This window comes from Ranitomeya imitator, chromosome 2 (genome assembly GCF_032444005.1).
Source record: "Ranitomeya imitator isolate aRanImi1 chromosome 2, aRanImi1.pri, whole genome shotgun sequence".
In the NCBI taxonomy this organism is placed as follows: Eukaryota; Metazoa; Chordata; class Amphibia; order Anura; family Dendrobatidae; genus Ranitomeya; species Ranitomeya imitator.
Genome location: NC_091283.1, coordinates 642,263,498 through 642,397,505, shown reverse-complemented (window position 1 = coordinate 642,397,505; position 134,008 = coordinate 642,263,498). Strand labels below are relative to the sequence as shown.

At 44.7% G+C, this 134,008-nt stretch overlaps 1 protein-coding gene across 5 annotated transcripts; it reads left to right on the top strand.

The window, feature by feature from the left end:
- Nucleotides 1-72,266: 72,266 nt before the first annotated feature.
- LOC138665358 (zinc finger protein 3-like) lies at nucleotides 72,267-127,250 on the top strand. Of its 5 annotated transcripts, none has more exons than XM_069752764.1 (6): nucleotides 72,267-72,533; nucleotides 86,332-86,391; nucleotides 106,003-107,084; nucleotides 111,818-111,944; nucleotides 123,418-123,531; nucleotides 126,191-127,250. In XM_069752764.1, exons 3-6 carry the CDS (start codon nucleotides 106,023-106,025, stop codon nucleotides 127,021-127,023), a joined length of 2,136 nt encoding a protein of 711 aa, XP_069608865.1. In that variant the 5' UTR covers nucleotides 72,267-72,533; nucleotides 86,332-86,391; nucleotides 106,003-106,022; the 3' UTR covers nucleotides 127,024-127,250. The 5 variants fall into 5 exon arrangements, with proteins under 5 accessions (XP_069608865.1, XP_069608867.1, XP_069608864.1 ...); XM_069752766.1 differs by having other exon boundaries at nucleotides 72,318-72,420; XM_069752763.1 differs by lacking the exon at nucleotides 86,332-86,391 and having other exon boundaries at nucleotides 72,324-72,420.
- The last annotated feature ends 6,758 nt before the right edge of the window (nucleotides 127,251-134,008 follow it).

The window sequence follows — 134,008 nt, the reverse complement described above, 5'->3', positions numbered from 1 at the left end:
ACTGATACGACACTTAAAATATACAGAAAGTGATGCCCTGCATCAAACCCAGGTCCCTTCAGCCTGGCTCAAATGGGTTCTGGGCACCAGAACTGGCATCAAAGTGGGCAAACAGCCCATTTTCACAGATTTGAATAAGTAACTGATGTTTTTAAGAGGTTAAATGCCTTTGGGCCACTGATACGACACTTAAAATTCACAGACACTGATGCCCTGCATCAAACCAAGGTCCCTCCAGCCTGGCCCAAATGAGTTCTGGGCACCAGATCTGGCATCAAAGTGGGCAAACGGCCCTTTTTCAGAGATTTGAATAACTAACTGATGTTTTTTAGGGGTTAAATGCCTTTGAGCCACTGATACCACAGTGCATATCTCCGGAAGCAGGAAGAAGTCCTGTTTACTTCAATTACACATGATAAGCAAGAAACCACAAAAAACTATGGGACATCATGTTAGTATACCATATAATAATCGACATAACCCATAGTATATTGCAGGACGTACAAGGACACACTGAAGTCCATAAAGAGAATACCACAAGAATAGATCAGTGTACAAATGTCCAGAAGCTGACAATAGTAATAAATGCAAAAGTTTATTAAACATATAAACAAGGATCCATAGATAGCACACATGGGGAAAGAGTGACGGACACTCCCACAAATACAGCACTGGCAGGGAAGAAGCATGTAAACCGATACAGAGAGACAATAAAGATTTATACCAAAGAGTAAAAAGTATCCCCTGAGGAAGGAAGTTTTCTATACTTCCGAAACGCGCGTCGGGGAGGGCGGGAACGCGTATGTGAACCTGTTATACTATAAGGTATGGTACCGGAGACTTGGCCACTGTGCAATATGGATACTTTTTACTCTTTGGTATAAATATTTATTGTCTCTCTGTATCGGTTTACATGCTTCTTCCCTGCCAGTGCTCTATTTGTGGGAGTGTCCGTCACTCTTTCCCCATGTGTGCTATCTATGGATCCTTGTGTATATGTTTAATAAACTTTTGCATTTATTACTATTGTCAGCTTCTGGACATTTGTACACTGATCTATTGTGGTGTTTTCAATTACACATACAGAGCTCTGAGCTGCAATTTCCCCTGCCTGCCAGCACAAGGCTGGAATTCTAAGCCACTCCTTCTCCCTCCCCCCGCTATACAGTCGTAATTTAAGACGAGCCTGCCAGCTTCATTGAAGAATTTATATGGCCCTGTGCTGCTGTCACGATAATGCCCAAAAATGTCATATTGTGAGTGTAGTTTCAGAAGGACATGGCTAACTACACACACACACACACACACACACCCTCAAAACCCCTTGCTCATCCCCCCCCCCCCCCCCTCAGCTTCACTCCTACCTGAAACAAAGCCTATGATAGAGACTGGGCAACCTGATACTAATGGTGGGCAGGGTGTGGCTTTAAACTGCAGGTGACCTATCCGGCAAAGCCACCCGTTGTCCCTCCCCTCTCACTCAGGAATGCCTTTGTCTGAGACCTTGGAATAAGGTAAAGAAGTATCCGAACAGTGTATATCAATAAGCATCCCTTTAGTGATGTCACAAGCTCAGAAGTATAAGTCACTATACTCTTAGACCAGCCATCAGTCTTGGCCGGGAAGCGATCTAACAGATCTTGGCAAAGCTGTTCCATGCATCTGGATGTATTTATCCTCCTAAGCCACAGGCCAGCCAAGATAATACCATCACATAACCTGTACGTTTTCTTTTCAATGTTTATCCTATTTTATTTTGTAATCTGTAGTGTACCATATTTCCCGGCGTAAAAGACGACTTTTTAACCCCTGCAAATCATCTCAAAAGTCGAGGGTCGTCTTATACGCCGGGTATGGCATGTGCAGGGAGCGGACCTGTATGGTTCCCAGGATCTAAAGGAAAGGAGACTCTCCTTCAGGCCCTGGGATCCATATTCATGTAAAAAAATGAATAAAAATAAAAAATATGGGATATACTTACCCTTCGACGGCCCACGGCTCTCATCAGTGCAAGGGCCGGCCTCCGATCCTAAGGATGCATTGAGCGAAGGACCTTTGGTGACATCACGGTCACGCGACCGCAACGTCATCAAAGGTCCTTCGTTCAATGCATCCTTAGGAACGGAGGCCGCTGCTTGCACCGCTGAGAGCCGCCGGCCGTCGGAGGGTAAGTATATCCCATATTTTTTTTTTATTCTTTTTTTTACATGAATATGGATCCCAGGGCCTGAAGGAGAGTCTCCTCTCCTCTAGACCCTGGGAACCATCCGCACCGCACACGCCGTATAAGATGACTGGGCGTATAAGATGACCCCCGTCTTATACTGTGAATATATCCCAAACTCCATATATTATATGGAAAAGTTGGGGGTCATCTTATGCGCCCAGTCGTCTTATACACCAGAAAATACGCTATATATGGATTGTCTCCTTTCTAATATCTTTTTATACTTTGTAAACACTGCCTAATTTTTCATGGAGTAAAATATTTAATTGCTAGCGTGTCTCTTCTGCTCTATAACGAACTGTGTCCTCTGGAGTGAATTGCGTTACTGATTTGGGTTGGCTCCGGACCCGTTAATCGGAGTTGGTGGCAGCATACTTTGTTCTGTGCGATTGGGAATCTTGCAGCGATGGCAGCGTTGATAATTATTGTTCCCTCCTGTGTGGGAGTAGTTATATCGCCCTCACTGCAGTGTGTCCGATAGCCAGTACATAGCAGGCAGCCTTTCTGGCGACTAATTACCCTAGGTGCAGTACCTAGTCTGACCTGAGGGTAAGGGGGGCGTCAGAGAGCTGCAAGTTCCAAACCGGAACTGGGAAGTTGAAAATAGATAAATCCTCTTCAGAAGGAACCAGGGGCAACCAAACAACCCCGGTTCATGACCAATTGGTGTGAGTAGTGGGGACGATAAAGATATCCTCCCCGGGATCCCTGACATACTGCTGGGACCCGTGACATAGTGGTGGCAGTCACAGTGTGAACCGTGACAGCTGCGACAGCCAGTCTCTCCCTAAATCCCTCATTGCTCCCTCCCACCTGATACTGGCTTAAACTGGTACAGAAAGCATGGGATTCTATTGTTCTTTTACGGTTATGTATATTGGCACCGATCAGGTTGTACCGTCGGGGCGATCCTGCCAAGGTGCGCTTGGAGTACCGTGAGGTTCTGCCTCCATAGCTCAGTCCAAAAGGGAGAGTTGTCTGGAAATAGGAAGTAGTTCTGATTATGTCAATTACACATATAGAGCCCTCAGCTGCAGTTTCCTGTGCCTGCCAGCAGAAGGCTGGAATTCTAAGCCTGCAGGCAACTCCCTCCCCCCTGCTATATAGTTGTAATGGGAGACCAGGAATGTTTATGGCTCTGCTGAGAGACAAGTCTCCCTATACTCCTCATTCCCCCCTCCCGCCTGAAACTGGCTAAAATTGGTAAAGCAAGCATGGGATTCCAGTGTTCTTTTAAGGTTATGTATATTGGCACCGATCAGGGCTAGAGATATAAGGATTATACATTCCGGATGTCCATCGAGAGATCTATAACTCCCTGAAATCGCTAGAAGCTAAACCCAGCGAGTGCAAGGAGCAGGTTTCTCTGTAAGCGGGTCCTGTAACTACGCTGTGTTTACACTTAAAATAATCCCCCGACGTGGTGCACGTCCTGATCATTGTGTCATTCAAATGCGAGGTTCATACAGCGCGCTAGGTATAAAAATGATTTGTCATAACTCTAAGAAAGGGGAGGATTCAGCCCCTGAGTGTGATCACCACAGGGGGAGTGCCTTGGTTTTAGGCTGGGAAATAAGTGAGTGAAGCAGCAGTCTTCCAGTGTCTTTTGTCCGGATACTTGCTGCTACACAGATGTGTGATATGCATCTTGATGTGTCACCTGAGCACATGGTCGGCTAGGAGATGAAATGATCTGAACGAAATGTAAGTGTTTTTTCAACTTTAATCCCATTTTATTTGTAATTGTACTGTACTCGTCTTCTTTATAATATCTTTTTATACTTCTGTAAACACTGCCTATTTTTTTTTGGAGTAAAATATAAAATTACCAGCTTTGACTCTCCTTGCTCTATAACGTACAGTCACGTCATCTGAAGTGAATTACGCTACTAATTTCGGTGAGCTCCGGACCCGTTATTAATTAAGAAATAGGAGCTGGTGGCAGCAGAATTTATCCTGTGCGTTTGGTAGGCTTTGTAGCGACCGGCGACATACCTAGTCCCGGCGATCCTGACACTGTCCCTGCAGTCCCACGGTCTCCGGGTGCAGCAGCTCTTCCCCTCTTCAGCGGTCACGTGTGACCGCTCATTATAAAAATGAATATGGACTCCACTCCCATAGGGGTGGAGCCACATATTTATTTTTCTAATCAGCGGTAACGGTGACCGCTGATAGAGGAAGAGGCTGCGGCACCGAAGACCAGCTGTCCGGGGGAAGGAGCCAGGGACGCCGGGAGCAGGTAAGTATCGCATATTCACCTATCCCCGTTCCACATGCCGGGCGTCGCTCCATCTTCCCGGCGTCTCTCCGCTCTGACTGTGCAGGTCAGAGGGCGCGATGACGCATATAGTGTGCGCGCCGCCCTCTGCCTGATCAGTCAGTGCGGAGAGACGCCAGGACCTGCAAGCAAGAGAGGTGAGTATGTGGTTTTTTTTTTTTACTGCAGCAGCAGCAATGGCACATCTTTTTATGGTACATCAATGGGGCAATAATGAACGGTGCAGAGCACTATATGGCACAGCTATGGGGCCATAATGAACGGTGCAGAGAACTATATGGCACAGCTATGGGGCAATAATGAACGGTGCAGAGCACTATATGGCACAGCTATGGGACAAAAATGAACGGTGCAGAGCACTATATGGCACAGCTATGGGGCAAGAATGAACGGTGCAGAGCACTATATGGCACAGCTATGGGGCAATAATGAACGGTGCAGAGCACTATATGGCACAGCTATGGGGCAATAATGAACGGTGCAGAGCACTATATGGCACAGCTATGGGGCAAGAATGAACGGTGCAGAGCTTTCTATGGTACATCAATGGGGCAATAATGAACGGTGCAGAGCACTATATGGCACAGCTATGGGGCCATAATGAACGGTGCAGAGCACTATATGGCACAGCTATGGGGCAATAATGAACGGTGCAGAGCACTATATGGCACAGCTATGGGACAAAAATGAACGGTGCAGGGCACTATATGGCACAGCTATGGGGCAATAATGAACGGTGCAGAGCACTATATGGCACAGCTATGGGGCAATAATGAATGGTGCAGAGCACTATATGGCACAGCTATGGGGCAATAATGAACGGTGCAAAGCACTTTATGGCACCGCTATGGGGCAATAATGAACGGTGCAGAGCATTGTATATGGGGCACAGCTTTATATGAAGCATCTATGGGGCAATAATGAACTGTATGGAGCATTATATGTGGCACATTTTTATATAGAGCATCTTATGAGCCCATCATGAACTGTATGGAGCATTATATGGGGCTCCTGATTCAATATGGATATTCAAAAACACTTAACCTACTGATGTCTCAATTAATTTTACTTTTATTGGTATCTATTTTTATTTTTGACAGTAACCGGTAGCTGCTGCATTTTCCACCCTAGGCTTATACTCGAGTCAATAAGTTTTCCCAGTTTTTTGTGGCAAAATTAGGGGGGGTCGGCTTATACTCGGGTCAGCTTATACTCGAGTATATACGGTAAATGTTATAAAGAAGACAAATATCATATGTACAGTACAATTGCAAATAAAATGGGATTAAAGTTGAAAAACACTTACATTTTGCTATGTCATTTCATCTCATGGCTGACCGTGTGCTGTGGTGGAAGGGCGAGCATAATTCCAGATGCATCACACCCCTGTCTCTCAGCTAGACCCTGGACAAAAGAAACGTGAAGACTGCTGCTTCACTCAATTATTTACCAGCCTAAAACCAAGTCACTCCCCCTGTGCTGACCTCGCTTAGAGGCTGAATCGTCCCCTTTTCTTAGAGTTCTGGCAACCATTTTTATACATAGCTCGCTGTAAGAACCTCCTATATGAAATACACAATGATCAGGATGTGCACCCCATCGGGGGGATTCCTTTAAATGTAAACATGGCATAGTTACATAACCCGCTTACAGAGGAACCCGCTCCTTGCACTCATTGGGTTTAGCTCCTAGCGATTTCCGTGAGCTATAGATCTCTCGATGGACATCCGGAATATATAATCCTTATATCTCTAGCTGTGATCGGTGCCAATATACATAACCTTAAAAGAACACTGGAATCCCATGCTTGCTTTACCAATTTTAGCCAGTTTCAGGCGGGAGGGGGGAATGAGGAGTATAGGGAGACTTGTCTCTCAGCAGAGCCATAAACATTCCTGGTCTCCCATTACAACTATATAGCAGGGGGGGAGGGAGTTGCCTGCAGGCTTAGAATTCCAGCCTTCTGCTGGCAGGCACAGGAAACTGCAGCTGAGAGCTCTATATGTGTAATTGACATAATCAGAACTACTTCCTATTTCCTGACACCTCTCCCTTTTGGACTGAGCTACGGAGGCAGAACCTCGCGGTACTCCATGCGCACCTCGGCAGGATCGCGCCGACGGTACAACCTGATCGGTGCCAATATACATAACCTTAAAAGAACAATAGAATCCCATGCTTTCTGTACCAGTTTAAGCCAGTATCAGGTGGGAGGGCGGAATGAGGGATTTAGGGAGACAGGCTTTCGCAGCTGTCACGGTTCACACCGTGACTGCCACCACTATGTCACGGGTCCCAGCAGTATGTCAGGGATCCTGGGGAGGATATCTTTATTGTCCCCACTACTCACACCAATTGGTCATGAACCGGAGTTGTTTGGTTGCCCCTGGATCCTTCTGAAGAGGATTTATCTATATTCCACTTCCCAGTTCCGGTTTGGAACTTGCAGCTTTCTGGCTCCCCCCTTACCCTCAGGTCAGACTAGGTACTGAACCTAGGGTAATTAGTCACCAGAAAGGTTGCCTGCTATGTACTGGCTATTGGACACACTGCAGTGAGGGCGATATAACTACTCCCACACAGGCGAGAACAATAATTATCAACGCTGCCATCGCTGCAAAGATTCCCAATCGCACAGAACAAAGTATGCTGCCACCAACTCCGATTAACGGGTCTGGATCCAATCCAAATCAGTAGCGCAATTCACTCCAGAGGACACAGTTCATTATAGAGCAGAAGAGACAAGCTAGCAACTAAATATTTTACTCCATGAAAAATTAGGCAGTGTTTACAAAGTATAAAAAGATATTAGAAAGGAGACATGTCATATATACCGTATTTTCTGGTGTATAAGACGACTGGGCGTATAAGATGACCCCCAACTTTTCCATATAAAATATGGAGTTTGAGATACATTCGCCATATAAGACGGGGGTCATCTTATACGCCCAGTCATCTTATACAGCGTGTGCGGTGCGGATGGTTCCCAGGGTCTAGAGGAGAGGAGACTCTCCTTCAGGCCCTGGGATCCATATTCATGTAAAAAAAAAGAATAAAAAAAAAATATGGGATATACTTATCCTCCTATGGCTGGCGGCTCTCAGCGGTGCAAGCGGCGGCCTCCGTTCCTAATGATGCATTGAACGAAGGACCTTTGGTGACGTCGCGGTCGCGTGACCGTGATGTCACCAAAGGTCCTTTGCTTAATGCATCCTTAGGATCGGAGGCCGGCCCTTGCACCGATGAGAGCCGCGGGCCGTCGAAGGGTAAGTATATCCCATATTTTTTTTTTTTATTCTATTTTTTTACATGAATGTGGATCCCAGGGCCTGAAGGAGAGTCTCCTCTCCTTTAGATCCTGGGAACCATACAGGACCGCTCCCTGCACATGCCGTACCTGGCGTATAAGACGACCCCCAACTTTTGAGATGATTTGCAGGGGTTAAAAAAGTCATTTTATACGCCGGAAAATACAGTACACTACAGATTACAAAATAAAATAGGATAAACATTGAAAAGAAAACTTACAGGTTATGTCATGGTATTACCTGGCGTGTCGCTTAGGAGGATAAATACATCCAGATCCATGGAACAGCTTTGCCAAGCTGTGTTGGATCGCTTCCTGGCCAAGACTGAAGGCTTGTGACATCACTAAAGGGCTGTGTTGTGAATTCTGTTATCAAACTCCCTCCTGTGGTCATGAATGGTACTTCGGCGAGTTCTGTCCATGGACTCCCTCTGGTGGCTGTGAGTGGAGCTGCTGGTTCTGAGGTTCCTTCCACAGGTGACCTAGTTTATTCTTTGGCTGGCTGCTCTATTTAACTCCACTCAGATCGTTACTCCATGCCAGCTGTCAATGTTCTAGTACTGGTTCAGTTCGCTCTTGGATCTTTCTGGTGACCTGTCTACTCCAGCAGAAGCTAAGTCCCTGCTAGTTAATTTGTTGTTCTTTGTTTTCTTGTCCAGCTTGCTATCATGATTTTGCCTTGCTAGCTGGAAGCTCTGGGATGCAGAGTGGCACCTCCGCACAGTGAGTCGGTGCGGGGGTCGTTTTGCACACTCTGCGTGGTCTTTTTGTAGTTTTTTGTGCTGACCGCAAAGATACCTTTTCTATCCTCAGTCTGTTTAGTAAGTCTGGCCTCCCTTTGCTGAAACTTGTTTCATTCCTGTGTTTGTGACTTTCATCTTAACTCACAGTCAATATTTGTGGGGGGCTGCCTTTTCCTTTGGGGAATTTCTCTGAGGCAAGGTAGGCTTTATTTCCATTCTCTAGGGGTAGTTAGCTCTTAGGCTGTGAAGAGGCGTCTAGGCAGAGTTATGTACGCTCCACGGCTATTTCTAGTGTGTGTGATAGGATTAGGGGTTGCGGTCAGCAGAGCTCCCACTTCCCAGAGCTTGTCCTGTGTTAGTTTAACCATCAGGTCATTCCGGGTGCTCCTAAACACCAGGTCCATAACAGGGCTGGTTAATGATATGCACTGATCGGATAGTTCTTTATGTTATTCCAAGGTCTCAGACAAAGGCATTCCTGAGTGAGAGGGGAGGGACAACGGGTGGCTTTGCCGGATTGGTCACCTGCAGTTTAAAGCCACACCCTGCCCACCATTAGTATCAGGTTGCCCAGTCTCTATCATAGGCTTTGTTTCGGGTAGGAATGAAGCTGAGAGGGGGAGGAGAGAGAAAGGGGTCGCAGCTGCATTGTGATTGTGTGTGTGTAGTTAGCCATGTCCTTCTGAAACTACACGCACAATATGACATTTTTTGGCATTATCGTGACAGCAGCACAGGGCCATATAAACTCTTCAGTAAAGCTGGCAGGCTCGTCATCTGTGAAAATGGGCTGTTTGCCCACTTTGATGCCAGTTCTGGTGCCCAGAACCCATTTGGGCCAGGCTGAGGCAACCTGGGTTTGATGCAGGGCATCACTGTCTGTGAATTTTAAGTGTCGTATCAGTGGCCCAAAGGCATTTAACCCCTTAAAATCATCAGTTACTTATTCAAAAATGTGAAAATGGGCTGTTTGCCCACTTGGATGCCAGTTCTGGTGCCCAGAACCCATTTACGCCAGGCTGAAGGGACCTGGGTTTGATGCAGGGCATCACTGTCTGTGATTTTTAAGTGTCGTATCAGTGGCCCAAAGGCATTTAACCCCTTACAAACATCAGTCACTTATTCAAATCTGTGAAAATGGGCTGTTTGCCCACTTTGATGCCAGTTCTGGTGCCCAGAACCCATTTGGGCCAGGCTGAGGCGACCTGGGTTTTATGCAGGGCATCACTGTCTGTGAATTTTAAGTGTCGTATCAGTGGCCCAAAGGCATTTAACCCCTTAAAAACATCAGTTACTTATTCAAAAAATGTGAAAATGGGCTGTTTGCCCACTTTGATGCCAGTTCTGGTGCCCGGAACGCATTTGGGCCAGGCTGGAGGGACCTGGGTTTGATGCAGGGCATCACTGTCTGTGTATTTTAAGTGTCGAATCAGTGGCCCAAAGGCATTTAACCCCTTAAAAACATCAGTTACTTATTGAAATCTGTGAAAATGGGCTGTTTGCCCACTTTGATGCCAGTTCTGGTGCCCAGAACCCATTTGGGCCAGGCTGAATGGACCTGGGTTTGATGCAGGGCATCACTTTCTGTGTATTGTGTCATATCAGTGGCCCGAAGGCATTTAATCCTTTAATCCCTTAGCGACCGCCGATTCGCCTTTTAACGGCGGCCGCTAAGGGTACTTAAACCACAGCGCCGTTAATTAACGGCACTGTGGAAAAAGTAAATAGCGCCCCCCAGAGTCGGATTTTCTCCGGGGTCTCGGCTGCCGGGGGTAGCCGAGAGCCCAAAGAACATGATTCGGGGTTTTTTTTTACCGATCCCGCTTTTGCGATCGCCGGTAATTAACCGTTTACCGGCGATCGCAAAAAAAAAACGCGATTTCTTTTTAATTTCTCTGTCCTCCGATGTGATCGCACATCAGAGGACAGAGAAAAGGGGTCCCCGATCGCCCCCCGATACTCACCTGTCTCCCCCGGTGCTCCTCGTGGCTCCCGGTGGGCGCCGCCATCTTCAAAATGCGCCCGCCGGCCGGCCCCGGTAGAATCTTTGGAGTCTCGGCTACCGGGGGTAGCCGAGACCCCAAAGAGCATGATCGGGGTCGGTTTTACCGACCCCTGTTTTGCGATCGCCGGTAATTAACTGTTTACCGGCGACCGCAAAAAAAAAAAAAAAGCAAAGTGTAGTTCTCTGTCCTCTGATGTGATCGCACATCAGAGGACAGAGAAATAGGGGGATTTGGGGACCCTATTATACTTACCGGTGTCCCTGGGTCCTCCTACTGCTCCTCCTGGCCGCCGGCATCTTCTGGGCAAAAGAAAATGGCGGGCGCATGCGCAGTGCGCCCGCCATCTGTCTCCATCTGCCGGCCAGCAGGAGAAGAGCAGTTGGAGCTAAAATTAGGGTTAGGGTTAAAGCTAGGGTTAGGGCTAGGGTTAGGGCTAGGGTTAGGGCTAGGGCTAGGGTTAGGGATAGGGTTAGGGTTGGGGCTAAATTTAGGGTTAGGGCTAAATTTAGGGTTAGGGTTGGGGCTAAATTTAGGGTTAGGCTTCTTTCACACTTACGTCGGTACGGGGCCGTCGCAATGCATCGGCCCGACATACCGACGCACGTTGTGAAAATTGTGCGCAACTTGGGCAGTGGATGTAGTTTTTAAACGCATTCGCTGCCCAATCTATGTCCTGGGAAGGAGGGGGCGGAGTTATGGCCACGCATGCGCGGTCAGAAATGGCGGATGCGATGTACAAAAAAATGTTACATTGAACGTTTTTTTGTGCTGACGGTCCGCCAAAACACTGTTCCAGTGCACGACGGACGCGACGTGTGGCCATCCGTCACGATCCGTCGGCAATACAAGTCTATGGGCAAAAAACGCATCCTGCGGGCACATTCGCAGGATCCGTTTCTTGTCCAAAACGACTGATTGCGACGGATGCCAAACGACGCAAGTGTGAAAGTAGCCTTAGGGTTAGGGTTGGGGCTAAAGTTAGGGCTAGGGTTGCGGCTAAAGTTAGGGTTAGAGTTGGGATTAGGGTTAGGGTTTGGATTAGGGTTGGTATTAGGGTTAGGGTTGGCATTAGGGTTACGCTTGGGATTAGGGTTAGGTTTGGGATTAGGGTTAAGGTTAGGGTTGTGATTGGGGGTGTATTGGGATTAGAGTTAGGTTTGAGGTTAGGGTTGACATTAGGGTTGTTTTGGGGTAAGGGTTGTGATTATCGTTAGCGTTAGTGATTAGGATTATGGATCAGGTTGGGATTAGGGTTAGGGGTGTGTTGGGGTTAGGGTTGGAGCTATAATTGGGGGGTTTCCACTGTTTAGGTACATCAGGGGGTCTCCAAACACGACAGCCAATTTTGCGCTCAAAAAGTCAAATGGTGCTCCCTCCCTTCTGAGCTCTGCCGTGCGCCCAAACAGTGGGTTGCCCCCACATATGGGGCATCAGCGTACTCGGGATAAATTGGACAACAACTTCTGGGGTCCAATTTCTCTTGTTACCCTTGTGAAAGTGAAAACTTGGGGGCTACAAAAAATTTTTTTGGGAAAAAAAAAATATTTTTTATTTTTAAGACTCTGCATTATAAACTTCTGTGAAGCACTTGGGCATTCAAAGTTCTCACCACACATCTATATAAGTTCCTTGGGGGGTCTAGTTTCCAAAACGGGGTCACTTGTGGGGGGTTACTACTGTTTAGGTACATCAGGGGCTCTGCAAACGCAACATAACGCCCACAGGCCATTCTATCTAAGTCTGCATTCCAAAACAGCGCTCCTTCCCTTCTGAGCTCTGCCGTGCGCCCAAACAGTGGTTTACCCCCACATATGGCACATCAGTGTACTCGGGATAAATTGAACAACAACTTTAGTGGTCCAATTTCTCCTGTTACCCTTGTGAAAATAAAAATTTGGGGGCAAAAAGATCATTTTTGTAGAAAAAATGCGATTTTTTATTTTCACGGCTCTACGTTATAAACTTCTGTGAAGCACATGGGGGTTCAAAGTGCTCACCACACATCTAGATAAGTTCCTTAAGGGGTCAAGTTTCCAAAATGGTGTCACTTGTGGGGGGTTTCCACTGTTTAGGCACACCAGGGGCTCTGCAAACGCAACATGGCGTCCGATCTCAATTCCAGACAATTCTACATTGAAAAAGTAAAACGGCACTTCTTCCCTTCCAAGCTCTGCGGTGCGCCCAAACAGTGGTTTACCCTCACGTATGGGGTATCGACGTATTCAGGAGAAATCGCACAACAACTTTTGTGGTCTAATTTCTCCTGTTACCCTTGTGAAAATAAGAATTTGTGGGCGAAAAGATCATTTTTGTGTAAACAAAAGCGATTTTTTATTTTCACGGCTCTACGTTATAAACTTCCGTGAAGCACTTGGGGGTTCAAAGTGCTCACCACACATCTAGATAAGTTCCTTAAGGGGTCTAGTTTCCAAAATGGTGTCACTTGTGGGGAGTTTCCACTGTTTAGGCACATCAGGGGCTCTCTAAACGTGACATGGCGTCCAATCTCAATTCCAGCCAATTCTGCATTGAAAAAGTCAAACGGCGCTCCTTCACTTCCAAGTTCTGTGGTGCGCCAAAAAAGTGGTTTACCCCCACATATGGGGTATTGGCGTATTCAGGAGAAATTGCATAACAAAATTTATGGTTACATTTCTGTTTTTACACATGTGAAAATAAAAAAAATGGTTCTGAATTAAGATGTTTGCAAAAAAAAGATAAATGTTCATTTTTTCTTCCACATTGTTTCAGTTCCTGTGAAGCACGTAAAGGGTTAATAAACTTCTTGAATGTGGTTTTGAGCACCTTGAGGGGTGCAGTTTTTAGAATGGTGTAACACTTCATTATTTTCTATCATATAGACCCCTCAAAATGACTTCAAATGTGATGTGGTCCCTAAAAAAAAGGTGTTGTAAAAATGAGAAATTGCTGGTCAACTTTTAACCCTTATAACTCCCTAACAAAAAAAAATTTTGGTTCCAAAATTGTGCTGATGTAAAGTAGACATGTGGGAAATGTTATTTATTAACTATTTTTCGTGACATATCTCTCTGATTTAAGGGCATAAAAATACAAATTTGAAAATTGCAAAATTTTAAAAATTTTCGCCATATTTCCATTTTTTTCATAAATAATCGCAAGTAATATCGAAGAAATGTTACCACTAACATGAAGGGTGGTTTGCACGTTAATGACCGGGCCAATTTTTACAATTCTGACCACTGTCCCTTTATGAGGTTATAACTCTGGAACGCTTCAACGGATCCCGGTGATTCTGACACTGGTTTCTTGTGACATATTGTACTTCATGATAGTGGTAAAATTTCTTTGATATTACCTGCGTTTATTTGTGAAAAAAACGGAAACATGGCGAAAATTTTGAAAATTTCGCAATTTTCCAACTTTGAATTTTTATGCAATTAAATCACAGAGATATGTCATGCAAAATACTTAATAAGTAACATTTCCCACATGTCTACTTTACATCAGCACAATTTTGGAACCAATTTTTTTTTTTGTTAGGGAGTTATAAGGGTTAAAAGTTGACCAGCAATTTCTCATTTTTACAACACCATTTTATTTTAGGGACCACATCTCATTTGAAGTCATTTTGAGGGGCCTATATGATAGAAAATACCCAAATGTGACACCATTCTAAAAGCTGCACCCCTCAAGGTTCTCAAAACCACATTCAAGAAGTTTATTAACCCTTCAGGTGTTTCACAGGAATTTTTGGAATGTTTAAATAAAAAATTAACATTTAACTTTTTTTCACAAAAAATTTACTTCAGCTCCAATTTGTTTTATTTTGCCAAGAGTTACAGGAGAAATTGGACCCCAAACCTTGTTGTACAATTTGTCCTGAGTACGCCGATACCCCATAAGTGGAGGTAAACCACTGTTTGGGCGCATGACAGAGCTTGGAAGCGAAGGAGCGCCATTTGACTTTTTAATGCAACATTGACTGGAATTGAGATGGGACGCCATGTTGCGTTTGGAGAGCCACTGATGTGCCTAAACATTGAAACCCCCCACAAGTGACACCATTTTGGAAAGTAGACCCCCTAAGGAACTGATCTAGAGGTGTGGTGAGCACTTTGACCCACCAAGTGCTTCACAGAAGTTTATAATGCAGAACCGTAAAAATTAAAAAAAAATTTTTTTTCACAAAAATTATCTTTTCGCCCCCAATTTTTTATTTTCCCAATGGTAAGAGAAGAAATTGGAACCAAAAAGTTGTTGCACAATTTGTCCTGAGTACTCTGATTCCCCATATGTGGGGGTAAAGCACTGTTTGGGCGCATGGGAGACCTCGGAAGGGAAGCAGCGCCGTTTGACCTTTCAATGCAAAATTGATAGGAATTGAGCTGGGACGCCATGTTGCGTTTGAAGAGCCACTGATGTGCCTAAACATTGAAACCCCCACAAGTGACACCATTTTGGAAAGTAGACCCCCTAAGGAACTTATCTAGAGGTGTGGTGAGCACTTTGACCCACCAAGTGCTTCACAGAAGTTTATAATGCAGAACCGTAAAAATAAAAAATAATTTTTGTGAAAAAAAATGATCTTTTCGCCCCCAATTTTTTATTTTCCCAATGGTAAGAGAAGAAATTGGAACCAAAAAGTTATTGTTCAATTTGTCCTGAGTACGCTGATACCCCATATTTGGGGGTAAACCACTGTTTGGGCGCATGGGAAAGCTCGGAAGGGAAGGAGCGTTGTTTGACTTTTCAATGCAAAATTCACAGGAATTGAGATGAGACGCCATGTTGCGTTTGGAGAGCCACTGATGTGCCTAAATATTGAAACCCCCCACAAGTGACACCATTTTGGAAAGTAGACCCCCTAAGGAACATATCTAGATGTGTGGTGAGCATTTTGACCCACCAAGAGCTTCACAGAAGTTTATAATGCAGAGCCGTAAAAATAAAACAAAAATTTTTTCCCACAAATATTATTTTTTAGCCCCCAGTTTTGTATTTTCCTGAGGGTAACAAGAGAAATTGGACCCCAAAATTTGCTGTGCAATTTGTCCTGAGTGCGCTGATACCCCATATGTGGGGGGGAACCACCGTTTGGGCGCATGGGAAGGCTCGGAAGGGAAGGAGCGCCATTTGAAATACAGACTTAGATGGAATGGTCTGCAGGCGTCACATTGCGTTTGCAGAGCCCCTAATGTACCTAAACAGTAGAAACCCCCCACAAGTGACCCCATATTGGAAACTAAACCCCCAAGGAACTTATCTAGATGTGTTGTGAGAACTTTGAGCCCCCAAGTGTTTCACTACAGTTTCTAACGCAGAGCCGTGAAAATAAAAAAAAAAATTCCCCCCAAAATTATTTTTTAGCCCCCAGTTTTGTATTTTCTCGAGGGTAACAGGAGAAATTGGACCCCAAAATTTGTTGTCCAATTTGTCCTGCGTACGCTGATACCCCATATGTTGGGGTAAACTCCTGTTTGGGCACACGGGAGAGCTCGGAAGGGAAGGAGCACTGCTTTACTTTTTCAACGCAGAATTGGCTGGAATTGAGATCGGACGCCATGTCGCGTTTGGAGAGCCCCTGATGTGTCTAAACAGTGGAAAGCCCCCAATTATAACTGAAACCCTAATCCAAACACATCCCTAACCCTAATCCCAACGGTAACCCTAACCACACCTCTAACTCAAACACCCCTAACCCTAATCCCAACCCTATTCCCAACCATAAATGTAATCCAAACCCTAACCCTAACTTTAGCCCCAACCCTAACCCTAATTCCAACGGTAACCCTAACCACACCTTCAACCCAGACACACCCCTAACCCTAATCCCAACCCTATTCCCAACCGCAAATGTAATCCAAACCCTAACCCTAACTTTAGCCCCAACCCTAACTGTAGCCTTAACCCTAACTGTAGCCTTAACCCGAACTGTAGCCTTAACCCTAACTGTAGCCTTAACCCTAACTGTAGCCTTTACCCTAACTGTAGCCCTAACCCTAGCCCTAACCCTAGCCCTAACCCTAACCCTAGCCCTAACCCTAGCCCTAACCTTAGCCCTAACCCTAGCCCTAGTCCTAACCCTAACCCTAACCCTAGCCCTAACCCTAGCCCTAACCCTAGCCCTAACCCTAACTCACTGAAAGATGCTTTTTATTGCAAAAAATATTTTTTGCGTTACCACATTTTGAGAGCTATAATTTTTCCATATTTTGGTCCACAGAGTCATGTGAGGTCTTGTTTTTTGCGGGACGAGTTGACGTTTTTATTGGTAACACATTCGAGCACGTGAAATTTTTTGATCGCTTTTTATTCCGATTTTTGTGAGGCAGAATTAGCAAAAACCAGCTATTCATGAATTTCTTTTGGGGGAGGCGTTTATACCGTTCCGCGTTTGGTAAAATTGATAAAGCAGTTTTATTCTTCAGTACGATTACAGCGACACCTCATTTATATCTTTTTTTAATATTTTGGCGCTTTTATACGATAAAAACTATTTTATAGAAAAAATAATTATTTTTGCATCGCTTTATTCTGAGGACTATAACTTTTTTATTTTTTTGCTGATGTTGCTGTGTGGTGGCTCGTTTTTTGCGGGATAAGATGACGCTTTCAGCGGTACCATGGTTATTTATATCCGTCTTTTTGATCGCGTGTTATTTCACTTTTTGTTCGGCGGTATGATAATAAAGCGTTGTTTTTTGTCTCGTTTTTTTTTTTTTTCTTACGGTGTTTACTGAAGGGGTTAACTAGTGGGCCAGTTTTATAGTTCGGGTCGTTACGGACGCGGCGATACTAAATATGTGTACTTTTATTGTTTTGTTTTTTTTATTTAGATAAAGAAATGTATTTATGGGAATAATATATATATTTTTTTTTCATTATTTAGGATTTTTTTTTTTTTACACACTTGTAAAAAATTTTTTTTACTTTTTTACTTTGTCCCAGGGGGGGGACAATACAGATCGGTGATCTGCCAGTTTGCACAGCACTCTGACAGATCACCTATCTGTCAAACAGCGCTGCAGCGTTACCAAGTGCCTGCTCTAAGCAGGCACTTGGTAAGCCACCTCCCTCCCTGCAGGACCCGGATCCGCGGCCATCTTGGATGCGGGATTTGCTGCAGGGAGGAAGGTAGGAGACCCCCAGAGCAATGCGATCACATCGCGTTGCTGCGGGGGTCTCAGGGAAGCACGTAGGGAGCCCCCTCCCTGCGCGATGCTTCCCTGCACCGCTGGCACATCGCGATCATGTTTGATTGCGGTGTGCCGGGGGTTAATGTGCCGGGGGCGGTCCGTGACAAGCAGCTGACACCCGGCCGCGATTGGCCGCGCTCCCCCCGTGAGCGCGGCCGATCGCCTATGACGTACTATTCCGTCCTTGGGAAGTAAAGCCCACCCCACATGGACGGAATAGTACGTCTAATGGCAGAAAGGGGTTAAGTACCAAATTGGCTCTGTCACTAAGGGGTTAAAAACATCAGTTACTCATTCAGATCTGTGAAAATGGGCTGTTTGCCCACTTTGATGCCAGTTCTGGTGCCCAGAACCCATTTGGGCCAGGCTGAAGGGACCTGGGTTTGATGCAGGGCATCACTTTTTGTGTATTTTAAGTGTCGTATCAGTGGCCCAAAGGCATTTAACCCCTTAAAAACATCAATTACTTATTCAAATCTGTGAAAATGGGCTGTTTGCCCACTTTGATGCCAGTTCTGGTGCCCAGAACCCATTTGGGCCAGGCTGAACGGACCTGGGTTTGATGCAGGACATCACTGTCTGTGAATTTTAAGTGTTGTATCAGTGGCCCAAAGGCATTTAACCCCTTAAAAACATCAGTTACTTATTCAAATGGCCAAAATTGACTGTCTGCCCACTTTGATGCCAGTTCTGATGCCCAGATCCCATTTGGGCCAGGCTGGAAATAACAGGTTTTGATTTGGGGCGCCCTGTTCTATATGTCTGCAGTGTGAGATCAGTGGCCCAAAGGCATTTAACCCTTTCTTCACTTCTCTTTGGTGCCCACTTTGATGCCCATTTTTGTGCCAGTTTTATTGTTTTTGTAGCCGTTTTAAAGCGTATTCACATCAGGGCTCCTCACTGCATTGTCTTTTATTATTGTGATGATTATTTTTTGTTGTTAAACCTATAAAAAACAGAAAAGAAAAAATTGCCGAATAAGAAACTGACAAATAAGAAACCAACTTCAGCTCCGAATAAGAAACTGAACGAATAAGAAACCAACTTCAGCCTCGTGAAATGTACGAGGAAATGTTGTAGCTATCCTAGTGATATAACGACCAGGTCCGTCTGTCCTCTGGGATCTATACTGTTATATATAAGTACTAGATCCTAGTGATATAACGACCAGGTCCGTCTGTCCTCTGGGATCTATACTGTTATATATGAGTACTAGATCCTAGCGGAATAATGACCAGGTCCGCCTGTCCTCTGGGATCTATACTGTTATATATGAGTACTAGATCCTAGCGGAATAACGACCAGGTCCGCCTGTCCTCTGGGATCTATACTGTTATATATGAGTACTAGATCCTAGTGATATAACGACCAGGTCCGTCTGTCCTCTGGGATCTATACTGTTATATATAAGTACTAGATCCTAGTGATATAACGACCAGGTCCGTCTGTCCGCTGGGATCTATACTGTTATATATATGTACTAGATCCTACCGGTATAACGACCAGGTCAGTCTGTCCTCTGGGATCTGTACTGTTATATATAAGTACTAGATCCTACCGGTATAACAACCAGGTCCGCCTGTCCTCTGGGATCTATACTGTTATATATGAGTACTAGATCCTAGCGGAATAACGACCAGGTCCCTCTGTCCTCTGGGATCTATACTGTTCTATATGAGTACTAGATCCTAGTGATATAACGACCAGGTCCGTCTGTCCTCTGGGATCTATACTGTTATATATGAGTACTAGATCCTAGCGGAATAATGACCAGTTCCGCCTGTCCTCTGGGATCTATACTGTTATATATGAGTACTAGATCCTACCGGAATAACGACCAGGTCCGCCTGTCCTCTGGGATCTATACTGTTATATATAAGTACTAGATCCTACCGGTATAACGACCAGGTCAGTCTGTCCTCTGGGATCTATACTGTTATATATAAGTACTAGATCCTACCGGTATAGCAACCAGGTCCGCCTGTCCTCTGGGATCTATACTGTTATATATGAGTACTAGATTCTAGCGGAATAACGACCAGGTCCCTCTGTCCTCTGGGATCTATACTGTTCTATATGAGTACTAGATCTTAGTGATATAACGACCAGGTCCATCTGTCCTCTGGGATCTATACTGTTCTATATGAGTACTAGATCCTACCGGTATAACGACCAGGTCAGTCTGTCCTCTGGGATCTATACTGTTATATATAAGTACTAGATCCTAGTGATATAACGACCAGGTCCGTCTGTCCTCTGGGATCTATACTGTTATATATAAGTACTAGATCCTAGTGATATAACGACCAGGTCCGTCTGTCCTCTGGGATCTATACTGTTATATATGAGTACTAGATCCTAGCGGAATAATGACCAGGTCCGCCTGTCCTCTGGGATCTATACTGTTATATATGAGTACTAGATCCTAGCGGAATAACGACCAGGTCCGCCTGTCCTCTGGGATCTATACTGTTATATATGAGTACTAGATCCTAGTGATATAACGACCAGGTCTGTCTGTCCTCTGGGATCTATACTGTTATATATAAGTACTAGATCCTAGTGATATAACGACCAGGTCCGTCTGTCCTCTGGGATCTATACTGTTATATATATGTACTAGATCCTACCGGTATAACGACCAGGTCAGTCTGTCCTCTGGGATCTATACTGTTATATATAAGTACTAGATCCTACCGGTATAACAACCAGGTCCGCCTGTCCTCTGGGATCTATACTGTTATATATGAGTACTAGATCCTAGCGGAATAACGACCAGGTCCCTCTGTCCTCTGGGATCTATACTGTTCTATATGAGTACTAGATCCTAGTGATATAACAACCAGGTCCGTCTGTCCTCTGGGATCTATACTGTTATATATGAGTACTAGATCCTAGCGGAATAATGACCAGGTCCGCCTGTCCTCTGGGATCTATACTGTTATATATGAGTACTAGATCCTACCGGAATAACGACCAGGTCCGCCTGTCCTCTGGGATCTATACTGTTATATTTAAGTACTAGATCCTACCAGTATAACGACCAGGTCAGTCTGTCCTCTGGGATTTATACTGTTATATATAAGTACTAGATCCTACCGGTATAGCAACCAGGTCCGCCTGTCCTCTGGGATCTATACTGTTATATATGAGTACTAGATCCTAGCGGAATAACGACCAGGTCCCTCTGTCCTCTGGGATCTATACTGTTCTATATGAGTACTAGATCTTAGTGATATAACGACCAGGTCCATCTGTCCTCTGGGATCTATACTGTTATATATAAGTACTAGATCCTACCGGTATAACGACCAGGTCAGTCTGTCCTCTGGGATCTATACTGTTATATATAAGTACTAGATCCTACCGGTATAACGACCAGGTCCGCCTGTCCTCTGGGATCTATACTGTTATATATGAGTACTAGATCCTAGCGGAATAACGACCAGGTCCCGCTGTCCTCTGGGATCTATACTGTTCTATATGAGTACTAGATCCTAGTGATATAACGACCAGGTCCGTCTGTCCTCTGGGATCTATACTGTTCTATATGAGTACTAGATCCTAGTGATATAACGACCAGGTCCGTCTGTCCTCTGGGATCTATACTGTTCTATATGAGTACTAGATCCTAGTGATATAACGACCAGGTCCGTCTGTCCTCTGGGATCTATACTGTTCTATATGAGTACTAGGTCCTAGTGATATAACGACCAGGTCCCTCTGTCCTCTGGGATCTATACTGTTCTATATGAGTACTAGATCCTAGCGGTATAACGACCAGGTCCCTCTGTCCTCTGGGATCTATACTGTTCTATATGAGTACTAGATCCTAGTGATATAACGACCAGGTCCGTCTGTCCTCTGTGATCTATACTTTTCTATATGAGTACTAGATCCTAGCGGTATAATGACCAGGTCCGTCTGTCCTCTGGGATCTATACTCTTCTATATGAGTACTAGATCCTAGCGGTATAACGACCAGGTCCCTCTGTCCTCTGGGATCTATACTATTCTATATGAGTACTAGATCCTAGCCGTATAACGACCAGGTCCGTCTGTCCTCTGGGATCTATACTCTTCTATATGAGTACTAGATCCTAGCGGTATAACGACCAGGTCCCTCTGTCCTCTGGGATCTATACTCTTCTATATGAGTACTAGATCCTAGCGGTATAACGACCAGGTCCGTCTGTCCTCTGGGATCTATACTCTTCTATATGAGTACTAGATCCTAGCGGTATAACGACCAGGTCCCTCTGTCCTCTGGGATCTATACTATTCTATATGAGTACTAGATCCTAGTGGTATAACGACCAGGTCCCTCTGTCCTCTGGGATCTATACTATTCTATATGAGTACTAGATCCTAGTGATATAACGACCAGGTCCCTCTGTCCTCTGGGATCTATACTATTCTATGAGTACTAGATCCTAGTGATATAACGACCAGGTCCCTCTGTCCTCTGGGATCTATACTGTTCTATATGAGTACTAGATCCTAGCGGAATAATGACCAGGTCCCTCTGTCCTCTGGGATCTATACTGTTCTATATGAGTACTAGATCCTAGTGATATAACGACCAGGTCCGTCTGTCCTCTGGGATCTATACTGTTATATATAAGTACTAGATCCTACCAGTATAACGACCAGGTCCGTCTGTCCTCTGGGATCTATACTGTTCTATATGAGTACTAGGTCCTAGTGATATAACGACCAGGTCCCTCTGTCCTCTGGGATCTATACTGTTCTATATGAGTACTAGATCCTAGTAATATAACGACCAGGTCCGTCTGTCCTCTGGGATCTACCCCAAAGGAAAAGGCAGCCCCCCACATATAATGACTGTGAGTTAAGATGAAAGGACAAACGTAGAGATGAAATAGATTCAGCAAAGTGAGGCCCGACTTTCTTAACAGAGCGAGGATAGAAAAGGTAACTTTGCGGTCTACACAAAACCCTAAAGAAAACCACGCAAAGGGGGCAAAAAGACCCCTAGATCCTAGATCCTAGTGGTATAACGACCAGGTCCCTCTGTCCTCTGGGATCTATACTGTTATATATAAGTACTAGATCCTAGTGATATAACGACCAGGTCCGTCTGTCCTCTGGGATCTATACTGTTCTATATGAGTACTAGGTCCTAGTGATATAACGACCAGGTCCCTCTGTCCTCTGGGATCTATACTGTTCTATATGAGTACTAGATCCTAGTAATATAACGACCAGGTCCGTCTGTCCTCTGGGATCTATACTGTTCTATATGAGTACTAGATCCTAGTGATATAACGACCAGGTCCGTCTGTCCTCTGGGATCTATACTGTACTATATGAGTACTAGATCCTAGTGATATAATGACCAGGTCCGCCTGTCCTCTGGGATCTATACTGTTATATATGAGTACAAGATCCTAGCGGAATAACGACCAGGTCCGCCTGTCCTCTGGGATCTATACTGTTATATATGAGTACTAGATCCTAGTGATATAACGACCAGGTCCGTCTGTCCTCTGGGATCTATACTGTTATATATAAGTACTAGATCCTAGTGATATAACGACCAGGTCCGTCTGTCCTCTGGGATCTATACTGTTATATATAAGTACTAGATCCTACCGGTATAACGACCAGGTCAGTCTGTCCTCTGGGATCCATACTGTTATATATAAGTACTAGATCCTACCGGTATAGCAACCAGGTCCGCCTGTCCTCTGGGATCTATACTGTTATATATGAGTACTAGATCCTAGTGATACAACGACCAGGTCCATCTGTCCTCTGGGATCTATACTGTTATATATAAGTACTAGATCCTACCGGTTGTTATGAAAGGCAATTCAGTACCACAATGGACATAGCGGTCAGAGCACATACAGTGATCTGACAAAAACCCAAAATCATAGAACGAGCTCTGAGACGTGGGAACTCTGCAGACCGCAATCCCTAATCCTCTCCAAACAACACTAGAGGCAGCCGTGGATTGCGCCTAACTCTGCCTATGCAACTCGGCACAGCCTGAGAAACTAACTAGCCTGAAGATAGAAAATAAGCCTACCTTGCCTCAGAGAAATACCCCAAAGGAAAAGGCAGCCCCCCACATATAATGACTGTGAGTTAAGATGAAAGGACAAACGTAGAGATGAAATAGATTCAGCAAAGTGAGGCCCGACTTTCTTAACAGAGCGAGGATAGAAAAGGTAACTTTGCGGTCTACACAAAACCCTAAAGAAAACCACGCAAAGGGGGCAAAAAGACCCTCCGTACCGAACTAACGGCACGGAGGTACACCCTTTGCGTCCCAGAGCTTCCAGCAACAAATTAGACAAGCTGGACAGAAAAAATAGTAAACAAATAGCAAAGAAGAACTTAGCTATGCAGAGCAGCAGGCCACAGGAATGATCCAGGGAAAAGCAAGTCCAACACTGGAACATTGACAGGAAGCCAGGATCAAAGCATTAGGTGGAGTTAAGTAGAGAAGCACCTAACGACCTCACCAGATCACCTGAGGGAGGAAACTCAGAAGCCGCAGTACCACTTCCCTCCACCAACAGAAGCTCACAGAGAGAATCAGCCGAAGTACCACTTGTGACCACAGGAGGGAGCTCTGCCACAGAATTCACAACAGTACCCCTTCCTTGAGGAGGGGTCACCGAACCCTCACCAGAGCCCCCGGGCCGACCAGGATGAGCCACATGAAAGGCACGAACAAGATCGGGAGCATGGACATCAGAGGCAAAAACCCAGGAATTATCTTCCTGAGCATAACCCTTCCATTTAACCAGATACTGGAGTTTCCGTCTAGAAACACGAGAATCCAAAATCTTCTCCACAATATACTCCAATTCCCCCTCCACCAAAACCGGGGCAGGAGGATCAACAGATGGAACCATAGGTGCCACGTATCTCCGCAACAATGACCTATGGAATACGTTATGTATGGAAAAAGAATCTGGAAGGGTCAGACGAAAAGACACAGGATTAAGAACCTCAGAAATCCTATACGGACCAATGAAATGAGGTTTAAACTTAGGAGAGGAAACCTTCATAGGAATATGACGAGAAGATAACCAAACCAGATCCCCAACACGAAGTCGGGGACCCACACGGCGTCTGCGATTAGCGAAACGTTGAGCCTTCTCCTGGGACAAGGTCAAATTGTCCACTACATGAGTCCAAATCTGCTGCAACCTGTCCACCACAGTATCCACACCAGGACAGTCCGAAGACTCAACCTGTCCTGAAGAGAAACGAGGATGGAACCCAGAATTGCAGAAAAATGGCGAAACCAAGGTAGCCGAGCTGGCCCGATTATTAAGGGCGAACTCAGCCAAAGGCAAAAAGGACACCCAGTCATCCTGATCGGCAGAAACAAAGCATCTCAGATATGTTTCCAAGGTCTGATTGGTTCGTTCGGTCTGGCCATTAGTCTGAGGATGGAAAGCCGAGGAAAAAGACAAGTCAATGCCCATCCTACCACAAAAGGTTCGCCAAAACCTTGAAACAAACTGGGAACCTCTGTCAGAAACGATATTCTCTGGAATGCCATGTAAACGAACCACATGCTGGAAGAACAATGGCACCAAATCAGAGGAGGAAGGCAATTTAGACAAGGGTACCAGATGGACCATCTTAGAAAAGCGATCACAGACCACCCAAATGACTGACATCTTTTGAGAAACGGGAAGATCAGAAATAAAATCCATAGAGATATGTGTCCAAGGCCTCTTCGGGACCGGCAAGGGCAAAAGCAACCCACTGGCACGAGAACAGCAGGGCTTAGCCCGAGCACAAATCCCACAGGACTGCACAAAAGCACGCACATCCCGCGACAGAGACGGCCACCAAAAGGATCTAGCCACTAACTCTCTGGTACCAAAGATTCTAGGATGACCAGCCAACACCGAACAATGAACCTCAGAGATAACTTTATTGGTCCACCTATCAGGGACAAACAGTCTCTCCGCTGGACAACGATCAGGTTTATTAGCCTGAAATTTTTGCAGCACCCGCCGCAAATCAGGGGAGATGGCAGACACAATTACTCCTTCCTTGAGGATACCCGCCGGCTCAGACAAACCCGGAGAGTCGGGCACAAAACTCCTAGACAGAGCATCCGCCTTAACATTTTTAGAGCCCGGAAGGTACGAAATCACAAATCAAAACGGGCAAAAAACAACGACCAACGAGCCTGTCTAGGATTCAACCGCTTAGCAGACTCAAGATAAGTCAAGTTCTTATGATCAGTCAATACCACCACGCGATGCTTAGCTCCTTCAAGCCAATAACGCCACTCCTCGAATGCCCACTTCATGGCCAGCAACACTCGGTTGCCCACATCATAATTTCGCTCAGCAGGCGAAAACTTCCTGGAAAAAAAAGCGCATGGTTTCATCACTGAGCAATCAGAACCTCTCTGCGACAAAACAGCCCCTGCTCCAATCTCAGAAGCATCAACCTCGACCTGGAACGGAAGAGAAACATCTGGTTGACACAACACAGGGGCAGAAGAAAAACGACGCTTCAACTCCTGAAAAGCTTCCACAGCAGCAGAAGACCAATTGACCAAATCAGCACCCTTCTTGGTCAAATCGGTCAATGGTTTGGCAATACTAGAAAAATTGCAGATGAAGCGACAATAAAAATTAGCAAAGCCCAGGAACTTTTGCAGACTTTTCAGAGATGTCGGCTGAGTCCAATCATGGATGGCTTGGACCTTAACAGGATCCATCTCGATAGTAGAAGGGGAAAAGATGAACCCCAAAAATGAAACCTTCTGCACACCAAAGAGACACTTTGATCCCTTCACAAACAAAGAATTAGCACGCAGGACCTGAAAAACTGTTCTGACCTGCTTCACATGAGACTCCCAATCATCCGAGAAGATCAAAATGTCATCCAAGTACACAATCAGGAATTTATCCAGGTACTCTCGGAAGATGTCATGCATAAAGGACTGAAACACTGATGGAGCATTGGCAAGTCCGAATTGCATCACTAGATACTCAAAATGACCCTCGGGCGTATTAAATGCAGTTTTCCATTCATCTCCTCGCCTGATTCGCACCAGATTATACGCACCACGAAGATCTATCTTGGTGAACCAACTAGCCCCCTTAATCCGAGCAAACAAATCAGACAACAATGGCAAGGGGTACTGAAATTTAACCGTGATCTTATTTAGAAGGCGGTAATCTATACAAGGTCTCAGCGAACCATCCTTCTTGGCTACAAAAAAGAACCCTGCTCCTAATGGTGACGATGACGGGCGAATATGCCCTTTCTCCAGGGATTCCTTCATATAACTGCGCATAGCGGCGTGCTCAGGCACGGATAAATTTAACAGTCGACCTTTTGGGAATTTACTACCAGGAATCAAATTGATAGCACAATCACAATCCCTATGCGGAGGTAGGGCATCGGACTTGGGCTCATCAAATACATCCCGGTAATCAGACAAGAACTCTGGAACCTCAGAAGGGGTGGATGACGAAATTGACAGAAATGGAACATCACCATGTACCCCCTGACAACCCCAGCTGGACACCGACATGGATTTCCAATCTAATACTGGATTATGGGCTTGTAGCCATGGCAACCCCAACACGACCACATCATGCAGATTATGCAACATCAGAAAGCGAATAACCTCCTGATGTGCAAGAGCCATGCACATGGTCAGCTGGGTCCAGTATTGAGGCTTATTCTTGGCCAAAGGCGTGGCATCAATTCCTCTCAATGGAATAGGACACTGCAAGGGCTCTAAGAGAAACCCACAACGCTTAGCATAGTCCAAGTCCATCAAATTCAGGGCAGCGCCTGAATCCACAAATGCCATGACAGAATACGATGACAAAGAACAGATCAAGGTAACGGACAGAAGAAATTTTGACTGTACCGTACCAATGGTGGCAGACCTAGCGAACCGCTTAGTGCGCTTAGGACAATCAGAGATAGCATGAGTGGAATCACCACAGTAGAAACACAGCCCATTCAGACGTCTGTGTTCTTGCCGTTCAACTCTGGTCATAGTCCTATCGCACTGCATAGGCTCAGGTTTAAGCTCAGGTAATACCGCCAAATGGTGCACAGATTTACGCTCACGCAAGCGTCGACCGATCTGAATGGCCAAAGACATAGACTCATTCAAACCAGCAGGCATAGGAAATCCCACCATGACATCCTTAAGGGCTTCAGAGAGACCCTTTCTGAACATTGCTGCCAGCGCAGATTCATTCCATTGAGTGAGCACGGACCACTTTCTAAATTTCTGACAATATACCTCTATCTCATCCTGACCCTGACAAAGAGCCAGCAAATTTTTCTCTGCCTGATCCACTGAATTAGGTTCATCGTACAGCAATCCGAGCGCCAGGAAAAATGCATCGATATTACTCAATGCAGGATCTCCTGGCGCATGAGAAAATGCCCAGTCCTGAGGGTCGCCGCGCAAAAAAGAAATAACAATCAAAACTTGTTGAACTGGATCACCAGAGGAGCGAGGTTTCAAGGCCAGAAATAATTTACAATTATTTTTGAAACTCAGAAACTTAGTTCTATCTCCAAAAAACAAATCAGGAATAGGAATTCTTGGTTCTAACATAGATTTCTGATCAATAGTGTCTTGAATCTTTTGTACTCTTGCCGAGAGCTGATCCACAAATGAAGACAGACTTCTAATGTCCATCGCTACACCTGTGTACTGAACCACCCAAATGTCTAGGGGAAAAAAAAGGCAAAACACAGTGCAAATAAAAAAAAATGGTCTCAGAACTTCTTTTTTCCCTCTATTGAGAATCATTAGTACTTTTGGCTTCCTGTACTGTTATGAAAGGCAATTCAGTACCACAATGGACATAGCGGTCAGAGCAAATACAGTGATCTGACAAAAACCCAAAATCATAGAACGAGCTCTGAGACGTGGGAACTCTGCAGACCGCAATCCCTAATCCTCTCCAAACAACACTAGAGGCAGCCGTGGATTGCGCCTAACTCTGCCTATGCAACTCGGCACAGCCTGAGAAACTAACTAGCCTGAAGATAGAAAATAAGCCTACCTTGCCTCAGAGAAATACCCCAAAGGAAAAGGCAGCCCCCCACATATAATGACTGTGAGTTAAGATGAAAGGACAAACGTAGAGATGAAATAGATTCAGCAAAGTGAGGCCCGACTTTCTTAACAGAGCGAGGATAGAAAAAGTAACTTTGCTGTCTACACAAAACCCTAAAGAAAACCACGCAAAGGGGGCAAAAAGACCCTCCGTACCGAACTAACGGCACCGAGGTACACCCTTTGCGTCCCAGAGCTTCCAGCAACAAATTAGACAAGCTGGACAGAAAAAATAGCAAACAAATAGCAAAGAAGAACTTAGCTATGCAGAGCAGCAGGCCACAGGAATGATCCAGGGAAAAGCAAGTCCAACACTGGAACATTGACAGGAAGCCAGGATCAAAGCATTAGGTGGAGTTAAGTAGAGAAGCACCTAACGACCTCACCAGATCACCTGAGGGAGGAAACTCAGAAGCCGCAGTACCACTTCCCTCCACCAACAGAAGCTCACAGAGAGAATCAGCCGACGTACCACTTGTGACCACAGGAGGGAGCTCTGCCACAGAATTCACAACAACCGGTATAACGACCAGGTCAGTCTGTCCTCTGGGATCCATACTGTTATATATAAGTACTAGTTCCTACCGGTATAACGACCAGGTCCGCCTGTCCTCTGGGATCTATACTGTTCTATATGAGTACTAGATCCTAGTGATATAACGACCAGGTCCGTCTGTCCTCTGGGATCTATACTGTTCTATATGAGTACTAGATCCTAGTGATATAACGACCAGGTCCGTCTGTCCAATGGGATCTATACTGTTCTATATGAGTACTAGATCCTAGTGATATAACGACCAGGTCCGTCTGTCCTCTGGGATCTATACTGTTCTATATGAGTACCAGATCCTAGTGATATAACGACCAGGTCCGTCTGTCCTCTGGGATCTATACTGTTCTATATGAGTACTAGGTCCTAGTGATATAACGACCAGGTCCCTCTGTCCTCTGGGATCTATACTGTTCTATATGAGTACTAGATCCTAATAATATAATGACCAGGTCCGTCTGTCCTCTGGGATCTATACTATTCTATATGAGTACTAGATCCTAGCCGTATAACGACCAGGTCCGTCTGTCCTCTGGGATCTATACTCTTCTATATGAGTACTAGATCCTAGCGGTATAACGACCAGGTCCCTCTGTCCTCTGGGGTCTATACTATTCTATATGAGTACTAGATCCTAGCGGTATAACGACCAGGTCCCTCTGTCCTCTGGGATCTATACTATTCTATATGAGTACTAGATCCTAGCCGTATAACGACCAGGTCCGTCTGTCCTCTGGGATCTATACTCTTCTATATGAGTACTAGATCCTAGTGGTATAATGACCAGGTCCGTCTGTCCTCTGGGATCTATACTCTTCTATATGAGTACTAGATCCTAGCGGTATAACGACCAGGTCCCTCTGTCCTCTGGGATCTATACTATTCTATGAATACTAGATCCTAGTGGTATAACGACCAGGTCCCTCTGTCCTCTGGGATCTATACTGTTCTATATGAGTACTAGATCCTAGTGATATAACGACCAGGTCCCTCTGTCCTCTGGGATCTATACTGTTCTATATGAGTACTAGATCCTAGCGGTATAACGACCAGGTCCGTCTGTCCTCTGGGATCTATACTGTTCTATATGAGTACTAGATCCTAGTGATATAACGACCAGGTCCCTCTGTCCTCTGGGATCTATACTCTTCTATATGAGTACTAGATCCTAGCGGTATAACGACCAGGTCCGTCTGTCCTCTGGGATCTATACTCTTCTATATAAGTACTAGATCCTAGCGGTATAACGACCAGGTCCCTCTGTCCTCTGGGATCTATACTATTCTATGAGTACTAGATCCTAGTGGTATAACGACCAGGTCCCTCTGTCCTCTGGGATCTATACTATTCTATATGAGTACTAGATCCTAGCGGTATAACAACTTGGTCCAACTGTCCTCTGGGATCTATACTGTTCTATATGAGTACTAGATCCTAGTGATATAACGACCAGGTCCGTCTGTCCTCTGGGATCTATACTGTTCTATATGAGTACTAGATCCTAGCGGAATAACGACCAGGTCCCTCTGTCCTCTGGGATCTATACTGTTCTATATGAGTACTAGATCCTAACGGTATAACGACCAGGTCCGTCTGTCCTCTGGGATCTATACTGTTCAATATGAGTACTAGATCCTAGTGATATAACGACCAGGTCCCTCTGTCCTCTGGGATCTATACTATTCTATGAGTACTAGATCCTAGTGGTATAACGACCAGGTCCCTCTGTCCTCTGGGATCTATACTCTTCTATATGAGTACTAGATCCTAACGGTATAACAACCAGGTCCGTCTGTCCTCTGGGATCTATACTGTTCTATATGAGTACTAGATCCTAGCGGTATAACGACCAGGTCCCTCTGTCCTCTGGGATCTATACTATTCTATATGAGTATTAGATCCTAGCGGTATAACGACCAGGTCCCTCTGTCCTCTGGGATCTATACTATTCTATATGAGTATTAGATCCTAGCGGTATAACGACCAGGTCCCTCTGTCCTCTGAGATCTATACTATTCGATATGAGTACTAGATCCTAGCGGTTTAACGACTTGGTCCGACTGTCCTCTGGGATCTATACTGTTCAATATAAGTACTAGATCCTAACGGTATAACGACCAGGTCCGTCTGTCCTCTGGGATCTATACTGTTCTATATGAGTACTAGATCCTAGTGATATAACGACCAGGTCCCTCTGTCCTCTGGGATCTATACTGTTCTATATGAGTACTAGATCCTAATAATATAACGACCAGGTCCGTCTGTCCTCTGGGATCTATACTATTCTATATGAGTACTAGATCCTAGCCGTATAACGACCAGGTCCGTCTGTCCTCTGGGATCTATACTATTCTATATGAGTACTAGATCCTAGCGGTATAACGACCAGGTCCCTCTGTCCTCTGGGATCTATATTATTCTATATGAGTACTAGATCCTAGCCGTATAACGACCAGGTCCGTCTGTCCTCTGGGATCTATACTCTTCTATATGAGTACTAGATCCTAGTGGTATAAAGACCAGGTCCGTCTGTCCTCTGGGATCTATACTCTTCTATATGAGTACTAGATCCTAGCGGTATAACTACCAGGTCCCTCTGTCCTCTGGGATCTATACTATTCTATGAGTACTAGATCCTAGTGGTATAACGACCAGGTCCCTCTGTCCTCTGGGATCTATACTATTCTATATGAGTACTAGATCCTAGCGGTATAACGACTTGGTCCGACTGTCCTCTGGGATCTGTACTGTTCTATATGAGTACTAGATCCTAGTGATATAACGACCAGGTCCGTCTGTCCTCTGGGATCTATACTGTTCTATATGAGTACTAGATCCTAGCGGAATAACGACCAGGTCCCTCTGTCCTCTGGGATCTGATCTATACTGTTCTATATGAGTACTAGATCCTAGTGATATAACGACCAGGTCCGTCTGTCCTCTGGGATCTATACTGTTATATATAAGTACTAGATCCTACCGGTATAACGACCAGGTCCGTCTGTCCTCTGGGATCTATACTGTTCTATATGAGTACTAGATCCTAGTGATATAACGACCAGGTCCGTCTGTCCTCTGGGATCTATACTGTTCTATATGAGTACTAGATCCTAGTGATATAACGACCAGGTCCGTCTGTCCTCTGGGATCTGTACTGTTCTATATGAGTACTAGATCCTAGTGATATAACGACCAGGTCAGTCTGTCCTCTGGGATCTATACTGTTCTATATGAGTACTAGATCCTAGTGATATAACCACCAGGTCCGTCTGTCCTCTGGGATCTATACTGTTATATATAAGTACTAGATCCTACCGGTATAACGACCAGGTCCGTCTGTCCTCTGGGATCTATAATGTTCTATATGAGTACTAGATTCTAGTGATATAACGACCAGGTCCGTCTGTCCTCTGGGATCTATACTGTACTATATGAGTACTAGATCCTAGCGGTATAACGACCAGGTCCCTCTGTCCTCTGGGATCTATACTGTTCTATATGAGTACTAGATCCTAGTGATATAACGACCAGGTCCGTCTGTCCTCTGGGATCTATACTGTTCTATATGAGTACTAGATCCTAGTGATATAACGACCAGGTCCGTCTGTCCTCTGGGATCTGTACTGTTCTATATGAGTACTAGATCCTAGTGATATAACGACCAGGTCAGTCTGTCCTCTGGGATCTATACTGTTCTATATGAGTACTAGATCCTAGCGGTATAACGACCAGGTCCCTCTGTCCTCTGGGATCTATACTCTTCTATATGAGTACTAGATCCTAGCGGTATAACGACCAGGTCCATCTGTCCTCTGGGATCTATACTGTTCTATATGAGTACTAGATCCTAGTGATATAACGACCAGGTCCGTCTGTCCTCTGGGATCTATACTGTTCTATATGAGTACTAGATCCTAGTGATATAACGGCCAGGTCCGTCTGTCCTCTGGGATCTATACTGTTCTATATGAGTTCTAGATCCTAGCGGTATAACGACCAGGTCCCTCTGTCCTCTGGGATCTATACTGTTCTATATGAGTACTAGATCCTAGCGGTATAACGACCAGGTCCGTCTGTCCTCTGGGATCTATACTGTTATATATAAGTACTAGATCCTACCGGTATAACGACCAGGTCCCTCTGTCCTCTGGGATCTATACTGTTCTATATGAGTACTAGGTCCTAGTGATATAACGGCCAGGTCCGTCTGTCCTCTGGGATCTATACTGTTCTATATGAGTACTAGATCCTAGCGGTATAACGACCAGGTCCCTCTGTCCTCTGGGATCTATACTGTTCTATATGAGTACTAGATCCTAGTGATATAACGACCAGGTCCGTCTGTCCTCTGGGATCTATACTGTTCTATATGAGTACTAGATCCTAGTGATATAACGACCAGGTCCGTCTGTCCTCTGGGATCTGTACTGTTCTATATGAGTACTAGATCCTAGTGATATAACGACCAGGTCAGTCTCTCCTCTGGGATCTATACTGTTCTATATGACTACTAGATCCTAGCGGTATAACGACCAGGTCCCTCTGTCCTCTGGGATCTATACTCTTCTATATGAGTACTAGATCCTAGCCGTATAACGACCTGGTCCGTCTGTCCTCTGGGATCTATACTCTTCTATATGAGTACTAGATCCTAGCGGTATAAAGACCAGGTCCCTCTGTCCTCTGGGATCTATACTCTTGTATATGAGTACTAGATCCTAGCGGTATAACGACCAGGTCCGTCTGTCCTCTGGGATCTATACTGTTCTATATGAGTACTAGATCCTAGTGATATAACGACCAGGTCCCTCTGTCCTCTGGGATCTATACTATTCTATGAGTACTAGATCCTAGTGATATAACGACCAGGTCCCTCTGTCCTCTGGGATCTATACTGTTCTATATGAGTACTAGATCCTAATAATATAACGACCAGGTCCGTCTGTCCTCTGGGATCTATACTATTCTATATGAGTACTAGATCCTAGCCGTATAACGACCAGGTCCGTCTGTCCTCTGGGATCTATACTCTTCTATATGAGTACTAGATCCTAGCGGTATATCGACCAGGTCCCTCTGTCCTCTGGGATCTATACTATTCTATATGAGTACTAGATCCTAGCGGTATAACGACCAGGTCCCTCTGTCCTCTGGGATCTATATTATTCTATATGAGTACTAGATCCTAGCCGTATAACGACCAGGTCCGTCTGTCCTCTGGGATCTATACTCTTCTATATGAGTACTAGATCCTAGTGGTATAAAGACCAGGTCCGTCTGTCCTCTGGGATCTATACTCTTCTATATGAGTACTAGATCCTAGCGGTATAACTACCAGGTCCCTCTGTCCTCTGGGATCTATACTATTCTATGAGTACTAGATCCTAGTGGTATAACGACCAGGTCCCTCTGTCCTCTGGGATCTATACTATTCTATATGAGTACTAGATCCTAGCGGTATAACGACTTGGTCCGACTGTCCTCTGGGATCTATACTGTTCTATATGAGTACTAGATCCTAGTGATATAACGACCAGGTCCGTCTGTCCTCTGGGATCTATACTGTTCTATATGAGTACTAGATCCTAGCGGAATAACGACCAGGTCCCTCTGTCCTCTGGGATCTATACTGTTCTATATGAGTACTAGATCCTAGTGATATAACGACCAGGTCCGTCTGTCCTCTGGGATCTATACTGTTATATATAAGTACTAGATCCTACCGGTATAACGACCAGGTCCGTCTGTCCTCTGGGATCTATAATGTTCTATATGAGTACTAGATCCTAGTGATATAACGACCAGGTCCGTCTGTCCTCTGGGATCTATACTGTACTATATGAGTACTAGATCCTAGCGGTATAACGACCAGGTCCCTCTGTCCTCTGGGATCTATACTGTTCTATATGAGTACTAGATCCTAGTGATATAACGACCAGGTCCGTCTGTCCTCTGGCATCTATACTGTTCTATATGAGTACTAGATCCTAGTGATATAACGACCAGGTCCGTCTGTCCTCTGGGATCTGTACTGTTCTATATGAGTACTAGATCCTAGTGATATAACGACCAGGTCAGTCTGTCCTCTGGGATCTATACTGTTCTATATGAGTACTAGATCCTAGTGATATAACGACCAGGTCCGTCTGTCCTCTGGGATCTATACTGTTATATATAAGTACTAGATCCTACCGGTATAACGACCAGGTCCGTCTGTCCTCTGGGATCTATAATGTTCTATATGAGTACTAGATTCTAGTGATATAACGACCAGGTCCGTCTGTCCTCTGGGATCTATACTGTACTATATGAGTACTAGATCCTAGCGGTATAACGACCAGGTCCCTCTGTCCTCTGGGATCTATACTGTTCTATATGAGTACTAGATCCTAGTGATATAACGACCAGGTCCGTCTGTCCTCTGGGATCTATACTGTTCTATATGAGTACTAGATCCTAGTGATATAACGACCAGGTCCGTCTGTCCTCTGGGATCTGTACTGTTCTATATGAGTACTAGATCCTAGTGATATAACGACCAGGTCAGTCTGTCCTCTGGGATCTATACTATTCTATATGAGTACTAGATCCTAGCGGTATAACGACCAGGTCCCTCTGTCCTCTGGGATCTATACTCTTCTATATGAGTACTAGATCCTAGCGGTATAACGACCAGGTCCGTCTGTCCTCTGGGATCTATACTGTTCTATATGAGTACTAGATCCTAGTGATATAACGACCAGGTCCGTCTGTCCTCTGGGATCTATACTGTTCTATATGAGTACTAGATCCTAGTGATATAACGGCCAGGTCCGTCTGTCCTCTGGGATCTATACTGTTCTATATGAGTACTAGATCCTAGCGGTATAACGACCAGGTCCCTCTGTCCTCTGGGATCTATACTGTTCTATATGAGTACTAGATCCTAGCGGTATAACGACCAGGTCTGTCTGTCCTCTGGGATCTATACTGTTATATATAAGTACTAGATCCTACCGGTATAACGACCAGGTCCCTCTGTCCTCTGGGATCTATACTGTTCTATATGAGTACTAGGTCCTAGTGATATAACGGCCAGGTCCGTCTGTCCTCTGGGATCTATACTGTTCTATATGAGTACTAGATCCTAGCGGTATAACGACCAGGTCCCTCTGTCCTCTGGGATCTATACTGTTCTATATGAGTACTAGATCCTAGTGATATAACGACCAGGTCCGTCTGTCCTCTGGGATCTATACTGTTCTATATGAGTACTAGATCCTAGTGATATAACGACCAGGTCCGTCTGTCCTCTGGGATCTGTACTGTTCTATATGAGTACTAGATCCTAGTGATATAACGACCAGGTCAGTCTCTCCTCTGGGATCTATACTGTTCTATATGAGTACTAGATCCTAGCGGTATAACGACCAGGTCCCTCTGTCCTCTGGGATCTATACTCTTCTATATGAGTACTAGATCCTAGCCGTATAACGACCAGGTCCGTCTGTCCTCTGGGATCTATACTCTTCTATATGAGTACTAGATCCTAGCGGTATAAAGACCAGGTCCCTCTGTCCTCTGGGATCTATACTCTTGTATATGAGTACTAGATCCTAGCGGTATAACGACCAGGTCCGTCTGTCCTCTGGGATCTATACTCTTCTATATGAGTACTAGATCCTAGCGGTATAACGACCAGGTCCCTCTGTCCTCTGGGATCTATACTATTCTATATGAGTACTAGATCCTAGCGGTATAACGACCAGGTCCCTCTGTCCTCTGGGATCTATACTGTTCTATATGAGTACTAGATCCTAGTGATATAACGACCAGGTCCGTCTGTCCTCTGGGATCTATACTGTTATATATAAGTACTAGATCCTACCGGTATAACGACCAGGTCCGTCTGTCCTCTGGGATCTATAATGTTCTATATGAGTACTAGGTCCTAGTGATATAACGACCAGGTCCCTCTGTCCTCTGGGATCTATACTGTTCTATATGAGTACTAGATCCTAGTAATATAACGACCAGGTCCGTCTGTCCTCTGGGATCTATACTGTTCTATATGAGTACTAGATCCTAGTAATATAACGACCAGGTCCGTCTGTCCTCTGGGATCTATACTGTTCTATATGAGTACTAGATCCTAGTGATATAACGACCAGGTCCGTCTGTCCTCTGGGATCTATACTGTACTATATGAGTACTAGATCCTAGTGATATAACGGCCAGGTCCGTCTGTCCTCTGGGATCTATACTGTTCTATATGAGTACTAGATCCTAGCGGTATAACGACCAGGTCCCTCTGTCCTCTGGGATCTATACTGTTCTATATGAGTACTAGATCCTAGTGATATAATGACCAGGTCCGTCTGTCCTCTGGGATCTATACTGTTCTATATGAGTACTAGATCCTAGTGATATAACGACCAGGTCCGTCTGTCCTCTGGGATCTATACTCTTCTATATGAGTACTAGATCCTAGTGATATAACGACCAGGTCAGTCTGTGCTCTGGGATCTATACTGTTCTATATGAGTACTAGATCCTAGCGGTATAACGACCAGGTCCCTCTGTCCTCTGGGATCTATACTCTTCTATATGAGTACTAGATCCTAGCGGTATAACGACCAGGTCCGTCTGTCCTCTGGGATCTATACTCTTGTATATGAGTACTAGATCCTAGTGATATAACGACCAGGTCCGTCTGTCCTCTGGGATCTATACTCTTCTATATGAGTACTAGATCGTAGTGATATAACGACCAGGTCCCTCTGTCCTCTGGGATCTATACTCTTCTATATGAGTACTAGATCCTAGTGATATAATGACCAGGTCCCTCTGTCCTCTGGGATCTATACTCTTCTATATGAGTACTAGATCCTAGCGGTACAACGACCAGGTCCGTCTGTCCTCTGGGATCTATACTCTTCTATATGAGTACTAGATCCTAGTGATATAACGACCAGGTCCCTCTGTCCTCTGGGATCTATACTCTTCTATATGAGTACTAGATCCTAGCGGTATAACGACCAGGTCCGTCTGTCCTCTGGGATCTATACTGTTCTATATGAGTACTAGATCCTAGTGATATAACGACCAGGTCCGTCTGTCCTCTGGGATCTATACTATTCTATATGAGTACTAGATCCTAGTGATATAACGACCAGGTCCGTCTGTCCTCTGGGATCCATACTATTCTATGAGTAGTAGATCCTAGTCATATAACGACCAGGTCCCTCTGTCCTCTGGGATCTATACTCTTCTATATGAGTACTAGATCCTAGCCGTATAACGACCAGGTCCGTCTGTCCTCTGGGATCTATACTCTTCTATATGAGTACTAGATCCTAGCGGTATAACGACCAGGTCCCTCTGTCCTCTGGGATCTATACTATTCTATATGAGTACTAGATCCTAGCGGTATAACGACCAGGTCCCTCTGTCCTCTGGGATCTATATTATTCTATATGAGTACTAGATCCTAGCCGTATAACGACCAGGTCCGTCTGTCCTCTGGGATCTATACTCTTCTATATGAGTACTAGATCCTAGCGGTATAACGACCAGGTCCGTCTGTCCTCTGGGATCTATACTCTTGTATATGAGTACTAGATCCTAGTGATATAACGACCAGGTCCGTCTGTCCTCTGGGATCTATACTCTTCTATATGAGTACTAGATCGTAGTGATATAACGACCAGGTCCCTCTGTCCTCTGGGATCTATACTCTTCTATATGAGTACTAGATCCTAGTGATATAATGACCAGGTCCCTCTGTCCTCTGGGATCTATACTCTTCTATATGAGTACTAGATCCTAGCGGTACAACGACCAGGTCCGTCTGTCCTCTGGGATCTATACTCTTCTATATGAGTACTAGATCCTAGTGATATAACGACCAGGTCCCTCTGTCCTCTGGGATCTATACTCTTCTATATGAGTACTAGATCCTAGCGGTATAACGACCAGGTCCGTCTGTCCTCTGGGATCTATACTGTTCTATATGAGTACTAGATCCTAGTGATATAACGACCAGGTCCGTCTGTCCTCTGGGATCCATACTATTCTATGAGTAGTAGATCCTAGTCATATAACGACCAGGTCCCTCTGTCCTCTGGGATCTATACTCTTCTATATGAGTACTAGATCCTAGCCGTATAACGACCAGGTCCGTCTGTCCTCTGGGATCTATACTCTTCTATATGAGTACTAGATCCTAGCGGTATAACGACCAGGTCCCTCTGTCCTCTGGGATCTATACTATTCTATATGAGTACTAGATCCTAGCGGTATAACGACCAGGTCCCTCTGTCCTCTGGGATCTATATTATTCTATATGAGTACTAGATCCTAGCCGTATAACGACCAGGTCCGTCTGTCCTCTGGGATCTATACTCTTCTATATGAGTACTAGATCCTAGTGGTATAAAGACCAGGTCCATCTGTCCTCTGGGATCTATACTCTTCTATATGAGTACTAGATCCTAGCGGTATAACTACCAGGTCCCTCTGTCCTCTGGGATCTATACTATTCTATGAGTACTAGATCCTAGTGGTATAACGACCAGGTCCCTCTGTCCTCTGGGATCTATACTATTCTATATGAGTACTAGATCCTAGCGGTATAACGACTTGGTCCGACTGTCCTCTGGGATCTATACTGTTCTATATGAGTACTAGATCCTAGTGATATAACGACCAGGTCCGTCTGTCCTCTGGGATCTATACTGTTCTATATGAGTACTAGATCCTAGCGGAATAACGACCAGGTCCCTCTGTCCTCTGGGATCTATACTGTTCTATATGAGTACTAGATCCTAGTGATATAACGACCAGGTCCGTCTGTCCTCTGGGATCTATACTGTTATATATAAGTACTAGATCCTACCGGTATAACGACCAGGTCCGTCTGTCCTCTGGGATCTATAATGTTCTATATGAGTACTAGATCCTAGTGATATAACGACCAGGTCCGTCTGTCCTCTGGGATCTATACTGTTATATATAAGTACTAGATCCTACCGGTATAACGACCAGGTCCGTCTGTCCTCTGGGATCTATAATGTTCTATATGAGTACTAGATCCTAGTGATATAACGACCAGGTCCGTCTGTCCTCTGGGATCTATACTGTACTATATGAGTACTAGATCCTAGCGGTATAACGACCAGGTCCCTCTGTCCTCTGGGATCTATACTGTTCTATATGAGTACTAGATCCTAGTGATATAACGACCAGGTCCGTCTGTCCTCTGGGATCTATACTGTTCTATATGAGTACTAGATCCTAGTGATATAACGACCAGGTCCGTCTGTCCTCTGGGATCTGTACTGTTCTATATGAGTACTAGATCCTAGTGATATAACGACCAGGTCAGTCTGTCCTCTGGGATCTATACTGTTCTATATGAGTACTAGATCCTAGTGATATAACGACCAGGTCCGTCTGTCCTCTGGGATCTATACTGTTATATATAAGTACTAGATCCTACCGGTATAACGACCAGGTCCGTCTGTCCTCTGGGATCTATAATGTTCTATATGAGTACTAGATTCTAGTGATATAACGACCAGGTCCGTCTGTCCTCTGGGATCTATACTGTACTATATGAGTACTAGATCCTAGCGGTATAACGACCAGGTCCCTCTGTCCTCTGGGATCTATACTGTTCTATATGAGTACTAGATCCTAGTGATATAACGACCAGGTCCGTCTGTCCTCTGGGATCTATACTGTTCTATATGAGTACTAGATCCTAGTGATATAACGACCAGGTCCGTCTGTCCTCTGGGATCTGTACTGTTCTATATGAGTACTAGATCCTAGTGATATAACGACCAGGTCAGTCTGTCCTCTGGGATCTATACTGTTCTATATGAGTACTAGATCCTAGCGGTATAACGACCAGGTCCCTCTGTCCTCTGGGATCTATACTCTTCTATATGAGTACTAGATCCTAGCGGTATAACGACCAGGTCCGTCTGTCCTCTGGGATCTATACTGTTCTATATGAGTACTAGATCCTAGTGATATAACGACCAGGTCCGTCTGTCCTCTGGGATCTATACTGTTCTATATGAGTACTAGATCCTAGTGATATAACGGCCAGGTCCGTCTGTCCTCTGGGATCTATACTGTTCTATATGAGTACTAGATCCTAGCGGTATAACGACCAGGTCCCTCTGTCCTCTGGGATCTATACTGTTCTATATGAGTACTAGATCCTAGCGGTATAACGACCAGGTCTGTCTGTCCTCTGGGATCTATACTGTTATATATAAGTACTAGATCCTACCGGTATAACGACCAGGTCCCTCTGTCCTCTGGGATCTATACTGTTCTATATGAGTACTAGGTCCTAGTGATATAACGGCCAGGTCCGTCTGTCCTCTGGGATCTATACTGTTCTATATGAGTACTAGATCCTAGCGGTATAACAACCAGGTCCCTCTGTCCTCTGGGATCTATACTGTTCTATATGAGTACTAGGTCCTAGTGATATAACGGCCAGGTCCGTCTGTCCTCTGGGATCTATACTGTTCTATATGAGTACTAGATCCTAGCGGTATAACGACCAGGTCCCTCTGTCCTCTGGGATCTATACTGTTCTATATGAGTACTAGATCCTAGCCGTATAACGACCAGGTCCGTCTGTCCTCTGGGATCTATACTCTTCTATATGAGTACTAGATCCTAGCGGTATAAAGACCAGGTCCCTCTGTCCTCTGGGATCTATACTCTTGTATATGAGTACTAGATCCTAGCGGTATAACGACCAGGTCCGTCTGTCCTCTGGGATCTATACTATTCTATATGAGTACTAGATCCTAGCGGTATAACGACCAGGTCCCTCTGTCCTCTGGGATCTATACTGTTCTATATGAGTACTAGATCCTAGTGATATAACGACCAGGTCCGTCTGTCCTCTGGGATCTATACTGTTATATATAAGTACTAGATCCTACCGGTATAACGACCAGGTCCGTCTGTCCTCTGGGATCTATAATGTTCTATATGAGTACTAGGTCCTAGTGATATAACGACCAGGTCCCTCTGTCCTCTGGGATCTATACTGTTCTATATGAGTACTAGATCCTAGTAATATAACGACCAGGTCCGTCTGTCCTCTGGGATCTATACTGTTCTATATGAGTACTAGATCCTAGTAATATAACGACCAGGTCCGTCTGTCCTCTGGGATCTATACTGTTCTATATGAGTACTAGATCCTAGTGATATAACGACCAGGTCCGTCTGTCCTCTGGGATCTATACTGTACTATATGAGTACTAGATCCTAGTGATATAACGGCCAGGTCCGTCTGTCCTCTGGGATCTATACTGTTCTATATGAGTACTAGATCCTAGCGGTATAACGACCAGGTCCCTCTGTCCTCTGGGATCTATACTGTTCTATATGAGTACTAGATCCTAGTGATATAATGACCAGGTCCGTCTGTCCTCTGGGATCTATACTGTTCTATATGAGTACTAGATCCTAGTGATATAACGACCAGGTCCGTCTGTCCTCTGGGATCTATACTCTTCTATATGAGTACTAGATCCTAGTGATATAACGACCAGGTCATTCTGTGCTCTGGGATCTATACTGTTCTATATGAGTACTAGATCCTAGCGGTATAACGACCAGGTCCCTCTGTCCTCTGGGATCTATACTCTTCTATATGAGTACTAGATCCTAGCGGTATAACGACCAGGTCCGTCTGTCCTCTGGGATCTATACTCTTGTATATGAGTACTAGATCCTAGTGATATAACGACCAGGTCCGTCTGTCCTCTGGGATCTATACTCTTCTATATGAGTACTAGATCGTAGTGATATAACGACCAGGTCCCTCTGTCCTCTGGGATCTATACTCTTCTATATGAGTACTAGATCCTAGCGGTATAACGACCAGGTCCGTCTGTCCTCTGGGATCTATACTGTTCTATATGAGTACTAGATCCTAGTGATATAATGACCAGGTCCCTCTGTCCTCTGGGATCTATACTCTTCTATATGAGTACTAGATCCTAGCGGTACAACGACCAGGTCCGTCTGTCCTCTGGGATCTATACTCTTCTATATGAGTACTAGATCCTAGTGATATAACGACCAGGTCCCTCTGTCCTCTGGGATCTATACTCTTCTATATGAGTACTAGATCCTAGCGGTATAACGACCAGGTCCGTCTGTCCTCTGGGATCTATACTGTTCTATATGAGTACTAGATCCTAGTGATATAACGACCAGGTCCGTCTGTCCTCTGGGATCTATACTATTCTATATGAGTACTAGATCCTAGTGATATAACGACCAGGTCCGTCTGTCCTCTGGGATCCATACTATTCTATGAGTAGTAGATCCTAGTCATATAACGACCAGGTCCCTCTGTCCTCTGGGATCTATACTCTTCTATATGAGTACTAGATCCTAGCCGTATAACGACCAGGTCCGTCTGTCCTCTGGGATCTATACTCTTCTATATGAGTACTAGATCCTAGCGGTATAACGACCAGGTCCCTCTGTCCTCTGGGATCTATACTATTCTATATGAGTACTAGATCCTAGCGGTATAACGACCAGGTCCCTCTGTCCTCTGGGATCTATATTATTCTATATGAGTACTAGATCCTAGCCGTATAACGACCAGGTCCGTCTGTCCTCTGGGATCTATACTCTTCTATATGAGTACTAGATCCTAGTGGTATAAAGACCAGGTCCATCTGTCCTCTGGGATCTATACTCTTCTATATGAGTACTAGATCCTAGCGGTATAACTACCAGGTCCCTCTGTCCTCTGGGATCTATACTATTCTATGAGTACTAGATCCTAGTGGTATAACGACCAGGTCCCTCTGTCCTCTGGGATCTATACTATTCTATATGAGTACTAGATCCTAGCGGTATAACGACTTGGTCCGACTGTCCTCTGGGATCTATACTGTTCTATATGAGTACTAGATCCTAGTGATATAACGACCAGGTCCGTCTGTCCTCTGGGATCTATACTGTTCTATATGAGTACTAGATCCTAGCGGAATAACGACCAGGTCCCTCTGTCCTCTGGGATCTATACTGTTCTATATGAGTACTAGATCCTAGTGATATAACGACCAGGTCCGTCTGTCCTCTGGGATCTATACTGTTATATATAAGTACTAGATCCTACCGGTATAACGACCAGGTCCGTCTGTCCTCTGGGATCTATAATGTTCTATATGAGTACTAGATCCTAGTGATATAACGACCAGGTCCGTCTGTCCTCTGGGATCTATACTGTACTATATGAGTACTAGATCCTAGCGGTATAACGACCAGGTCCCTCAGTCCTCTGGGATCTATACTGTTCTATATGAGTACTAGATCCTAGTGATATAACGACCAGGTCCGTCTGTCCTCTGGGATCTATACTGTTCTATATGAGTACTAGATCCTAGTGATATAACGACCAGGTCCGTCTGTCCTCTGGGATCTGTACTGTTCTATATGAGTACTAGATCCTAGTGATATAACGACCAGGTCAGTCTGTCCTCTGGGATCTATACTGTTCTATATGAGTACTAGATCCTAGTGATATAACGACCAGGTCCGTCTGTCCTCTGGGATCTATACTGTTATATATAAGTACTAGATCCTACCGGTATAACGACCAGGTCCGTCTGTCCTCTGGGATCTATAATGTTCTATATGAGTACTAGATTCTAGTGATATAACGACCAGGTCCGTCTGTCCTCTGGGATCTATACTGTACTATATGAGTACTAGATCCTAGCGGTATAACGACCAGGTCCCTCTGTCCTCTGGGATCTATACTGTTCTATATGAGTACTAGATCCTAGTGATATAACGACCAGGTCCGTCTGTCCTCTGGGATCTGTACTGTTCTATATGAGTACTAGATCCTAGTGATATAACGACCAGGTCAGTCTGTCCTCTGGGATCTATACTGTTCTATATGAGTACTAGATCCTAGCGGTATAACGACCAGGTCCCTCTGTCCTCTGGGATCTATACTCTTCTATATGAGTACTAGATCCTAGCAGTATAACGACCAGGTCCGTCTGTCCTCTGGGATCTATACTGTTCTATATGAGTACTAGATCCTAGTGATATAACGACCAGGTCCGTCTGTCCTCTGGGATCTATACTGTTCTATATGAGTACTAGATCCTAGTGATATAACGGCCAGGTCCGTCTGTCCTCTGGGATCTATACTGTTCTATATGAGTACTAGATCCTAGCGGTATAACGACCAGGTCCCTCTGTCCTCTGGGATCTATACTGTTCTATATGAGTACTAGATCCTAGCGGTATAACGACCAGGTCCGTCTGTCCTCTGGGATCTATACTGTTATATATAAGTACTAGATCCTACCGGTATAACGACCAGGTCCCTCTGTCCTCTGGGATCTATACTGTTCTATATGAGTACTAGGTCCTAGTGATATAACGGCCAGGTCCGTCTGTCCTCTGGGATCTATACTGTTCTATATGAGTACTAGATCCTAGCGGTATAACGACCAGGTCCCTCTGTCCTCTGGGATCTATACTGTTCTATATGAGTACTAGATCCTAGTGATATAACGACCAGGTCCGTCTGTCCTCTGGGATCTATACTGTTCTATATGAGTACTAGATCCTAGTGATATAACGACCAGGTCCGTCTGTCCTCTGGGATCTGTACTGTTCTATATGAGTACTAGATCCTAGTGATATAACGACCAGGTCAGTCTCTCCTCTGGGATCTATACTGTTCTATATGAGTACTAGATCCTAGCGGTATAACGACCAGGTCCCTCTGTCCTCTGGGATCTATACTCTTCTATATGAGTACTAGATCCTAGTGATATAACGACCAGGTCCGTCTGTCCTCTGGGATCTATACTCTTCTATATGAGTACTAGATCCTAGTGATATAACGACCAGGTCCGTCTGTCCTCTGGGATCTATACTGTACTATATGAGTACTAGATCCTAGTGATATAACGGCCAGGTCCGTCTGTCCTCTGGGATCTATACTGTTCTATATGAGTACTAGATCCTAGCGGTATAACGACCAGGTCCTTCTGTCCTCTGGGATCTATACTGTTCTATATGAGTACTAGATCCTAGTGATATAACGACCAGGTCCGTCTGTCCTCTGGGATCTATACTGTTCTATATGAGTACTAGATCCTAGTGATATAACGACCAGGTCAGTCTGTCCTCTGGGATCTATACTGTTCTATATGAGTACTAGATCCTAGCGGTATAACGACCAGGTCCCTCTGTCCTCTGGGATCTATACTCTTCTATATGAGTACTAGATCCTAGCGGTATAACGACCAGGTCCGTCTGTCATCTGGGATCTATACTCTTCTATATGAGTACTAGATCCTAGTGATATAACGACCAGGTCCCTCTGTCCTCTGGGATCTATACTCTTCTATATGAGTACTAGATCCTAGCGGTATAACGACCAGGTCCGTCTGTCCTCTGGGATCTATACTGTTCTATATGAGTACTAGATCCTAGTGATATAACGACCAGGTCCGTCTGTCCTCTGGGATCTATACTATTCTATGAGTACTAGATCCTAGTGATATAACGACCAGGTCCGTCTGTCCTCTGGGATCTATACTCTTCTATATGAGTACTAGATCCTAGTGATATAACGACCAGGTCCGTCTGTCCTCTGGGATCTATACTATTCTATATGAGTACTAGATCCTAGTGATATAACGACCAGGTCCGTCTGTCCTCTGGGATCTATACTCTTCTATATGAGTACTAGATCCTAGTGATATAACGACCAGGTCCGTCTGTCCTCTGGGATCTATACTATTCTATGAGTACTAGATCCTAGTCATATAACGACTTGGTCCAAAAGAGTAAATAGCGGCTGACAGCACTCTACATCGGAGCGCCCGTTCACCATCCAGGGAACCGTCCCGGATCCAATGTAGTCAGAGAAACGTAGAAAGAACAGCGCTCCATCCGGGTGTAGAATTTCTTAGAACAAATTTATTAAAGCCATAATCAAGCAACGTTTCGACCGGTATACGGTCTTTGTCAAGCATAAAACACAACAGGGGCAGCCATCTTAAATAGCAAGGGTGCCACACAGTGCACCAATCACCATCGATCACCTCCCCCACATATAATACATAACATCTAGAAAAAAACAGACATCAATATTCAATATCTACATGTATCACAAATGAACCATCTTATAATATAAAAAACACCACAAAACGCCGTACAGATGCAGAGTTACTCCCATATTCATCCTGGATTCATACGGTGTTCTTTCCTGTATATCCGTTTCCATAGGGACACTCAGCCAATCATAGGATCCGTTGTCGATGTGTCCATGTCTCCAGGGGCGATCAACCAATAATGTCCTCCGATCTATGCAGTCTCACAGAGGTCACCCAACCCAGCGCCAGTCATTGGGGCAATATCCTATCCAGGTCAATCAACTCACCAAACAGAGCGCATAGATCCGCGCAGCCGCACAGGCAATGAATAGGACACCGCTCACGGCCGTGACCGCGATCCGCCCACCACGCATACCGCGCGTGCGCAACACAGGCACCCAGAACCCAAGTGCCGCATGTATGCGCAGGCGCGCCACACCGATGTTCGGACACCGCCACAGATCCGAAGACGCCGCCCCCTCATATGTCCTGAGAGCGCAACGGCCACCAAGTGTGCGGACTGCCAGCAGGAACATAGAAGGCACTAGTAGTGATGCACTAACGCATCACTATCAGGGTGATCTACACACGAGTCCTCGATCTGTAAATCAAATACAAAAAGCACAACCCACATATAGGACACTAAAAAAGCCCCCCTCATATATAACGATCAAAACAGAGGTAACATATGAACAACACTACCACAGAACATATGGAGAACCCCATCCGTCCCATCACATAAAAGCATCATACCAATAGATTTGCACGGCTACACATGTGAAAAAAACCACCAAACCATATAGACACTGAGGCAATCAAATAGCACAACGGAGACAGGAATAGCTATAAATATCCATTCATTCATATTTCTCACAAAGGAAATCCTTCCGATACTAGAAGATCCATCTCCATCACCCTATGATCGTCCCAGTGTCTACAAAATATAAATAAAATCATAACATAAAAAATGTCAAATGAACAAATGTCTATTAAAAGCAAACATCTACTGACGAATACCCTGCACAAGGGAATAGAACCAGATTAAACACAAGATAACAGATTGAAATCCAAATTTAAACCCTTAGGCTGTAACGTACCCAATGTGTAAATCCATCTCATCTCTTTTTTCTTTAATATTTGCACCCTATCACCACCTCTCCTTAACACGGGGACACTATCAATGACCCGGAAGCGAAGTTGATTCACAGAGTGTCTCATTTCCATAAAATGCTTAGGGATTGGTAAGTCTGTTAGGCCTGTTCTGATCGTACTTTTATGCTTGCTAATACGAATTTTGACTGCTGTAGTTGTCTCGCCTATATACGCCAGGCCACATGGGCAAACAATCATGTATATTACATAACTGGACAAGCAAGTATACCTTTCTTTCAAACTGATTTTTCTACCAGTATGAGGGTGATGAAAAACATCACCTTTCAGCATGTTGTTGCAACAGGCACAACCTTAATATGGAGGCAAGTGCTAGTCTAGAAATGGGTGATCTAGAAAATGCCATGTTTTTTTCATATACTGACGATGATGCTGCACGTATTTTATCTGGGTCGAGCTTGGATACTGCCTTTTTAAGTACACCGACGGCAGACATGCTTAAGAAAAAATGGGAGAATGAGAGGAGAAGATTAATCTCTCTGGAACTCCACGTTGTAACCCTGACGGAATACTATAAAGTCCGGAGGATTCCGAGGGGACTTCGGCCACACCTGAGACCTACTCTGTTACCCGATAATGCGCAATTTTGCACTAAGTTTGAGTCTATCTCTAATAAGTATGCTTTTGACATCATGCTCCTCAATATTGAATTTCTCAAAAAGGAGATGGAACTACTGAAGAAAACTATAAGTGATCTTGAGTTAAAGATAACAACACAGCTGACAGCACAGGGGTGGGGCCCCCTTAAAACGAAGATTGAGGAGAATCTCGTGAAATACAGGAGTGAGATCGAGACTACAAAAAGGAATAAGTGGTTCCGTGATGCAGAGGATTACAGAGTGGGTCGGGTCTTCGCCTGGCAGACGAGGACCAACCAGAATCCCGGTAATGGGCGTGGGAGATCGATGACCCAAAGAAAATACAAGAAACAGCAAGGGAGGAAGCAGTCGAATTTTGGCTTTACAACGGCGGAATCGGATTCCACGGACGAATCTACAACTGGGCATAATACCAGACCCGCCCCTTTTTTAGGGAGAGGACCGGTCGACAGAACCGTTCCAGGAGACGGGGTCGCCGAGGTGGCAGGAGGCACAGGAAACAAAGGAGCATCGAAGGATCAGCGACAAATACGCAATACTGCGATGAGAACAAGGAATATGAGGGAGATCCAGTAACCGAAGACAAATTGGTGGTAAATATCTCATCTGTTGAATTATCACAAGTGGAACTTAAAGTACTGTCTAAGGGTTTGTCGTTTTGTCCTTCGAATTGTCCAGACTGGTTTAACATTGAGGTCGATTTACAAGCCTTTTTTAGGCGATTGAGGCTGACATTGTTTTTCTCCGGTAAGGTTGTGGGTGGTAATGTGGAGATCGAGGAGCCAACCAACGGCTTCTCATTACAACAGGTGGGACTTTATAATAAAAGCAGATTCCAACCACCGAATAGGAACCACTTTGTGGAGTCCTATATTGAACTTGTACAAAGAGATATTGAGAAGATCAGAACTAGTTTTAAACCGAGGTCCAGACACAATATGACTTTGCTGGAGAAGTCGACTCTTGAGAAATTAGCAAAGAACACCGCATTAACCATTAAACCGGCCGATAAGGGCGGAGCGGTGGTGGTTATGGATACTAGCAAATATAAGGCGGAAATTCGTAGGCAATTGAATGACCATTTGGTGTATGAGAGATTATCATCTAACCCTACTCCTTGTCTTCAGAGAGAATTACAACTTGTGGTCAGTGATTCCCTTGCTATGGGACTCATTGACCACAAGTTGTCAGAATACTTGATTGTTGATGCACCTATAGTGCCCGTGATATATATATTACCGAAGATCCATAAAGATCTAAATAACCCACCCGGCAGGCCTATAGTATCCGGTAGAGGTTCATTATTCAACAAAACGGCGATTTTTTTGGATAAGGTATTACGACCGTTTGCTGTAAGAACTAAGTCATTTATCCGAGATACGAGTGATTTTCTTGATAAAATCCGTGATGTAACGGTTTCTGATTCTACTATCCTGGCCTCGTTCGATGTGACGTCATTGTATACGTCCATTGAGCATGAGAAGGGGCTAGAAGCAGTGTCTAGTGCGCTATCGGGCTCTGACGTGGCCCCGGAGTGTGCACGGCTTGTCCTCACGCTGCTGGAGTTCATCCTGAGGAGGAATTTTTTCCTCTTCGGTGATGAATATTTCCAGCAGCTTAGGGGTACCGCCATGGGGTCCAATGTGGCCCCTACTTATGCTAACATCTATATGGCGGTATTCGAGGACAGGTTCGTGTACAATTCCATCTTCTGGCGCCACGTCAGAGCCTGGTGGCGGTACATTGATGATATTTTTGTTGTATGGGATGGGGAGTTGAAAGAACTGGAGGAATTTTGGGGGGAGATCAACAGTGTGTACCCCGAATTGCAGTTTACCCTTACCCATTCTGTCACTCAGATACAGTTTTTGGACACCTTGGTCTATAAAGAGGGAGGCATGTTGAGGACTGACATTTACATCAAGGGGACTGATAGGAATAGCCTTTTATTGTTTGATAGTAATCACCCTAGGAGAATGGTGGGTTCTCTGCCATGGAGTCAACTCATACGTGTTAGACGCATCGTGTCTGATGAGGAGAAAGTCGACCAAAGACTGGAGGAGATGTGTAAAAAATTTTTACAAAGGGGATACCCAAGGACGGTGGTGGATGGGTTTAGGATTAAGGCCCGCGGTATAGCACGAGACGGGATCGGTAAGAAACCACTTAGTAGACCACCTGATGTGCGCATCCCCTTTGTGTCTACTTATAACTCTGCCAGTAACCAGATTGGATGGGTCTTGAAAAAACACTGGTCGTTTCTCCAACGTGGCCTGCCGGCCATTGATGGCTTTAGGTCACCACCGATGATGTCGTTCAGAAGGGGGCGGAATCTAAAGGACAAATTAGTAAGGTCTGATGTCGGATCTGAGAGAACCCCGGTACAACAACTTTTGGGCACAACCAGGCTCGGTAATTTTCCGTGTCTGGGTTGTGCCTGTTGCAACAACATGCTGAAAGGTGATGTTTTTCATCACCCTCATACTGGTAGAAAAATCAGTTTGAAAGAAAGGTATACTTGCTTGTCCAGTTATGTAATATACATGATTGTTTGCCCATGTGGCCTGGCGTATATAGGCGAGACAACTACAGCAGTCAAAATTCGTATTAGCAAGCATAAAAGTACGATCAGAACAGGCCTAACAGACTTACCAATCCCTAAGCATTTTATGGAAATGAGACACTCTGTGAATCAACTTCGCTTCCGGGTCATTGATAGTGTCCCCGTGTTAAGGAGAGGTGGTGATAGGGTGCAAATATTAAAGAAAAAAGAGATGAGATGGATTTACACATTGGGTACGTTACAGCCTAAGGGTTTAAATTTGGATTTCAATCTGTTATCTTGTGTTTAATCTGGTTCTATTCCCTTGTGCAGGGTATTCGTCAGTAGATGTTTGCTTTTAATAGACATTTGTTCATTTGACATTTTTTATGTTATGATTTTATTTATATTTTGTAGACACTGGGACGATCATAGGGTGATGGAGATGGATCTTCTAGTATCGGAAGGATTTCCTTTGTGAGAAATATGAATGAATGGATATTTATAGCTATTCCTGTCTCCGTTGTGCTATTTGATTGCCTCAGTGTCTATATGGTTTGGTGGTTTTTTTCACATGTGTAGCCGTGCAAATCTATTGGTATGATGCTTTTATGTGATGGGACGGATGGGGTTCTCCATATGTTCTGTGGTAGTGTTGTTCATATGTTACCTCTGTTTTGATCGTTATATATGAGGGGGGCTTTTTTAGTGTCCTATATGTGGGTTGTGCTTTTTGTATTTGATTTACAGATCGAGGACTCGTGTGTAGATCACCCTGATAGTGATGCGTTAGTGCATCACTACTAGTGCCTTCTATGTTCCTGCTGGCAGTCCGCACACTTGGTGGCCGTTGCGCTCTCAGGACATATGAGGGGGCGGCGTCTTCGGATCTGTGGCGGTGTCCGAACATCGGTGTGGCGCGCCTGCGCATACATGCGGCACTTGGGTTCTGGGTGCCTGTGTTGCGCACGCGCGGTATGCGTGGTGGGCGGATCGCGGTCACGGCCGTGAGCGGTGTCCTATTCATTGCCTGTGCGGCTGCGCGGATCTATGCGCTCTGTTTGGTGAGTTGATTGACCTGGATAGGATATTGCCCCAATGACTGGCGCTGGGTTGGGTGACCTCTGTGAGACTGCATAGATCGGAGGACATTATTGGTTGATCGCCCCTGGAGACATGGACACATCGACAACGGATCCTATGATTGGCTGAGTGTCCCTATGGAAACGGATATACAGGAAAGAACACCGTATGAATCCAGGATGAATATGGGAGTAACTCTGCATCTGTACGGCGTTTTGTGGTGTTTTTTATATTATAAGATGGTTCATTTGTGATACATGTAGATATTGAATATTGATGTCTGTTTTTTTCTAGATGTTATGTATTATATGTGGGGGAGGTGATCGATGGTGATTGGTGCACTGTGTGGCACCCTTGCTATTTAAGATGGCTGCCCCTGTTGTGTTTTATGCTTGACAAAGACCGTATACCGGTCGAAACGTTGCTTGATTATGGCTTTAATAAATTTGTTCTAAGAAATTCTACACCCGGATGGAGCGCTGTTCTTTCTACGTTTCTCTGACTACATTGGATCCGGGACGGTTCCCTGGATGGTGAACGGGCGCTCCGATGTAGAGTGCTGTCAGCCGCTATTTACTCTTTTGGACTATTGGAACCAGGACTGACGTGCACCTTGGACATTAATATGGAGGCAAGTGCTAGTCTAGAAATGGGTGATCTAGAAAATGCCATGTTTTTTTCATATACTGACGATGATGCTGCACGTATTTTATCTGGGTCGAGCTTGGATACTGCCTTTTTAAGTACACCGACGGCAGACATGCTTAAGAAAAAATGGGAGAATGAGAGGAGAAGATTAATCTCTCTGGAACTCCACGTTGTAACCCTGACGGAATACTATAAAGTCCGGAGGATTCCGAGGGGACTTCGGCCACACCTGAGACCTACTCTGTTACCCGATAATGCGCAATTTTGCACTAAGTTTGAGTCTATCTCTAATAAGTATGCTTTTGACATCATGCTCCTCAATATTGAATTTCTCAAAAAGGAGATGGAACTACTGAAGAAAACTATAAGTGATCTTGAGTTAAAGATAACAACACAGCTGACAGCACAGGGGTGGGGCCCCCTTAAAACGAAGATTGAGGAGAATCTCGTGAAATACAGGAGTGAGATCGAGACTACAAAAAGGAATAAGTGGTTCCGTGATGCAGAGGATTACAGAGTGGGTCGGGTCTTCGCCTGGCAGACGAGGACCAACCAGAATCCCGGTAATGGGCGTGGGAGATCGATGACCCAAAGAAAATACAAGAAACAGCAAGGGAGGAAGCAGTCGAATTTTGGCTTTACAACGGCGGAATCGGATTCCACGGACGAATCTACAACTGGGCATAATACCAGACCCGCCCCTTTTTTAGGGAGAGGACCGGTCGACAGAACCGTTCCAGGAGACGGGGTCGCCGAGGTGGCAGGAGGCACAGGAAACAAAGGAGCATCGAAGGATCAGCGACAAATACGCAATACTGCGATGAGAACAAGGAATATGAGGGAGATCCAGTAACCGAAGACAAATTGGTGGTAAATATCTCATCTGTTGAATTATCACAAGTGGAACTTAAAGTACTGTCTAAGGGTTTGTCGTTTTGTCCTTCGAATTGTCCAGACTGGTTTAACATTGAGGTCGATTTACAAGCCTTTTTTAGGCGATTGAGGCTGACATCGTTTTTCTCCGGTAAGGTTGTGGGTGGTAATGTGGAGATCGAGGAGCCAACCAACGGCTTCTCATTACAACAGGTGGGACTTTATAATAAAAGCAGATTCCAACCACCGAATAGGAACCACTTTGTGGAGTCCTATATTGAACTTGTACAAAGAGATATTGAGAAGATCAGAACTAGTTTTAAACCGAGGTCCAGACACAATATGACTTTGCTGGAGAAGTCGACTCTTGAGAAATTAGCAAAGAACACCGCATTAACCATTAAACCGGCCGATAAGGGCGGAGCGGTGGTGGTTATGGATACTAGCAAATATAAGGCGGAAATTCGTAGGCAATTGAATGACCATTTGGTGTATGAGAGATTATCATCTAACCCTACTCCTTGTCTTCAGAGAGAATTACAACTTGTGGTCAGTGATTCCCTTGCTATGGGACTCATTGACCACAAGTTGTCAGAATACTTGATTGTTGATGCACCTATAGTGCCCGTGATATATATATTACCGAAGATCCATAAAGATCTAAATAACCCACCCGGCAGGCCTATAGTATCCGGTAGAGGTTCATTATTCAACAAAACGGCGATTTTTTTGGATAAGGTATTACGACCGTTTGCTGTAAGAACTAAGTCATTTATCCGAGATACGAGTGATTTTCTTGATAAAATCCGTGATGTAACGGTTTCTGATTCTACTATCCTGGCCTCGTTCGATGTGACGTCATTGTATACGTCCATTGAGCATGAGAAGGGGCTAGAAGCAGTGTCTAGTGCGCTATCGGGCTCTGACGTGGCCCCGGAGTGTGCACGGCTTGTCCTCACGCTGCTGGAGTTCATCCTGAGGAGGAATTTTTTCCTCTTCGGTGATGAATATTTCCAGCAGCTTAGGGGTACCGCCATGGGGTCCAATGTGGCCCCTACTTATGCTAACATCTATATGGCGGTATTCGAGGACAGGTTCGTGTACAATTCCATCTTCTGGCGCCACGTCAGAGCCTGGTGGCGGTACATTGATGATATTTTTGTTGTATGGGATGGGGAGTTGAAAGAACTGGAGGAATTTTGGGGGGAGATCAACAGTGTGTACCCCGAATTGCAGTTTACCCTTACCCATTCTGTCACTCAGATACAGTTTTTGGACACCTTGGTCTATAAAGAGGGAGGCATGTTGAGGACTGACATTTACATCAAGGGGACTGATAGGAATAGCCTTTTATTGTTTGATAGTAATCACCCTAGGAGAATGGTGGGTTCTCTGCCATGGAGTCAACTCATACGTGTTAGACGCATCGTGTCTGATGAGGAGAAAGTCGACCAAAGACTGGAGGAGATGTGTAAAAAATTTTTACAAAGGGGATACCCAAGGACGGTGGTGGATGGGTTTAGGATTAAGGCCCGCGGTATAGCACGAGACGGGATCGGTAAGAAACCACTTAGTAGACCACCTGATGTGCGCATCCCCTTTGTGTCTACTTATAACTCTGCCAGTAACCAGATTGGATGGGTCTTGAAAAAACACTGGTCGTTTCTCCAACGTGGCCTGCCGGCCATTGATGGCTTTAGGTCACCACCGATGATGTCGTTCAGAAGGGGGCGGAATCTAAAGGACAAATTAGTAAGGTCTGATGTCGGATCTGAGAGAACCCCGGTACAACAACTTTTGGGCACAACCAGGCTCGGTAATTTTCCGTGTCTGGGTTGTGCCTGTTGCAACAACATGCTGAAAGGTGATGTTTTTCATCACCCTCATACTGGTAGAAAAATCAGTTTGAAAGAAAGGTATACTTGCTTGTCCAGTTATGTAATATACATGATTGTTTGCCCATGTGGCCTGGCGTATATAGGCGAGACAACTACAGCAGTCAAAATTCGTATTAGCAAGCATAAAAGTACGATCAGAACAGGCCTAACAGACTTACCAATCCCTAAGCATTTTATGGAAATGAGACACTCTGTGAATCAACTTCGCTTCCGGGTCATTGATAGTGTCCCCGTGTTAAGGAGAGGTGGTGATAGGGTGCAAATATTAAAGAAAAAAGAGATGAGATGGATTTACACATTGGGTACGTTACAGCCTAAGGGTTTAAATTTGGATTTCAATCTGTTATCTTGTGTTTAATCTGGTTCTATTCCCTTGTGCAGGGTATTCGTCAGTAGATGTTTGCTTTTAATAGACATTTGTTCATTTGACATTTTTTATGTTATGATTTTATTTATATTTTGTAGACACTGGGACGATCATAGGGTGATGGAGATGGATCTTCTAGTATCGGAAGGATTTCCTTTGTGAGAAATATGAATGAATGGATATTTATAGCTATTCCTGTCTCCGTTGTGCTATTTGATTGCCTCAGTGTCTATATGGTTTGGTGGTTTTTTTCACATGTGTAGCCGTGCAAATCTATTGGTATGATGCTTTTATGTGATGGGACGGATGGGGTTCTCCATATGTTCTGTGGTAGTGTTGTTCATATGTTACCTCTGTTTTGATCGTTATATATGAGGGGGGCTTTTTTAGTGTCCTATATGTGGGTTGTGCTTTTTGTATTTGATTTACAGATCGAGGACTCGTGTGTAGATCACCCTGATAGTGATGCGTTAGTGCATCACTACTAGTGCCTTCTATGTTCCTGCTGGCAGTCCGCACACTTGGTGGCCGTTGCGCTCTCAGGACATATGAGGGGGCGGCGTCTTCGGATCTGTGGCGGTGTCCGAACATCGGTGTGGCGCGCCTGCGCATACATGCGGCACTTGGGTTCTGGGTGCCTGTGTTGCGCACGCGCGGTATGCGTGGTGGGCGGATCGCGGTCACGGCCGTGAGCGGTGTCCTATTCATTGCCTGTGCGGCTGCGCGGATCTATGCGCTCTGTTTGGTGAGTTGATTGACCTGGATAGGATATTGCCCCAATGACTGGCGCTGGGTTGGGTGACCTCTGTGAGACTGCATAGATCGGAGGACATTATTGGTTGATCGCCCCTGGAGACATGGACACATCGACAACGGATCCTATGATTGGCTGAGTGTCCCTATGGAAACGGATATACAGGAAAGAACACCGTATGAATCCAGGATGAATATGGGAGTAACTCTGCATCTGTACGGCGTTTTGTGGTGTTTTTTATATTATAAGATGGTTCATTTGTGATACATGTAGATATTGAATATTGATGTCTGTTTTTTTCTAGATGTTATGTATTATATGTGGGGGAGGTGATCGATGGTGATTGGTGCACTGTGTGGCACCCTTGCTATTTAAGATGGCTGCCCCTGTTGTGTTTTATGCTTGACAAAGACCGTATACCGGTCGAAACGTTGCTTGATTATGGCTTTAATAAATTTGTTCTAAGAAATTCTACACCCGGATGGAGCGCTGTTCTTTCTACGTTTCTCTGACTACATTGGATCCGGGACGGTTCCCTGGATGGTGAACGGGCGCTCCGATGTAGAGTGCTGTCAGCCGCTATTTACTCTTTTGGACTATTGGAACCAGGACTGACGTGCACCTTGGACATTAATATGGAGGCAAGTGCTAGTCTAGAAATGGGTGATCTAGAAAATGCCATGTTTTTTTCATATACTGACGATGATGCTGCACGTATTTTATCTGGGTCGAGCTTGGATACTGCCTTTTTAAGTACACCGACGGCAGACATGCTTAAGAAAAAATGGGAGAATGAGAGGAGAAGATTAATCTCTCTGGAACTCCACGTTGTAACCCTGACGGAATACTATAAAGTCCGGAGGATTCCGAGGGGACTTCGGCCACACCTGAGACCTACTCTGTTACCCGATAATGCGCAATTTTGCACTAAGTTTGAGTCTATCTCTAATAAGTATGCTTTTGACATCATGCTCCTCAATATTGAATTTCTCAAAAAGGAGATGGAACTACTGAAGAAAACTATAAGTGATCTTGAGTTAAAGATAACAACACAGCTGACAGCACAGGGGTGGGGCCCCCTTAAAACGAAGATTGAGGAGAATCTCGTGAAATACAGGAGTGAGATCGAGACTACAAAAAGGAATAAGTGGTTCCGTGATGCAGAGGATTACAGAGTGGGTCGGGTCTTCGCCTGGCAGACGAGGACCAACCAGAATCCCGGTAATGGGCGTGGGAGATCGATGACCCAAAGAAAATACAAGAAACAGCAAGGGAGGAAGCAGTCGAATTTTGGCTTTACAACGGCGGAATCGGATTCCACGGACGAATCTACAACTGGGCATAATACCAGACCCGCCCCTTTTTTAGGGAGAGGACCGGTCGACAGAACCGTTCCAGGAGACGGGGTCGCCGAGGTGGCAGGAGGCACAGGAAACAAAGGAGCATCGAAGGATCAGCGACAAATACGCAATACTGCGATGAGAACAAGGAATATGAGGGAGATCCAGTAACCGAAGACAAATTGGTGGTAAATATCTCATCTGTTGAATTATCACAAGTGGAACTTAAAGTACTGTCTAAGGGTTTGTCGTTTTGTCCTTCGAATTGTCCAGACTGGTTTAACATTGAGGTCGATTTACAAGCCTTTTTTAGGCGATTGAGGCTGACATTGTTTTTCTCCGGTAAGGTTGTGGGTGGTAATGTGGAGATCGAGGAGCCAACCAACGGCTTCTCATTACAACAGGTGGGACTTTATAATAAAAGCAGATTCCAACCACCGAATAGGAACCACTTTGTGGAGTCCTATATTGAACTTGTACAAAGAGATATTGAGAAGATCAGAACTAGTTTTAAACCGAGGTCCAGACACAATATGACTTTGCTGGAGAAGTCGACTCTTGAGAAATTAGCAAAGAACACCGCATTAACCATTAAACCGGCCGATAAGGGCGGAGCGGTGGTGGTTATGGATACTAGCAAATATAAGGCGGAAATTCGTAGGCAATTGAATGACCATTTGGTGTATGAGAGATTATCATCTAACCCTACTCCTTGTCTTCAGAGAGAATTACAACTTGTGGTCAGTGATTCCCTTGCTATGGGACTCATTGACCACAAGTTGTCAGAATACTTGATTGTTGATGCACCTATAGTGCCCGTGATATATATATTACCGAAGATCCATAAAGATCTAAATAACCCACCCGGCAGGCCTATAGTATCCGGTAGAGGTTCATTATTCAACAAAACGGCGATTTTTTTGGATAAGGTATTACGACCGTTTGCTGTAAGAACTAAGTCATTTATCCGAGATACGAGTGATTTTCTTGATAAAATCCGTGATGTAACGGTTTCTGATTCTACTATCCTGGCCTCGTTCGATGTGACGTCATTGTATACGTCCATTGAGCATGAGAAGGGGCTAGAAGCAGTGTCTAGTGCGCTATCGGGCTCTGACGTGGCCCCGGAGTGTGCACGGCTTGTCCTCACGCTGCTGGAGTTCATCCTGAGGAGGAATTTTTTCCTCTTCGGTGATGAATATTTCCAGCAGCTTAGGGGTACCGCCATGGGGTCCAATGTGGCCCCTACTTATGCTAACATCTATATGGCGGTATTCGAGGACAGGTTCGTGTACAATTCCATCTTCTGGCGCCACGTCAGAGCCTGGTGGCGGTACATTGATGATATTTTTGTTGTATGGGATGGGGAGTTGAAAGAACTGGAGGAATTTTGGGGGGAGATCAACAGTGTGTACCCCGAATTGCAGTTTACCCTTACCCATTCTGTCACTCAGATACAGTTTTTGGACACCTTGGTCTATAAAGAGGGAGGCATGTTGAGGACTGACATTTACATCAAGGGGACTGATAGGAATAGCCTTTTATTGTTTGATAGTAATCACCCTAGGAGAATGGTGGGTTCTCTGCCATGGAGTCAACTCATACGTGTTAGACGCATCGTGTCTGATGAGGAGAAAGTCGACCAAAGACTGGAGGAGATGTGTAAAAAATTTTTACAAAGGGGATACCCAAGGACGGTGGTGGATGGGTTTAGGATTAAGGCCCGCGGTATAGCACGAGACGGGATCGGTAAGAAACCACTTAGTAGACCACCTGATGTGCGCATCCCCTTTGTGTCTACTTATAACTCTGCCAGTAACCAGATTGGATGGGTCTTGAAAAAACACTGGTCGTTTCTCCAACGTGGCCTGCCGGCCATTGATGGCTTTAGGTCACCACCGATGATGTCGTTCAGAAGGGGGCGGAATCTAAAGGACAAATTAGTAAGGTCTGATGTCGGATCTGAGAGAACCACGGTACAACAACTTTTGGGCACAACCAGGCTCGGTAATTTTCCGTGTCTGGGTTGTGCCTGTTGCAACAACATGCTGAAAGGTGATGTTTTTCATCACCCTCATACTGGTAGAAAAATCAGTTTGAAAGAAAGGTATACTTGCTTGTCCAGTTATGTAATATACATGATTGTTTGCCCATGTGGCCTGGCGTATATAGGCGAGACAACTACAGCAGTCAAAATTCGTATTAGCAAGCATAAAAGTACGATCAGAACAGGCCTAACAGACTTACCAATCCCTAAGCATTTTATGGAAATGAGACACTCTGTGAATCAACTTCGCTTCCGGGTCATTGATAGTGTCCCCGTGTTAAGGAGAGGTGGTGATAGGGTGCAAATATTAAAGAAAAAAGAGATGAGATGGATTTACACATTGGGTACGTTACAGCCTAAGGGTTTAAATTTGGATTTCAATCTGTTATCTTGTGTTTAATCTGGTTCTATTCCCTTGTGCAGGGTATTCGTCAGTAGATGTTTGCTTTTAATAGACATTTGTTCATTTGACATTTTTTATGTTATGATTTTATTTATATTTTGTAGACACTGGGACGATCATAGGGTGATGGAGATGGATCTTCTAGTATCGGAAGGATTTCCTTTGTGAGAAATATGAATGAATGGATATTTATAGCTATTCCTGTCTCCGTTGTGCTATTTGATTGCCTCAGTGTCTATATGGTTTGGTGGTTTTTTTCACATGTGTAGCCGTGCAAATCTATTGGTATGATGCTTTTATGTGATGGGACGGATGGGGTTCTCCATATGTTCTGTGGTAGTGTTGTTCATATGTTACCTCTGTTTTGATCGTTATATATGAGGGGGGCTTTTTTAGTGTCCTATATGTGGGTTGTGCTTTTTGTATTTGATTTACAGATCGAGGACTCGTGTGTAGATCACCCTGATAGTGATGCGTTAGTGCATCACTACTAGTGCCTTCTATGTTCCTGCTGGCAGTCCGCACACTTGGTGGCCGTTGCGCTCTCAGGACATATGAGGGGGCGGCGTCTTCGGATCTGTGGCGGTGTCCGAACATCGGTGTGGCGCGCCTGCGCATACATGCGGCACTTGGGTTCTGGGTGCCTGTGTTGCGCACGCGCGGTATGCGTGGTGGGCGGATCGCGGTCACGGCCGTGAGCGGTGTCCTATTCATTGCCTGTGCGGCTGCGCGGATCTATGCGCTCTGTTTGGTGAGTTGATTGACCTGGATAGGATATTGCCCCAATGACTGGCGCTGGGTTGGGTGACCTCTGTGAGACTGCATAGATCGGAGGACATTATTGGTTGATCGCCCCTGGAGACATGGACACATCGACAACGGATCCTATGATTGGCTGAGTGTCCCTATGGAAACGGATATACAGGAAAGAACACCGTATGAATCCAGGATGAATATGGGAGTAACTCTGCATCTGTACGGCGTTTTGTGGTGTTTTTTATATTATAAGATGGTTCATTTGTGATACATGTAGATATTGAATATTGATGTCTGTTTTTTTCTAGATGTTATGTATTATATGTGGGGGAGGTGATCGATGGTGATTGGTGCACTGTGTGGCACCCTTGCTATTTAAGATGGCTGCCCCTGTTGTGTTTTATGCTTGACAAAGACCGTATACCGGTCGAAACGTTGCTTGATTATGGCTTTAATAAATTTGTTCTAAGAAATTCTACACCCGGATGGAGCGCTGTTCTTTCTACGTTTCTCTGACTACATTGGATCCGGGACGGTTCCCTGGATGGTGAACGGGCGCTCCGATGTAGAGTGCTGTCAGCCGCTATTTACTCTTTTGGACTATTGGAACCAGGACTGACGTGCACCTTGGACATTAATATGGAGGCAAGTGCTAGTCTAGAAATGGGTGATCTAGAAAATGCCATGTTTTTTTCATATACTGACGATGATGCTGCACGTATTTTATCTGGGTCGAGCTTGGATACTGCCTTTTTAAGTACACCGACGGCAGACATGCTTAAGAAAAAATGGGAGAATGAGAGGAGAAGATTAATCTCTCTGGAACTCCACGTTGTAACCCTGACGGAATACTATAAAGTCCGGAGGATTCCGAGGGGACTTCGGCCACACCTGAGACCTACTCTGTTACCCGATAATGCGCAATTTTGCACTAAGTTTGAGTCTATCTCTAATAAGTATGCTTTTGACATCATGCTCCTCAATATTGAATTTCTCAAAAAGGAGATGGAACTACTGAAGAAAACTATAAGTGATCTTGAGTTAAAGATAACAACACAGCTGACAGCACAGGGGTGGGGCCCCCTTAAAACGAAGATTGAGGAGAATCTCGTGAAATACAGGAGTGAGATCGAGACTACAAAAAGGAATAAGTGGTTCCGTGATGCAGAGGATTACAGAGTGGGTCGGGTCTTCGCCTGGCAGACGAGGACCAACCAGAATCCCGGTAATGGGCGTGGGAGATCGATGACCCAAAGAAAATACAAGAAACAGCAAGGGAGGAAGCAGTCGAATTTTGGCTTTACAACGGCGGAATCGGATTCCACGGACGAATCTACAACTGGGCATAATACCAGACCCGCCCCTTTTTTAGGGAGAGGACCGGTCGACAGAACCGTTCCAGGAGACGGGGTCGCCGAGGTGGCAGGAGGCACAGGAAACAAAGGAGCATCGAAGGATCAGCGACAAATACGCAATACTGCGATGAGAACAAGGAATATGAGGGAGATCCAGTAACCGAAGACAAATTGGTGGTAAATATCTCATCTGTTGAATTATCACAAGTGGAACTTAAAGTACTGTCTAAGGGTTTGTCGTTTTGTCCTTCGAATTGTCCAGACTGGTTTAACATTGAGGTCGATTTACAAGCCTTTTTTAGGCGATTGAGGCTGACATCGTTTTTCTCCGGTAAGGTTGTGGGTGGTAATGTGGAGATCGAGGAGCCAACCAACGGCTTCTCATTACAACAGGTGGGACTTTATAATAAAAGCAGATTCCAACCACCGAATAGGAACCACTTTGTGGAGTCCTATATTGAACTTGTACAAAGAGATATTGAGAAGATCAGAACTAGTTTTAAACCGAGGTCCAGACACAATATGACTTTGCTGGAGAAGTCGACTCTTGAGAAATTAGCAAAGAACACCGCATTAACCATTAAACCGGCCGATAAGGGCGGAGCGGTGGTGGTTATGGATACTAGCAAATATAAGGCGGAAATTCGTAGGCAATTGAATGACCATTTGGTGTATGAGAGATTATCATCTAACCCTACTCCTTGTCTTCAGAGAGAATTACAACTTGTGGTCAGTGATTCCCTTGCTATGGGACTCATTGACCACAAGTTGTCAGAATACTTGATTGTTGATGCACCTATAGTGCCCGTGATATATATATTACCGAAGATCCATAAAGATCTAAATAACCCACCCGGCAGGCCTATAGTATCCGGTAGAGGTTCATTATTCAACAAAACGGCGATTTTTTTGGATAAGGTATTACGACCGTTTGCTGTAAGAACTAAGTCATTTATCCGAGATACGAGTGATTTTCTTGATAAAATCCGTGATGTAACGGTTTCTGATTCTACTATCCTGGCCTCGTTCGATGTGACGTCATTGTATACGTCCATTGAGCATGAGAAGGGGCTAGAAGCAGTGTCTAGTGCGCTATCGGGCTCTGACGTGGCCCCGGAGTGTGCACGGCTTGTCCTCACGCTGCTGGAGTTCATCCTGAGGAGGAATTTTTTCCTCTTCGGTGATGAATATTTCCAGCAGCTTAGGGGTACCGCCATGGGGTCCAATGTGGCCCCTACTTATGCTAACATCTATATGGCGGTATTCGAGGACAGGTTCGTGTACAATTCCATCTTCTGGCGCCACGTCAGAGCCTGGTGGCGGTACATTGATGATATTTTTGTTGTATGGGATGGGGAGTTGAAAGAACTGGAGGAATTTTGGGGGGAGATCAACAGTGTGTACCCCGAATTGCAGTTTACCCTTACCCATTCTGTCACTCAGATACAGTTTTTGGACACCTTGGTCTATAAAGAGGGAGGCATGTTGAGGACTGACATTTACATCAAGGGGACTGATAGGAATAGCCTTTTATTGTTTGATAGTAATCACCCTAGGAGAATGGTGGGTTCTCTGCCATGGAGTCAACTCATACGTGTTAGACGCATCGTGTCTGATGAGGAGAAAGTCGACCAAAGACTGGAGGAGATGTGTAAAAAATTTTTACAAAGGGGATACCCAAGGACGGTGGTGGATGGGTTTAGGATTAAGGCCCGCGGTATAGCACGAGACGGGATCGGTAAGAAACCACTTAGTAGACCACCTGATGTGCGCATCCCCTTTGTGTCTACTTATAACTCTGCCAGTAACCAGATTGGATGGGTCTTGAAAAAACACTGGTCGTTTCTCCAACGTGGCCTGCCGGCCATTGATGGCTTTAGGTCACCACCGATGATGTCGTTCAGAAGGGGGCGGAATCTAAAGGACAAATTAGTAAGGTCTGATGTCGGATCTGAGAGAACCCCGGTACAACAACTTTTGGGCACAACCAGGCTCGGTAATTTTCCGTGTCTGGGTTGTGCCTGTTGCAACAACATGCTGAAAGGTGATGTTTTTCATCACCCTCATACTGGTAGAAAAATCAGTTTGAAAGAAAGGTATACTTGCTTGTCCAGTTATGTAATATACATGATTGTTTGCCCATGTGGCCTGGCGTATATAGGCGAGACAACTACAGCAGTCAAAATTCGTATTAGCAAGCATAAAAGTACGATCAGAACAGGCCTAACAGACTTACCAATCCCTAAGCATTTTATGGAAATGAGACACTCTGTGAATCAACTTCGCTTCCGGGTCATTGATAGTGTCCCCGTGTTAAGGAGAGGTGGTGATAGGGTGCAAATATTAAAGAAAAAAGAGATGAGATGGATTTACACATTGGGTACGTTACAGCCTAAGGGTTTAAATTTGGATTTCAATCTGTTATCTTGTGTTTAATCTGGTTCTATTCCCTTGTGCAGGGTATTCGTCAGTAGATGTTTGCTTTTAATAGACATTTGTTCATTTGACATTTTTTATGTTATGATTTTATTTATATTTTGTAGACACTGGGACGATCATAGGGTGATGGAGATGGATCTTCTAGTATCGGAAGGATTTCCTTTGTGAGAAATATGAATGAATGGATATTTATAGCTATTCCTGTCTCCGTTGTGCTATTTGATTGCCTCAGTGTCTATATGGTTTGGTGGTTTTTTTCACATGTGTAGCCGTGCAAATCTATTGGTATGATGCTTTTATGTGATGGGACGGATGGGGTTCTCCATATGTTCTGTGGTAGTGTTGTTCATATGTTACCTCTGTTTTGATCGTTATATATGAGGGGGGCTTTTTTAGTGTCCTATATGTGGGTTGTGCTTTTTGTATTTGATTTACAGATCGAGGACTCGTGTGTAGATCACCCTGATAGTGATGCGTTAGTGCATCACTACTAGTGCCTTCTATGTTCCTGCTGGCAGTCCGCACACTTGGTGGCCGTTGCGCTCTCAGGACATATGAGGGGGCGGCGTCTTCGGATCTGTGGCGGTGTCCGAACATCGGTGTGGCGCGCCTGCGCATACATGCGGCACTTGGGTTCTGGGTGCCTGTGTTGCGCACGCGCGGTATGCGTGGTGGGCGGATCGCGGTCACGGCCGTGAGCGGTGTCCTATTCATTGCCTGTGCGGCTGCGCGGATCTATGCGCTCTGTTTGGTGAGTTGATTGACCTGGATAGGATATTGCCCCAATGACTGGCGCTGGGTTGGGTGACCTCTGTGAGACTGCATAGATCGGAGGACATTATTGGTTGATCGCCCCTGGAGACATGGACACATCGACAACGGATCCTATGATTGGCTGAGTGTCCCTATGGAAACGGATATACAGGAAAGAACACCGTATGAATCCAGGATGAATATGGGAGTAACTCTGCATCTGTACGGCGTTTTGTGGTGTTTTTTATATTATAAGATGGTTCATTTGTGATACATGTAGATATTGAATATTGATGTCTGTTTTTTTCTAGATGTTATGTATTATATGTGGGGGAGGTGATCGATGGTGATTGGTGCACTGTGTGGCACCCTTGCTATTTAAGATGGCTGCCCCTGTTGTGTTTTATGCTTGACAAAGACCGTATACCGGTCGAAACGTTGCTTGATTATGGCTTTAATAAATTTGTTCTAAGAAATTCTACACCCGGATGGAGCGCTGTTCTTTCTACGTTTCTCTGACTACATTGGATCCGGGACGGTTCCCTGGATGGTGAACGGGCGCTCCGATGTAGAGTGCTGTCAGCCGCTATTTACTCTTTTGGACTATTGGAACCAGGACTGACGTGCACCTTGGACATTAATATGGAGGCAAGTGCTAGTCTAGAAATGGGTGATCTAGAAAATGCCATGTTTTTTTCATATACTGACGATGATGCTGCACGTATTTTATCTGGGTCGAGCTTGGATACTGCCTTTTTAAGTACACCGACGGCAGACATGCTTAAGAAAAAATGGGAGAATGAGAGGAGAAGATTAATCTCTCTGGAACTCCACGTTGTAACCCTGACGGAATACTATAAAGTCCGGAGGATTCCGAGGGGACTTCGGCCACACCTGAGACCTACTCTGTTACCCGATAATGCGCAATTTTGCACTAAGTTTGAGTCTATCTCTAATAAGTATGCTTTTGACATCATGCTCCTCAATATTGAATTTCTCAAAAAGGAGATGGAACTACTGAAGAAAACTATAAGTGATCTTGAGTTAAAGATAACAACACAGCTGACAGCACAGGGGTGGGGCCCCCTTAAAACGAAGATTGAGGAGAATCTCGTGAAATACAGGAGTGAGATCGAGACTACAAAAAGGAATAAGTGGTTCCGTGATGCAGAGGATTACAGAGTGGGTCGGGTCTTCGCCTGGCAGACGAGGACCAACCAGAATCCCGGTAATGGGCGTGGGAGATCGATGACCCAAAGAAAATACAAGAAACAGCAAGGGAGGAAGCAGTCGAATTTTGGCTTTACAACGGCGGAATCGGATTCCACGGACGAATCTACAACTGGGCATAATACCAGACCCGCCCCTTTTTTAGGGAGAGGACCGGTCGACAGAACCGTTCCAGGAGACGGGGTCGCCGAGGTGGCAGGAGGCACAGGAAACAAAGGAGCATCGAAGGATCAGCGACAAATACGCAATACTGCGATGAGAACAAGGAATATGAGGGAGATCCAGTAACCGAAGACAAATTGGTGGTAAATATCTCATCTGTTGAATTATCACAAGTGGAACTTAAAGTACTGTCTAAGGGTTTGTCGTTTTGTCCTTCGAATTGTCCAGACTGGTTTAACATTGAGGTCGATTTACAAGCCTTTTTTAGGCGATTGAGGCTGACATCGTTTTTCTCCGGTAAGGTTGTGGGTGGTAATGTGGAGATCGAGGAGCCAACCAACGGCTTCTCATTACAACAGGTGGGACTTTATAATAAAAGCAGATTCCAACCACCGAATAGGAACCACTTTGTGGAGTCCTATATTGAACTTGTACAAAGAGATATTGAGAAGATCAGAACTAGTTTTAAACCGAGGTCCAGACACAATATGACTTTGCTGGAGAAGTCGACTCTTGAGAAATTAGCAAAGAACACCGCATTAACCATTAAACCGGCCGATAAGGGCGGAGCGGTGGTGGTTATGGATACTAGCAAATATAAGGCGGAAATTCGTAGGCAATTGAATGACCATTTGGTGTATGAGAGATTATCATCTAACCCTACTCCTTGTCTTCAGAGAGAATTACAACTTGTGGTCAGTGATTCCCTTGCTATGGGACTCATTGACCACAAGTTGTCAGAATACTTGATTGTTGATGCACCTATAGTGCCCGTGATATATATATTACCGAAGATCCATAAAGATCTAAATAACCCACCCGGCAGGCCTATAGTATCCGGTAGAGGTTCATTATTCAACAAAACGGCGATTTTTTTGGATAAGGTATTACGACCGTTTGCTGTAAGAACTAAGTCATTTATCCGAGATACGAGTGATTTTCTTGATAAAATCCGTGATGTAACGGTTTCTGATTCTACTATCCTGGCCTCGTTCGATGTGACGTCATTGTATACGTCCATTGAGCATGAGAAGGGGCTAGAAGCAGTGTCTAGTGCGCTATCGGGCTCTGACGTGGCCCCGGAGTGTGCACGGCTTGTCCTCACGCTGCTGGAGTTCATCCTGAGGAGGAATTTTTTCCTCTTCGGTGATGAATATTTCCAGCAGCTTAGGGGTACCGCCATGGGGTCCAATGTGGCCCCTACTTATGCTAACATCTATATGGCGGTATTCGAGGACAGGTTCGTGTACAATTCCATCTTCTGGCGCCACGTCAGAGCCTGGTGGCGGTACATTGATGATATTTTTGTTGTATGGGATGGGGAGTTGAAAGAACTGGAGGAATTTTGGGGGGAGATCAACAGTGTGTACCCCGAATTGCAGTTTACCCTTACCCATTCTGTCACTCAGATACAGTTTTTGGACACCTTGGTCTATAAAGAGGGAGGCATGTTGAGGACTGACATTTACATCAAGGGGACTGATAGGAATAGCCTTTTATTGTTTGATAGTAATCACCCTAGGAGAATGGTGGGTTCTCTGCCATGGAGTCAACTCATACGTGTTAGACGCATCGTGTCTGATGAGGAGAAAGTCGACCAAAGACTGGAGGAGATGTGTAAAAAATTTTTACAAAGGGGATACCCAAGGACGGTGGTGGATGGGTTTAGGATTAAGGCCCGCGGTATAGCACGAGACGGGATCGGTAAGAAACCACTTAGTAGACCACCTGATGTGCGCATCCCCTTTGTGTCTACTTATAACTCTGCCAGTAACCAGATTGGATGGGTCTTGAAAAAACACTGGTCGTTTCTCCAACGTGGCCTGCCGGCCATTGATGGCTTTAGGTCACCACCGATGATGTCGTTCAGAAGGGGGCGGAATCTAAAGGACAAATTAGTAAGGTCTGATGTCGGATCTGAGAGAACCCCGGTACAACAACTTTTGGGCACAACCAGGCTCGGTAATTTTCCGTGTCTGGGTTGTGCCTGTTGCAACAACATGCTGAAAGGTGATGTTTTTCATCACCCTCATACTGGTAGAAAAATCAGTTTGAAAGAAAGGTATACTTGCTTGTCCAGTTATGTAATATACATGATTGTTTGCCCATGTGGCCTGGCGTATATAGGCGAGACAACTACAGCAGTCAAAATTCGTATTAGCAAGCATAAAAGTACGATCAGAACAGGCCTAACAGACTTACCAATCCCTAAGCATTTTATGGAAATGAGACACTCTGTGAATCAACTTCGCTTCCGGGTCATTGATAGTGTCCCCGTGTTAAGGAGAGGTGGTGATAGGGTGCAAATATTAAAGAAAAAAGAGATGAGATGGATTTACACATTGGGTACGTTACAGCCTAAGGGTTTAAATTTGGATTTCAATCTGTTATCTTGTGTTTAATCTGGTTCTATTCCCTTGTGCAGGGTATTCGTCAGTAGATGTTTGCTTTTAATAGACATTTGTTCATTTGACATTTTTTATGTTATGATTTTATTTATATTTTGTAGACACTGGGACGATCATAGGGTGATGGAGATGGATCTTCTAGTATCGGAAGGATTTCCTTTGTGAGAAATATGAATGAATGGATATTTATAGCTATTCCTGTCTCCGTTGTGCTATTTGATTGCCTCAGTGTCTATATGGTTTGGTGGTTTTTTTCACATGTGTAGCCGTGCAAATCTATTGGTATGATGCTTTTATGTGATGGGACGGATGGGGTTCTCCATATGTTCTGTGGTAGTGTTGTTCATATGTTACCTCTGTTTTGATCGTTATATATGAGGGGGGCTTTTTTAGTGTCCTATATGTGGGTTGTGCTTTTTGTATTTGATTTACAGATCGAGGACTCGTGTGTAGATCACCCTGATAGTGATGCGTTAGTGCATCACTACTAGTGCCTTCTATGTTCCTGCTGGCAGTCCGCACACTTGGTGGCCGTTGCGCTCTCAGGACATATGAGGGGGCGGCGTCTTCGGATCTGTGGCGGTGTCCGAACATCGGTGTGGCGCGCCTGCGCATACATGCGGCACTTGGGTTCTGGGTGCCTGTGTTGCGCACGCGCGGTATGCGTGGTGGGCGGATCGCGGTCACGGCCGTGAGCGGTGTCCTATTCATTGCCTGTGCGGCTGCGCGGATCTATGCGCTCTGTTTGGTGAGTTGATTGACCTGGATAGGATATTGCCCCAATGACTGGCGCTGGGTTGGGTGACCTCTGTGAGACTGCATAGATCGGAGGACATTATTGGTTGATCGCCCCTGGAGACATGGACACATCGACAACGGATCCTATGATTGGCTGAGTGTCCCTATGGAAACGGATATACAGGAAAGAACACCGTATGAATCCAGGATGAATATGGGAGTAACTCTGCATCTGTACGGCGTTTTGTGGTGTTTTTTATATTATAAGATGGTTCATTTGTGATACATGTAGATATTGAATATTGATGTCTGTTTTTTTCTAGATGTTATGTATTATATGTGGGGGAGGTGATCGATGGTGATTGGTGCACTGTGTGGCACCCTTGCTATTTAAGATGGCTGCCCCTGTTGTGTTTTATGCTTGACAAAGACCGTATACCGGTCGAAACGTTGCTTGATTATGGCTTTAATAAATTTGTTCTAAGAAATTCTACACCCGGATGGAGCGCTGTTCTTTCTACGTTTCTATAACGACTTGGTCCGACTGTCCTCTGGGATCTATACTGATTATAGTACCCTATCAGGTGTGCTTTCTTTCCCTCTATACTGAATCCTGACGTTATGCCAGAAATTGTCATAAAACTATGAATAGTTAGAACATTTTTTGTGCAATGCTCAGTGACGTGTGATGTTTTGAAGTAGCTCCACCAAAATAGGCTGAGCTGCACGGGTGTAACTCCACCCACTTGTCAATGTTGCCAGAACCGTTCCTCTAGTCCGTGTATGGAGTAACCTTTGTGGTGAGGCACACGCCTCTGATAATGAGTTCGGCATGTCTTATGCCTGCTCGCCCATTATTGAGGCTGGTGTATGAGTAGGGGCCTGAGTGTACGCTGTACGGTGTTATCTGCCTCCTGCCTGGACGACAGCGTCAGCTCTGCTCCCTTATGGCTGACCCTTCCTAAACATCGAAGCTTCCTGTACGTGCAGCCGTGTCCTGTGTGCGCTGGGGTCAGGCACCACCACCAGGGGGCAGAAGAACGGAGACAGCGCTACTGTGTCCCAGCTGGAGCCTGACTCCTCCCACACCTGTGACTTATCACGTAGGACAGTAACATCTTACGTGACTCCTCCCAGACACGTGACTGACCACGTGGTCAGGTCCTGCGCGACTCCGCCTATGTGTACGATTAATCACGTGATCATGACGTCACGACAGGTCCTTCATTTCACTCCAATTTTGCATCTAAGGGCTTGGAGGGTCGCGCTCTCCCTGGGACCGATTGGAGGTGAGGAGCGCACACTCTGGGGCACCGACTGCCGGGCGGCTGCAGGCTCCTCACACCGAGGACGTGTGCAGGTAGCAGTGGTGTTGTGTCACAAGGCACTCCTCCAGCCTCATGTAAGTGGTAGGAGGGGAGTCTCTACAAGATGCTTCCAATGTTCTGTTCCAATGTTTTGCAACAATGGAGAAAGTTCCCAATTCGAGGCTGTGTGGAGAGCAGCACAGGTCAGCACAGCTGGTCCCTGCCCAGATGGAGGGCGCGGAGGGCACAACATCTGGAGAGCGGAGCCACCAATAAGACGCCAGCTCTTGCATTTTGTTTACATAAGTAAATTACCGTATTGGTTGCTATGGGTAACCGCCGCCCTTGTCTATCTAATCTCCGCGTGCAGGCGAGGCGGTACTGATCAATATCTGACCTGGAATGTTTGGACCAGACAAAAATACCTCCCGTTGCCATGGCAACAAGTAATCACTGACCGGTTTCGGTAGAAAAGATTCACTGAGATTGTGAGTAAGGCCGGAGTCACAGTAGCGTATGATACGGACAAGTGTTATGCGAGAAAACATCACGTAGTGCTCAGTGGTAATCTATGGGGCTGATCACATCAGCGTATATTTTCTCAGGCGCATTCAGCGTGCGAGTGACATTGCCGAATGCTGCGATTGTACGCGTATATCGGCCGAGTCTCGCCAATGCAAGTCTATGGGTGGGAGAACAAAGTTGCACTGCAGACAGTGTGAGTGCGGTCTGATTCTTACACGCACATATCTTTTTAAAAGCCGGCAATTCATCTGCCGCGTGCATGAAATTCACACAGACAGGTTAGACTAGATGGACTACATACAGTAAATATACATGGACATTTAGAGGTCAGTGACATGCACAATAAGTACAGTGTGTGCAGCTTACTGTACATGTATTTAATTAGTAAAAGATTATTTTTCTGGAAAAAAAAATATATAGGCAGTGTTATATACTATGTGGGCTGTGTTATGTACTGCGTGGGCTATGCTATATATTACGTGGCCACTGTTATATACTGCGTGGGCTGTGTTATATACTACGTGGCCACTGTTATATACTGCGTGGGCTGTGTTATATACTACGTGGCTGCTATATACTGCGTGGGCTGTGTTATATACTACGTGGCTGCTATATACTGCGTGGGCTGTGTTAATACTACGTGGCCGCTATATACTGCGTGGGCTGTGTTATATACTACGTGGCCGTTATATACTGCGTGGGCTGTGTTATATACTACGTGGCCGCTATATACTGCGTGGGCTGTGTTATATACTACGTGGCTGTGTTATATACTGCATGGCCACTGTTATATATTGCGTGGCCTGTATTAACGCATCAAGTATTCTACAATATGTATGTATATAGCAGCCACATAGTATATAGCACAGGCCACATATTATTTGTCTGCTATATACTACATGGCCTGTGCTATATACTATGTGGCTGCTATATACATACATAAATACATATTGTAGAATACCTGACGCGCTAGAATCGGGCCACCATCTAGTGTGTGTATATATATATATATATATATATATATATATATATATATATATATATATATATTTATATATATATATATATATATATATATATATATATATATATATATATATATATATATATATTCGAGTATAAGCCGACCTCCCTAATTTTGCCACAAAAAACTGGGAAAACTTAATGACTCGAGTATAAGCCTAGGGTGGCAAATGCAGCAGCTACCGGTAAATGTCAAAAGTAAAAATAGATACCAATAAAAGTAAAATTAATTGAGACATCAGTAGGTAAAGTGTTTTTGAATATCCATATTGAATGAGGAGCCCCATATAATGCTCCATACAGTTTGATGGGCCCTATTAAATGCTCCGTATTAAAATATGCCCCATATAATCCTGCATAAACGGTAATAAGGGTCCTATAAGATGCTCCATACAGACACTTGCCCCATATAATGCTGCACAATCGTTATGGCCCCATAAGATGCTCCATACAGTCACTGCCCCTTATAGTGCTGCACAATCGTTATTGCCCCATAAGATGCTCCATACAGTCACTGCCCCTTATAGTGCTGCACCATCGTTATGGCCCCATAAGATGCTCCATACAACCACTTGCCCCTTATAGTGCTGCACAATCGGTATGGCCCCATAAGATGCTCTATACAGACACTGCCCCTTATAATGCTGCACAAGCGTTATGGCCCCATACAGACACTGCCCCTTATAGTGCTGCACAAGTGTTATGGCCCCATAAGATGCTCCATACAGTGACTTGCCCCTTGTAGTTCTGCACAAGCTTTATGGCCCCATACAGATGCTCCATACAGTCACTTGCCCCATATGCTGTGGCTGCGATAAAAAAAAAAAAATCATATACTCACCTCTCCGTCGCTCAGGACCCCGGCACTTCTACCTGCTCCTCGTTCGGGTGCGGCTCCGTCTAGCACTGACTTTCAGCAGAGGGCGCGCACTGACCAGCGTCACAGCCAGAGGACGCTGATGACGGAGCCGCACCGGAACGAGCAGAGGTAAATATCGCGCAGCGCTGCGCTCCTCCTCCCCGTATACTTACCTGCTCCTGGCGCGGTGCAGTCCCTGCTTCTTCCAGCTCTGCATATTCTTCCTGTACTGAGCGGTCACCGTTACCGCTCATTACAGTAATGAATATGCGGCTATGGGAGGTGGAGCCGCATATTCATTACTGTAATGAGCGGTACCATGTGACCGCTCAGTACAAGAAGAATGTGCAGCGCTGGAAGAAGCAGGGACCGCACCAGGAGTAGGTGAGTATAATTAGACAGCCCCCGCTCCCTGTTGTGGATTCTGTTTTTGGGCTCCCTCTGGTGGTTACAGATGGTACTGGGTGACTTGTGTTTTCTGCGGTCTCTGGTGTCCACCTGTTCTATCAGGATATGGGAGTTTCCTATTTAACCTGGCTTTCTTGTCATTTCCTCGCTGGCTATCAATGTAATCAGTGTGTCTTGTTACCTCTGCTTCCCGCTTCTGTAATCTTCAGGACAAGCTAAGTTTTTGATTTTCCTGTTCCACGTTTTGCTTAATTTTTGTCTTAGTCCAGCTTGCAGATATGTGATTCCTTTTTGCTGGTTGCTCTAGTGGGCTGATATTACTCCTCATGTTCCATGAGTTGGCACATGAGTTCAAGTAATTTCAGGATGGTTTTTTGTAGGGTTTTTCGCTGACCGCGAAGTTCACTTTTGTATCCTCTGCTATCTAGCTTTAGCGGGCCTCATTTTGCTGAATCTGTTTTCATAACTACGTATGTGCTTTCCTCTCATTTCACCGTTATTACATGTGGGGGGCTGCTATTTCTGTGGGGTGTTTCTCTGGAGGCAAGAGAGGTCTGTGTTTCTTCTAATAGGGGAAGTTAGTCCTTCGGCTGGCGCGAGACGTCTAGGAATCATCGTAGGCACGTTCCCCGGCTACAGCTAGTTGTGTGTTTAGGTTCAGGATCGCGGTCAGCTCAGTTTCCATCACCCTAGAGCTTGTTTTGTTTTTTGTGCTTGTCCTTTTGTGATCCCCTGCCATTGGGATCATGACAGTATAGCCGGCCCAAAGTGGTAATCGTATTGGCTGAAGTAGGAGGAAAAGTAGTTTGAGGAAGTTTTTTTTTTTTTCTCCCCTCAGAGTTTGCTGCCTAGCCTTAATTGCAGCCTGGCTGCGTCTTACCTCCTCTTAATCCTTGAATGGCTCTGACCTCAGCTGTTTATCATGGACATCCAGAGTTTGGCTTCCAGCCTGAATAATCTTGCTGCTAAGGTTCAAAATATACAAGATTTTGTTGTACATGCTCCTGTGTCTGAACCTAGAATTCCTATCCCAGAGTTTTTTTCTGGAGATAGATCTAGTTTTCTGAATTTTAGGAACAATTGCAAGTTGTTTCTTTCTTTGAAATCTCGCTCCTCTGGAGACCCTGCTCAGCAAGTCAAAATTGTTATAGCTTTACTGCGGGGTGACCCTCAGAATTGGGCATTTGCATTGGCACCAGGGGATCCTGCGTTGCTCAATGTGGATGCGTTTTTTCTGGCATTGGGTTTGCTCTATGAGGAACCTAACCTAGAGATTCAGGCTGAAAAAGCTTTATTGGCTCTCTCTCAGGGGCAAGATGAAGCAGAAATATATTGTCAGAAATTTCGGAAATGGTCGGTGCTTACTCAGTGGAATGAGTGCGCCCTGGCTGCAAGATTCAGAGATGGCCTTTCTGAGGCCATTAAAGATGTTATGGTGGGGTTCCCTGCGCCTACAGGTCTGAATGAGTCTATGACTATGGCTATTCAGATTGATCGGCGTTTACGGGAGCGCAAACCTGTGCACCATTTGGCGGTGTCTTCTGAACAGGCACCTGAGACAATGCAATGTGATAGAATTCAGTCCAGAAGTGAACGGCAAAACTATAGGCGGAAAAATGGTTGTGTTTTTATTGTGGTGATTCAGCTCATGTTATATCAGCATGCTCTAAACGCACAAAAAAGGTTGATAAGTCTGTTGCCATTAGTACTTTACAGTCTAAGTTCATTCTGTCTGTGACTCTGATTTGTTCATTATCAGCCATTTCCGTCGATGCCTATGTGGATTCAGGCGCTGCCCTGAGTCTTATGGATTGGTCATTTGCCAACCGCTGTGGGTTTAGTCTGGAGCCTCTGGAAGTCCCTATTCCTTTGAAAGGAATTGACTCTACACCTTTGGCTATGAATAAACCTCAGTACTGGACACAAGTGACCATGCGTATGACTCCCGTTCATCAGGAGGTGATTCGCTTCCTGGTACTGTATAATTTACATGATGTCTTAGTGCTTGGTCTGCCATGGTTACAAACTCATAACCCAGTCTTGGACTGGAAAACGATGTCTGTGTTAAGCTGGGGATGTCAGGGGGTTCATGATGATGCACCTCCGATTTCTATCGCTTCATCTACTCCTTCTGAGGTTCCTGTATTTTTGTCTGATTATCGGGATGTTTTTGAGGAGCCTAAGCTCAATTCGCTTCCTCCTCACAGGGATTGCGATTGTGCTATAGATTTGATTCCTGGCAGTAAATTTCCTAAAGGACGTTTGTTCAATCTGTCAGTGCCAGAGCATACTGCTATGCGGGATTATGTTAAGGAGTCCTTGGAAAAGGGACATATCCGTCCATCTTCGTCCCCTTTGGGAGCAGGTTTTTTTTTCGTGGCCAAAAAAGATGGTTCCTTGAGGCCTTGTATAGATTACCGTCTTTTGAATAAGATTACAGTCAAATATCAGTATCCTTTGCCATTGTTGACTGATTTGTTCGCTCGCATTAAGGGGGCTAAATGGTTCACTAAGATTGATCTTCGGGGTGCGTATAATCTTGTGCGGATAAAGCAGGGTGATGAGTGGAAAACCGCATTTAATACGCCTGAGGGCCATTTTGAGTATTTGGTGATGCCTTTTGGACTTTCTAATGCTCCTTCTGTCTTCCAGTCCTTTATGCACGATATTTTCCGTGAATATCTGGATAAATTTATGATTGTGTATTTGGATGATGTTTTGTTTTTTTCTGATGACTGGGAGTCCCATGTTCAGCAGGTCAGGAAGGTGTTTCAGGTCCTGCGGGCCAATTCTTTGTTTGTAAAAGGTTCAAAGTGTCTCTTTGGAGTCCAGAAGATTTCTTTTTTGGGGTATATTTTTTCCCCTTCTACTATTGAGATGGATCCCGTCAAGGTTCAGGCTATTTGTGACTGGACGCAGCCTACATCTCTTAAGAGTCAACAGAAGTTCTTGGGCTTTGCTAATTTGTATCGTCGTTTCATAACTAATTTTTCTAGTGTTGTTAAGCCTTTGACGGATTTGACTAAGAAGGGTGCTGATGTTGCTGATTGGTCTCCTGCGGCTGTGGAGGCCTTTCAGGAACTTAAGCGCCGGTTTTCTTCTGCTCCTGTGTTGCGTCAGCCAGATGTTTCGCTTCCTTTTCAGGTTGAGGTTGATGCTTCCGAGATTGGGGCGGTTTTGTCGCAGAGAAGCTCCGATTGCTCAGTGATGAAGCCATGTGCGTTCTTTTCTAGAAAGTTTTCGCCCACTGAGCGGAATTATGATGTTGGTAATCGGGAGCTTTTGGCCATGAAGTGGGCATTTGAGGAGTGGCGTCATTGGCTTGAGGGTGCTAGACATCGTGTGGTGGTCTTGACTGATCACAAAAATCTGATTTACCTTGAGTCTGCCAAGCGTCTGAATCCTAGACAGGCTCGTTGGTCACTGTTTTTCTCCCGTTTCGATTTTGTGGTTTCATACCTGCCAGGTTCAAAGAATGTGAAGGCGGATGCTCTTTCTAGGAGTTTTGTGCCTGACTCCACTGGAAATTCTGAGCCCACTGGTATCCTTAGGGATGGGGTGATTTTGTCGGCTGTCTCCCCAGACTTGCGACGTGCTTTGCAGGAGTTTCAGGCGGATAAACCTGATCGTTGTCCGCCTGAAAGACTGTTTGTTCCGGATAATTGGACCAGTAGAGTCATCTCCGAGGTCCATTCTTCTGCGTTGGCAGGTCATCCTGGAATATTTGGTACTAGAGACTTGGTGGCCAGGTCTTTTTGGTGGCCTTCCTTGTCGAGGGATGTGCGTTCTTTTGTGCAGTCTTGTGAAGTTTGCGCTCGGGCTAAGCCTTGCTGTTCTCGCGCCAGTGGATTGTTGTCACCTTTGCCTATCCCGAAGAGGCCTTGGACGCACATTTCCATGGACTTTATTTCGGATCTCCCTGTCTCTCAAAAAATGTCCGTCATCTGGGTTGTGTGTGACCGCTTTTCTAAGATGGTTCATCTGGTACCCTTGCCTAAGTTACCTTCCTCCTCTGAGTTGGTCCCTCTGTTTTTTCAGAACGTGGTTCGTTTGCATGGGATTCCGGAGAACATCGTTTCTGACAGGGGATCCCAGTTTGTGTCTAGATTTTGGCGGACGTTCTGTGCTAAGATGGGCATTGATTTGTCCTTTTCGTCTGCATTCCATCCTCAGACGAATGGCCAGACGGAACGAATTAATCAGACCTTGGAAACTTATTTAAGGTGTTTTGTTTCTGCTGATCAAGATGACTGGGTTACCTTTTTGCCGCTTGCCGAATTTGCCCTTAATAATCGGGCTAGTTCTGCTACCTTGGTTTCTCCTTTCTTTTGTAATTCGGGGTTTCATCCTCGTTTTTCCTCTGGTCAGGTGGAGCCTTCTGATTGTCCTGGAGTGGACATGGTGGTGGATGGGTTGCATCAGATTTGGAGTCATGTGGTGGACAATTTGAAGTTGTCCCAGGAGAGGGCTCAGCAGTTTGCTAATCGCCGTCGCCGCGTGGGTCCTCGACTTCGTGTTGGGGACTTGGTGTGGTTGTCTTCTCGTTTTGTTCCTATGAAGGTCTCTTCTCCTAAGTTCAAGCCTCGGTTCATCGGTCCCTATAGGATCTTGGAAATTCTTAACCCTGTGTCGTTTCGTTTGGATCTCCCGGCATCGTTTGCTATTCATAATGTGTTCCATCGGTCTTTGTTGCGGAAGTATGAGGTACCTGTTGTTCCTTCGCTTGAACCGCCTGCTCCGGTGCTGGTGGAGGGAGAATTGGAGTATGTTGTGGAGAAGATCTTGGATTCTCGTGTTTCCAGACGGAAACTCCAATATTTGGTCAAGTGGAAGGGTTATGGTCAGGAGGATAATTCTTGGGTGGTTGCCTCTGATGTTCATGCTGCTGATTTGGTCCGTGCATTTCATAGGGCTCATCCTGGTCGCCCTGGTGGTTCTCGTGAGGGTTCGGTGACCCCTCCTCAAGGGGGGGGGTACTGTTGTGGATTCTGTTTTTGGGCTCCCTCTGGTGGTTACAGATGGTACTGGGTGACTTGTGTTTTCTGCGGTCTCTGGTGTCCACCTGTTCTATCAGGATATGGGAGTTTCCTATTTAACCTGGCTTTCTTGTCATTTCCTCGCTGGCTATCAATGTAATCAGTGTGTCTTGTTACCTCTGCTTCCCGCTTCTGTAATCTTCAGGACAAGCTAAGTTTTTGATTTTCCTGTTCCACGTTTTGCTTAATTTTTGTCTTAGTCCAGCTTGCAGATATGTGATTCCTTTTTGCTGGTTGCTCTAGTGGGCTGATATTACTCCTCATGTTCCATGAGTTGGCACATGAGTTCAAGTAATTTCAGGATGGTTTTTTGTAGGGTTTTTCGCTGACCGCGCAGTTCACTTTTGTATCCTCTGCTATCTAGCTTTAGCGGGCCTCATTTTGCTGAATCTGTTTTCATAACTACGTATGTGCTTTCCTCTCATTTCACCGTCATTACATGTGGGGGGCTGCTATTTCTGTGGGGTGTTTCTCTGGAGGCAAGAGAGGTCTGTGTTTCTTCTAATAGGGGAAGTTAGTCCTTCGGCTGGTGCGAGACGTCTAGGAATCATCGTAGGCACGTTCCCCGGCTACAGCTAGTTGTGTGTTTAGGTTCAGGATCGCGGTCAGCTCAGTTTCCATCACCCTAGAGCTTGTTTTGTTTTTTGTGCTTGTCCTTTTGTGATCCCCTGCCATTGGGATCATGACAGCTCCCCCTCCCCTGCCGACCCCTGCGTATGACTCGAGTATAAGCCGAGAGGGGGACTTTCAGCAAAAAAAAATGGGCTGAAAATCTCGGCTTGTACTCGAGTATTTATTAGTACAGACCAAAAGATTGGACACACCTTCTCATTTAAAGATTTTTCTGTACATTGAAGGCATCAAAATTATGAACTAACACATGTGGAATTGTATACTTAACAAAAAAGTGTGAAACAACTGAAAATATGTCTTATATTCAAGGTTCTTCAAAGTAGCCACCTTTTGCTTTGATGACTGCTTTGCACACTCTTGGCATTCTCTTGATGAGCTTCAAGAGGTAGTCACCGGAAATGGTCTTCCAACAATCTTGAAGGAGTTCCCAGAGATGCTTAGCACTTGTTGGCCCTTTTGCCTTCACTCTGCGGTCCAGCTCACCCCAAAACATCTCGATAGGGTTCAGGTCTGGTGATTGTGGAGATCAGGTCATCTGGCGCAGAATCCCATCACTCTCCTTCTTGGTCAAATAGCCCTTACACAGCCTGGAGGTGTGTTTGGGGTCATGGTCCTGTTGATAAATAAATGATGGTCCAACTAAGCGCAAACCGAATGGAATAGCATGCTGCTGCAAGATGCTGTGGTAGCCATGCTGGTTCAGTATGCCTTCAATTTTGAATAAATCCCCAACAGTGTCACCAGCAAAGCACCCCCACACCATCACACCTCCTCCTCCATGCTTCACGGTGGGAACCAGGCATGTAGAGTCCATCCATTCACCTTTTCTGCGTCGCACAAAGACACGGTGGTTGGAACCAAAAATCTCAAATTTGGACACATCAGACCAAAGCACAGATTTCCACTGGTCTAATGTCCATTCCTTGTGTTCTTTAGCCCAAACAAGTCTCTTCTGCTTGTTGCCTGTCCTTAGGAGAGGTTTCCTAGCAGCTATTTTACCGTGAAGGCCTGCTGCACAAAGCCTTCTCTTAACAGTTGTTGTAGAGATGTGTCTACTGCTAGAACTCTGTGTGGCATTGACCTAGTCTATAATCTGAGCTGCTGTTAACCTGCGATTTCTGAGGCTGGTGACTCGGATAAACTTCTCCTCAGAAGCAGAGGTGACTCTTGGTCTTCCTTTCCTGGGGCGGTCCTCATGTGAGCCAGTTTCTTTGTAGCGCCTGATGATTTTTGTAACTGCACTTGGGGACACTTTCAGTTTTCCCAATTTTTCGGACTGACTGACCTTCATTTCTTAAAGTAATGATGGCCACTCGTTTTTCTTTACTTAGCTGCTTTTTTCTTGCCATAATACAAATTCTAACAGTCTATTCAGTAGGACTATAAGCTGTGTATCCACCAGACTTCTGCACAATACAACTGATGGTCCCAACCCCATTAATAAGGCAAGAAATCCCACTTATTAACCCTGACAGGGCATACATGTGAAGTGAAAACCATTCCTGGGGACTACCTCTTGAAGCTCATCAAGAGAATGCCAAGAGTGTGCAAAGCAGTCATCAAAGCAAAAGGTGGCTATTTTGAAGAACCTAGACTATAAGACATAAGTTGTTTCACACTTTTTTGTTAAGTATATAATTCCCCATAAACGAGGTGTGTCCAAACTTCTGGTCTGTACTCTATCTATCTATCTATCTATCTATCTATCTATCTATCTATCTATCTATCTATCTATATCTCAAGATAATATAGGGGGTACTAAAATACCACATCCTAAATATCAGTGCATGACGTATTCCACTTGCAAGTCTTTATTCATTGAGGACAATGTGTTGAGAACAATAAAACCTAAAAATGCAGTTATACCGGGATGAGATCCTCAGACCCATTGTGAGACCATATGCAGGTGCACTGGGCCCTGGGTTCCTTCTGATGCATGACAATGCTAGGCTTCATGTGTGTGAAAAGTTCCTGCATGATGAAGGCTTTGATGCTACGGACGGGTCTGTCCGTTCCCCAGACATGAGTCTATTGTATAGCCATGGACCTTCCCAGCCTAGTATCAGCTCTCAGCTGTCTGCCTTACCTTTGCTGGTTTCATAAAATAGAGGAGAGCCCACGTGTTTTTCATTTATTAGGTTAATATATGTACAGTTAGCTCCACACACAAGCACTAATGAGTTGTGGGGTTGTGAAATATATATCTGCCGGATATCTATCTATTATATATATCTTTATAGAAACTTTTTTTTCAACTACCTTTATAAGCTACAAATAACCATGATTGCAGAAAAAAAAAAGCAGATAATAAACGCATAAAAAAAAAAACACGCATATTGTCCGCCTCGTTTTCCAGGCAAGAAATGTAAAAATGGTTAAAAAAAAATTCTGCTTTCAAATACTCAACATGTGTATAGACCCTATAGGGGTTCTCGATGAATAATGAAATGACCTTGTGTGGATACACAGCATGCAGTAGCAATAGGAATGGTCAAGTTAGGTGTCAACCAAATATCTAATAGAAGGAAAACTTTGGACACAAATATAGCTTCAGCTTGTTTTCTTATCTCTGAAAGGCCTTTTTATTAGACTGAAACGTTTCACATTAATTTCTTTAGATTTCTGAAAATAAAAACCCTTCTTTACAATTTTGAATGTCCGTTTGTCATTATAAGTAAATTCCTAAACACATTTAGCATATCACAATCGTCTTATCTAGGAAGGTAATCACAATAGAATTAAAATAGCTGTCTCCTTGTTACATTGACAGAAATGTCATAGAATGTTAGGATATGTACTTGTGAGCATGTGCAATAGGAAGATTATCCCTTCCTTCATGTGTAGAAAAATGGCCTTCCAATGGATATTTTAATGTAATATTGAAGATGCCAAGGTTCTTGAGGTAAGAAGAGGCAGTTAAGGCTGGGTTCACATTGCGTTAATAGCAGCCCGTTAACGTATGTGTTTAACGGGCTGCTGTTAACGCAAGTGACGTTATGGCAGCACGCTAGCGCAGATAGAGCATCTGCTAGCTCTATATGCGCTAGCAGTGACGGACCCGGAAACGCTGCAGCCCGCGTCTCAGGGCTCAGGGTCCGTCACTCAATGACGGCACATGGCTAGCGCACGCCCATTGTGGCCGTGCGATAGCGATGCTTCCGACATTGCATTCAATGTCGGCGTTACCGGACTACGTTACACCGCGTTATGCCACAGTGTAACGTAGTCCGTCTAACGGACACCATGAACGCAATGTGAACCCAGCCTAACACTGCTGTCCACCCTGTCCATCTGATTTTAATACTGGCGATACCAGTGGGGATGAGGTGAGAAGAGGCTGCTCACCCTGCTGTCCACCCCATCTGTCTGATCTAATACTGGTGATACCAGAGGTTCTGAGGTGAGAAGAGGCTGCTCACATTGCTGTACACCCTGAGTTGCTAATCTAATACTGCAAATTTAAGGGATGCTGAGGTAAGACGAGGCACCTCACACTATCTACCCCATCTGTCGGATTTAATCCTGGAGATAATAGAGATGCTGAGGTAAGAAGAGGCTGCTTACTCTGCTATCCACCCCATCTGTCTGATCTAATACTGTAGATAATAGAGATGCTGGGGTAAGAAGAGGCTGCTCACACTACTATCTACCCCATCTGTCTGATCTAATACTGTAGATAATAGAGATGCTGGGGTAAGAAGAGGCTGCTCGCACTACTATCTATTATCTACAGTATTAGATCAGACAGATGGGGTGGATAGCAGAGTAAGCAGCCTCTTCTTACCCCAGCATCTCTATTATCTACAGTATTAGATCAGACAGATGGGGTAGAGATGCTGGGGTAAGAAGAGGCTGCTTACTCTGCTATCTACCCCATCTGTCTGATCTAATACTGTAGATAATAGAGATGCTGGGGTAAGAAGAGGCTGCTCACACTGCTGTGCACCCTGACTTTCTGATCTAATACTCGAGATATATGTGTGTGTGTATGTATGTGTATATATATATATATATATATATATATATATATATATATATATATATATATATATATATATATATATATATATATATATATATATATATAATAATATATATATATATATATATTATATTATATGCACTAGCTATTGAACCCGTTCTATGCCCGGGTGGCGAGCATTTATATTGGTATATGGTCTCCATCCTGTCATGTGCTGCTCCATCCTGCGCCCCCATCCTGTCATGTACTGCTCCCATCCTGCGCCCCCATCCTGTCATGTGCTGCTCCCATCCTGCGTCCCCATCCTGTCATGTACTGCTCCCATCCTGCGCCCCCATCCTGTCATGGGCTGCTCCCATTCTGCACCCCCATCCTGTCATGTGCTGCTCCATCCTGCGTCCCCATCCTGTCATGCGCTCCCATCCTGCACCCCCATCCTTTCATGTGTGCGCCTCCATTCTGTCATGTGCTGCTCCCATCCTGCACCCCCATTGTCATGTGCTGCTCCCATCCTGCACCCCCATTGTCATGTGCTGCTCCCATCCTGTGCCCCCATTCTGTTGTAATGTGCTGCACCCATTCTGCCTGTTCCTGTTTCCACTCTGCCATATGTTGCTCCCATCTTTCTCTCTCCGGCTCTACTGCCTGAGTGCGGGCGGGCGGCTGTGCCCTGAGTGCGGGCGGGCGGCTGTGCCCTGAGTGCGGGCGGGCGGCTGTGCCCTGAGTGCGGGCGGGCGGCTGTGCCCTGAGTGCGGGCGGGCGGCTGTGCCCTGAGTGCGGGCGGGCGGCTGTGCCCTGAGTGCGGGCGGGCGGCGCTGTGCCGTGAGTGCCTGTGCGGCGCTGGCAATAATAGATACACCCCTGCAGCCAGCAGCACAGCAAGGGCTGACTCCGCCCACTCGCGTCACTGGTCACATGCCTGTGGTGACATCATCGAAGGTCCTGGAGCTCCGCTGGACCCTACAGGTACCCTGACTGGAGCTGCAGAACATGGAACCTCCATGGCCGGTATATTAGGAGGGACACGCGGGTGTGTGGAGCCCCCATGGCCGGTATATTGGGGGGGGAATAAGTAAGTTAGGCAGCGTCACTCTGTTCCAGACTGCGCAGGCGCGTTGCGTCGCGCTTGCGCAGTCTATAAAGGCTTCGGACAGAGTGACGCTCCCACCGTTATATTATAGATATATATGTTATCTCCAGGTCAGTTCATTAGAGATTTCTATTTCACATGCTCACAGGCTAACGTTCTAGGACAGATTTCTATTAGTGTAACCAGGCGGCGTGCATTTTAATTATCTATCGTGATGATGCCCCTAGACAAAACTATGGGGATTCGCTAATTATAAATAAATTCCTAAATACGGTAATTTTAAAGACATCTCCTTGAGGTTTTTTTTTTTTTTTTTTTTTTTTTTTAATTCCTGCAGAAACCCTGTAACCAGTTCAAGACCAGGCCATGATCCCCCTCCCCCCTCATTCCTGATCAGGTACAATTTCCAGTTGATTTTGTATATATGATTTTAAGAGCTCTAATTTTTTTTTTTTGACTCATTTGAAGATTTGCCTTTGTCTGTTTTTCACTTGTTTATATATTTCTGACCACTAAAATGCATTTGTAGCCCTAGGGAATTCTCCAAGAATGTAATAAAATGAACTCTTTTTATGTAATTCAAACCGCAGCCTTTCCTAAACATGTCAGGACAGGCTGCAGTCTGAAGAAATACCCGAGACCTGTGTCTTCACTGGAAGAAATCCAATAGCGTAAGTGCACATACTAGAGCTACTGAAGTACGTGATAAGAGAAAAAATAAATCTCTTCGATTGAGCACAGATGGCTGAGACCGAAAATAAAGAATCTTTTGCGCTTAGTCAGTCGAGGTGGTGATTTTTTTTTTTTTTTCGGTATCCCTTTTTTTTCTGCGATCGGTACCACAGTTTTGTTCATTTTCTGTAACCATTATTTTAATATATTGGACACTTTTGTACCTAGAATGTGGGTGGTGCTAGTGAATAGCAATTTGGATTAGGTGCAGCAAATTTTTTTTTTTTTTCTTCTTCCTTTGATTTTATTTACTTCACACATTGTGGCCCAGATAAGTTCATTGAAAACCTTCAACAACGTGTACCAAACAGGAAAGAAAAAAAGAGGAATCCGCACCACTGGAGCCGAGCGACAATGAACGGTCCAAATCCTGGACCTCCGCTGGTCTGCTGTTGATGTCGGGTGCTATGGCCGCAAGAGCATTAGGATGTGCATATGAAATATGAAGAAAATACGGCAGCACTCACCAATCTTCAGTGCAGGTAACTTTTATTAGTGCAGCAACTTCACGGCACGGGGGTGTATTCCAAAGGAATGTGAGGGCTGAACGACGGCCGTTTCGCACCTGACCGGTGCTTCCACGGGTTCAACCCGTGGAAGCACCGGTCAGGTGCGAAACGGCCGTCGTTCAGCCCTCACATTCCTTTGGAATACACCCCCGTGCCGTGAAGTTGTTGCACTAATAAAAGTTACCTGCACTGAAGATTGGTGAGTGCTGCCGTATTTTCTTCATATTCCTTCAACAACGTGTGTGTGTCAATATATTTCTCTCCTGTGGCTGAGATATTACCCGCAAAATCAGCATTTTGGTGGCAGAGCAGAGCTAATCTGGTTCTTTTAGGACCCAGCAGCTTCTGCTCCCTCCCACATTACTGTTGGGTCCAGGAGAGGAAGCAATGTTTGCACTAACTAACCTATAATCCCTGTGAGGCCGGTTTCACACGTCAGTGGCTACGGTACGTGAGGTGACAGTTTCCTCACGTACCGGAGACACTGACTCACGTAGACACATTGAAATCAATGTGTCTCTGCACATGTCAGCGTGTTTTCACGGACCGTGTGTCCGTTTGAAAAACACGGAGACATGTCAGTGTTCGTGGGAGCGCACGGATTACACGGACCCATTAAAGTCAATGGGTCCGTGTAAAACACGTACCGCACTCGGCTTCAGGAAAATGGCCGTCGAGATCGCCATCTGCGCACGCGCGGCATCCCGCGGCCATTTTCCTGAAGCCCCGGGAAGCCGAGAAGAACCATCTGCACACGCGTGGCCTCACAAAGATGGCCGCGCCCACCGATAAACTGCTGAATAGCGCAGATCGCGCTATTTTCCTTGAAGCTGCACAGTGGATTCGCCACTTGGACATGCGCACACCACTACGCCACCAACGGAGATCTGGGGGAGAAACAGCGCTGTCACCACGCCCATATGACCTGACCAGCGTGAGTGACAGCCCAAAACGGCGACTTTACAAAGGTATTTCGGCAGCATAGGTGGGGAATAAAGGCTCCAAAATACACTAATGTTAAGCCCAGCTCTGCCCCTATTTAATGCTATTTTTAGCTCTTCTTGAAAAAAAATAAGCACATGAAGGACCCCAGACTATGAGAAATAATATTCTCTGGTCTGATGAGACTAAGATATAACTTTTTGGTGATAATTTTAAGGGGTATGTGTGGAGAAAACCAAGCACTGCTCATCACCTGCCCAATACAATCCCAGCAGTGAAACGTGGTGGCAGCATCATGCCATGGGGGTGTTTTTCAGCTGCAGACAGTACGATTGGTTACCATTGAAGGAAACATGAATGCGGCCAAGTATGGAGATATCCTGGATTAAAACCTCTTCCCGAGTGCTCTGGACCTCAGACTTGGCTGAAGGTTCACCTTCCAACAAGACAATGACCCTAAGCACATGGCTAAAATAACAAAGGAGTGACTTCAGAACAACTGTGACCATTCTCGACTGGCCCAGCCAGAGCCCTGACCTAAACCCAATTGAGCATCTCTGGAGATACCTGAAAATGGCTGTCCACCAACGTTCACCATCCAACCTGACAAAACTGGAGAGGATCTGCAAGGAAGAATGGCAGAGGATCCCCAAATCCAGGTGTGAAAAACTTGTTGCATCATTCGCAAGAAGACTCATGGCTGTACTAGCTCAAAAGGGGGCTTCTCAATACTGAGCAAAAGGTCTGAATTAGTGATGAGCGAATATACTCGTTACTCGAGATTTTTCTCTAGTAGCCTTCCACGACAGCCACCAGGAGGTTGTCTCCATTCCCTAATGGGGGACAGGAAGCACAAGAGGTTAAAAACCCCTCCCACCTCCCATTAACCAGTGTCTTTCCTTTCCCCCATGGGGCATGGAGAGGTTCCTGGTGCGCTGCTGCGGCGGCTCTAGCAGTGTACCTGAATTCATTTTCTTGCCGGGCACTTATGGTCGGGCCCCCCGCGGCTTCCTCCTGCGCTGTGCCTCCCGTATCCTCCGGATTCTGGGACCGCGTTCCCGGTCCTCCTGCGTCCTCTTGCGGGGACAAAGCTGGCCGGTGAGCCCACCCGGAGGCCTCCCTGAGCTCTCCGGCGTCTCCCCCTCCAGCGCACGCTGTTCGGCGACCCGGAAGTCAGGTGGCGCTCCACTTCCGGGTCGGCGCTCCTGTGCAGGAGCGACACAAGTCCAGAGCAATGGATCACCAAACGGCGTGCGAGGCACGCTGCATCCTCACACGCCTGCCTGGGACTGTGGAGGGGGAGGGGCGGCTAATTGCCACGCGCTGGTGCAGCTTATTTTCTATATAAGCTGCGAAGACGTCTCAGGTAAGCCTGCTGTAAGCATGGACTCGTCTTGCCCTGCAGCTGCAGAGCCCAGCGCTACTCAAGCCCTAGTAAGTACGGCAGAGGGGGTCCCATTTAAAGGTACATTTTTTAATATACCTTTTCTTACACGGCTTCCTCTCTCATTGCAGGGAGTCAAGCCTGGCCCTAAAAACATTACCAAGCGCAAATGTGCTACCTGTAATGCAAAAATGCCACCAGATTGGGAGAAAAAGTTATGCCAACCTTGTACGGATAAGATCGTCAGAGCGGAACACCCTTCTTTGATGAAATTCGCTCCTTGGTTAGGCAGGAGGTTCAAACCTCTTTGGCCACACTCGCCCCACCTCCACCGCCACCACCATCCTCACCTGGTCCATCACTCCCCAAAAAGAGAAAAATCCAGGAGTATTCTGAGTCAGAGTCTGAGGGGTCTTATACGTCTTCCTCTGTCAAATGGGAAGATGCGTTACCCCATAAATCTGCGGAAATTAGGAAATACCTTTTTTCCTCTGAATATATTGAGGAATTGGTATCTGCTGTGAGGAGCACCATGGGGCTAAAAGAGGAATCAGTTCCTCAGTCTATACAAGACGAACTGTTCGGTATACATACTGAAAAACAACCCGGGTTCCCCGTCCATAAAAGCATAATTGATATGATTAATAATGAATGGGAATTGCCCGAGAAACGGCTAACAACGCCTCCAGATTTTAAGCATCGGTTTCCTCTTGATGAGGACTCCATAAAATGGAACATCCCAAAAATTGATGTCCAAGTGGCTAGAGTGGCTAAAAAGACGGCTCTGCCGTTCGAGGATTCCTCCCAATTAAAAGACCCCTTGGATAGGAAGATTGAGAGCCTTCTCAAAAAGTCCTGGGAAACGTCTACCTCAGCCCTCAGATTCAATATAGCATCCACCTGCGTGGCCCGCTCTCTCTTCCGTTGGATAGAAGAGTTAGAAAGCCACATCTCTCAGGGTACCCCAAGAGAGGAGGTACTGGACTCCTTGCCTATCTTGCACAGAGCAACAGGTTTCCTTGCAGATGCCTCACTGGAATCTATCCGGGTGGCCGCCAGATCCTTGGTCCAGACAAATTCAGCCAGAAGAGTTCTCTGGTTAAAAATGTGGAGCGGAGACGTTACGTCAAAAATAAAACTATGTTCTATTCCCTTTAAGGGTGACTACGTGTTTGGGCCCTCCTTAGATGTTATCTTAGAGAAAGCCACAGACAGAAAGAAAACCCTTCCTGAACAGAGGCCTCTTAGGAAGCGTTTTTTTCGACCCTCCCAGCTCCAGCCCTCCCAGGGTAGAGGGAAAGGAAAAACAGGGAGGTGGAGTTATGCTAAGGGGAAGCCTAAAAACATCCTTTTTACCCCTCGCCACGACAGCACCCTACAGGAGAGAGGGATCCGCCCCACAGGAACAGGAAACCTACAGAAAGATAAAAGGGGGCGGTCCGCCTTTCCTCCTCAGTTTAGGTTTCCTGTTCCTGCGGGAACGACAGGACTCTAGAAGCTACAGAAGTACCTGGGCATGCACGCCGCCTGTGCAGTCTCTTCGGAACGGCAGGGGCTGCAGCCTGGAAGCAGCGTCGGGGGAGTTCCGCTAGATGGCTCCCTCCTCGTCTGGGAGGCATACAGATGGCCGGGTCCGGAGAAAGCCGCCCGGCATCTGCATTATGCGGCGGCTTCAGCGTGGGAGTTCCTCGCCCGGCAGAAGGGGTGAGTGAGAGGAGCTTCCTGCATGGTGGTCCGGGGACTGGAGGCCGCTCCGCGCACGCTGACCGCCATTAGTAAGTTCACCCCGGAAGTAGATGCTAAACTTCCGGGGTAAGCAGGCCGAGATCAGCGGTGGGGGTAGCGCGAGTTCGCGCATGCGCAGTACCGCTTAAAAAAAAAAAATGGCGCTCTATATAAACTGGCTAACCACTGTTACCTGCGATGCAAGATGTCATCTCCAGGTGCCATGGATCCTGCAGCAGGAGACTCAGTTCCCTCCAAGGACCGTTCCAGCAGAGGATCATCAGATGCCGGTCGAAAGAGCGACACAGTGGATAAATCCAAAGGATCTCGGCCGTCTGATCCGGTAATAGAAAGCTTCACTGGGTGAGTTTATAACTCTGCCTATTAAGCTGACGCCGTCTCCCCTCCTTTCTCTCTCTTTTTCCTCTCGCTAGGTCTTATCTGGATCAGGCCAAAAAACGACAAAAAACCAAACATAAAGAATGCGCCTTATGTATCCAGCCCCTACCAGACTCATACCCCAAAAAACTCTGCAAAGATTGTATAGCAGAAACCACACAAGGAGCAGCGGTGTCTATTACGGACTTACGCGCCATTATAAGAGAGGAGTTAAAGGCTATGTCACAGGATAAACCACAAAAAAGCAAATCCAAAAAGCCAACACCTTTATCAGACTCTGATAGTGAGCAAGCCGTACTCTCAGATATCTCTATAGCCTCTTCATCATCATCATCATCTTCAGAAATTGAGGGACGTTCATGTTTTCCCTTAGATAGTGTGGATAATCTAGTGAAATCAATAAGAGACACTATGGGGTGTGAGGAAACAAAGGGCGCACAAACCACGCAAGATATAATGTTTGCGGGTTTGGCGGAGAGGAAAAGGAAATGCTTTCCAGTCATTCCAGCAGTGAAGGCATTAATAAAAAGAGAATAGGAGAAACAAGATCAGAGAAGTTTTTTGCCCTCGGCGTCAAAACGGAAATACCCGTTTAGTGACGATGAGTTACTTACGTGGACCAAAATCCCTAAGGTTGACGCAGCTGTTGCCTCTACCTCTAAGCCGTCCACATTGCCTGTTGAAGACGCGGGGTTACTCTCAGACCCTCTAGATCGCAAAGCCGAGTCGTCCCTTAAAAGATCCTGGGAGGCAACTACAGGCATATTTAAGCCAGCAATAGCGAGCACTTGTACCGCCAGGTCAATGCTCATCTGGATTGACCAGCTAGACCAAAGCATTGAGAATAAAATGTCACGAGAAAAATTACGAGCTGCTATTCCCTTAATACGAGGTGCAGCAGCCTTTATGGCGGACGCGTCTGCAGATTCTCTCCGCCTAGCAGCTAGATCCGCAGGTCTGGTAAACAATGCAAGACGGGCGTTATGGATGAAAAGCTGGAGAGGGGACGCACAATCAAAATCTAAGATATGCGCAATCCCATGTGAGGGTGAGTTCCTCTTTGGAAAAACCTTAGACGACATACTCAAGAAGGCAAAAGACAGGAAAAAGGCTTTTCCTGATACCTCTATTCCCTTTTATAGGAGAGCCTTTAAGAGAAGGCCATTAGGCAAGAGAAGGCAGACGGACAGGTCGGCAACATGGTTCCCGAAGGAAGATAAACAAAGAGGTACCATGTTCAGAAGACCCAACCCCCCAAAAGACAGCAAATTCTGAGGATATAACCATTCCAGTAGGGGGCAGATTAAAAATTTTCACTCCCCAGTGGGAAAATATTACAACTAGTTCGTGGATTTTAAATATAATCAGAGATGGAATAAAATTACAATTCTCTCGCTTTCCCCACGAATCATACATTATAACATCTCTCAGCTCGCCTATACAACAGGAGGCCCTGGAGAGTGAAATCCAAACCCTATTATCAAAACGGGTTTTAGTCCAAGTTCCGGAAGGACAGGAGACTAGAGGTTTCTATTCTCCTCTAGTCTTAATTTCCAAACCCGATGGTTCATTCAGAACAATCCTAAACCTCAAAAAGCTTAATTCATTTATTAAAAATGATACATTTAAAATGGAGTCTATAAAATCCACCATAAAGTTACTCTTTCCAAACTGTATGATGGGGGGCATTGATCTAAAAGATGCTTACTACCATCTCCCTATTCATGACAGATACCAGAAGTTCTTCAGGGTAGCGGTGGCAATCAAAGGCAAGATTTGTCATTTCCAGTATGCAGCCATGCCCTTCGGCCTTTCTACAGCACCAAGGATTTTCACCAAAGTGATTCTAGAGGTGATGGCTTATCTTCGCCAAAAAGAGACATTAATTGTGCCCTACTTAGATGACTTTTTAGTCATCGGAAATTCAGTTTCTCAGTGTGCTGACCGTTTAGCTCATGCAGTTTCATCTCTACAGGATCTAGGTTGGATAATCAATATCGACAAATCCAGACTGACTCCACTGTCACTTCAAGCGTTTCTGGGGTTCCATCTAGACTCCATAACTCAAAAATGTCTGCTCCCTCAGGTAAAAATCTCACTCATCAGACATAAAGTCACAACAGCAATAAATAATCCTCACATGACCCTAAGAAAAGCCATGTCATTACTGGGATCTCTTATTTCCTGTATACCTGCAGTCCAGTGGGCACAATACCATACCCGGACACTGCAGCACCAAATCCTCCAAGAGGAAAGACTGCTACTTAGCTTAAATGCAAAGATAACGTTGTCCCAGAAAGTTTTATGTTCTTTAACGTGGTGGCTGGATTCTAACCATTTGAGTGATGTTCCATGGGTAATAACACCATCTCATATTATAACCACTGACGCCAGTCCTCATGGATGGGGCGCTCATATGGGAAATGATTTTTGCCAAGGGTTATGGGACACTGAAGAATGCCACAACTCATCTAATCTGAAAGAACTAAATGCAGTAAGATACGCCTTATGTCATTTTCTCCCACAGCTCCGGGGAAAAGACGTTCGAATCCTTTCCGACAACACCACCACAGTGGCTTATATAAACAGACAAGGAGGTACTCAATCAGAGACTCTGATGTCCTCCGCTGGGAAAATTCTGGATTTGGCAGAAAAACATCTATTATCCCTCACTGCAGTTCACATAAGGGGGAAAAACAACCAGCAGGCAGACTTCTTAAGTCGACATACCCTAAGGCAGGGAGAGTGGTGCCTAAACCATCATATCTTCCAACGGATAGTATCCCTATGGGGTTGTCCGCAAATAGACCTCTTCGCCACGAGAAAAAACAGGCAAGTCCAGAAATTTGCATCCCTATCGTTAGCAGATCATCCGGACATTCTAGACGCTTTCCAAACCCCTTGGCAATACAGTCTAGCGTACGCCTTCCCTCCGATAATATTGTTACCACAGGTTATTCGGAAGATCAGGGAGAATGGAGCGAGAGTTGTACTAATAGCACCATTCTGGCCCAAAAGGCCATGGTTCTCATGCCTACAAGCCATGTCGGTTTCGGACCCTTGGGTCCTCCCCTCGACACCCAACCTTCTCTTCCAGGGTCCGTTTCTCCACCCCCAGGTGGACAATCTCCATCTGACGGCCTGGAATTTGAGAGGCAGATGCTAAAATTAAGGGGATTTTCCGAGGGACTAATTGACACACTCCTCCAAAGTAGAAAACGCTCTACCACAAAAATTTATACAAAAATCTGGAAAAAAATTCCTACAGTTCCATAAATCTCCCAACACATCAGAAATTCCGGTATAATCTATATTAGAATTCCTTCAAAAAGGGAGGGAACTAGGTTTAGCTGTAAATACGTTAAAAGTTCACATATGAGCACTGGGAGCCCTCTATGGCCATAATATTGCAGGAAATGGATGGGTATCCCGATTTATCACGGCTTGTGAAAGGATAAATCCTGTTAATATACCTAGAATTCCACCCTGGGATCTAAATTTAGTTCTACAAGCCCTAACAGACTCTCCATTTGAACCAATAGATTCAGTATCCATTAAATATTTATCACTTAAAACTGTCCTCTTGGTAGCACTGACTTCAGCTAGGAGAATCAGTGACATCCAAGCTCTTTCTATAGATCCACCTTTCCTGCTAACTTTTCAGGATAAGTTGATTCTTAAATTAGACCCTTCCTATCTCCCCAAGGTAGCGAAGAAATTCCATAGGTCACAAGAAATAGTCCTACCCACCTTTTTCAGTAACCCTTCCACTCCTGAAGAATGTAAATATCACACTCTAGATGTTAAGAGTAGTTTTAAAATACATTGAAAGGACCAGTAGCTGGCGACCGTGTAGGGCTCTGTTTATATCCTTTCAGGGTCACAAGAAGGGTCATGCAGTCACAAAAAGCACCTTATCCCGGTGGATCAGGGAGTCTATCACACTGGCTTACTCCGCGAGGAAAGAAAACCCTCCGGAAGGCATAACGGCACTCTACCAGAGCTATGGCATCCTCCTGGGCCGAAAGAGGAGACGTCCCAATAGAAACCATATGTAAGGCGGCAACTTGGTCAGATCCTTCTACTTTCTATAACCACTATAGGCTTGACCTATCGTCAACTTCTGACCTAGACTTTGGCAGGACTGTCCTCAGCACGGTGGTCCCCCCCTAGGTGATGGTCTCTGAAAGATCTCCTGTAGGGTGCTGTCGTGGCGAGGGGTAAAAAGCCAGATTACTCACCGGTAATACTCTTTTAGTGAGTCCACGACAGCACCCTCTTACATCCCTCCCTATATTAATATAGTACTTACTATTGAGTAAAATTCTTTTAATCATACATGAGCAAATAAGTTTGAAAATGAAATAAATTATATTTGCCTAATACTGGCGGTCCTCCGGGTACTCTGAAATCAAAACTGAGGAGGAAAGGCGGACCGCCCCCTTTTATCTTTCTGTAGGTTTCCTGTTCCTGTGGGGCGGATCCCTCTCTCCTGTAGGGTGCTGTCGTGGACTCACTAAAAGAGTATTACCGGTGAGTAATCCGGCTTATTCCCCAACAAACACAAGAAAAGCAATGACTCCGATCCGGTGGGGGGGGAGGCTTTCGAACTTCGTTCACAGTTGGCAGAATATCTCCAACAGCCCCTGGGTGGTGAGTGTTATCCAACAGGGTCTGCTGATAGAGTTCGATGCGCCTCCTCCCAGGATCTTAAGAGTCACCTCCCTGTCATCTCGGGAGACTCAAAAGTCGATGATGGCCGGAATACAGGACTTGCTAAACTCAAGAGCTATTTCCATGGTCCCGGTGAACGAGCAGGGGGAAGGACACTATTCCCGTATCTTCATGATAAAAAAGCCTTCCGGGCAATCTCGGATTATAATAAATCTGAAAGCTCTCAACAAATACATAACCTACCGCAAGTTCAAGATGGAGTCAGTAAAAACAGCCATCCCTCTAATAGCTCCTCATTCATATATGGCAACAATAGACCTCAAGGATGCCTATTTCCATATTCCAATACATCCTCGCCACAGGAAATACCTGAGATTTGCGGTCCAATTCAACCAAAAAATCTTACATTTCCAATACAATGTTCTCCGCTTCGGGATCTCCTCAGCCCCAAGGGTGTTTTCCAGAGTCATGGCGGAAGCAGTAGCCCATATCAGGAGCCAAGACATCGCTATAGTCCCGTACTTGGACGACCTGTTAATAATTGGTCCTTCCGCCGAAGTTCTCAATCAGAGAATTTCCAAAACTCTGAACATCTTACAGGGTTTGGGTTGGATTCCAAATCTAAAAAAGTCTCAGCTATCACCATCAAAGGTGAGGAAATTCCTCGGAGTCCTCTTGGATTCAGAAGGTCAAAAATCCTTCCTACCAGAGGAACATCGGATAAATCTAATTTCCAAGGTCTCACACTTCAGAAAACAACGTTCTCCGACCTTACGGACTGCGATGTCTCTTCTGGGATCGATGACGGCCTGTATACAATCAGTCCAGTGGGCTCAGAGCCACTCCAGAGTTCTGCAGGCACACATCTTAGGGAACTGGAACGGGAATCCAAATTCCCTAAACAGAAGAGTTTACACTCCAGGGAAGGTAAAAGCCTCGTTAACCTGGTGGGCGATCCAATCAAACCTACTGAAGGGAATAGACTGGGTGCAAGATCCGCTGATTACGGTGACAACAGACGCCAGTCAAAAAGGTTGGGGAGCAGTGGTCTCGCAAATCCCATTCCAGGGTCACTGGAATCAGAAAGAAAGCTCCGGTTCCTCCAACTCCAGAGAATTGTTGGCAGTGGAGAGGGCCCTTCTGGCAGCCAGCAATCTCATTATAGGTCAACATGTCAGAATTTACTCAGACAATATGACGACTGTTGCGCATCTAAAACACCAGGGGAGTCCGAAGTTCAACCAACTAAGAGCAATATCAGACAGAATATTTTGCTGGGCAGAGAAACATCTCCTCTCACTTTCAGCGATACACCTCAGGGGGTCGGTGAACGTTCAGGCAGATCGCCTAAGTCGTCACGACTTGCATCCAGGAGAGTGGAGCCTGAAGGCGGACGTTTTCAGATTGTTGACAGACAGGTGGGGTCTTCCCGATATAGACCTTCTAGCGTCCAGCCAGAATGCACAGGTCGAGAACTACTTCTCCCTAAACCCCAAGGACAGGTCTCAGGGAGTAGACGCCTTCGCTCATACTTGGAGGTTCCATCTAGCATACGGGTTCCCTCCAATACCGTTACTTGCGAAGACCCTCCGGAAGATCCGGGACGATCAGGTCCAGACTATCTTAGTAGCTCCAGCATGGCCGAAGAGGAGCTGGTACCACCTCATCGAAGAACTGAAGGTGGACGGTCCAGTCTTTCTTCAAGCATCAGAAGATCTTCTCTGCCAGGGCCCCTTTTATCATCCGGAACCACAGAAGTTCAAACTGGCAGCCTGGCTATTGAAGCCCAGGTACTAAGAGCTAAGGGCCTTTCAGAGTCAGTAATCTCTACTCTACAGAAATCTAGGAAACCTATTACCAATGCCATACAGTTAGGTCCATATATATTTGGACAGAGACAACATTTTTCTAATTTTGGTTATAGACATTACCACAATGAATTTTAAACAAAACAATTCAGATGCAGTTGAAGTTCAGACTTTCAGCTTTCATTTGAGCGTATCCACATTAAAATTGGATGAAGGGTTTAGGAGTTTCAGATCCTTAACATGTGCCACCCTGTTTTTAAAGGGACCAAAAGTAATTGGACAATTGACTCTAAGGCTATTTCATGGACAGGTGTGGGCAATATCTTTGTTATGTCATTCTCAATTAAAGATAAAAGGCCTGGAGTTGATTTGAGGTGTGGTGCTTGCATTTGGAAGGTTTTGCTGTGAAGTAAACATGCGGTCAAAGGAGCTCTCCATGTAGGTGAAACAAGCCATCCTTAAGCTGCGAAAACAGAAAAAAAACCATCCGAGAAATTTCTACAATATTAGGAGTGGCAAAATCTACAGTTTGGTACATCTTGAGAAAGAAAGAAAGCACTGGTGAACTCATCAATGCAAAAAGACCTGGGCGCCCACCGAAGACAACAGTGGTGGATGATCGCAGAATAATCTCCATGGTGAAGAGAAAACCCTTCACAACAGCCAACCAAGTGAACAACACTCTCCAGGAGGTCGGCGTATCAATAACCAAATCTACCATAAAGAGAAGGCTGCATGAAAGTAAATACAGAGGGTTCACTGCACGGTGCAAGCCACTCATAAGCATCAAGAATAAAAAGGCTAGACTGGACTTTGCTAAAAAACTCTAAAAAAGCCAGCACAGTTCTGGAAGAACATTCTTTGGACAGATGAAACCAAGATCAACCTCTACCAGAATGATGGAAAGAGAAAATTATAGCGAAGGCGTGGTACAGCTCATGATCCAAAGCATACCACATCATCTGTAAAACATGGCGGAGGCAGTGTGATGGCTTGGGCATGCATGGCTACCAGTCGCACTGGGTCACTAGTCTTTATTGATGATGTGACACAGGACAGAAGCAGCCGAATGAATTCTGAGGTATTCAGAGACATACTGTGTGCTCAGATCCAGCCAAATGCAGGAAAAATGATTGGTCATCATTTCATACTACAGATGGGCAATGACCCAAAACATAAAGCCAAAGCAACCCAGGAGTTTATTAAAGCAAAAAAGTGGAATATTCTTGAATAGCCAAGTCAGTCACCTGATCTCAACCATATTGAGCATGCATTTAACTTTTTAAAGACTAAACTTCAGACAGAAAGGCCCACAAACAAACAGCAACTGAAAACCACCAGTGAAGGCCTGGCAGAGCATCAAAAAGGAGGAAACACAGCGCATGGTGATGTTCATGAGTTCAAGACTTCAGGCCGTCATTGCCAACAAAGGGTTTTCAACCAAGTACTATAAATGAACATTTTATTTAAAATTATTGAATCTGTCCAATTACTTTTGGTCTCCTTAAAAACAGGGTGGCACATGTTATGGAGCTGAAACTCCTAAACCCTTCATCCAATTTTAATGTGGATACCCTCAAATGAAAGCTGAAAGTCTGAACTTCAACTGCATCTGAATTGTTTTGCTTAAAATTTATTGTGGTAATATCTATAACCAAAATTAGAAAAATGTTGTCTCTGTCCAAATATATATGGACCTAACTGTATATGGCAAAATCTGGAATAGATTCTCCTTGTGGTGTTATCCTCATAAACCTGACCCTTTTCATCCTAATATTTCACTAATATTGGATTTTTTACAAAAAGGATTAGAATTGGGGCTGAAGCCAAGTACCTTGAAAGTTCAAGTGTCAGCCTTGAGTTCCTTCTTCGATCAGGACCTTGCGGGTCATCGTTGGATAAAGAGGTTTATGGTCGCAGCATCAAGACATTGTCCAAGAAAACAAATTTTCGTGCCATCTTGGGACTTAAACATAGTTCTAAAAGGTCTTACGGCTCCTCCATTTGAGCCATTATCATCTTGTTCCTCGCAACTTCTGTCCTGCAAGACGGCCTTCTTGGTTGCAATCTCTACCGCAAGACGAGTGGGGGAAATACAAGCCCTTTCAGTAAGAGAGCCTTATCTTACCATAAGGGATGACTCCATAGTATTCCGTCCAGATCCTTGTTTCCTACCGAAGGTAGTGTCAGAATTTCATCGATCACAGGATATAGTCCTCCCATCGTTTTGTCACAATCCTTCAAATCCGGAAGAACACAGATTCCATACTTTGGACGTACGACGTATAGTGTTATAATACTTAGAATATACTAAATCGTTTAGAATTGACAAAAATCTCTTCGTTCATCTTTCTGGCAGAAACAAAGGCAAGAAGGTAGCGAAGAGTACCATTGCCAACTGGATAAAAAAGGCCATTTCTGAAGCATACCTAACTCAGAATATTGCTGTTCCTGCGGGCCTAAAAGCTCATTCCACCAGATCTACTTCCGTCTCTTGGGCTGAAAGGGCTGGCGCTTCATCGGATCAGATTTGCAGGGCAGCAACATGGTCTTCTCTACACACATTTACTAAGCATTATAGATTGGACTTCTGGTCCAATCGGGATCTTGCTTTTGGCCGAAAGGTTCTTCAAGCTGTGGTCCCTCCCTAAATACAGAATTGGTTGGCATTCCTCCTGGTGGCTGTCGTGGAAGGCTACTAGAGAAAATAGAATTATTCTTACCGTTAATTCGGTTTCTAGGAGCCTTCCACGACCGCATTAATTCCCTCCCGATGTTCTTGGATATTTTTTCTGAGAACCTAAAGGTAACCGGTGCTATGGGTTCAGTTGTAAGTCACTGGTTAATGGGAGGTGGGAGGGATTTTTAACCTCTTGTGCTTCCTGTCCCCCATTAGGGAATGGAGACAACCTCCTGGTGGCTGTCGTGGAAGGCTCCTAGAAACCGAATTAACGGTAAGAATAATTCTATTTTTAGTGCTTGGAGATTGTTTTCAGCGCAGCAGCTGAATGATTTACATCTGTTAGCCAGCATAAGTACATGTGGGGGTTGCCTGTTTGCTAGGGAAACTCCACTGGCTAACAGATGTAAATCATTCAGCTGCAGCAATGAAAACTAAATTTCCGAGCACTAAAAAATACTCTGAGGACACCAGAGCGTGCTTGGGAAATCTCGAGTATCTAGTATATTCGCTCATCACTAGTCTAAATACTTATGACCATGTGATATTTCAGTTTTTCTGTTTTAATAAATTTGCAAACCTTACTACATTTTTGTTTGTTTTTTGTCAAGATGGGGTGCAGAGTGTACATTAACCCCTTTCTGATCTTGGACGGGATAGTACGTCCGAGGTCAGAAGCCCCACTTTGATGCGGGCTCCGGCGGTGAGCCCGCATCAAAGCCGGGACATGTCAACTGTTTTGAACAGCTGACAAGTGCCCGTAATAGGCGCGAGCAGAATCGCGATCTGCCCGCGCCTATTAACTAGTTACCGTATATACTCGAGTATAAGCCGACCCGAGTATAAGCCGACCCCCCTAATTTTGCCACAAAAAACTGGGAAAACTTATTGACTCGAGTATAAGCCTAGGGTAGAAAATGCAGCATTTACCGGTGCATTTCAAAAATAAAAATAGATGCTCCATACCGTTCATTATTGCCCCATAGATGCTCCATATACAACTGTGCTATATAGAATGCTCTGCACCGTTGATTATGGCCCCATAGATGCTCCTTATAATGCTGTGCCATATATGCTCTGCACCTTTGATTATGGCCCCATAGATGCTCCTTATAATGCTGTGCCATATATGCTCTGCACCTTTGATTATGGCCCCATAGATGCTCCTTATAATGCTGTGCCATATATGCTCTGCACCTTTGATTATGGCCCCATAGGTGCTCCTTATAATGCTGTGCCCCATATATGCTCTGCACCTTTATGGCCCCATAGGTGCTCCTTATAATGCTGTGCCCCATATATGCTCTGCACCTTTATGGCCCCATAGGTGCTCCTTATAATGCTGTGCCCCATTTATGCTCTGCACCTTTATGGCCCCATAGGTGCTCCTTATAATGCTGTGCCCCATATATGCTCTGCACCTTTATGGCCCCATAGGTGCTCCTTATAATGCTGTGCCCCTTATATGCTCTGCACCTTTATGGCCCCATAGGTGCTCCTTATAATGCTGTGCCCCTTATATGCTCTGCACCTTTATGGCCCCATAGGTGCTCCTTATAATGCTGTGCCCCATATATGCTCTGCACCTTTATGGCCCCATAGGTGCTCCTTATAATGCTGTGCCCCTTATATGCTCTGCACCTTTATGGCCCCATAGGTGCTCCTTATAATGCTGTGCCCCTTATATGCTCTGCACCTTTATGGCCCCATAGGTGCTCCTTATAATGCTGTGCCCCATATATGCTCTGCACCTTTATGGCCCCATAGGTGCTCCTTAGAATGCTGCTGGTGCTGCCATAAAAAAAAAAAAAAATCACATACTCCCCTCTCTTCTCAGGACGCCGGCGCTTTCAATAATTACCTGCTCCTCTGCGGCTCCGTCTCCAGCACTGACGCTCAGCAGAGGGCGCGCACTGACTACGTCACAGCGCCCTCTAACCTGAGCGTCATTGCTAGAGGACGCTGCAGACGGAGCCGGAGCGAGGAGCAGGTAATTATAGCGCTGCGCTCCCCTTACCTGCTCCCAGCGCGGTCCCTGCAGTCCCTGCCTTCTCCGGCGCTGCAGCTTCTTCCTGTAATTGAGCGGTCACATGGCACCGATCATTTACAGCAATGAATATGCGGCTCCTCCCCTATGGGGGTGGAGCTGCCTATTCATTTCTGTAATGAGCGGTGCCATGTGACCGCTCAGTGCAGGAAGAATCTGCAGCGCCGGAGAAGCCAGGGACTGCAGGGACCGCGCCGCAGCAGGTAAGTATGACTACACAGCCCCCGCTCCCCCTCCCCTGCTGACACCCGGGTATATGACTCGAGTATAGGCCGAGAGGGGGACTTTCAGCCCAAAAAAATGGGCTGAAAATCTCGGCTTATACTCGAGTATATACGGTAAATGCCGCTGTCAAATGCAGACAGCGGCATTTAACTACCGCATCCAGCCGGGCGGCCGGAAATGACGGCATCACCGACCCGCGTCACATGATCGGGGGTCGGCGATGCTTCAGAATTGTAACCATAGAGGTCCTTGAGACCTCTATGGTTACTGATCCTCGACAGCTGTGAGCGCCACCTTGTGGTCGGCGCTCACAGCACACCTGATTTTCTGCTACATAGCAGCGAACAGCAGATCGCTGCTATGTAGCTGAGCCGATCGTGCTGTGCCTGCTTCTAGCCTCCCATGGAGGCTATTGAAGCATGGCAAAAGTTAAAAAAAATAGTAAAAAAAAAAAGTGAGAAAAATAAAAAAATATAAAAGTTTAAATCACCCCCCTTTTGCCCCAATCAAAATAAATCAATAAAAAAATCAAATCTACACATATTTGGTATCGCTGCGTTCAGAATCGCCCGATCAATTAAAAAAAGCATTAACCTGATCGCTAAACGGCGTTGCGAGAAAAAAATTCGAAACTCCAGAATTACGTTTTTTTGGTCGCCGCGACATTGCATTAAAATGCAATAACGGGCGGTCAAAAGAACATATCTACACCAAAATGGAATCATTAAAAACGCCAAAAATAAGCCCTCAACCGACCCCAGATCATGAAAAATGGAGACGCTACGAGTATCGGAAAATGGCACAATTTTTTTTTTTTTTTTAGCAAAGTTTTGAAATTTTTTTTCACCACTTAGGTAAAAAATAAACTAGTCATGTTAGGTGTCTATGAACTCGTACTGACCTGGAGAATCATAATGGCAGGTCAGTTTTAGCATTTAGTGAACCTAGCAAAAAAGCCAAACAAAAAACAATTTCACCGCACTTGGAATTTTTTTCCCATTTTCTAGTACACGACATGCTAAAACCAATGATGTCGTTCAAAAGTACAACTCGTCCCGCAAAAAATAAGCCCTCACATGGCCAAATTGACGGAAAAATAAAAAAGTTATGGCTTTGGGAAGGAGGGGAGTGAAAAACGAACACCGAAAAACGAAAAATCCCAAGGTCATGAAGGGGATAATGAGAAAAAAAAATGAGCTTTTTTGAATTTACCAGATGGTTGCAATGAAACAGAGTGAAAAATTTAAAAGGGTCTGAATACTTTCTGTACCCACTGTATATAACCAATGCATAATCAATTGTTATCCAGTCTGAGATAATGACTTCTGGGTTTTCATTGGCTGTAAGCCATAATCATCACAATAACAGAAATAGACACTTGAAATAGATCACTCTGTGTAATATCTCTATATAATGAGTTTCACTTTTTCAATTGAAGAACTGAAATAAATTAGCATTTTGATGATATGCTAACTTGGTGAGAAGCACTTGTAGTCTCATATAGAGCCCAAACCACCAAGATTATGTCACTGTCCAAATATTTCTGGATTTAACTGTAGGTACATTTAATATTGTATACCTTGCATTTTTACATTCGTCTGGCTGAGTAGGTACAATTGTAACTATTCCGCTTTAAAATTGCAATAACTTTTTTTTTTTTCGAAAAGCCGTAGAGGGCTGAAATTTCGTGACATCTCTGCAGTTTTGGTCCCGAATATATTGGCCAAATTTCAATAAAATATATATGAAGGTACAATTGTACTTCTGCAGCCTGTTAACGTTGTAAAATTATGCAGCCTGACGAAGGTTTTAAATAGTTACACTTTTAAAATAAAACTAACTTTCTCTAGAAACATTTTTTTTTTTAAGCAACCTACTGTATAATGCGATCTGCTGATTTTTGGCACCGCTTTAAAAAGGTTTCCCTCTGTTTTAATATTGATGCCTTATCGATCATCAATATAATCAATATAAGATTGATCATGGTGCAGAACCCCCACCAATCAGCTGGTTGCATAGCGAGCATTGCATGTAGCAGATCGCCACCGCTGTGTCACACTGTTTACGGGCCACTGCTAGGAACTGCATAAAATCGTGTTGCCGAGCTGTGGCGCTGCCCTACCTACATGCACTGCTTGCTTCTGGGCTCTGCAACCAGACGCTTTGTTTTTCTGTCAGGTGTCTGATTTTGATGATCAATTCAAAAGTTAGATTATCGGTATCAAAGTGATAGAAATTCCTTTTTATGGCACCTTTTTATGTATTCGTATCTGCCTGCCTAAATAATAAAGGCAACACAATGCTGACGATAGTCACCACAGCCCCTTTTTATTCTGAGAGTTGGAACCCTCATCGATCACTGATGGCCTATCTTAAGAATTCATTTCCAAAAATGTAAAACATAAAGTGTTTCATAGGGCAAACTTCCCAAAGTCGGGAGTGTATGTCTGGAGAACTCCTTTAGGAGGCCATCATTGAGCAGTTAATGCTAAGTGCATATTGTGTCTGAGATTATAGACTGAACTCACCTTTATACAGCTGAAAAGGATTGCTGAGGCATACCACCCAAGTGGAGCCTAGAAGGACGCTCTTGACATCCATCGGGGGCATGCAGCCTTTTGGATATATTTCACATGGTTGGTGTCTCTTACTAGCACCCCTGTGCAAGAAAAATATATGGGCCTTTTGCAGTCCAATAGGGCATCATGATGTACAATTCCACCTGTTTTGGAGGTGGAAATGGGCCCCTGTGGGGCCATCCTGGGGAAAAGTAACACTTTTTTCTTTTTAATTAGTTTTGTCATATCCAGAATGGCATCTGTGACACTATACGTTGATTTAATGCATTATTATCTGACTCCGAACATCTTTTATTTTATTCAGAATATAATCCTTTATGCACTATGGAAAAACCTGGTGAAAATCAGTCTTCTGAATCGCGCAGCAATGAAGAGTCGGCGACTGGAACACAGAAACCTGATAATCAGCCGCCTGTAGGGCCAGGTGCTGGTCAGCAGCCTTCCATCTTACAGCTTGGTGGACTTCAGTCTTATTTGATCCTGGCTGCAGGGCAGCCTGTCACTGCATTACGTGGAGCAGGGCTTAATGTAGTGCCGCTTGGAAATAATCTATCCATACTTCAAACCAATGGTCTTCACCTGCCCATTATTCCGACAGACGGTCTTCAGTCCTTGACAAGTTTGCCAGCTGGAGCTAAGCCTACCACAAGTCAAGCCGGGAGCCTGAAACCTCAGTTATTCCAGCTGGGCAGAATTCCGCCATCTGCAGTCCAGGGAGGCACTTCTGTTCAGACCATTGGATTGAAGCCACAACTTTACCAGCTTGGTGGACTCCAGTCATCCACAGTCCAGACAGGTTCTTCAGGTCAGTCCATTGGACTACAGTCACACACATTCCAGTCTATTGATCACCAGCCACAGTCGGCAATCTCACCTGAGGTCCTATGTCATGGAGTCCCACCTGTATCTTATGAATTAACTGCACAAACGACTGCAGTGAATCTCAGACCTACTCAGGACACTATAAAAAAGGCTGGAAAATTTAAACTTGAAGTAATTAAATATGCTGATGTGTCGTGCAGTGCATACAGTATTCCAAAAGTGAAACATACTGCCACCAATACTGTACAAATCAACAAGAATATTGGAACTCAGGCGGACATTTCCTTGAGACATAGGAGTCAAGGTGTCCAGTGTCCTGAAGGTGCGAATTTAGATCTCATAAGCTTTCACATGTTCCATGAAAGTTCCACACAAGCAGAGCAAATCTCTTGGAGCAACCAAGCTGCTATTAAAGACAGTAACCCATCTCAACGAAGTGTCATGTTTGTCCAAGATATGGGGCCAGTGGGAAATGCGTTACCTGCTTATGAAGCTTGGAAAGCTGATGAATTATTTGTTCAGGACCTTCAGAGAATACAGAGCTACAGATATATGTATAAACCTGTAAGTGTGTTTTATATATTCTTCTAGATGAACAATTAATTTTATTGCATTGTCCTATGAAATTGGCCATAGAGGTAAACTCATTATGTCGGGGGATGAAAAGATCCCCAGAACCCTGTGCAGTGACCCCTGTGAGGGTTAGTACTACTTTTTTTGATATGGTTACAGGGGTATTCTCAAGTTCAGGGGTGTCAAACTGCATTCCTCAAGGGCTGCAAACAGGTCATGTTTTCAGGATTTCCTTGTACTGCACAGGTGATCATTTAATCACCTACACACATAATGATTGCAGCACCTTGTGCAATGCTAAGGAAATCTTGAAAACATGCATGGTTTGCGGCCCTCGAGGAATGCAGTTTGACACCCCTGCTCAAGTTGTCTCTTGAGCAGCTCATGGCTCTTCAGTCTCCTTACTTCCTGGTTGCATGGGCATGCATTTCCTTTAGTAGTGACAGATATGGTCAGTTTTCTTCGGCTACAGTCATTCTGGAGTCTACACTGATCAGTAGTGATGAGAAAATAATTTTGAGTGGAATTGAATGTAACAAAAATCCACATTTGCCAAAATGTGGATTTTCTTCTTTGTATTTCGCGTCCATGCAAATTCAGCAAAATGGTGTATGCGGGCCACCATTTTTTCTGAACCCTAATGGCCCATCCAAAAGTTAGAAAATGTCTTTACACACCTCACTTCTGACCTTTCCAGACCCGCCACTCCTCAATGCTACCTGTCCAGCCTCTGCTACATTTTCAGATCTCCCGCTGCTTGCAATGGAATCCTTGTCTCTTCACAGTCCCGGACTTCTGGCTGTCATTGCACTTTGGAGGGTTCTGTGCAAGCGCTTGGGAGCTTATCGTCCTGATGTCACGACATACACTGTGACCTGCAGCACACCATGACACCTGGAAGTCCCGGCACAGTGCAGGAGACATGAATATCCATCTCCAGCAATGGGGGGATATGAAGATGTGGTAAGGACCGGACAGGTAACGGAGGGGCCATAGAGGTCAGCGATGAGGTGAGTATATCAATTTATTCAGAGGATAACTTCTCCATGAATCAAATTTCCCGGGAAAAAACAAACGAACAGGATAATTCAAATTTTGCTTGATCTGCTGGTCTCTAGCTATCACTATATTTACATATTATTATTATTATTATTATACATTTTTATAGCGCCATTTATTCCATGGCGCTTTACATGTGAAGGGGGCAAATTTAGACAAGTACAATAAACATGAGTAAAACAAGGCACACACAAGTACAGGAGGAGAGAGGACCCTGCCCGCGAGGGCTTACAGTCTACAGGGGATGGGTGAGATTGCACTAGGAGAGGGTAGAGCTGGTCATGCGGAGGTTCAGTAGACTGAGGATCACTGCAGGTTGTAGACTTGTTGGAAGAGGTCGGTCTTCAGGTTCCTTTTGAAGGTTTCCGTGGTAGGCGAGAGCCTGATGTGTTGGGGTAGAGAGTTACAGAGTATAGGAGAAGCACACGAGAAGTCTTGGTGCGGTTGTGGGAGGAAGAGATGAGAGGGGAGTAGAGAAGGAGATCATGAGAGGATCGGAGGCTGCGTGTGGGTAGGTACCTGGAGACCATGTCAGAGATGTATGGAGGAGTCAGGTTATGAATGGCTTTGTATGTCATTGTTAGTGTTTTGAACTCTGGGCAATAGGAAGCCAAGACATATGTGACCATTCTAGATGCAGCGTAATACAATAACATTTTAAGAATTGTATAGAGACATCCAAACATTGGAACACTTTGTGAGATTAAAGCAGATACAACACTCAAGTCCATTGCACGCTTGCTTATTTTCATGCTGTGTACGTATACAAATTTAATAACATAACTCTCCTTTAAGAATTGTAAGACTTAAGTTCACAAGATGAGTATTTTGTGCGTTTTTCTGCACTTACTGGCTAAATTAGTTTACTTGCGTTTTATTTTATTGCGTTTTTGAGTGCATTTTTTTACATGCGGTTTTTATCGTGGGTGTTTTTTTTTTTTTTTTTTCAGATGTCGTTTTTGTCTCTATTTTGGTTGTGATGCTATACATAAGATTACTTTGTTTTGGAAACTTTCTGTTACTTGGCTTTGAAAAAATGTTATCGATAGTCATATGCGTTTTTCATGCATTTTTTTCCTGTGTTTCCGCTGCAGAAATGCAATAAAGACACTTATACGGTTATCTGAGGATGTTCCTCATCTAATGCAAGTCTAGTTACTGCAAAATAAATTTGACATGTTGTAGATTTCAAAATTGCTCGGGGGTTAAAAAACAACCAAAAAAAAACAGGTATTAAAAGGAACCTATCACATCCTTTTTTGCTGTTAAACTGCCCCCAATGTCGTCCTGGGGATGCACATTGCATCACTAACATGTTTATCTCAAGCAAAATTTCCTAGTATTTATCGCAAAAATCACTTTTTATACTTTGATTGCCCCATATATCTTTTGTTTCAGTTTTAAGAGTGTCAGCTCTAGTTTTTCAGTCAATGTCAAATGCCTTTTTCAAATTCTCCATGCCCATCGCATTATAATTACTTCCCTTCACTGCTCCCTACGTCACCACAATCTCCCATCAGATCCCGCGCTTGCGCACTCACTCAGCTTTCCTGGTCTGCACACTGAATCTGGGTGTACGATCATATCCTATGTGCGCAAACTCTGGAGCTGCTGAGAGTTAGCGACCACATGCTATGCCACTGTCTTCCCTCTCGCCACTCTGACGGAATTTTGGCCCACTCATCTTTGCAGAATTGCTGTAATTCAGCCACATTGGAGGGTTTCTGAGCATGAACTGCCTTTTAAAGGGCATCTCAATGGGATTAAGGTCTGGACTTTGACTAGGCCACTCCAATGTCTTAAGTTTTGTTTTTATTTAAGCCATCCAGAGGTGGATTTGCTGACATGTTTTGTATCATTGTCCTGCTGCATAACCCAAGTGTGCTTCAGCTTGAGGTCACGAACAGATACCCAGACATTCTCCTTCAGGATTCTCCCTCTATATATGAATATATATTTATAACATACATTGCATGTTGCACCTTTCACCTTTTTTGATGGGGGTATAAATATTTTTAATGTTACTTATTGAAAGTTAAATTTTATTAAGGGTTATTTGTTAGTAAGTCCCTTTCTATGCTGGTCAGAAACATGCAGATCCATTTCAGCTGCTTCTGATCTGGTTGTTAAGTCTTCCTATAAAATCTGGCCAGACCTTCTCTGTTTTGCCAGTGAAAGCCCTACTTCCTTGTTCATAGGAGACACTGTGCTGACCAGGAGTTTGTTGATGCTATGGGGGATTCATCTTCCTGTGCTGTGTGCTTAAGCTACGTGTTTTGGAGAGAAGTTCTTGTAGAGGTGTTCTGTTGTACGTGTGCGTTTATCTTTTGTCCCTGTTTCCGTTTAGTTTAGTCCACCCTGTCCCTATCCTCCTTCCTATTTTTGATTGGTGCTTTTGAATGATAGAGGGTTCCTGTTATTCTCTTTTGTCTTGTGTGTGACATTACATTTCATCAAGAGTACCCACATCACATCAAGAGTACCCACCTCCCCTACTTAAGATCGTCACAGTGTGATAATCATACCAACAGTAAAATATGGTGGTGGTAGTGTGTTGGTCTGGGGCTGTTTTGCTGCTTCAGGTCCTGGTTAACTTGCTGTGGTAAATGGAAATATGAATTTTGAAGGAGAATGTCTGGCCAATTTTTAAAAACTATTTTTTTTTCTCTTGAATCTGCTATGTATTGCAGAAATCACAATCTTCTATAAACACTGGCAATGGGCTGGCTTTCATAGGAGGATCGTAATGACAGGCATGCAGACCCCCAGCTGTCATGACAACCTATCGACTATCCATGATCACGTGACAGGCGGTGCCGATGGTTGAGATGAATGACGCGGTTCCGGCCGGTTCGTGTTAAATCCAGCTGTTTGTGATTGACAGCTGGATTTAACAGTCGCCATCATTTAATCCTCATTCCTATCGGTGACTGACAGCCTTCCTTCTATAACGTGCATGCATAGAAGGCTATCCGTCACAGACAGGACCACCCACTGGACCCAAAATCTAAATGATGAAAAAACAGGTTATACATTTTCTTTTTTTTCCACCAACCTATAAATCAATCTGCTCGGCTCCCCCTTCTCTATAACATGGTGTCTGCAGGTCGGACTGCATTGCTGACAGGTTCCCTTTAATACATTTCAGGTAATATTTTTTAACGAGTTCCTAACCGGCCATTTTCCCCACCAGACATATTTTTGTCTCTTATCGTACATATTCTTTTAACATTTTTTTTTTTTTTTGTCCTCCCGTTCGGATATTGAAATAATTTTTGTTTCTGGTTTTCATGATACATGTGGATGCCAGGACGTCACTCCATGCATTCTTTATGGGCTGCCGGAAAGAGCGGAGCGGCAGCCCCTTTGGGAATGATTAAATTAGCAGTCGAATAATTGCACTACCATTCCATGTAACAGACAGAATTTCTGGGTTCAGCTGATTACTGTTGGGTCCCAGCTGTTAGATCACCACCGTGGATAGGTGATAACTTATTGTCACCAGACCACCCCTTTGACTGGGATTCCGTGTCCTAATGGGGAATCACAATCCAATGTCTCTATATTTGTCACTGAACTATACGGCAGAGCGGGAAAACCAAAATCTGTTCCTTTTATTTGTGTTGAAGTGGAACCTAAAAATGAGCAGAAATCTTTCTTTTTAGGGTCAGATTCAGTTTGATGATGTCGCCATCTACTTCTCCAAGGATGAGTGGGAATGTTTGAACGAAGAAGACAAAGACCTTTACATGGAGATGATGGTGAAGAATTACCGCACCCTTCAGTCTCTAGGTAAGACATTTCCTATTGGTAGGATTTGACCCCTTCTAAAGGCTCATGCAAGTCTCCCGACTGGAGCAGGACCGCTTCTTATATTTCTATGAGGCTGTCTCACTTGGGTCAGGAGACTTGCGTCCTATCCGTGCATTGCGGTTCGTGATCGGATGCTTATTATTTTTCAACATTATTATACCAGGATTTATTACAGCAATACCCTGTTTTTTGTTGGTGTGTTTAAACCATTTTTATGCTATTCTTTTTTTTTTTTTTTTTTTTAAATCTGATTCCTTATATAATTCATGGGTATACTCCTTATACCAAAGAATTATTTTCAAACAGAAATAAACTAACAAGCAATGTATAGGGCCAGCCCTTCATTGCCCTGCTATTGTATTAAGGGATGCTCATGGGCTAAAACAGGGACATTTTGCACTTTCATACAGGCTATAACCATAAAGCAACCCACTGGAGAATACTTGCCATCTGTCTTCACTTGATTGATGTATTTCTGCTAAGCACAAGCACTTTGTATATATGATAATGGTTATGTGAATAATTAGTTTTCACCTCATGTTTCCTGTTAGCACAAGCACTTTACGTTAAGATTGCCATTCAATGTTCATGTGATTAATTGACTTCCCTCCCGAATACAAATTCGGACTAAAAACAATATTTATTGTCTTTCTGAGCCATTCTATCATAAATACAGAGGGTATTCATTTAATCACAGAAGTCTTTTACAGTATTATTTATTTTGTATTTTTTATATATTAACATCTTCTAGCCAAGGTCTGGTGCATTAGTTACTGTATCATGCTCATGCTGCTATTTTACCTACCGTATGCTGCTAAAAATTCAAATTATATGAATTCAACTGCCTACATTTTTTTTCAGTAAATCTTCCTGTTTTAATTTATTTTAATATTGAAATTAATATTTTTAATACCAATTTTTTGGCACTTCTATTTTATACCAGCAACAAATTGATGCTACAGGTATAAATGTTATGTAAATTTGCTATTAAGAAGTGTGACCCCCAGGTTAGGGTCTTTCTGTCACATTTGGACAATTGTCATATAAAGTGCGTTCACACACTGCATTATTTTTCCACAGGCAAAACCTGCTCACTTGGCAATAAGAAACTTGCCGGTTTTGCTTAGTTTTGCTGATTTTTTTTTTTTTTTTTGTGCTGCTTTTTTCCTGCTTTTTGGTCCCTTTTTTTACTGTGTTTTTGTCATGATACATTTGTCTCTTGTGCATGCTGATAAAGTTTAGTGCATAAAGAAAAAAATGATTCTACTTCAGATTTTGGCACCAAAAAAACGCTACAAAAACTGATACCTTTTTTTTTTTTCAGCGTTTTTTTGCACCACCTATTGCTTTCAATCGGTGAAAAATGCTGAAAGAAGTGACATGTTCCATTCTAAAAAAAAACCCAAGGTTTTGCACAAAATACTGCGGACAAAAAGCCAAGCTGTGTGCATTAGATTCCTGAAATCTCACAGACCTTGCCGATACTGTAAAACACTGCTGAAAATTTGCACAAAAGAAAACGCTGAAAAAACTCAACCTGTGAACACAGTTGAAGAGTCATGAAGTCAAGTCTAGTTTGGAAAAGAGATTTCTGGCAGTAGAACATGGAGGTGGTGGTCTAGAGACAGAATCTAGTGGTAGATTCTCTTAACTAGATAATTTATTTTTGAGGAGGGGGCTCATTATTTGCTCATTGATGGTACATAGTATCAAAACATAACCTAAGACTGAACCCATCTGATATGATCAATTGTATGGCGTTCTTTGACAACTTTAAGCCACAACCATTTAACCCCTTCATGACCCAGCCTATTTTGACCTTAAAGACCTTGCCGTTTTTTGCAATTCTGACCAGTGTCCCTTTATGAGGTAATAACTCAGGAACGCTTCAACGGATCCTAGCGGTTCTGAGATTGTTTTTTCGTGACATATTGGGCTTCATGTTAGTGGTAAATTTAGGTCAATAAAACCTGTGTTTATTTGTGATAAAAACGGAAATTTGGCGAAAATTTTGAAAATTTCACATTTTGAATTTTTATTCTGTTAAACCAGAGAGTTATGTGACACAAAATAGTTAATAAATAACATTTCCCACATGTTTACTTTACATCAGCACAATTTTGGAAACAAAATTTTTTTTTGCTAGGAAGTTATAAGGGTTAAAATTTGACCAGCGATTTCTCATTTTTACAACGAAATTTACAAAACCATTTTTTTAGGGACCACCTCACATTTGAAGTCAGTTTGAGGGGTCTATATGGCTGAAAATACCCAAAAGTGACACCATTCTAAAAACTACACCCCTCAAGGTACTCAAAACCACATTCAAGAAGTTTATTAACCCTTCAGGTGCTTCACAGCAGCAGAAGCAACATGGAAGGAAAAAATGAACATTTAACTTTTTAGTCACAAAAATTATCTTTTAGCAACAATTTTTTTTTCCCAATGGTAAAAGGAGAAACTGAACCACAAAATTTGTTGTCCAATTTGTCCTGAGTACGCTGATACCTCATATGTGGGGGTAAACCACTGTTTGGGCGCACGGCAGGGCTTGGAAGGGAAGGAGCGCCATTTGACTTTTTGAATCAAAAATTGGCTCCACTCTTTAGCGGACACCATGTCACGTTTGGAGAGCCCCCGTGTGCCTAAAAATTGGAGCTCCCCCACAAGTGACCCCATTTTGGAAACTAGATGCCCCAAGGAACATATCTAGATGCATAGTGAGCACTTTGAACCCCCAGGTGCTTCACAAATTGATCCGTAAAAATGAAAAAGTACTTTTTTTTCACAAAAAAATTCTTTTAGCCTCAATTTTTTCATTTTCACATGGGCAACAGGATAAAATGGATCCTAAAATTTGTTGGGCAATTTCTCCTGAGTACACTGATACCTCATATGTGGGGGTAAACCACTGTTTGGGCACATGGTAAGGCTCGGAAGGGAAGGAGCGCCATTTGACTCTTTGAATGAAAAATTATCTCCATCGTTAGCGGACACCATGTCGCGTTTGGAAAGCTCCTGTGTGCCTAAACATTGGCGCTCCCTCACAAGTGACCCCATTTTTGAAACTAGACCCCCCAAGGAACTTATCTAGATGCATATTGAGCACTTTAAACCCCCAGGTGCTTCACAGAAGTTTATAACGTAGAGTCATGAAAATAAAAAATAATTTTTCTTTCCTCAAAAATGATTTTTTAGCCTGGAATTTCCTATTTTCCCAAGGGTAACAGGAGAAATTTGACCCCAAAAGTTGTTGTTCAGTTTCTCCTGAGTACGCTGATACCCCATGTGTGGAGGTAAACCACTGTTTGGGCACACATCGGGGCTCAGAAGGGAAGTAGTGACTTTTGAAATGCAGACTTTGATGGAATGGTCTGCGGGCGTCACGTTGCATTTGCAGAGCCCCTGGTGTGCCTAAACAGTAGAAAGCCCCCACAAGTGACCCCATTTTTGAAACTAGACCCCCCAAGGAACTTATCTAGATATGTGGTGAGCACTTTGAACCCCCAAGTGCTTCACAGACGTTTACAACGCAGAGCCGTGAAAATAAAAAATAATTTTTCTTTCCTCAAAACTGATGTTTTAGCAGGCATTTTTTTATTTTCACAAGGGTAACAGGAGAAATGGGACCCCAGTAATTGTTGCGCAGTTTATCCTGAGTATGCTGGTACCCCATATGTGGGGGTAAACCACTGTTTGAGAACACGTCAGGGCTCGGAATTGAGGGAGCACCATTTGACTTTTTGAATACGAGATTGGCTGGAATCAATGGTGGCGCCATGTTGCGTTTGGAGACCCCTGATGTGCCTAAACAGTGGTAACCCCTCAATTCTACCTCCAACACTAACCCCAACACACCCCTAACCCTAATCCCAACTGTAGCCATAACCCTAATCACAACCCTAACCACAACCCTAAGGCTATGTGCCCACGTTGCGGATTCGTGTGAGATTTTTCAGCATCATTTTTGAAAAATCCGCGGGTAAAAGGCACTGCGTTTTACCTGCGGATTTTCCGCGGATTTGCAGTGTTTTTTGTGCGGATTTCACCTGCAGATTCCTATTGAGGAACAGGTGTAAAACGCTGCGGAATCCGCACAAAGAATTGACATGCTGCGGAAAATACAACGCAGCGTTTCCGCACGGTATTTTCCGCACCATGGGCACAGCGGATTTGGTTTCCATATGTTTACATGGTACTGTAAGCTTGATGGAACACTGCTGCGGATCCGCAGCCAAATCCGCACCGTGTGCACATAGCCTAATTCTAAAGGTATGTGCACACGCTGCGGAAAACGCTGCGGATCCGCAGCAGTTTCCCATGAGTTTACAGTTCAATGTAAACATATGGGAAACAAAAATCGCTGTACACATGCTGCGGAAAAACTGCACGGAAACACAGCGGTTTACATTCCGCAGCATGTCACTTCTTTGTGCGGATTCCGCAGCGGTTTTACAACTGCTCAAATAGAAAATCGCAATTGTAAAGCCGCAGTGAAATGCGCAGAAAAAACGCGGTAAATCCGCCATAAATCCGCAGCGGTTTATGTTGTTGAGTGCTGTTTTTGGGCTCCCTCTGGTGGTTACTGATGGTACTGGGTGACTTGTGTTCTCTGCGGTCTCTGGTGTCCACCTGTTCCATCAGGTTATGGGAGTTTCCTATTTAACCTGGCTTTTTTGTCATTTCCTCGCCGGCTATCAATGTAATCAGCGTGTCTTTTTCCCTCTGCTCCCTGTGTCTGTTATCTTCAGGACAAGCTAAGTTTTGATTTTCCTGTTCCACGTTTTGCTTAATTTTTGTTTTAGTCCAGCTTGCAGATATGTGATTCCTTGCTGCTGGTTGCTCTCATGTTCCATGAGTTGGCACATGAGTTCAAGTAATTTCAGGATGGTTTTTTTTGAAGGGTTTTTCGCTGACCGCGCAGTTCACTTTTGTATCCTCTGCTATCTAGCTTTAGCGGGCCTCATTTTTGCTGATTCTATTTTCATAACTACGTATGTGCTTTCCTCTCATTTCACCGTTATTACATGTGGGGGGCTGCTATTTCTGTGGGGTGTTTCTCTGGAGGCAAGTGAGGTCTGTGTTTCTTCTTATAGGGGAAGTTAATCCTTCGGCTGGCGCGAGACGTCTAGGAATCATCGTAGGCACGTTCCCCGGCTACTGCTAGTTGTGTGTTTAGGTTCAGGATCGCGGTCAGCTCAGGTTCCATCACCCTAGAGCTTGTTTTGTTTTTGTGCTTGTCCTTTTGGTGATCCCCTGCCATTGGGATCATGACAGGTTTAGCACTGCGGATTTATCAAATCCGCAGCGGAAAAATCCGCAGAGGACCAGAATACGTGTGCACATACCGAAGCCCTAGCCCTAACCCTAGCCCTAACCCTAGCCCTAACCCTAGCCCTACCCCTAACCTTAGCCCTAGCCCTAACCCTAACCCTATTCTAACATTAGTGGAAAAAAAAATTCTTTATTTTTTTATTGTCCCTACCTATGGGGGTGACAAAGGGGGGGGGGGTCATTTATTATTTTTTATATTTTGATCACTGTGATAGAGTATATCTCAGTGATCAAAATGCACTTTGGAACGAATCTGCCGGCCGGCAGATTCGGCGGGCGCACTGCGCATGCGCCCGCCATTTTGGAAGATGGCGGCGCCCGGGGAGAAGACGGACGGACCCCGGCAGGATCGGTAAGTATGATGGGGTGGGGAGGAGCGGGGGAGGGGGGATCGGAGCATGGGGGGGTGGAACGGAGTGCGGGAGGGGTGGAACGGAGCACGGGGGGGGGTGGAACAGAGCACGGGGGGGTGGAACGGAGCACGGGGGGTGGAACGGAGCACGGAGGGGGGTGGATCGGAGTGCAGGGGGTGTGATTGGAGCACAGGGGGAGCGGACAAGAGCACGGGGGGAGCGGAGCACAGGACGGAGGGGAGCCGGAGCAGTGTACCGGACAGATCGGAGGGCTGGGGGGGGCGATCGGTGGGGTGGGTTGGGGGCACATTAGTGTTTCCAGCCATGGCTGATGATATTGCAGCATCGGCCATGGCTGGATTGTAATATTTCACCAGTTATAATAGGTGAAATATTACAAATCGCTCTGATTGGCTGTTGAAAGTGAAACTGCCAATCAGAGCGATCGTAGCCACGGGGGGGGTGAAGCCACCCCCCCTGGGCTAAACTACCACTCCCCCTGTCCCTGCAGATCGGGTGAAATGGGAGTTAACCCTTTCACCCGATCTGCAAGGACGCAATCTTTCCATGACGCCACATAGGCGTCATGGGTCGGATGGGCACCGACTTTCATGACGCCTACGTGGCGTCAAAGGTCGGGAAGGGGTTAAGGAGTTTTCTTGCTGATTAGAGATGGGCGAACCCGAACAGTAAAGTTCAGAGTCCATACCAAACCCCTACTGTTCGGGCACCACGAAGTCCGTTTCACTGACAGCGCAAGAAACACCGGCGGTAAGATTAATACCACTGGTCAGAGCGTCAGATGACAGCGTGAGCCTGCATCTGTGACTGGAACGGCTGCGGGCTACTATTTTTAGAGTGGGGGGCCAATATCCATGGTGACTTACTTTTTACCTTTTAGATTTGTGTGGCCAGATAATATTGACCAAGGTTTCAGACCTTAATTAGCCTGTTTGGGTTACGGCTTGTTCGCATCATTAGGAGAGTTCGGGTGATGCAAATTTCCCAGATTTATAAAAGCCCAGCCTCCTTTAACCTTGTGCCAAAAGACAGCAGTCAAGGGTTCTTTTAAGCAGCTGCCTAGTACTCTGAAAATGAAAATGGTGGAGGTACACAAAGCAGGAGAAGGCTATAAGAAGATAGCAAAGCATTTTCAAGTTGCCTTTTCCTCAGTTTGAAATGTTAGTAAGAAATGGCAGTTAACAGGAACAGTTGAGGTCAAGATGAGGTCTGGAAGACAAATCAAAATTTCAGTGAGAGCTGCTCGTAGGATTTGATAGAGAGGCAAATCAGAACCCTCATTTGACTACAAAAGACCTTCAGAAACATTTAGTAGATTCTGGAGTTGCACAAATATGGCATTCATGGAAGAGTCATCAGAAGAAAACCTCTCCTTCATCCTCACCATAAATGTCAGCTTTTTAAAGAATGCACAAGAACATCTAAACAAGCCTGATGCAGTTTGGGAAATAAGTCCTGTGGACCGATGAAGTTAAAATAGATGTCTTTGGCCACAATGATCAAAGGTACAGGTGCTTCCCACAAAATTAGAATATCATCAAAAAGTTATTTTTTTCAGTTCTTCAATACAAAAATTAAACTCTTATATTATATAGTCATTACAAACAGAGTAATCTATTTCAAGTGTTTATTTTTGTTAATGTTGATGATTATGGCTTACAGCCAATGAAAACCCAAAAGTCATCATCTCAGTAAATTAGAATACTTTATAACACCAGCTTGGAAAATGATTTTAAAATCCAAAATGTTGGCCTACTGAAATGTATGTTCAGTAAATGCACTCAATACTTGGTCGGGGCTCCATTTGCATAAATTACTGCATCACTGCGGCGTGACATGGGGCTATCAGTCTGTGGTACTGCTAAGGTGTTATGGAAGCCCAGGTTGCTTTGATAGCAGCCTTCAGCTCATCTGCATTGATGGGTCTGGTGTCTCATCTTCCTCTTAACAATACCCCATAAATTCACTATGGGGTTAAGGTCAGGCGAGTTTGCTGGCCAATCAAGCACAGTGATACTGTTGTTTTTAAACCAGGTATTGGTACTTTTGGCAGTGTGGACAGGTGCCAAGTCCTGCTGGAGAATGAAATTTCTATCTCCAAAAAGCTTGTCGGTAGAGGGAAGTATGAAGTGTTCTAAAATTTCCTGGTAGACGGCTGCGCTGACTTTGGTCTTGATAAAACACAGTGGACCTACACCAGTAGATGACATGGATCCCCAAACCATCACGGATTGTGGAAACTTCACACTAGACCTCAAGCAGCTTGGATTGTGTACCTCTCCACTATTCCTCCAGACTCTGGGACCTTGATTTCCAAATGAAATTCAAAATTTACTTTCATCTGAAAACAACACTTTGGACCCCTGAGCAACAGTCAAGATCTTTTTCTCCTTGGCCCAGGTGAGACGCTTCTGGTGTTGTACATGAGTGGCTTGACACAAGGAATGCGACACTTGTAGCCCATGTCTTGGATACGTGTTGTGTGTGGTGGCTCTTGAAACAAGATTCCATCAGTGAATTGCCCCAAAATGTTTGAGGTTATCCCGGTTGCTTGTGCACCTTATTCTACCACATTTTTTCCTTCCACTCAACTTTCCATTAATATGATATTAATATTAATAGGACTATTTGAACAGCCTTCTTCTTTCTCCATGATTGTGGAGCCTACTGAAACAGATTAAGGGACCTTTTTAAACCCTTATGAAGCCTTTGCAGGTGATTTTTGTTAATTATTCTAATTTACTGAGATAATGACTTTTGAGTTTTCATTGGCTGTAAGCTATAATCATCAACATTAACAGAAATAAACACTTGAAATAGATCACTTTGTTTGTAATGACTCTATATTTTTTGTATTGAAGAACTAAAATAAATTAACTTTTTGATGATATTCTAATTTTGTGAGAAACACCCATATGTGTGGAGAAAAAAGGGCACAGAATTTCAGGAAAAGAACATCTCATCAACCTTTAAGTCTGGGGTGTGGATCAATCCTGCTTTGGGGTTTCAGGCGGTGCCACATTTCACAAGTAGCGGAAAAATAGATTCAATGAAATTTCAACAAATTCTTGAAGTAAATATAACACCATCTGTAACAAAAAACTGAAGTTGAAATGAGGATGGCTTCTACATATGGACAATGATCCTAAACACATGTGAAAATCCACAACAGACTACTTTAAAAGGTGCAAGCTGAAGGTTTTACAATGGCCCTCACAGTTCCCTGAGCTGAACATCATTGAAAATTTGAGGTCAGACCTCAAAATAGTAGTGCATGCAAGATGAGCCGGGAATCTCGCAGAGCTGGAAGAATTTTCCAAGGAATAATGGATAAAAATCCCTCAAACAAGTATTGAAAGACTTTTCTGACTACAAAAAGTGTTTACAAGCTGTGATACTTTCAAAAGGCGGTGCAACTGGGTACTAACCATGCAGGGTACCCAAACTTTTGCATTGGCTCATTTTCCTTTATTGTAATCTTTTAAATAAAGATCAAATATACAAATATATGTAGCAGAGCCGATCAAGTTATGGCAGCTTCTAGCCTCCCTTGGAGGCTATTGAAGCATGCCAAAAGTAAACACAAAAATATGATTAAAAATCTGAAAAAAAATACTCCAGTTCAAATCACCCCCCTTTCGCCCCATTCAAAATAAAACAATAAAAATAAAACCAAACATAGACATATTTGGTATCGCCGCATTCAGAATCGCCCGATCTATAAAAAAAAAAAAAAAAAAAAAAAAGGATTAACCTGATCACTAAATGGCGTAACGAGAAAAAAATCAAAACACCAGAATTACGTTTTTTTTGGTTGCTGCTACATTGCATTAAAATGCAATAACAGGCGATCAAAAGATCGTATCTGCACAAAAATGGTATCATTAAAATGTCAGCTCAGCACACAAAAAATAAGCCCTCACCCAACCCGAGATCACGAAAATTGGAGATGCTATGGGTCTCAGAAAATGGCGCAATTTTTTTTCGCCACTTAGATAAAAAAGAACCTAGACATGTTTGGTGGCTATGAACTCGTAAAGACCTGGAGAATCATAATGGCAGGTCAGTTGTAGCATTTACTGAACATGGCAAACAAGCCAAACAAAAATCAAGTGTGGGATTGCACTTTTTTTGCAATTTCACCGCACTTGGAATTTTTTTCCCGTTTTCGAGTATCCGACATGCTAAAACCAATGGTGTTGTTCAAAAGTACAAATTGTCCCGCAAAAAATAAGTTATGGCTCTGGGATGGAGAGGAGTGAAAAACGAAAATGCAAAACCGAAAAAAGCTCTGGTCACGAAGGAGATAAGTGATAATTACTGTAGAATGCTTCAACAGATCTCATTGATTTTGAGACTGTTTTTTCCGTGACACATTGTACTTTATGTTAATGGTCAATTTTATATTTTCTGTATTTATTAATAAAAATATCAGAAATTTTGTGAAAAAATTCTAAAAATTAGCTATTTTTCAAACTTTGATTGTCCCTTTAATCCAGACAGTCATACTACATAAAATAGTCATTAACATTTACCTTATGTCTGCTTTACATCAGCACCGTTTAAAAAAAAAAAAAAAAAAAAATTTTTTTTTTTTAAAGATGTTGGAAGGTTCAAAATTTTAGCAGCAATTTTTCATTTTTTTCAAGGAAATTTACAAAACACACTTTTTTTAGTTTTGAAGTATCTTTAGCAGATCTATATGTTGTAAAATCCCCAAAAGTGAGACCATTTTAAAAACAGCGCCCCTCAAGGTATTCAAAACTGCTGTCAGGTAACTTATTAACCATTTGGATGCTTTTCGGTAATTAATTCAACCTTGCATGGCAGGAAGGAAAAATGTTATTTTTACCATCTAAATGTCGCTAACTTCAGAACAAGCAGCTATAGCCATCAGACTCTAAGGCCGTTATTTGGCCGTGAATTTCCATGGCAACCATCAAGACCACACAATCATGATCTGAGGGTCCCGATTGGTTTATAGAGAGATTCCCCACACTCTGTTAACCATTTAGATGCCTTAATCACTTTTGAAAGCCCATCTAAATGGTTAAAAAGCCATGTTTAATACCAAAACCAATCAAGTCTGATACAGCAGATTGTCAGCTATAGTGTACAGTCAACAGCTGCTGCATTTACACCAGTCGGGGATGCTGTTGTCAGATATGTGAGGTCAGTAAAAATATGTGTTGGTGGCCAATAAGGGGTTAATGCCACCGAACAGTTGCTAGCTATACCATATCACTGATCAGTTATTCTTGCACGGCTGTTAATGCCATTTCCTCCTATCTCTCACTATCTTCAGTGCTGCAGTTGTACAACACATTATTGTCTGCATTGTTTGGTCAATGTTTTAGGGCTTTCTCTTTCTATCTTTATTATACAGCTGTGAGCGCTGATGTTCTCTTGCTATCCTAAAATCACCCCTAAATGGCTGCTGAATTCCCTACCTAGGCTTTTATACTGGCTTATGATCTTTCTGATTGCCTGTATAAAATGGTTGCTGACTTTTTTTTGTAAAGCAACTTGAACAAATCAAATTACAAGTTGTTTGAGTTCATAATGAAACTTGGATCAAGTAGATTGGATCATTTCTAGGACAGAGTATTAGTGTTGATTATTTAGCTTTTTTGTCAGGTGGGTAAAAGTGGCTGTTTGGAACTAGACTCTAATAAGGTTGATAAGGGTTTGTGGGTTTGACACATTCTGGCATTCACTGCTTTTTATATATACACTATACACAGGTTGGATCACGGTTAAACCCCCATTGATAACGATGATTGAGCAAGGAGAAGATCTCTACGTGAAATACCCCAAGCAGTTCAGAAATTCTCCGATTCCTGGACTTAGCAGGAAAGGTGAGTAATAGCACCATAAAAGATCTTTATTTCACTGGAAGATGTTCATTAAAGCTGAACTTTAGTGTGCCCTTTTTTTCATCAAAACTCCGTGTATATATGAAGGAAGGATAGAGTAGCGCCAAGAGCCACCGATGAGTGATGCATCTCTACTGAATGGAGTCTGAAGCATTGAGTTATTGATGCTTTAACGTCTTAATCCATTTTCTGAGAAGACCTCTCTTCTACTCTCTACTGTCCTGTCAATGTGTCATTGGTAAAGCGGAAGATCTCGCACATTAAAAAATTATATTCGTTCAGCTACTACATTTTGTCTGCCTTCTCTTTTGCAAACTGTAATTTTGCATTGACAAATTGACATGACGTGTAAAGATAATACTAGTACCTAAAATTAAAATAAATCTCAAAATGTAAGATTTCTACCCATATATTTTATAAAAGCATACACCTGGCACATTGGAATATACCACCCAATCAGCATCAAAATAAAACATTACATAAGAATAGCTAAACATTGATGTTTGTGGATAAATATGAACTCTAAAATAAAAGTATAAAATAAAGTTCATAATGGTGACAGTTTGTCCAAAGATTAAAAGTGCATTCTTCTATATTGTACAGATTAAAAGGGTTTGTCCTTTGGATTAGTCTTCCTATGAATTGGATCCACCAACCACACCCTGTGCAGGAATATTTAAAGGGATCTGTCAGTATGATCAACCCTCCTGAGCCATTTATATGGGCGTGTAGGTCCTAGAAAGTTATGCATAATGACACCTTGATATCTGCGATCCGAAGAGAAATCCTCATTTTTTACAGTATATGTAACTAAGAGGCAAATATTTGACAACCATCTATGTTGACTTCTTATCTGCCAGACAAACAAAGGATTGAGCATATTAAAATGCAACATGCTAAATACATTTTGACAAAATTAGGGGGTTTGGGTCACATTCCCCTTCTCTTGTGCCCCTGTTAATTGTTACAACATGTTCACTAAAATCATTGTATTGCCTGCACAATACAAAACAGGACAGATCTTCCAAAGAGAGAATCAGGTTTTTGTAACAAGTCTTCACTCTAGCCAAGAGATAACGGTTGAGCTCCAAGGATATCCCTTCATTTCACTGTACTCTATGGGACCCTATACATCAAGAACGCTGGCATACACCTCAGTGTGCACCTCGCCTCACATTCTACTCCAGTCCCTGCTGGAGTAGGATTTGTGGCTTAGAGAATGCCATCTCTGCTCGTCATACCTCCGTCCTGCCCCAAATTCGCTTAGTTTGTCGGTGCTGAGCAAAGTCAAGTGTTGCATAATTTTAGGGCAGCCGCCAGTTGCGCAAAAATGATGCGACTTTTCAAAGCTTTTCCTGCGAGAATACTGGCATAAATGCTTTGAATATGGCCCTTTGAGTTTCCTTTGTGTGAATATAAAATTTTCCCCAAAGTAATAATGTAATGTCTTAAACGGAAAATGGATTCCTGACAAAATGTTTAAAGCAGACTGAAAAGAGAGCAAGTGGTCAGGATGACACCGGGGAGATTACACAAGTCTTACCGCTGTCACCAGTTTGTCAGGGGAACGCTACTCCACTGCTTCCAATCGTCAGGAAAATTACTCAGTTGAACAAATTACTCAATTGAACGACGAGTGATAGATTCAGCTGCTTCCAGTACTAGGGCATTTATTGTGGAACTCAGTGAGCTAATAGTATATACACCTCTGATTCTAACACATGGAATACATATATATCCATCCATATCCTGGTACGGTCACTGCCAACTCCACAATAACAAAAGAACTACTAGCTGCCACCACCAATCGTTTATACAGGCCGACATCCGTTACATTTAGCATATGGCGTCAGGGGGGCGATTTACAGAGCAAGACAAGCTATTACAATTTATATATTTAACCCAGAAAGGCAGTGTATTATAAAAAAAAATATACAAAGATGATACAAAATGGAAACAAAACAATACGGTATATACAATTACATCGAAAAGGAACAATGAAAGAGAATTGGTAAACCTGATGTTGCTGGAATGGCTCTTATATTTATGGAGGGAAGCACTCTGATAGGGAAAATGGACCACTTTCACAGCAAACTATGTCTTCCAGAATGAACAAAGACCTACAAATTCTGGTTTTATTAGATGAATGTTGCATACCATTGATGAGCTCATATGGGGCTGTTTGTGGGATGTGCTAGGTCTATTAGAATTTTATGAGATCCCTTACTTTCGGTGTATCTTTGCCCCCGGAGGTCCCAGGTGGTAGATATTGTAATTTTTCTTATCGCCATTTTTTGTCTATAGAGATGAAACATGGCATGGATAGCTTATGCCTGAGAAACCTACAGCCCCGCCTCTGCAAAAACAAATCTCATCCTTGGTGTCTTTTTCCCAGAACAAATCTAATCTAGTCATTACCTGCTCACTGTAGGAGGTACCTACTTCAATGGAGGATGAAGTGTCACTTCCCCAGTTATAACTAGCTTTTTTTTTTCTCCAGCTATAATTAATTCCATTTTTTTCAGTGTGAAGGTGAGAGGTCCCCTCTCTGGGGATGTCTTTTAGTTTTTCTGTATGACAGGGTGCTTAGATTTGGAATGGAACATTGATTGATTGTTTTATTTCTGTTTACATTCAACAGATTCAATGGATGCAAAGGTTGCAAATTCTATTGAAGAAAGTTACAATTTACACAAGTTCTCTGAACGTTTGAGGAATAGCATTGATGAATTTCTAACATTCTGTATGCAACAAACTGAAGACATAATGTCAGGGGTTACAATGAACCTTTCGGAGTATGTATCTTCTGAGTCAGGACTATTTTGTCAAGCGATCATGCCGCCTGGTATAAAGCCAGTTATAGAAGAGAGACCATTCAGATGTTTCAAGTGTGAAAGGCGCTTCAAGCGTTTTTGTGATGTGGTCTCGCACCAAAAATTTCATGCGTTTGAGAATGGCTTTGCTTGTTTTCAGTGCCCCATAACCTTCAAAAATGCAAAAGCTTTGGTAAAACACGAGTTGATTCATACTGGTGACAAACCGTTTATCTGCTCCAGATGTGGGAAGCGTTTCTTTACCCAGCAGTTGCTTGATAACCATCTTGGGGTGAACTTGAAAAAGAATCCATACGTTTGTTCAGAATGTGGAAAACGTTTTGCAAAGAAGTACATCCTTCGTAAGCACGAAATGGTTCACAACCGAGCGAAACCTTTTCTGTGTTCCATCTGTGGCAAAGGCTTCATGCAGGAGGACGATTTTAACACTCATCAGAGAATTCACATGGAAGAACATATATACTCCTGCGAATTCTGTGGAAAACGTTTCAGTAGTAAGCCAAGTTTTGAGAAACATCGACAGGAGCACACATGCTCGCAGCCCTTTCCTGCTCTTGATCAGCAAGGTAGACTACTTCTTCTCAAGCAAATTCAGGAAGGAACGTCTGTTCTACCAATAAAAATGGAGCTCCAAAGCTGAGGACGATCCTTCTGCATTGACTGGGGACTGCTACAGGTGCCAGATAGTATTTTTGTTTTTTTAATCAGTCAATACTATGGCCATGATAAAACTATGTAGAGTATGAGAGCGCTACTTTTGGATTTAGCACTGTTCGGACATCAGAAGCCTTAATAACTGCAGCATTTGTATGCCACTTACCTTGCTTGCACCAAGTTTTTGGTTAACTAATAAAAATGTTTTCTGTTCTTTCTTTGATTACCCTGGAAAATAGTAAAATGTATAGTCCTAATGTATTGCAGCACCTCTGTGTACTTTACGATTAAACTTTGAGTGAGAAGATAAAGAGTAGAACAAAAATACTGCTATTTGGTCTAGAGGTGGCCTTTCATTCCCATGCCACTGAAGTTGTGACCTCAGCATAAACGCCAATCGAGAAGGGAAAAGTGTATTTCGATTTATGTTCTGCCATGTCGTGTTGGTCTCGGCATCATAATTATTTGCGATTACCATGGTTCTCAAAAGAATGGGGATTCAACTGCATAATTTTCGAAAAGGAGCAGTATAGATTACAGCTGTGGCTGAACCTCTGAGGTGGAGGTGGTAGCTTTAAAAAGTTTACAATAAAACATGTTGGATCCCAGTTTATTGACACTAATCAGTGTTACTGTATATTAGGTATGTTAGTAGATCCATTAAATGGTTTGACCACTATATATTTCTTAGGACGTGATTTTAAGACACATTCTAATATACAAGTATTACAACTTCTCAAATGTTGTAAAATGCAATCTGCTTATTAGTAAAGTGCTCCTGTTCCCAAAATGGTGAAACCGGGTTAATAGTCAACGCATTTCGAGGTCAAGCAGGACCTCTACCCAACTTGACAAGGTAACCCTGATCAGGATGTTAAAAACCTTACCATGTGTCAATGTTGACCTCAGTATGAATAAGGGCAGACAAGGAATGGGCCCAACCAGTGGAACACCAGTCTGGGGGAGCCTTATGTACAATCTCCAGCTCACTATAGAATGCTGTAGAGAAGCCCTGAAAGGTGACGGCCATATCTTATATCGGCCAAAACTGCTGACAGGTTCCTTTTAAAGGGACTCTGTCACCTGAATTTGGCGGGACTGGTTTTGGGTCATATGGGCGGAGTTTTCGGGTGTTTGATTCACCCTTTCCTTACCCGCTGGCTGCATGCTGGCTGCAATATTGGATTGAAGTTCATTCTCTGTCCTCCATAGTACACACCTGCGCAAAGCAATCTTGCCTTGTGCAGGCGTGTACTATGGAGGACAGAGAGTGAACTTCAATCCAATATTGCAGCCAGCATGCAGCCAGCGGGTAAGGAAAGGGTGAATCAAACACCCGAAAACTCCGCCTATATGACCCAAAACCAGTCCTGCCAAATTCAGGTGACAGAGTCCCTTTAAGTCTCCTCATTTCGGCATGCTTAACATGTCAGGGATCCAAGAAGCGTCGTTTCTCCTTACAGAGACTATTTTACCCCTGAAAATTATTTGTTTCCCAATGAATTTGTGCAGATTATAGGTGACATTAAAGGTAAGAAAAGTTCTGAAATTCTTCTTCTTGGTATGACTTTTTACGTGACAAAAAACGGGAATTTTTACAGGGGTGTGTGTACTTTTTATATCCATTGTACTAATTCTTTGAATGAGCAGCTCTGTATAAATCCGCCCACACAGATTGGCAACTTTCTGTCTATGCACAGTATACACAGAAAGCAGCCAATCAGTGATGGGGACGGGGTTAAACAGAGCTAATTAATGTAGTCAATAAATACTGAATCAGTGACATCCTGCATATAGTATTAATATGGCCATACACCTAAAAAAAATGGCCATAGCAATACAATCCATTAGATCACTCCCAATACACATTTTTCTTACACAAAACATGGAGTACAGGTCCACCCATATTTGATAAGATCCACAAAGTTATTGTATCAATACAAGGCATAAATACATATAAAAAGGTCAGGTGTTTAGGACAGCAGATCATCAACAATATGTCTGGGCAGGATAGTAGTGGGCCCCTCTGTCACCATATAGTCATGATTGTAATCGTATAAATGCACAAAGTGCTTTGTGCAATCATAATATCAATGAGAAGTACTAACTGTGTATAGTGTGTGCACAAATGTCACCTCTAGTGTTGAGCGATACCTTCCGATATCGGAAAGTATCGGTATCGGATAGGATCGGCCGATATTCAAAAAATATCGGATATCGCCGATACCGATACCCGATCCCAATGCAAGTCAATGGGACCAAAATATCGGAATTAAAATAAACCTTTTCTTGCCTTGTAGGTTCATTCTACATGAAGGAAAACAACTAAGAATAATGCAGGATGTATTTGGGGAGGTGGCGGAGACATTAAAGTCATAGAGGTTTATCCCAATCAAATAGAATAGCATGTTTTTTGTTTTTTTTTAAGACGTTCGGAGTGACAAAGATATTGACTATGTAAATTTTTTTTTTTTTTTGTCAGATATTGATGTTTCACTATTCCACGCCCTTCCCCTTCTTTTTTTTTTTTACTTTTCCCACACTTTCATCTTCATCATCATCATCATCATCAGCATCTTTGACATCAACTTCTTCTTCACCTTATTCATCTTCTTCTTCATCCTTTACCTTTTTTTTTTTTGATTACATTCTTCATATTCATTTTATTCAACTATTATTATTCTTCCTATTCTACATATTCTTTTTATTCCACTGTTATTATTCTTCCTATTCTACTTCTTCATCATATTCTCATTTGTGACAGGCATTCCCGTAGTTGTTATCTATAAAAGTTTGAAGATTACACCTTCCGTTCTGCCAGTCACAAAAGTTACATTTGTCCGCGTTCAGTTTGGCCTGCAGCATCAGGCTTTATCCAGGGGCACCACGAGGAGGAACGGACTCACCCCCATACACTGCTTAGTCTTCTTCTGCATATAATTTAGATAATATCTTTTGCTCTGATATTAAGTCTTATGCTTAATGTTCTTCTGCTCTTTGTTCTGCAGCCTCTTGTTCTTCTGCTTCTCGGTCTTCCATGTCGTCGTCTCCAGGGTCGTCGTCTCCAGTGTCGTCATCTCCGCCGTCGTCGTCTCAGCCGTCGTCGTCTCCGCCGTCGTCGTCATCGGGGTGGTCTTCCGGGTCGTCGACTTTAGGGTCTTCAACTTGGAAATGTAGCAGAAGGTACAAGAAGGCTGAGAAAATGCCAAGAACCAGCTGATGGAACTGGAACTCGGATGGCTACCCGAAGGTTCAAGAGCCTATGGAACTACCGAGGACCAGCTGACGTTACTGGAACCCGGTTACTAAGCAGGAGGTACCCGTGCTAAAAAGCACTACCAAGGACCGCCTGACGTTGGCGGAACTCGGATACCCAGAAGGAGGCACCTAAGCCAAAGGCTCTGCCCGGAACCAGCTGACGTTACTGGAACCAGGATGGGGAGCAGAAGGTACAAGAGCAAAAGACACTGCCGAGAACCAGCTGACGGTACTGGAACCCGGATGGGTAGCCGAAGGTCCAAGAGCCAATGGAACTACCGAGGACCAGCTGACGTTACTGGAACCCGGTTACTAAGCAGGAGGTACCCGTGCCTGAAAGCACTACCAAGGACCACCTGACGTTGGTGGAACTTGGATACCCAGAAGGAGGCACCTAAGCCAAAGGCTCTGCCCGGAACCAGCTGACGGTACTGGAACCAGGATGGGGAGCAGAAGGTACAAGAGCAAAAGACACTGCCGAGAACCAGCTGACGGTGCTGGAACCAGGTTACTAAGCTGTAGGTGCCCGCGCTTAAAAGCACTACCAAGGACCGCCTGGCGTTGGCGGAACTCGGATACCCAGGAGGAGGCACCTAAGCCAAAGGCTCGGCCCGGAACCAGCTGACGGTGCTGGAACCAGGTGGTGGACCCCAAGGCCCACAGGAGAGGAGAGAACAGCTAGGCCGCGAGGCAGCCGCAGTTACCGAACCCCAACAGTCCTACAGGGGGAGCTGGGCCTACTGGCACTACAGAACCAGCCTTGACTACCAGTTCACGCAGCCCACATAGGAAGCTCCTAAACTGGAGGCACTCTGGAGTTGGCTAACCCGACCGCACCACGACGGGGCAAGCATAGGCGTCTCAGTGAGCTTGACACAACCCGGAAACAGCTGACGGTGCTGAAACCAGGCTTGGCACGAGGGAGTACCTGTGACAAGAACACTGCCGAGAACCAGCTGGCAGTGCTGGAACCCGGATGCGTTGCCCCAGTGTGCAAGAGCCAATGGCACCGAGGACCAGCTGACGGTGCTGGAACCCGGTTACTAAGCTGTAGGTGCCCGCGCTTAAAAGCACTACCAAGGACCGCCTGGCGTTGGCGGAACTCGGATACCCAGGAGGAGGCACCTAAGCCAGAGGCTCGGCCCGGAACCAGCTGACGGTGCTGGAACCAGGTGGTGGACCCCAAGGCCCACAGAGAGGAGAGAACAGCTAGGCCGCGAAGCAGCCGCAGTTACCGAACCCCAACAGTCCTACAGGGGGAGCTGGGCCTACTGGCACTACAGAACCAGCCTTGACTACCAGTTCACGCAGCCCACATAGGAAGCTCCTAAACTGGAGGCACCCTGGAGTTGGCTAACCCGACCGCACCACGACGGGGCAAGCATAGGCGTCTCGGTGAGCTTGACACAACCCGGAAACAGCTGACGGTGCTGAATCCAGGTTTGGCACGAGGGAGTACCTGTGACAAAAACACTGCCGAGAACCAGCTGGCATTGCTGGAACCCAGATGCGTTGCCCCAGTGTGCAAGAGCCAATGGCACGACCGAGGACCAGCTGACGGTGCTGGAACCCGGTTACTAAGCTGTAGGTGCCCGCGCTTAAAAGCACTACCAAGGACCGCCTGACGTTGGCGGAACTCGGATACCCAGAAGGAGGCACCTAAGCCAAAGGCTCGGCCCGGAACCAGCTGGCGGTGCTGGAACCAGGTGGTGGACCCGAAGGCCCACAGGAGAGGAGAGAACAGCTAGGCCGCGAGGCAGCCGCAGTTACCGAACCCCAACAGTCCTACAGGGGGAGCTGGGCCTACTGGCACTACAGAACCAGCCTTGACTACCAGTTCACGCAGCCCACATAGGAAGCTCCTAAACTGGAGGCACCCTGGAGTTGGCTAACCCGACCGCACCACGACGGGGCAAGCATAGGCGTCTCAGTGAGCTTGACACAACCCGGAAACAGCTGACGGTGCTGAAACCAGGTTTGGCACGAGGGAGTACCTGTGACAAAAACACTGCCGAGAACCAGCTGGCGGTGCTGGAACCCAGATGCGTTGCCCCAGTGTGCAAGAGCCAATGGCACGACCGAGGACCAGCTGACGGTGCTGGAACCCGGTTACTAAGCTGTAGGTGCCCGCGCTTAAAAGCACTACCAAGGACCGCCTGGCGTTGGCGGAACTCGGATACCCAGGAGGAGGCACCTAAGCCAAAGGCTCGGCCCGGAACCAGCTGACGGTGCTGGAACCAGGTGGTGGACCCCAAGGCCCACAGGAGAGGAGAGAACAGCTAGGCCGCGAGGCAGCCGCAGTTACCGAACCCCAACAGTCCTACAGGGGGAGCTGGGCCTACTGGCACTACAGAACCAGCCTTGACTACCAGTTCACGCAGCCCACATAGGAAGCTCCTAAACTGGAGGCACCCTGGAGTTGGCTAACCCGACCACACCACGACGGGGCAAGCATAGGCGTCTCAGTGAGCTTGACACAACCCGGAAACAGCTGACGGTGCTGAAACCAGGTTTGGCACGAGGGAGTACCTGTGACAAAAACACTGCCGAGAACCAGCTGGCGGTGCTGGAACCCAGATGCGTTGCCCCAGTGTGCAAGAGCCAATGGCACGACCGAGGACCAGCTAACGGTGCTGGAACCCGGTTACTAAGCTGTAGGTGCCCGCGCTTAAAAGCACTACCAAGGACCGCCTGGCGTTGGCGGAACTCGGATACCCAGGAGGAGGCACCTAAGCCAAAGGCTCGGCCCGGAACCAGCTGACGGTGCTGAAACCAGGTTTGGCACGAGGGAGTACCTGTGACAAAAACACTGCCGAGAACCAGCTTGCGGTGCTGGAACCCGGATGCTTTGCCTATCAAACATTGTCTTCCTACAGCCCCAACTAGCGGTGTTGGAGCAAAGGGTAAGCGGGGGGAGCAGAGTGTAGGCCGAAGCCTGCACTGGAGTCAGCTTTGTGTCTGCGTTGCATTTGCAGGACACTTTGCCGGCTACACAGCTGGGGAACAGCTGGCGGTGCTGAACCCCACTGACACATTGGCTGGTGTTTTTCTCTGTGCAGCTAGCACTTCCAGGCTAAAACTGGCGGTGTTATGAGCCCAGGGTCAGCAGGAGGAGGAGAGGAGCAGAGTGTAGGCCGAAGCCTAGTTGAACCAATTTCAAAGGTAACCTTTAACCCCCCCTCAGGTGTTGCAAGGTACAAGAGCCACACCTTGTGCATCATTAATGCTGCACAAGTAAAAGGTTGCTCTCTTAATTTTGCTCCTTGCACACGCTGAATAAAACACGTACACTATTTAGCCCATTATACTGTCAAACAGTAGTGGAGGCGTGACTTGTCTTTTTAAGGAGATGCAGCACAGGTGTCAAAATTTACACCTAGGTGCTGGGCGAAGATTCCTGAGTGTAGTTATTTGCTGTACAGGAGTCTGCGCTCTTGTTATCCCTTGGCCATGCGCTGTGAGCGATGCCTGTCTTCTCACCTCATTTCATGTTGGCCGGTGCGGTTAGCGATGGCCATGAAACACAGACCCGCAGTGTCTTTTAATAAAGTCACACTGCAGAGCTGGGATTCGTGACCTTGCACAGTAAATTTTGTCGCCTGTCCCTTATGTCCTTACACCTGCATCAGACTGGGTCGCCTCATCTGATCCCTTCTCGCATGCCGCGGCCATGAGGCCGCACATTCTGAAGAAGGCGGAAGGAGATGAGTAAA

What these genes read in the sequence shown, in the direction of transcription:
- LOC138665358 (XM_069752763.1), top strand. Translation starts at nt 72,336, where the DNA reads ATGACGTCACGACAGGTCCTTCATTTCACTCCAATTTTGCATCTAAGG. An exon ending in ACAGATATATGTATAAACCT is followed by an intron (nt 107,085 to 111,817) that starts GTAAGTGTGTTT and finishes CTTTCTTTTTAG; the next exon opens with GGTCAGATTCAGTTTGATGA. An exon ending in CCGCACCCTTCAGTCTCTAG is followed by an intron (nt 111,945 to 123,417) that starts GTAAGACATTTC and finishes CACTATACACAG; the next exon opens with GTTGGATCACGGTTAAACCC.